The sequence below is a fragment of the Gymnoscopelus microlampas genome, assembly GCF_963454915.1.
Source record: "Gymnoscopelus microlampas genome assembly, chromosome: 17".
In the NCBI taxonomy this organism is placed as follows: Eukaryota; Metazoa; Chordata; class Actinopteri; order Myctophiformes; family Myctophidae; genus Gymnoscopelus; species Gymnoscopelus microlampas.
In genome coordinates this window covers 9615230-9759408 of record NC_139954.1, presented here as the reverse complement: position 1 = coordinate 9759408, position 144179 = coordinate 9615230, and the positions used below count along the sequence as shown (strand labels likewise).

Here is a 144179-nt window from a genome sequence, read left to right as displayed (position 1 = left end):
TGTTCATGTCGGGTTATACCACCCACAGACCCCTATCAATTCACTTACATGCAAGACAGATCCACACCTAAATTGATACGCATTTGGCCGCGGACCCCCATCTGAAAATGTTTTGCGCCAGGGACCCCCAGAAGCAAAGATTTGAGTTTAAAATGTTCGCTTTAAAATATATATATATATTCAAAGACATGCACACATTTTCAAGATTTTTCAAAAAATAGCAGATCTACAAGCTCATATCCAGCGCGGCACTCGGTGCCTTGTACGTATATCTGCTATTTTTGAATAGCCAAAGCTAAGTGGTTCAAATGATTGTGACGCTATGTTAACTCATCTCACTGGGGTCCCCCTGGCCCCCCCCCCCCCCCCCCCCCGGACCACTGGTTGAGAACCACTGTACTATAGCCACAACACTGCACACTGCCCTCTCCCACCTGGAGTAGAGATATTCCTATGTGAGTATATATGCTGTTTATAGATTACAACTCAGCACTGTTCAACACCGTATAGTCCCCTCTGGTCTCAACACCAAGGTCAGGCACCTATAGGTCTCCACCCCAGCCTGTGCAGCTGGATCCTGGACTTTCTGTCAGAGCGATCGTGCCAGGAGGTGAGGATGATCTCCAACACCTACCCTCCCCTCTCTGACCCTCAACAAAGGAGGCCCCCCAGGGCTGTGTTCTGAGCCCCCTTCTCTACTCCCTGTACACCCATGACCTTGTGTCCGTGAACGCCTCCAAACCGAGTGGTCAGGTTCGCTGAAGACAATTACTAATAATAGTATAATGATAATATTAATATCTCACATTTATGTAGCGCTTCTCTAAGTACACAAAGACGCTTTACATGGGGGGGAGGAGAAAACAACAAAAGAACAACTTTATTACATTACATTACAGTCATCTAGCAGACGCTTTTATCCAAAGCGACTTACAAGAAGTGCATTCAACATAGGTAGGCAAGAAAACTAGAAGAACAGAAGTAGTTCATTCTCTTCCAAAACAAGCAACAAAGAGTATACCTAGCGCTAAGGTCAAAGTGCAATATATCAGCTACCTACTTTCTTAACCCATTAAGACCTGAGGCCGCTTCTAAAAAAAATCTAAAACGTTTTTTGGAAAAAAATATTAAAATGTTCACGATTTTTCAAAAATAGCAGATATACAAGCTCATAGCGCGGCACTCGGTGCCGCGCTATGAGCTTGTATATCTGCTATTTTTGAATAGCCAAAGAAATCTAAAGTGACACAGATGCGTTCCAGGTCTTAGATGAGACAAATAGGAAAATCAAATGAGCAAGATCTAAAATTAGGAAAAGATATTAGGAAAAGAACACTAAGAAAAGGCTAAGACTTTAAAAAGAAATCAATAAAAACAGCGGAATGATGAGAAAGGGGGGTGTGGAGTTAGCTGGGGAATAAAGCCATATTGATTGAAGAGGTGGGTTTTGAGAGCAGTTTTGAAGGTTTGGAGGGTTTGTATTCCATAGGGTTGGGGCAGCAAAGGCAACTCTATCGCCCCAGGTACGGTACTTGGTCCTGGGGACCTGAAGGAGGACCTGAAGGAACATGACGTTTGAGGAGGTCGAAGAAGAAGGGGGGGAGCCAGATTGTTCAGTGCCTTGTAGGTGTTTAGTAGTGTTTTGAAGTGGATTCTTTGTTTGACCAGGAGCCAGTGAAGGTCGTGGAGGGCTGGTGTAATAGGGTCTCTGGAACGGGTACTGGGTGAGCAGGCTTGGCAGCTGAGTTTTGGACATATTGAAGTTTATTTGTGGACTTTGGAGGTGGTGCCATGGAGGATACTGTTGCAGTAGTCGAGGCGGGATGTGATGGGAAGCATGGACGAGTGTTTCAGCTGCAGAGAGACGGGCAATGTTCATGAGGTGGAAGAAGGCCGTTTTGGTCGCCTGGTTTACATGGGGGAGGAATGAAAGAACAAAACACCTGAAATAATGAGCTGGTGCTGGCACACAATAAGAAACCTGCCCTGGCGGAGACCTGTGCTCCGAGAAACACATTTTTCTAGTACATTTATTTGTTTTTTACAAATTGTCTATGGAGCTTCTTTTTTTTTTCACCAGATGTTGTTTGGTTTCCAGTGAATCACACCTACCTCTAATGCAACATTCTGTCTTGGGGGTTATATAAGATGACATTCAGCCTGTGTCTGTTAACTCTAGTAAGACATTGCAGTTGTTATTGTGCTGGCTGGCTGTCTGTCTGACAGCCAACAACAGCACACTTCCAGAGACCAAAATTACTTCATATTGCCTCACTCAGTCGCATCCCAAACCGTTTGTGTAGTTAAACCAGACATTAAATGTGTCTATATTTTTTTATTTCTCTCATAAATTTCTGACATTACCTTCCATCCATCCGTCAGTCCGTCTGTAAATATTCCAACATTTTGATTATTTTTTTAAATAATGGCTATTCAAAAATAGCATATCTACAGTGCCGCGCTACGAGCTTGTAGATCTGCTATTTTAGAAAAATCTTGAAAGTTTTTGCATATTTTCAGATGGGGGGTCTGCGGCCAAATACTTATCATTTTGTTCATAATCATTCTACAAAATATATATCATTTGTAGAATCGGTCTCGGGTCTTTGAGGGTCCTTGTTGACATGAAAAAAGTTTGAGAAACACTGATTTACGGTATCACACAATGAACCTTTATTTGCCATCTGACATTGCCTTATCTAGAAGTTATACAGCACAGCAGCTGGCCAATCACCACAAGCTAAAAGCATATCTTACTGAGCAGCCGACCAATCAGCACAGCTAAATTGCCTTGTGATGAACTGGCACTGTGAAAGACTTCCCTGTAATTGGCCGAGACCAGATCAAATCCATCCTCCCCTTAATATCGGTTAATTTCCGCCGCCCCTGGAATGCAGTAGCTCATTGTACGTGTGTTTAGCAAGGCTGCACAATAGATCAAACTAATAATAGGGATGTGATTCATGTTATATTATTCCACAATTGTGTTATAACAATAATTATGGTACTTTCATTTGTAGTGTATAGCTGCAGGTGTAAGAGGCTTAATGACAACACACACACACGCACGCACGCACGCACGCACGCACATGCACACACACAGTTCCCCAGGATCCAGAGACAGACAAAAACATTATGAATAGATGTATCTGATAGGTCCTATCAGAAGTTTGTGTCTTCAGGCATTCACTCTTATTAAACTGCAACTGACTCTGGATGTCTCTCATGCCTTATCTAATCTCATTACTGGTCAGGTAATGAGAACCATATTCATCTATTAGACCAGGGGGTCTTCATAGTTTTTCAGGCCAAGGACCCCATACTTGAGAGATGGACGAAGTAGGGACACCGACACTACATACATAGTTATCTGTTTGTCTCATCAATTTCTGTTTGCCGTTGAAAGATTTGAAGACTACTTTCCACAGCATTCCACAGTTACTTTTACAGTATGGGTTGCCTCCAAATGACGCTGCAGTTTTGCTGGCTTCATAGATTAGTTGAAGCACTATCATCAGTGCTGTGTAAATTCAGTGTTTTTGTTTGTTTGTTTGTCTGTCTGTTAACACAATATCTTGCTAATATCTGCTAATATTAATATATTGGATTCATGTTAAAGGGATAGTTCACCCACAAAATGACTTTTTTTCTATTGATTACTCACCCTATGGAGACTTAAATTCATGGATATGTTTTGTTTTTGTCCCATTCTTAAGCCAATAGTGTTATGACACAAAGGAGTTGGAGGAGTTTGAAGACCCATATGTATTAGACTAAACATCACCTAGAGGAAAATGGACTGTGTATCGAGCAAAAACCTTGTATCTCCATAGTTTTCCGAAGTAGGGACACCAGGTTGAAAGTGGTCATGTCTGTGTGAATGAGTAAGTATTAACAAGAGCTTGTGACTAAATAATAACTACACCTTATCCACTGGAACACATGTTCTTTATTCTATACCTGAAAAGTAAGTGTATTGGACGTACAAGTTTTCCACCTGACAGCAACTATATGTGTGGTAAAAAGCCACAGGCAGTGTTTCTTCTGTAATAATTATTATATGTACTGGTGGTGCTCGCTCTGCAGTCACTTTAGTTTTGGTTTCATATCTGTCTGTTTTTTTTGTTCCCTGCTACCGTATGCAGCGCTAAAACACAGCCTTTCGTCGGATACTTCATCATAATAAAGATATAATTTCTAACTATTAGCACCATACTATATTTTGTTTAAGAGGGAAATTAAGATAAATTCCGCTTCCATCTTTACAAGCCATTTCGTCCGGCATGCAGTGGTAATTCTCGGTCTACAGCGTCACGCTACGGTTGAATGAATAGAGGAGAAGAACTGAGGTTATACTGAAAAGCACCATGTACTTGAGTAGGTGTTTTGACCACAAGGTTATTGTAGCTTTGCATTTTCCGTGAGTTGTTATTCTTTATTTAATTTTGACTTCTTGTTTACAATTTCAGTTTTGTTTTCAGTTTGTTGGATTAAAGTGGATTTGCTAGTTTATTTATTAGATGTAGTGTTGGTTTTAGTTTTTCATACTTGGTATATTTGTCAGGGGCGAGATAAAAAAAAAGGTCAGACAAATTACTCAAAAGATCATTTAATCAACATTTTGAAAACACATTATTCACAGTTACACTGGCACAGCTATAAAAGAAGAGGTAACTTTTATTGTAACTTTTTCTATATTATGGGATTAATAGTTAGTGTTCCTATTCTGGATGAAAATAGCAGATCTACAAGCACACAATGTGTTACATTGCATTACATTACATTGTGGCTATTTAAGGTGAAGAGATTTGGTTTAGAGGAAAAAAGGAGCAGACATTGTACGGCTCCGGTCAACAAAGTATATAGGGTTTAAGAACTTCCCTACTCTAGGGGGGAACGTTCGGCAGAATTAGCAGATCTACAAGCTCACAGGCGTCGCAAGAGACCAAGTGCTGTGCAACCAAGGTCCGTTTTTACTAAGTATAGAGGGACTAAGTGGTCAAAGTCAAAGACAACTCTGGACTTTAGCTCCAATAACATGATCTTAAGGTAATCAGTAAAGTGTAAGGCTGACTGGTTGTGGGAACCAGTACAAATATTGACCATTTTGTTCATAATTAACTGAGTTGTACTGCAGGGGACGATGGCATGACAGGCAATATAACTTCTGAATCTGATGTGGCTCCTCCATAAAACGTGAATGTACCATAACCACACACAATTCATTGCTGTCAGGCAGAAACCTTTTATCTCCATATTTTTACTTTGTATGTATTTTTTAATTGTTTTTGTTTTATTGTAAGCTAATGCCCTACTTCGTCATACTACACGTGTCACAAAAAAGTAGCAAAAGTAGCCGATCTACAAGCTCACAACTTGTCGCAACACAACGCGCTGTGAGTTTGTATATTGTCTATTTTTGCTAGTGAAACTGAATGTGATTAAGTCTGTCTGTGGGTTGTATAAATATTGAACTAACGAAAAGCTTGTGACCAAATAATAACTAGATTGGATCCATTGGAACACAGGTTATTTTGTCCCATTTCCTGAAAAGTAACATGCTGTTTTGTTTTGGACATTTGGGTTTCCCTCACAGTCCCGACAGTGGCAAATTGATGTCTGGTCTACTGTATATAACATGATTTTTTTTATTGTCAACCTGTTGTCGTCAGCTCTTGTTTACCTCAGGCAGTGGCCCAGGAGCCTCTGGCTATAGCTTTAACTAGACTAGAGGAACAGCTTCAAGTCACATGGGGCTGGACTGCTGTGACACTAATGGCAGTTTTTTTGTTGCACAAGTCTGTTGCACAACAGTATATATTCAACAAGTTCCTCTTGTGGTTGATTTATTCACTTGGAGGAATGTTACCACCAGGAAACACAGCACATTATACCATTGGTTCTCAAAGAGGGGTCCTTGGGGTGGGGGGGGGGGGGGGGGTGGGGAGGGGGGTACCAGGGGGTCCCCAGCAAAATTAGTCACAATCATTTTAACCACTTTATCCATATTTTGTATTTTGGCTATTCAAAAATAGCCGATATACAAGCTCATAGCGCGGCACCGAGTGCCGCGCTATGAGCTTGTAGATCTGCTATTTTTGAAAAATCTCAAAAATGTGTGCAAATCATTAAATCTCTTCTTTTTTTTTAAGCGAGCATTTTGAACTCTTGTCTTTGCTTCTGGGGGTCCCTGGCACAACATATTTTCAGGCGGGGCTCCGTGGCCAAATGCGTATCATTTTGGAGGTCCTTGGCACGAAAAAGTCTGAGAACCACTGCATTACTATATACTGTATTATGAATTTGAAATGATTATTGACCTACTGTGGCTTGATCCCAGGAGCATTTTCCATCCACGTTGCCCACACACTTGCATAGTGTATCCTTATACCCTAAAGGAAAGTGTAACTAAAGAATTTAGCCTTTTTCAGTGGTCTGATATACTGCACGTACACGGATTAATGGACGTGACATTTTAATAAAATGGTTTGATTAATAGAAAGATGGAACCTTGCAATAAGCTATGAACTCATGCTGGATCCACCATTGTATAGAGAGGAGAGATATACTGAAATATCCATAAATCTTTACGGCTTTTACAAAAGAGTCAAATGGGGTTTTCACAGGCATCACTATATAGAGGCCAGCTCAGGGCAACTGCCGTTAAAAAAAGATACATATATATATTTTTTCTCATTGTGCAGGCCGTATAGATTGTATATTCTCATTATCCACTATGGTTTGACTCTATATCTCTATATCTATCTGTCTGTCTGTCTGTCTGTCTGTCTGTCTGTCTGTCTGTTCAAATCCCTACTTTTCTTCTTGAAATGCTGAAATCAAAAGTGATTCACTGGCTTCCTTTAAAACAGCCCTGAAAATTCACCTTTCCGGAGGCCAATGGGGGAGGTATAATTTTTGGTGTTATCCTTTTAGACCAAGCGTTTGACTGTACTTGTGCTGTTTTACATTTCTGTCTAATGAAATATTCATCAATAACGTCAAAATAAGTTTCCATTGGTGACTGTGTTGAGTCACTTATCCACACTGAAGTCTGAGGTTCTGAGTGGTGTATATGCAACAGACAGAGCAGGTCTCATACTGCGAGGGCACTCTGCCAGGGATGCCTTATGCCTTATTCATGTGTGGCAGACTAGTGTCGCGCACCCGAACACAGCAGATCTGCAAGCTCACGAGGCGTCGCAGCTGTTTCCGGCGCGCGCCACCGGCTGGCACAACTAAGTATAAATCACCCTTTACTATTGGAGAAGAGCCCGCTGCCTTCAACCAGGGACTCACCTATGAATATTTCCCTCATTCCTATTTTTATTACCGTGCCCTTTTATTAGAGTGAGGGGATCAAAAGCCCGAGAATACTCAACTCTGGAGAGAATGTTTGTCATTTGTCTCGCCCCCCCTCGGCATCAGAGTTATTTACCTCGCTCGTGGAGAGAGACCTCGCTCTGTCTATCATTTCATTTTCATTTTTATTGCCAGTGAACCCCCGTTCTGACTCCATCACAGCGGCTCTCGATTGGCCCCAGAAAAAAAAAAAAACTCGCCTGGAAAAGGGAATGAATCGAGCGAGCGCACAGCCGCCGCACACGCAGACATGAATTAAACATTTCAGCTATACACACACACACACACACACACACACACACACACACACACACACACACACACACACACACACACACACACACACACACACACACACACACACACACAACCGCGTGAGAGGCCGGTGCCTGCTAAACCATACATTTTCTGTGCATGACTGCTCACATCTACAGATATAGCAGGACAAATCACACGGCTGGCACATATCAACATTCAGAAAATCATAGCATAGCCATTCCGGGGCGCTGAACGGAATAATCGGCACACCGGCGCTGAGCCTGTCTACTCCACATTTCGGAGTAGCCCAGTAATAGACCCGGGGCGTCTCACAGACTCACAGAGGGTCAAGTGGCCCTGACTCCCCTCCATGGCACTGCTCTCACAGCAAAATGATACATAAACGATACAGTGATGCTCCTGTTCTGATGTCTGTGCCAGAGAGGATTATTTAGGCCACGACTTACACTAGCAACAGACTCACCTCTTCAGACTCCACCTCAGCTCATACAGCTGAATATTTTTCTATATTCAATGCTTACGTTTGTCGGTCAGGTCTGGGTCAAACAAAAGAGACTACAGTTGGATTGGTATTTTTGGGAGACACAAAGAGAACATAGTTCGTAGGTGAAGTTTTTGGCCTCTTTCTTAGTCAAAGAGAAACTCAGTGAATCCCTCAAAAGATCCCATTTTTGTCTCCGCCAGGCCAAAAGGCATGGCGAGAGAGTATGTTTTGCACCCTGCCCGTCCGTCCGTGTGTCCTTCTGTCTGTGACCAGCTAATCTCCGCCACCGTTGCCCAGTCACTGCGAAACTGCGCGCACACACTCCCCGGATGCCAAAGCACCTCTGCCCCAAATTGTTTAGATCAGCCTGACATAGCGCCGCCATGAGGCCGATTTTTCATGAACGCAGCATGCGATTTCCATGAAATCTTGTACGCACATTCCCACTAGGCCGAGGACGAAATGCCACCCTTTTCACATTGGCCTGTTATAGCGCCACCAGCAGGTCTAATTTAGCAAAACAATTTTTTGGAACAAAATGCCTCAAATCATGAATGCAGTGTCCGATTGCTGTGAAAGGCCTGAGATGAAATGGCACCCTTTTCACATTGGCCTATTATAGCGCCACCAGGAGGCCACAATAACCTGAACTGACCTGGTGGAGACCTGTGCTCCGAGGAGCACTTTTTCTAGTTTTGTATGCAAGTATTTCCAGAGCCATGAGCCAGGCAGCACTCCGGCCAACTCAATTCATTCACCCACCAAGATGTGGAAGCATGCAGTGCCACCGTGGCCGGCTTCCTCCTTCCTTGGTTGCACTGTATATTAATGATCCAATCAGCTTCATTTAACAAACCAAAAAAAAAAAGTGTTGCCAACTAAAGGGCACTTTATTGGAGAGCCATCAACCTGGCGCAGAACGCCATCTGTGCAGATGGCGAGAGGCTGCAAGCTGAGACTCAATTCAGTATAACGTGACATTTTGTTTTGTAAGCAGAAGGAGATGTGGGGAAAAAACGACAAACATTGTAAACATACAGGGGTTGGTTTTTACACCTCGGGCTATATCCAGAGGAGATGAGTTTCTTTCTGGCACTCCGTCTGTCTTTCATGTCTCTCTCTCTCTCTCTCTCTCTCTCTCTCTCTCTCTCTCGCTCTCTCTCTCTCTCTCTCTCTCTCTCTCTCTCTCTCCCTCTCTCTCCGCTCCTCTCTCTGTCTGATAACAAAACCTTCTCAGACACATCTATAGTGGCATGCTGCCCACAGGATGCTAAATCACTTGTGCAGACACAGTCGCTCTCATAAATAGTGGTGCTGAATCACACGGCTGCAATAAAACTGCTCCACGTTGTTAGCCCTGGCTAATCTGTTTCCTGTAATTTAATATTTTCATAAGCGTAGATGGCAAACGATGAAATATAGCCGGGACTGGAGAGCCTCGGCGCTTCATAGAGGCCCTGCGTGGCGATTTGTTGCTTAATGAAGCCATTAACCTCACACTACCAAACTAGATACAGGCAAAGTAATGGCTTCATTAGTGGTGGGGAAATTGCGGCCCTGTAAGCAGGAATTAAAATGCACGTGTCGGCCTGTGTTGGTGCACGTTGCCATACTACTACCTGAGATAACAGGAAAACATTTTTTTTTTATGCCTCATATGATATGCATTAAAGCCAAACTGTGGCTCGGAGGAATATTACTTTACTTAAAATATACCAAAGTCAACATTATTATCACTGGTTTCAAATAGTACGTTTTACAAAAAGAAAATAATGTGTCTGGACTATGACAATTGCAAGAAGAGCTATACTACATGTGTAATTACTGCTGTAGCCTATATGCATTTCAATATCTAACAACAGCATCACCTGTTTGTGTCGTCTCCTCTCTTGTTACCCACCATGCATGGCTGATCGCAAACGTGTTTTAATTGAAAGGTGTTAATTAGCAGCAGCGCAGCACTGGCTCGTGCATTCCAATGACACCTTGCAAAAAGCAAGACCACCCAAGGCCCTCCACTTAACTCATCCAAAGGTTGCACGATTCCGGCCCGCCCTCTCCCTCTCTCCCTCTCCCTCCCCCGATCCGTCAAGAGTTTCTCAAGTACGTAAATCGCCGCCGGTGACTTTTTGTTTTTGTGCGTCTCCCAGCTCATTCCGTGGGCCTCTGCCGAGGTTCCCGCGCCCCGGTTTAATACATCATTCATTAGATTATGGAAAGCCATTAGTGTCAAGATTGGGAACCTGCAAATTCATTGTGGTGCTTGGCTTAGCATACAAAGCAGTGCGCTGTGGCTTTTCTGCCCGGCTAAATAGCCACGACAGCCCCTTGTTATGCCTGATGGATGAGCTTCATAATTAGGCAGAGCCAATGCTTTGGACTATTAATCCACTAAGGCCGGGAAAGGCATCTGTGTGTCATTTTTAGATTTCTTTGGGCTATTCAAAAAATAGCAGATCTACAAAATCGTGAAAGTTTGTGCAAATCTTTGAATATGTATATTTTTAAAGCGAATATTTGTAACTCAAATCTTTGCTTCTGGGGGGGTCCCTGGAACCAAATATTTTGAGATGGGGGTCGGCGGCCAAATACATTTAATTTTGGGGGTCCTTGACATGAAAAAGTTTGAGAACCACTGATATATTAACATACGTTTTAAAAAGAAGAAAAACTGTCCGGATTTAGAAGACATTTGTAAAATCCCCAGAAGCAAAGATTTGAGTTACAAACGCTTTAAAAAACATATATTCAAAGATTTGCACAAATTTTCATGATTCTTTAAAAAAAATAGCAGATCTACAAGCTTATAACGCCGCACTCGGTGCCGCGTTATGAGCTTGTAGATCTGCTATTATTTTGAATAGCCAAAGAAATCTAATAATCCATTGAGACTTTCCCGGTCTCAATGGATTAATGAGGGTTGTGAATAAATTCTCCCCCCTGCTCCGACGGTCGCCGTGTCCGTCTTGGATCTGCCTGGCTGGGTGCGGAGCGGAGCGGGCTCTGCTGAGAGCATGAATAAACATGAGGGGTTCCAATACTTGGGAAAATTAAAATACCTGAGTCAATATTTGATACCGTCACGTAGTATCCTTGGGTGCAGCTTAGTGAAAACTTATGATGTGCTAATGTGACAGATCGCATGCTGACTATATATTTTCTTTAGCAATATGATTATGGGGAATTTCACCGAAGATGTGCTACGTACAGTAGTGGATAAAAGTCCAGTTTGATGTTATTAATAATACCGTGGCTGATTCCCAAAACATAACATAATAGGGATGGCTCCCCAAAGTTCTTGTGCCTAGAATTTACATACTTAATAGCATTAAACATCCTAGGAGAGAGTATTAATCCTCAAGGGGGAGCAAGGTGTGTGAGTAAATACAAATTGAATGAAACTTCTAAAACAATGCTTCCCTTTTAACCGATTCAGACCGGGAACGCATCTGTGTCACTTTATGATTTCTTTGGCTATTCAAAAATAGCGAATATACAGTACAAGCTCCGAAGATAGCAGATCTACAAGCTACTACGAGCTTGTAGATCTGCTATTTTTTGGAGAAAACTAAATCGTGAAAATGTGTGCATATCCAGGGGGTCCCTGGAACAAAATATATTGAGATGGGGGGGTCCACGGACAAATACATATCATGTTGGGTGGTCCTTGACATGAAAAAGGTTTGAGAACCACTGATATTATAGAAACTTGAGTATTTATTTTTATTTTTATTTATTTTTTAAAAACTGTTCCCCAGAAGCAAAGATTTGAGTTAAAAATGTTCGCTTTAAAAAAACGTATATATATTTAAAGATTTACACGGATTTTCACAATAAGAAATAAATAAATCGCAGATCTACAAGCTGCTATTGGTATTGGTATGAGCTTGTATATCTTCTATTTTTGAATAGCCCAAGTATAATATAATTGCTAAAAAAGTGATTAAAATCTAAAATGACAGTTGCTTTCCCTGTCTTAATGGGTTAAAAAGGTGTTTCCGAATGGAATTCAATGAGCGTCCGACACAGGGAACACCGAGCATGGGGCAATACGACGACATTGACAGCACAATAACTCCTGTTAATGTAGTATTTCAGATGGTAGCGACGCTGAAGGCAGGAAGGCAATTATCACTTTGTGGTAGAATGTGTTTCTTTGTTCAATAACAGGAGCACAGTTTGTGGTATGACTTGCTGGCAGACAGAGCATGCAGGGGTCATGACTGGAAAAGCAATTTCACCCCCAACAACAACAAGCTCAAAGTTTAACTTGTTGATAACCTAGTTCTGGCCAGTGGTGGAAAAAGTACTCAATTTCTTTACTTGAGTAAAAGTATCAATACTGCAATGTAGAAATACTCTGTTAGGGCGCGCTCCCACCGCACTTTTATTTTACCTCTGGGGCAGAATCTGCCAATGCTTTGTCAATGTAAATGCGTGGATTCGCGCAAGAGCGGATCTTTCCGCTTGTCGCGCAGACCGTGCCTTTATCCGCTCTACATGACTTGTCCGTTTGAAGGAGAAACTGCTGGAGGCAGGAGCTGATTTTCCCCCTCTGTCCAATCGGGTGAGTCGAAGGCGGACCGTCCCAAGACTCAGGAAGCACCATGGTGCTCAAGGCAGAAGGCGGAGCAGGCTGCGGGGGAGGGTCCTGAAAGTGAGTGACAGGTGCGTCACTCCCGTTTTTTAGAATCCGCTGGCTGCAAAAAACTGTGGCCGCGCACAACCTGCGTTTAACGCTAGCCGACCATGTTTTGGTGGGAGCGCGCCCTTACAAGTAAAAGTGCGGAATAAAAAAAATACTTGAGTAAAAGTACAAAAGTATTGATATCAAAATGTACTTAAAGTACACTAGAAAGTACTCATTAAGCAGAATGTCTTCAAATGTATAAAATGTATAAAAGTCTTTAGAAAATAGAAGATCTACAAGCTCACAATTTTTTTTACTAATTATTCGCAACTACCATGGTTTGTTTGATTCTCAAGGAAACAATCGGTTCATTTCAGTACAGTATGAAAATCAACTTGCAGACATTTGAAACATTTGAGACAGCTAATCCATTACACATTGTGCAGTTTTGTTATCATTATGTTTTAATGAAAAGTCTGTCTGTGACTTATTAACCACGCACTGATGTTCAGGCAACATTGACTCAATTATTGTGAGAAGTCGTCAGTAAATGTGTTAAAGCTGCACTACCTAATTTCCTCTTCTACCCCGGATTTGAACCCGGTTTCCTGCGCAAGTGCTGAATTGTTTACCATTGAGCTAATAGAGCCTGCCTGCTTGCTCAGAGGATACATTGAATCTTGACCATCAGATCAATTTTTTTGTCGCATCCATAATATAGGTGAGATATGACCTTTGACACGATCTAAATGTCTCAATAGAAGAGCAGGGAGACAAAATACAGTATTAACATACTAGAGTATTAACATAGTAGAGTATTAACATACTCAACCATACAGATTGGACAACATTACATTTTATTCATTAAGAAAAGTTACATAGTGCTGCTTTAATGAAATGTAAACATGCAGATTAAAAATATGAAAAGCCATTAATGAGAACATGTTTATGTATAATGTGACTTTTTGGGGGTGAGTCAGGGTTGTATACAGCATGTCAGAAGCTTTGAATAAACAATGACATGTACTGTTGCGGGTTTATGGACCTTTAAGGCGGTATAATAATGACATGTATTGATGATGGTATATGGACCTTTAAGGCGGTATTATAATGACATGTATTGATGCTGGTATATGGACCTTTAAGGCGGTATAATAAGTGTCAAAGGGGGTCGACGTCACTCCTCTGCGATAAATATTGTTCCTTTTCAGTCACATAGTCCTGTTTTAACAAACCCAACCGTCAAAGACTAAATGCACAATACTGTGCTCCCTTTGCTCCTTTTGCTTAAACCTTGAACCCAAGTAGAATGCAGTATAATTGTTAGTTGTCTTTGGATGTTTTGTGATACCTGCACATTATTCAGTTCAGTACTTTGATAACGTGTCTGCTTTCTTTCTCAAACCTGTCAAGACTACTTTGGTGGAATATGGCAGACATGAGGATTACCAGTCGCTAAGCAACTATGTTTATTGTTCCTTTGTGATAAACTCTGCCACAACATTTTTGCTGTCAATTCTCAACCATCATATTTCGCACCCACCCGGAATATTCCACAGACTGAGCCCCATTAATACAAATAAATGAACTGTGTATGTTTACATTTACAATAACATGTCATTCCCAGATGAAGGCAATATTCTGGTTAATGAAATGAAATCATAAATCCAGGATGTAAATGCTTCAGTTGAATTATTACCATCATTCTACATATCAATCAAACAAACAAACAGTCAGTCAATCAGTCAGTCAACTAATTAACAATCAATAAAGAACCGTATCAATCAAAAGTAACATAACTCGAAACGAAAGGTAAAAAAGAAAAAAAAAACAAGAGCAATGCCTCTAGTTTTACGGGTGGTGATATTAATGTTTATCTAGCAGTTGATGGGTTAAGTTTGACACACAGGAGTGGAAGGACTAAAAAAGGTCAGCCTAATGACAAAAAGGACAAACCCACCACGAGAACACAGAACACAGTTATTGCATCCCGCCTACACGTGGTTCTTGAAACAACGTCGAAGAGGGACTCTATATTTATCGGCTGCATGTCATAGCCATCCTTAGATCCCTTTCGGGATCTAAAAGATCAATAGTAACCCATTAAGACCCGGAACGCATCTGAGTGTCATTTTCTTTATTTCTTTGGCTATTCAGAAATAGCAGATCTACAAGCTCGTAGCGCGGCACCGAGTGCCGCGCTACGAGCTTGTAGGTCTGCTATTTCAAATCTTTGCTTCTGGGGATTAACAGATGTCTTCTAAATTCTAACATTTTTGGGGGGGAAAAAAAAGTATGTTTGCTATAATATCAGTGGTTCTCAAACGTTTTCATGTCAAGGACCTCACAAAATCATATGTATTCGGACACGGACCCCCATCTCAAAATATTTTGTTCCAGGGACGGAACCCCCAGAAGCAAAGATTTGAGTTACATTTTTGTATATATATTCACGATTTCTTTTCTTCCAAAAAATAGCCCAAAGAAATCTTAAAATGAAACACTGATGCGTTCCCGGTCTTAATGGGTTAACATAGCATGAGGCAGTATACAGATGAAAGGATGAAAGCATACATTGCCTTTCAAGTAAAAATATATATATTTAGCTTTTAAATTGCCCACATGCTCTGCTGCAATCACGTCACCTACATGAGGTCACATATACCCAGGGCGCTGCTGAATGAGTTTCAAGCAGACACGAGGCAGCCTGATGCACATCACACCAAACACGACCTTTTGAGGAAGACCTTTGAGGGAATGGATTGAGGGGCTGAATAGGATCTTCCACGGCACCCGCACATAAATATCGATGTCTGCTCCGTGCCAGACCGAGCGCCTTTTTGAAAAGCGAGACACAACAGCTTTGAAACGCACGCTGGCCATTACCGGCTGCACTCGGTGACCCGTTTGAGTAGAAATTGTTTCCAAGGAGTCGCGGAGGGCCCGCCGCCCACACTACATGGTGAAATCTTTATTTCAATATATATGTTTTTTTTTTTTCATGTGGTTCATTAATCCGTTTGTAACTTTCAGAGCAGTGCTGTAAAGTAACTAAGTAACTCAAGTACTGTACTTAAGTACACTTTTGAGGATTTTTTTACTTTACTGGAGTATTTCCCATTTTCAGTACTTTTACTTCTACTCCACTACATCTCAGAGGCAAATATTGTACTTTTACTCCACTACAATTATTTGAAAACTTTAGTTACTAGTTACTTTTCAGATATACATTATGATGTTATGAAACATACATTAACCACTTTAGCCCTATTTTATATATAGGCTATTTTCAAACATTTTAGTACTTTTACTTTTGGTACTTTAAGTACATTTTGATACCAATACTTTTGTACGTTTACTCAAGTAACATTTTGAACACAGGCCTTTTACTTGTAACAGAGTATGTCTACACTGTGGTATTGCTACTTTTACTTAGGTAATAATAAAGAGTACTTTTTCCACCACTGTTTCAGAGTTCACAATGACAGTCTAGATGTTGTAGTGCACGCTGCTAAGTCATGGCGAACGCCGTACCTCGTCAGTCCCTGAGAGACACAGTTTTCCGTTATTATTTTTAAGGGTTACGAATGTGAGCTCCACCGACTGATAGCTGGTGACATCTGAATTCAATGCAGACTTTCTTCATGTTGTGACGGTATCAGGGTGTGGTTTTCAAAGCTGTCGAGCACAGTTTTGTTTGCACACTTTTGCAATACATTGAATACTTGGCTTTCCCCATGAACGTATCAGCAGGCAGAGAATCCGGAGATCTCTTAATAGTCTGGCTGCATGATACAAAGTAAAGTCAACAGGTTCCTTTCATTTTCACGGCACCAAAAATTCACCAATGCCACAGTTGCCCCCGCCACAACACGGCACCCATTTCAAGCCCCCTTCATTCGTCATAGTGCTGTGATCGATTCATCATTCCATGATATTTAAAAGACCCCCCCCGCCCCCTTACAGACACACCCCTTGATGACACAGCCCACATTTTTAGGTGGGATGAAATATTTAGCCGACTCGTTCGTGCCTCCCTGTGTATCGCCATTAATTATTCATGGTGGCCTAAAATGGCTCCGGGATGTGCAATCTGTACCCAGCCAGGAAGACTGTTACCTCCCAGATGGCCGAATTACATTCTGGGCTAGCGATGCCTTTCTGCCTCCTCGCCCGAACCACTGGAGATGCACCCGAGCTCTTCCGTGCCCAAACCCTTGCCTATACATAATGAATAGGGTATCTCTCTGTCTGGATATTGCATTTATCAAGCTTGAAACCACTTGTTTCACGCTCTGGCGCTTTGCAGGAAGGAAAGTGTAACAAAATGTTTTCGACGCGTGGAGCTCGAGAGTCCGAGGAGAAATCGAGAAAAACGATTTGGATACGTTGCTATAGTATGACAATTCCATGATGTCATAGGAACTGGTTCAAATGGAGTGAACGTGGCTCTGTTTCATAAAAATGCTTTATTTGCTCATGTCCTGAGAATGCTTTGCGAGGACCTTTCAACAGGCTCTTTGTTTGCCCCCCTCGTTGTTTTCCTCTACACCAAATCTCTTCGCTGGAAAAATAGCCGATGTGAGCATGTACGTAGATCGGCTATTATCGCCGAATGTCAGCTCCAGAATGGGGACGCTATACTGTTCATGTGCTTATGGAGCCGCAGTGTGGCGGTACAAGTGACCTGGCCTCATTCAGGTGTCTGAGAAAGGTGTTCCACATTAACCCATTAAAACCTAAGGCTGATTCTACAAATGTCTTCTAAATCAGTTTTCTGAAACACTCATTTTGCTATAATATAAGTAGTACTAAAACATTTTCATGTCAAGGACCCCCAAAATTAAACGTATTTGGCCGCGGACCCCCATCTCAAAAATATTTTGTTCCAGGGACCCTCAGGAGCAAAGATTTGAATAAAAAATGTTTGCTTTTAAAAATGTATATATATTCAAAGCTTTGCACAAATGTTTCACGATTTAAAATAAATTGCAGATCTACAAGCTCATAGCGCGGCACTCGGTGCCGCGCTATGAGCTTGTAGATCTGCTATTTTTGAATAGCCAAAGTATAGAATAATGGTTTAAGTGGTTACACAGATGCATTCCCGGTTTTAAGGGGTTAAATGGCTTTGTGTGTGGATGTGTGCATGTGGTGTATGCGCACATGCGCGCGTGTGTGTGCATGTGTGTAAAGACAACAGGAACACAACCCGCGTCCCGCAGAGAGAACATTAGCAACCTTTTTATACGAGGGCCCCGGACATGGACATCATGTTGTGGCCCATGTGGACTCATGGTCCTTTATTATTGCCTTTCACCGGACAAAGGGCATGCACTTTATGAAGTGCCACACGCAGCTTTTTCCACGTCTGGAATGACAGAGAGTGGTTCTTTATTAAACGCCCCCCCCCCCACCGCTCTCCAGAGTGCTTTATTTAATATATCTGCCTGCCAGCGTGTCCCTCCGTCCGTCCGTCCGTCCGGCTGTGCCCTGATCACTGACTAACCTGGTCCTTGTGCTGTACAGCGTTGTGGCTGTCAAGCAGAAACCTTGTGTCTCTCCTTATTTCAAATTGGTATGTTTTTTTTTTTTTTTTTTTTTACTTTTTCATGCAAGAGTGTCGCACAAAAGTAGCAGACTTAGCTGATCTGACAGCGCGTCGTGACACGTTGTGAGCTTGTATATATCTATTTTCGGCATTCGTGGGAAAAAAAAGTTAAGTGAAAGTGATATGTATTACTTTGAGAGAGAGAGAGAGAGCGTTTTATGAACATAGAACGCCTATAGAGTGAAGTACACAAAGCATCACTGTATGCATTAAAACCCTTATGGGTCCATTTAGTTCTTTTACGTCATGTGCATGTATTGTATTAAACGAGATTCCATACATTAAGTATGCTTTCATGCAGGGAGCATGGATAAGAGAGCAACCCACGCAAGATCTCTGTACATTCTCTGTACTCCATTATGTCTTTACTTGTGTTACAGAATAATATACTCACATTCAGGTCACAGACACACTCTGTCAAGCAGGTAGCCATAATAACTACAGTATATATCACCTATATATCTATATATGACCTCCATTCTCTCTCTCACTCTCTCTCACACACACACACACGCACACGCACACGCACACGCACACGCACACGCACACGCACACGCACACGCACACGCACGCGCACGCGCACACACACACACACACACACACACACACACACACACACACACACACACACACACAATGTGTTCCCAATGCAGCTATGCCCAAATATGGAGTGTGTTGTCTAACCTCAATGTGTCGTCATGGCATCAGGCGCAAACAAATCAGTCAGCTCCATATATGGGCATAAAAGGGACAAGGATTGACCGATACAGATATCTCCATATATGTGCATATTGGTCGGATTGGTGGTGCGACGTAGGTGTGAGGGCTGGCCCGAATTCTAGATGCGAGGGCCGACCCTCTAGTATAGCGAAAATAGCCGATCTACAAGCTCACAACATGTAGATCGGGTGTTTTCACTATTATCGGAAATCGTACTAATACTTACAGTTTTTCACAATTGTTAACACACGTTTCTCAAAACAATAACGGCTTTCTCAAAACTGCACACCAAAACTGCAAATCTCACACACAACATGCTAAACCCTACTCTCCCTTTGCAAAATGACACTTTGCCATCAAATCTTTTAACTGTTCACACAATGGAACTCGTGTTTTCATTTGGTACACACAGCCATATTTTCAAATGACACACACATACCATTCATTGAGTACACACAACTAAGCATGTGCTGCACTCTACCAAGCATTTACAACACACTGCAGGGAAAATTTTAAAACACAATCATATAAATGGAACACACCATAAATGACAATGACTATGGAGAATGAACCATTTCTCCTTTTGTAACATGACTCAGTGTAGGCCTACTTTTTTCATAGTCAAACATAAAACAAAACACAAATATGCAGCCAAAAATGTTTTATTTCTCTACATGATTTAGGCATCATGCCTCCGGTTCATGTCTGGCCAGAGGGCCATCCACATCATAGGCAATGTTCTCCCTGTCCAAGCAGCGTTGGAAGAAACGCCTCGAGTGGCGCATGAAGCCCTGACAGACCTCAACAGTGACTAGGGCCGCGATCGATTTTCACGATTTTTGTATAATGATATTTTTCGATTTTGAATTGGAAAAAAACATATTTTACTAATCGAGAATCGTTTGTTTTGAAAAAAACCGAAAAGAATCGGGATCGTGACCCCAACAATCGGAATCGAATCGAATCGTGAGATAGCAGAAGATTCACACCCTAACAGTGACGTTGCCACAAGCCTCCTCCATGACCTGGAGAAGTGGGACCCGGCTCTGTGGGTTCCGTTCATATACCTTCCACCTCCAAGCTCAAAGGAACTCCTCAATGGGATTCAGGAAAGGAGAATAAGGTCAAAGGTACAGAACGGAAACATATGGGTGGTCCTGGAACCACTCACGCACTGGAGCTGGAGCGCACTAGTGCCAAATTGGGTGGAGCGATTAATACATGAAGTTAAGGTTGTGAAAATTGTGCCGAATTTTCGCTTTTTGTGTGTTAACAATTGTGAAAAACTGTAAGTAGGTTTACGAGCATACTCCAGTCTTTTTTTTAAGTAAGTATTCCAATACTTTAACTCAAGTACAAGTTTGACAGAACAACTTTCACTTGTAGTTATGAGTAACATTGACCAGTAGTATCTATAGTATGACTGAAGTACTGGGGATGAGTACCAACACTACACACATGGGAGGTAACCAACTGCTGGTACACAGCCAACTGTTGAAGTTCACAAACTGTTTTCCATTGCTGCCATTCATTTTGACAGCAAATTGCTGTTTTAGTCATAGTCTTTTGAATGAAGTTCCATTTAGTTTTAGTCATATTTTCGTCACCTGAAATGACTTGACAGACATTTCTGGGACTTTTTTTTTCTAAGCAGAAATGTTTACCCACCAAGTCAAAGGGGTGGCTCACCGAGTAAGAGCACATACCATATACTGTATATACTGTAAATAATCCTAAAGCTGGCCCAGGGTTTGAATCTGACCCGAGGCTCTTTGCTGCATGTCATCCCCCTCGCTCTCCTGCTGCCCCTCCTGGCTCTTTGCACAGTATCTGAAATAAAGCGTAAAAATGCAACACACACACACACACACACACACACACACACACACACACACACACACACACACACACACACACACACACACACACACACACACACACACACACACACACACACACACACACACATAGAGAGAGAACGGCTGTCAACCATGGTTACTGTGGATGGTTTGGCAGAATTCACAGCTGAGGAGACACCAGAGTTTATCTGGGGGCGAAGAAGGAACCAAAAAACACGATGGAGCCTATCCAACCTGCATGAGGGCAGAGCCATCTCAGCTGATATGCCTGCCCTCGGCTGGATAATATGCTCAGGCTACGACAACCAAGCTCCAAGCTGATAATCTCTCTATATACTGTATATGTATAGTTTGTTTTAGTTCTTTGCAGAGTACATTTGCACTTATACCTGGGACTTTGTCCTCAGTCATGAATTTAACCCATCCTAACTCATCCTAACTATTAGGAACAGTGATTTAACTCATCCTAACTATTAGGAACAGTGATTTAACTCATCCTAACTATTAGAAACAGTGATTTAACCCATCCTAACTATTAGGAACAGTGATTTAACTCATCCTAACTATTAGGAACAGTGATTTAACCCATCCTAACTATTAGGAACAGTGATTTAACTCATCCTAACTATTAGGAACAGTGATTTAACTCATCCTAACTATTAGGAACAGTGATTTAACTCATCCTAACTATTAGGAACAGTGATTTAACTCATCCTAACTATTAGGAACAGTGATTTAACCCATCCTAACTATTAGGAACAGTGATTTAACCCATCCTAACTATTAGGAACAGTGATTTAACTCATCCTAACTATTAGGAACAGTGATTTAACTCATCCTAACTATTAGGAACAGTGATTTAACCCATCCTAACTATTAGGAACAGTGATTTAACTCATCCTAACTATTAGGAACAGTGATTTAACCCATCCTAACTATTAGGAACAGTGATTTAACTCATCCTAACTATTAGGAACAGTGATTTAACTCATCCTAACTATTAGGAACAGTAATTTAACCCATCCTAACTATTAGGAACAGTGATTTAACTCATCCTAACTATTAGGACCAGTAGAAAGCCACTGAGCGTCATCCAGAGACCAGCTCCACCGACAAGGCCATGCAGTGTCTTGCTCAAGGACCTTCATATGGTATTTAAAGGGCAAGACCACTTTGGATTATGTAATTAGTATATTCAAATAGTAAAATAGACAGGAAGACAATGGTATGGAGCAATTATTTTAGATTTCTTGTCCACCTTTGGAGTTACATCATGGTAAGGTAACCAAACCTCTACAAAAGTGGCCTTGCCCTTTAAGTTTGGGAGGAAAGACACATGAACACTGAGCTCACATAAACTCCACGCTTTGTCATGTTTAAATCCAGGAGAGAGAGAGAACCCAGAGCGGGCAATCTCTCTCTCTCTTCAGAGCGAGAGAGATTGCTAGATAGATAGTAATGAAGAGGTGAGGTGATTGTTCTCTTCCTGCACTCTGTTTTATTTACTTCTCTGCCTCTCTGTCCTTTGACAAATTCCCTGGAGTTCATTGCTTCGTCTCTCACTCAATAATTACACGGGGTGCACTTGACCTTTTGCAGGCATAGCAGAGAGTTTATCTGCTTTCTCATTGTGTTTTAGACTTTTATTAATGAAGTCAAACAGAGAGCCCTTTTCATCCAATCTAAATGTCATCAGACATTATGAAACCCCGGATAAAAGGCATTTTTTTAAAACAACTTTCTTTCCAGCTGAAGTGACAGGGAGTCTATTCTTCAGAGAAAGGTTGTGTATTTAATGGAATATGTGCCTTTGTTGCTCTTGTGTCCACTTATTATTTTTCCCAGCAGTTGTCCAATTCTTTATTAATGCTAGACATTTGCCAGCACATGTTTACGAATTTCATTTGGGTATGAAACTCGTAAACATGTTCACCGTTTGACCAAAATGTGATGCCTTCTGTCACAAAATGTGCTCAATGTGACAATAAATCATGAAAATCTTTAAAGGCTATGGTATGGTTAAGGTTAGAATTGAACAAGATCCCTAATTTTCTTGGATTATCTGAACTAGTTTGAGAACAGTTCCAATGTTTTCATTCTCCGGGGAGGCACAAATTAATGAAAATCGCCAAATATGGATGAATTAATCCAGTGGTTTTCAACCAGTGGTCCGGGGACCACCAGTGGTCCTTGGGTTCTCAAGGACCACCAGTGGTCCTTGAGAACTTGCAGAACTCATCAAGGATTGTCTTTGCACTTGTGGATACCTGTAGATATTTTGATTGACAATTGAACAGGCCAATGAGAGTAGGGCCTACACCAAGTGGGCGTTATTGGCTCCTTAAGTTAGGATGACAATTTTCAGGTAGATAGTTATTGAGTGAAGGAATTCAATCAAAGACTTGTTTTTTCTAATATCACAAAAAATAAAGAAATTCTAAATACTGCTCAGTCTGCATGTCTGTGTAATGCGCACAAACGCACATGTAAAAGCACATAGCTCATAACCCAAGGTCTCAACCGTGTTCAAATCACTTCATCGCAATTCATCCCTCATCACATGCATCATTCTTCAATCTAGCCCCATCCATTCTGTTAAAAAGACGCACAGGGTTGATCTATGACCTTCGGTATATCATCTGTGACCCTCGGAGCCGTCCGTGTCCATATCTGTACATCTCAAAGTGTCAGGTTCCATGAGTTAACCATCCGTGTTCGTGGTGATAAGGAAGATGCATATACCTCTCCTCACGTGTTTTTTTCCGCTCGCTGGCTCCTGTGCGTGGCAGTGACAGATAAACGATGAAGCATGGCCTTCTTATTGAATAACACACCCTACGCTTGCGGCTAAGTACGCACGTGATCTTTCAAATGAAATTGACGGATCGTGACGACACGTGCGGTTGAAACGGATTTGGGTCGTTGGTTGTGTGTAGGGGGGGGGGGGGGGGTCTGAGAAGCGGTTCCCATAACCGATGTGACAGAAAACTCATAAAAAGACGATAACGATCGTGGTAGCATAATGAAATCTATATCTATCAAATCACCTTTTGTATTGCTGCATTATGCAGTGTGCACAGGGAGGGATTCTGTGACAGCAGAGTTATAGAAAGATGTTCACTTTTTTTCTCCCTTCTGTTTCAAAGAAAAAGAGCATTGAGAGTAAAAACAATATTCCTCGCGAGTGAGGAGAAAATAATACAAGAAAACATGTTTTCCATGTCATGTTTTCTTTTTCCTCTGAGACACAATCCGTCCTACTTCTGATGACTGTCATATATACCTCGGAAAGGGAGGCTGCAGTCTGTGACATTAATTTCAAAACAATATAGCAATAACACGATGTGGTGTGTTGGGAATCATGAGAACATGTTTGTGTTTGGACTGTGTGTGTGTGTGTGTGTGTGTGTGTGTGTGTGTGTGTGTGTGTGTGTGTGTGTGTGCGTGTGCGTGTGCGTGTGCGTGTGTGCGCGTGTCAGAATCAGAATCAGGTTTATTGTCACATCACAGGTTTACAAGGTAAAAAAGTGGGTGAAATTCGTTTTTGTACATCACTCCCATCGCAACGTTAGATTCCGTAGAAAGAAGAGTGGGGAGAGAGAAGAAGAAGAGGGGTAGGGGGCAAGTGGGAAGGAGATCAACAAGAGAACAATAGAAGGCCAAAAACAGGTTATCTACATATTTACAAAGTACCTGAGATAAGAGACAAACTAAGGTGCCTGAGCATAGCAGCAATGTATGTATACTGTGCATGATATACTTATAGACGCTAAGGTGCTTAGAGAGAAAAAAGAGCGCAATAATATAAAATAAAAAAAACAAAAAAAAGTTTGTGCGTTATACATGGGGATTAAGGTGCAGAGGGTCAGTGCGTGTTCACCTAAGGGTGGACTGACCCTGGTATAATCCGCACGTAGCTCCATGAGGGAGAGCAACAAAAAGTAATCTTTAGCATTTTGACTAAAGCTTTTGCCACAAAGTGTAACGCTAAAGGCTTTCCTCTGTGTGTATCAACATGTGTGTGGGTGCGAGTGTGCGCGTGCGTGCGTGCGTTGTGTGCGTACGTGCGCTGCATGCGCGTGTGCACTGTGCATTAGAAATCAAATGTGTGTTGTTTATGGAAAGAAAGAAAGATATGAAATTGTACCTCTACTAACCAATTGCCGTTTACATCAATAGACTCATCTTCTGTCTATATCTTTCTGTAGATGCACAGAATCTCTTTATATCTGTGTATGTGCGTGCGTGCGTGCGTGCCTGCCTGCCTGCCTGCCTGCCTGCCTGCCTGCCTGCCTGCCTGCCTGTCTGTCTGTCTGTCTGTGTGTGTTTCCTCCGCATATCTCGAGAACCTTACGAATGATCAACTTCAATCTTGCGGCGTGTATCGGCGAGTCGGTCGGATCAGCAGTTGTCCGGAAACTATCTATAAATTAATCTGTTCACAGCTTTTGCCCAAATATGGACACTTCATAGCATAGGACTGCAGGAACAACTGCTGCTGTTGTAGCATTAAATATGACAGTTATGCTCAAACATATTGAGCTCCAGATGGCTCTAGACTGGCCTCCAGATACTATGATACCAGGTACCACACTAGTATGCGGTGAAGGTCACAGTGTCCTTGACCTTTAACCACCAATACTAATCAGTTCATCCTTGAGTCCTAGTCCTGAAACTTTTAAATAATACCCGCAAGCTGTTCCATAAATATTGCATGCTTTTGGAACACCGCGACGGAATTTCTTCAACTTTTGCTCTAACATCCACTTGGACTCTAGGATGGACGGTTGGACGGACGGACGGACGGACATACAGATTTAAGGACGGACGGACAGATTTACGGACGGGGCGCATGTAACGGGGGATTGGAAACACATGCGCCTCCGGCCATGGCTGTCGCCGGAGGCGGCATATAAAAACATGCAAAGGAGCGTAAAGGATGGCTGTCGGAAGGAATCCATCCTCTGAGCGACAGGCCTCATAAATAATTCTGTGTGATCTCCCGAGAAGCGCGGAGCAGACAGGTGTCGGAGGAAATAAGTGGCGCTGGAGCAGACAGAGGGACAGACAGACGGACAGAGACAGATGTTCTATCAGTGATTGGCTCAGCTGGATTTGTGGGGTAGATCAGTGATTCTCGACCTTTTTTTCATTTCAAGGACCCCTAGTTTGATTTTCATTAGGCCACGGACACCCATTTGATACTGTATTATCTCTTGGAACCCAATTTACACTGTAAAATCCTTAAAGAGGTGGTGCCATGGTTTTGCACTTTTTCTGTTTTTCATGTGTCTATGAGGTTGATAGAACTTCATTAAGGCCCCCGCTGGTGGTTTTATGGTGTTTCATGTCTTCTCTGACTATTTGGAGTTTTTTCCTGGAGGCTGAAACCTTGAGAGTCAAACCTGCCAATCCAAAAACAGGGGCATAGTTACATCACAGAGCCCCCAAAAAACATACCCTCCCCCTCATTATCATAACACAACAGGTGTGAGTATGAGGAGGAGGAGGGACTAGGACAGGTGGGTGGTGCTAAGGTGGTGGAGGAGGTGCTAAGGTGAGAACCAGGCATACTTAATGAACTGGAGGCGTGTCCACATAAAAACATTTTTTTTAACAATTTCTGTACATTTTTTTTTTTTTGAAAAAAATCCTTACATAATAATAATACCTTATGATCAGGTTTTAGGGTTGAAAAATATCATGGCACTCCATCTTTAACTTAACACTGAGAATGTACAACTTACAGTATTTAGAAGATACTTTGATCAATAATTAATCATCTGAATCTGCAAAGTAACTTGTAGCCTAATTAAAGCTGTCAAATAAATGGAGTGGAGTAAAAAAGATGTATTTATTTTTTACTCTGAGATGTAGAGGAATAGAAGTATAAAGTACCAAGAAATGGAATATGAATGGAATATTAATATTTTTCTACTGCTCTAAAACTGATTACTATTGTTGAACGCTTTACGTAACTAACTATCTGCAACTCTATGCAAACTTATACTGTAGCTCCGCTGAATGCTGTTTATACTCCTATGGACAAAAACGTATGTGAAAATGCAAATAACGTATCTAAGGACCTGAGCTGTATGTGTGTGTATGTGTGTCATTTTTGTTTAAAAAAATCTATAAAAGAAAAAAAAGAGGGAAAAAAAGAAATGGAAAATACTTGGTTGCTTTCCACCGCTGCCAAAGATCTACCTTCATGTCGTGTGACTCATGAACACATCGGCTGTTGCGGGCGTTAAACGTGCAGAATACAGGGCAGTCTCTTTGACACCTTGTGTCACCATTATTCAAGGTACTAACGTCAGCTGGCAAGTTGCTTCTGCCTCGCTCCATGCATCTTCTTTCTTTTCTTTTTTTTTGTCACATCACATCATTAAAAGCCAAATTAAGTATAATTCACTTTGAACTGCTTTGGCATTTCCCATGCGAGGGTTCAGCACACCTTTGAAGAGATTCTTCTCAGCTGGGAGTCTCTTCTGAGTGTCCCAGATTTCCTTTTTTTCCCCAGAAGATTCATGAGACCGAGAATCCGCCACGCTGCACATTATTGACAGGGCGACTGCCATTGGATTTAAGATAAATGTCAGGGCTGTCAAAGAATCTCGAGCGCTCCATGTGTGATAAACTGAAAGACATTTGACTTCAAGGAATGTTCGCCTATTGCCAGCCTCTTGATCTTATACAAAATCCATCTCCACAATGTCAAGGAGAGTCACCATCTAAATGATAGTGGTTGAAGAAGTACTCTGAATTGTATGTTTTACCCGAGTAAAAGTAGCAACACCGCAATGTAGAAATACTCGGGTTTCTCGCGTACTTACTTACTGGCATCAAAATATACTTAAAGGAGAATTTCAGAGTACGTTTTACTTACCTTTTATATGATATTACTATATCCTAGGACGAGTGGGGTAGGAAAATGTCATAACTCCATCCAGAGTCCAACGGAGCTAAAAACCCGAGCGGGCGGTCCATGCTCTAGATCAGGGGTCTTCAGCAGGGGGTCCGGGACCCCTCGGGGGTCCTCAGAGTCACTACAGGGGGTCCGCCGAATCTTTGTGTGATAGGATTTTTTATTTTACCTTAACCACTTGAACCTTAGCATCCCTTTTCTGAGGAGAACTTTAGCCAAAAATAGCCGATCTATGACACAGCATAGATCGGCTATCGGACACGGAGGGTAAAACATACTCTCTCGCCATGCCTTACGGCCTGGCGGAGACAATAATTGTAGTGGAGTACAAGTATGAAAAGATGGACACACTCAAGTAAAGTAAAAGTACCTCAGAATGGTGCTTTAGGTACAGAACTAGAGTAAAGTTACTTTGCACCACTGCTAATTGACGATCAAAGAAACATAGGTGCAAAGAGCGAGTTATCTGGACGAGACTAGAGGGTGTTCTACCACTGAGGAATTAAAGACGTTACTACTGGGGTACTGTTCTGTTCCTTGGAAGTCCCATCGGAAACAAGTAACAGTTTTACTAATAAGTCACAGTGCGACCTTCCTGAACTCACTCAGGCAGCTCTGGAGATAAATTAACCGTAATTAATGAGCCAATTATCTTCACTTTGTCACACTTGAGATACATCCACTGTCTGTCACATGGATTACAGAGTAGTCAACGCTCTGATGAGCAGTGGACCCCACACTGAAAAATCCTGAGTGTTAATGTACCAAATGGACCCGGGGTCCATGTGGTTCCATTTTGTACACTAGGGTTAGACATCTGCGAGGGTCCATTTGGTTCCTTTCGTACACGCTCGGAGTTAAATTATCACTTTTCACGACATGCAGTCTGATTTGTTCCTGTTGAAATGAATGAGGATGTTATTAACAATAGGGATGAACACGATACATACGCATACATTAGGCATGTACCGATTTATCGTAAATCGATTGAAATCGATTCAAACTGGTTACAATTTGAATTGATTTAATAAAACATGGATCGCGATGCAAACAGCAGGAAAAAAGTGAAGAAAATGCAGGATAAAAAATATTTTTCAGTCATTTTCTACTGTATTGAAAAGAGGATAAGAGAAACTAGCAGGGCGGGAAATTGATACCATAGTGCACTTGGTGATACAAGCGAGAAATTTGGCCCAGATGTCCTTCATATGACCCTAATTGATAATCAACCTCTGGCCACGCAAAAATCCTAAGATTTCAAGATGGCCACCACCGGTTTTCAAAATGGCTGCAACTGGGCCTACATTTTGGACTATATCACTTTGCTGGGGCTGTAAATCTTTGATTTCCCCCTTATTTTAATGTAGGATAATATGTTCTGATGGTATTTCTACCAAATAAGATAAAATAATATTAGGTTCCAATATGGCGGCATATTTTCCAATATGGCTGCCGATAAATTGCATAAATGTACATTCACATGAGCTTGTAGCACATGTATTTGTATTAATTACCATACCCAGAATCAATTTATAGCACATTTTAAAGTGATTTGGTAGCTTTTTAATGACCTAGGGCAACAGACTTTTCAATATGTTCACCAATAAATACAAAAACTTATATATACTGTATATAGGGATATTTTCTCAAACAGGTGCTGACCTTTTTCTCTTTCCGTGGAAGGACAAAACTGTATGGCATCTGCTGAACGCATGAAAGAAGCAAAGACCTGATGACTTTGATCCAATAGCTGATGCATTTTCATGAAGGGGGATCCATCTGAGGTTCTTCAACAGCTTTTTCAAGCCAAGTCTTTGTGTCTGGGTAGCCCAGTCGGTAGAGCTCTCACCTTCGGATCACATGGTCATGGGTTCGGTCAGGATCAGTGTATGAGTAGGTACGGTGAGTGTGGCGCTCCACCTCAGCAATACCAGGGGGTCTATAAGACCCCTGCATTCTCAGCTGATACTTAATATGAACAAGTGCAACTGCTATGACAACAACGTCAGTATCTGAGCTGTGAATCATGATGTGTCTAATGCTATCCTCTGAGCTCTGCCTCAGATACTGACATTGTTGACATAACAGTTTCACTTGTTCAAAGTCTTGGCTTGAATTAGCTGTGGATTGCCTTTGGAAGGAGGGAAGGATCTCAGATGGATCCCTGTTCATGAAATTGCATCAGCTATTGAATCAAAGTCATCAGGTCTTCATGCATTCAGGGGATGCCACACAGTTTCGTCCTTCCATGGAAAGGGAAAAAGGTCAGCATGGCAGACAACTTCTCCAAATTAGGTTCAACACCTTTTGCAATAAATGATAAACATATGCAAGTCATTGAGGAGTTCATAGTACTCATGTACGATATAACTTCATAGAAGTAGTTCCTACAAGGAAGTGAATGCAAGTGAAGTGCATTCCAAGCAGGACATATACAGGGCCAGTCACTCTTGTGCAGTCCTGTTTGCCAAATTATGCCAGAAGCTGACACGATGTGGATGTAAAAAAAGCATGTTCTGGACACTGCAAATGCTTTAAGTTTGGACTTATCTGCACACCCCTCTGTGGTTGCAGTTGCTAGTAAACTGGCCTGTCCCTTGCGCAGCCACCATTGTAAATGAGAATGTGTTTATAATGACTTATAACAAAACAAAAAGTAAGCACTAAGCTTTACCAAGCTAATAAATCACTTTCAAATGTTCCATAAATGGATTCCGTGTATGGTAATTAATACACAGACATGTACTACAAGCTCATGTGGATAAACCATAAGCAGATGCACATTTCTGCAATTTATCGGCAGCCATATTGGAAAACATGCCGCCATATTGGAACCTAATGTTATTTTTTATCGTACTTGGTAGAAATACCTCCAGAACATATTCTCATATATTAAAATAAGCCCCAGCAAAGTGATATAGTCCAAAACATTGGCCCAGTTGCAGCCATTTGAAAACTGGTGGTGGCCATCTTGAAATCTTAGGATTTTTGCGTGGCCAGAGGTTGATTATCAATTAGGGTCATATGAAGGACATCTGTGCCAAATTTCGCGCTTGTATCACCAAGTGCACTATTGTGTATTGAAAACGGCATATTCCCGCCCTGCTAAACCACAGGATTGTAAAAAGATAAATAATTTAAAAAATAATTGTGTTTAAATTATCGTATTAAATCATATTGTGAACCTAGTAACGTGATTCGAATTGTATCGAATCGAGTTGAGTGCCCTACAAACATGCAAGCGCACACACACACACACACACACACACACACACACACACACACACACACACACACACACACACACACACACACACACACACACACACACACACACACACACACACACACACACACACACACACACACTTAAGTGTAGGCCTACACATACATCCGTGAAAATAGGTTAATAGCATTAATCAAATAACCCCAGAGATAATGTCTAATAATATAAAAAAAAGCCTTGATGAACATCACATATTAATATTGCAATTAGCAGATAATTAAGTCAGGGGGAGATACCTTATCTTGTTTGGTCTATTGTATTTCCGTCCCTCACCTTGATTAAGAAAGATTTATGTCTCCGTGATGCCAAACAAATAAGGACTTATTGGAGAGAATGGAGATGAATCACTGAAATGAGATAGCGGTGACAGAATTATCCCTAGGTGGCAGTGGTGGAAGAAGTACTCCGATATTTTTACTCAAGTAAAAGTAGTAATATCATGTCTTGCTCATGGACAGTGTTGCCAGATTTTGTGAGAGAAACAAGCAACCAGGTCTAGCTAGGAAAACCAGCCCAAAAGAACCGACTATGGGCCACATGAGCACTTTAACATATACATCAGCTATTTGAAAATAGCAGATCTACAAGCTCACAACGCGTCGCGATGCGACGCGTTGTGAGCTTGTAGATCGGCTATTTTCAAATAAAATCTTGCAGGGAAATTATAACAAGCAGATCTGGCAACCCTGCTCATGGACATCTCGACACAATATTTTCAGACAGTTATAAGTATCTTTCAGTGATAGAAATTGATAATTGCATCATTCAATTCACTGATTTGATCAAATGTTGTCCTATATACACAGTAAAGTGCTCCTTACCTCCTGACCATTTGCAGGGTTTTTTAAATGGCTTATCAATGTTAAAGCACAGATTGATTTGTACAATGTACTGGAAATAGTCCCTGAAGAAAAGAGTGATTTGCAAGTGGAATTACAAGTGAAATGTGGTTCATTGCTGTGCCCTTTATACTTTTTTAAGTAAATGTTGAATTCCGGACTTTTACTTGTAACAGAGTATTTCTAAATTGCAGTATTGATACTTTTACATTTGAGTACTTTTTCCACCACTGCAAAGAAGTAGCATCAGGGTACGGTCACACCAAAATATGGTTGCCCGCTGATAAACTCATGTTGTGCGCGGCCGATAGTTTTTTGCAGCCAGCGCATTCTAAAAAACGGAGTAGCTTGCAGCGCATTCTGTCCCAATAACCAGTGACGCACCTGTCACTCACTTTCAGGGCCCTCCCCGCAGCCACCTTCGACTCACACGATTGGACAGAGGGGGGAAATCAGCATCTGTCTCCAGCATTTATCTGCTTCAAATAAGCGCAAGGTGTGCGCCACATGCGGAAAGATGCGCAAGACCATCAAACCACACGATTCTCATTTGAAAAAGCATGGGCAGATCCCGCCCCATAGGTCAAATAAAAGTGTGGCGTGAACAGTTCACAGGTTGGTTCACAGGTTGGTAATCACTGGCCTAAAGCAAAAACACCATAACTACTCTACCTGGCATATACAGTAAATAGTAAAAAAAAAAATATATTTGAATGCTAAAATAGATGTGGCACACTGTAGAGCTACTATTTTTGGCAAAGACATTTGGTGTACAGTAGATGGGAAAAAGGAATGTACCAACCAAGTATAGACCCCTTGAGGACCCCAGTCAACAGTAGGGTTTAAGTGGTTAAGGGGTTAACTTAACGATATCAACCAAGTAAACAGGTTGAAATAAATAGTATTTGTCAAAACTATTTGAAACGTGCCCTGTCAATTGTAGACTACAACATGTAATATCCACAGCTATGTGTCTCCTAAAGTGTTCATGTGGATAAAATACCAACGCCCATAGGACTGTAGGAATCCATGCATAGGCTTTTTTAGTTCTCTTCTTGACCCCAAGAGGGCTCTACAAATTAGGCCTAGTTCCTGAACCAGTCATTCTTCAAGTAATATTTGCGTGTGTGCATGCATGCGCACAAGCGTGTGTGCAAACCCCTGTATTATTTTTCAGCAAACTCAATACTATAGTAATTGCTTTGTAAATGTAATTTTCTGGATGAATAAATTAGAAGATTTAACAAATAATAACCATCCAAACCCATGTTCTTTTTTGTATGTACACTACAGTATGGTAGATAAACTTGGAGCCAGGAATGCACAGAAGTTTTGACCTGATCAACAATCAACCAGTGGTGGAAAAAGTGCTCAAATGCTTTACTTAAGTAAAAGTATCAATTCTGCAATGTAGAAGCACTCTGTTACAACTAAAAGTCTGGTGTTCAAAAATGACTTGAGTAAAAGTACAAATATAGCAGAGCCTGAGCCAAGATACACACTTGTGTTCTCATTCTATATATTTGTTCAATACTCGGTCTATAATATTGGTTCAATCTATTCGTGAGTTATCTGACTGAACTAAAGTTTTCAAATAATTGTAGTGGAGTAAAAGTTCAATTATCTTCCTCTGAGATGTAGTGGAGTAGAAGTATTGATAATTGGAAATACTCAAGTAAAGTACAAATACCGCAAAAAAAGTACAGTACTTGAGTAAATGTAATGAGCGAGTATCAACACATAAGAGACGCAGTCAGGTTGTGTCTCTGGAGTGAAGGAGAGAACAGTGTGAGATATGGAGTGGAGTGCAGCTCCCAAGGCCATGCGTCAGGCCGGGACAGTCAGTTCTAGATGTTACTGGGGAATCTCATTTAACAGGGAGCTGTTAGTCAGCTCCCATCAGCGTTTCAGAATGTCCTCCACACACTTGTGTAACTGACAGCGAGTAGATTAAAAGAATACTTAAACCCCCCCAAATCAATTACTCAGCCTGTGATGGCTTGAATTCATGAGAATATTTGTTTTGTTTGTGGCATGCCTTAAGGAATCCAAAAATAAACAACATATGAAATAAGGGTCCAATATAATGACATAAAGCAATATTAAAGATGTGTTCATAAAGTCTCACACAACTCTCACAGTACAATAAAATGATAGGAACAAAGTCATTTGGGGGCTAAAGTATTTATTTAAATTATATTTTCTTTTCTTCCTACAGTGGTATCACTCAGCGGAAATAGCCCATCACAAGCTCACAACGTGTCGCATCGTGACCTGAGCTTGTAGATCTGCTATTTCCTAACTATTTTGAAAAATTGTGTTTAATGATGACATGACCAAAATACAGGGATAAAGCCGGGATAAAGGCCATGTTTGGCCCAAACGTTGCAGCGACACTGTCTTTGTGTTAAGTAAAAACACTGGATGTGCGCAACCTTTACTTTTGAACAAAATATAGGGATGGCAGGTTGAAAGTGGTCAGTTGCTGTTGTACAGTGGTTCTCAACCAGTGGTCCGGGGACCACCAGTGGTCGTTGAGGGGGTTCCAGGGGGTCCCCAGCAAAAGTAGTTAATAGCATCACAATCATTTTAACCACTTTATCCATTTATGTGTTGGCTGTTCAAAAATAGCAGATCTACAAGCTCACAGTGCATCACTTCGTGCCACGCTGTGCGCTTGTATATCTGCTATTTTTTTAAAAAATGTAATAATTTAGCATTTAACATAAATAAATCTTCTCTTCTGGGGTCCCTGGCACAAAACCTTTTCAGATGGGGGTCCGTGGCCAAATCAATCAATTTGGTGGTCCTTTGGCATGAAAGAGGTTGAAAAGCACTGCTGTAGTAGATGAGAACTGTAACTCCTCCTGTAATCCACCACATGCACGTCAAGAAAGTATAATGAGCAGCCATGGTCTTAACCACGGAACACCATGCGACTATTAACATTAATTAACGATCAGGTGCAGAGTTAATGTACCATAGCTTATCAATACTTTAATTACCAGTCTGCTTTGTCAATGGCTGTTCAAACGGCCCCATTGTCAGCCTGACGAGGCTAGTTTAGTGCTCTAACCCCCTCACATCGATCCATGATGCATGCGGGGTCGGGTGTTTATTGGAAAGATGAGGTGGGATTAAAGTCTCTTCCAGGACAACACGCCCTGTGAGGAAACAAGCAGGCATCATGGTCTCTCTCTCTCCCTCCGCTAATGCGATTAAAGGGAATGAAAAATCCATATCTGATAGCCTTACAGGTGGTCAATGAGGTTATATTTAAAGCTAAGCCTCTCTCTCTCTCTCTGGGTCTTCCTCTCTGTCTGTCTGTCTGTCTGTGTCTCTCTCTCTCTCTCTCTCTCTCTCTCTCCCTCTCTCTCTCTCTCTCTCTCTCCTCTCTCTCTCTCTCTCTCTCTCTCTCTCTCTCTCTCTCTCTCTCTCTCTCTCTCTCTCTCTCTCTCTCTCTCTCTCTCTCTCTCTCTCTCTCTCCTCTCTCTCTCTCTCTCTCTCTCTCTGATCTGTTGGTTGGCCTCCAGGAAGAGAATCATGGGTTCTGCACCGGGCTGCTCATTCTGCAGTGCCAACGTTGCTGTGCAGCAGCAGAATGGCAGCCACACACACACACACACACACACACACACACACACACACACACACACACACACACACACACACACACACACACACACACACACACACACACACACACACACACATTCACAGGTGTGTCAGACTGTGTACCTCTCAGGTTCGCGTCCGTCCACATGGAAGGACACAGCAAAGACGGCCGGCCTAAATGATTAGCCTCCAGTTCTGTGGGTTGATAATGAGGTTCATATACAGTGGCTTTCCTGTACTACTTTGTTTTTATCTGAAGAAACTGTGTAGCCTCGTCGTTCAAGCACTCCTGGGACACAGGCTAGTTATGTTTTGTGTGTGTGTGTGTGTGTGTGTGTGTGTGTGTGTGTGTGTGTGTGTGTGTGTGTTTGCGGGTGCGCGCGCCCGCGCGTGTTCATGTACAGTAGAGTATTACAACAGTACTGCACAAGTGCATTGCTTGTTTATGGCCAAAGGCCATGTCAGGGGTACAGTTTAATTCATCCAGTTGTAAGTGCAAGAGTGTACAAATGTGACCATTCTGGTCACATTTGTACACTCTCAGGGATAAATGAACACTCAGGATTTGACTGTGTAGATCGCTCCACGGACCATAACGACTCCGGTTCCAGAGCAGGGGATATTGCCCTGGTAATCTGCAGCGAGAGGCATTTTGAGTGCCGGGAAACGGCTCCCTGCACTGGGTTATAGGCTACTGTATGTGGCCGGGGGGGGGGGGGGGGGGGGGGGGGGTTGGGTCCAGCTCGTAATTCAGCGCGGCCGTTGGCACTTTTCATCCGCCGTGTGCTGGCGCTGGATACCTGCTAAATGACAGCCAGAAGAGCTACGGCGGCACTTCCACCACAGCTTTACGACTGCTGGAGACCCTGAGGCACCATGACCGGAGTGCCAAGTGCCAATATGGCCGCCGATGTCTCTTAATCTCCCCGTGATCAGCTGAGGCAGCCGGCGGGATGGGGGTGGGTCACGGGGTGGGTGGGGTTGGAGTTTTGGTGGGGTAGGGGGGTATATACTGTACGTCAGAGGAGCCAGCTGATGCCCACTGAAGCACTGGAGAAGCTGCTCTCTCTCTCTCTCTCTCTCTCTCTCTCTCTCTCTCTCTCTCTCTCTCTCTCTCTCTCTGTCTCTCTCTCTCTCTCTCTCTCTCTCTCTCTCTCTCTCTCTCTCTCTCTCTCTCTCTCTCTCTCTCTCACACACACGCGCTCACACACACAGACAATATGATCTAAGTATTGTATATCAACGTATGAATTGCAAACCATACCAAATGATTGAGATTTTTTTTATGATTGAGCTTCCTGTATGAAGTTCATGAGGCCTTGAGAGCTAAGAACTAAGAGAAGAGAGCAGATCTATAGTATTGCTCCACGCCTCCAACGAGTGCAGCAGTGCAGTAGGGCATTCCTTTCTAAACAAAAGAAAAGAAAACAAACCTGATCAATATTTCAGTTGAACAGGAAATGGTGCTTCAGTTGTAACTGTAACATTTTCATTACCACAGCTGGTGCAGTAGAGGCAGAGACTGTACCTGTTTAAAGATAAAACTTTATTATAGTCACCATGCATGTACCTTGTATAATATTCTCTGACTCTCACACTCTCTCATAAACACGGACACGCACACGCACACGCACGCACGCACGCACGCACGCACGCACGCACGCACGCACACACACACACACACACACACACACACACACACACACACACACTGCAAACCATGATGTCAGCGGAAAAAAGTAGTTCAAGCTAGCATTTTGTGACAAATCCCAGATCAATAATACATTTACTCGTCATTCATAGCTGACACCTGGGCAACGCCACAAGCTATAAAGCTGTGAACTTTGTCAATCAAGAATCAAGTTGACCTTTTCCTCCTGGCCTCTGGCTTGTTTTCCACTTCACTGCGGGTCAAGAGACGTGGGACTTTAGTGACACCATTGTAGCATAAGAGAACAATATAATGTAAATGTATACAATAAGAATTCACAAGTTAAGTGGCCCCATGTGTTTGAAGAGTTTTGTTTCAAAATAAAACCAAAACTTTTACGGGATGTAATTTGCGCTCTGAATCTGAGCGGACACGCCTCTTACCGGTCTGGAGCTGTGCAACTCGTGTAAAAAGTCCGACGAGAGGCAAACAGCAGTACACAACAATGGCGGCCGAAATTTGGAAATTGCTTCCTGTCGATCCTATTTAGATGCAACACCCACTGCATGTGGATCCCGCCCCCTTTTCTTCATTGGCTGTTGATTTGAATCACAACGCAGTGGCCGCGCCCCCGCTGTCCAAACTCCGAGGCAATGCCTCCCAGACTACTCACTTAGTAAATTAGTGAGTCAGTTAATTTATCCATTTATAACTCTTGAGAGCGTACACATGGAACCAAATGAACTATTATGGATCTGTTTGGTTCCATTTGTACGCTCTCAGAGTTAAATGTACATACTTACTGTGTATACAGTTTATACAATCAAACCAGCCCAGTGGTGGCCTTGTGGTTGTGTTCGCCCTATAACCTGGCCCAGCCATACCAAAGACTAAAAAGTGCCCGCTTGGCAAGGGTTGGATTGGGATAAGTCCCTGGCGACATACAGACGTCATGTCCAGGGGGTGTACTTGTACTAGCACTATGTCCAGGGGGTGTAAAGTACATCAAGGACTTGTACATCAAGCTGCCTCATGCAACAGGCAGAAACAGGAGATAGGCTCCTGTCTGCTATGTGCCACATGGCTCGGGAACAGTTGTTTCCCAAGGCTAGTTACTTATACTTTCAACCCAAACAGCACTAGAGCTTCTGTGTCTGTCTAGATAACAGGGCTTGACCATGTGTCTCTCTCCCCTCCACAATGTTCTTTCCACTCCAACAGGTGTCTGTATCCCATGCCTGATAGCTGAAGGACCAATGCACCATCTCTCTGTCTGTTTGGTAAGTTTAAAGGACATTTGTAAACAACCTCTCCAAAGAAAAAAAAACAACAACTTTTTTTGTCTTGCTGCATTTTGTTTTGGTAAGCAGGGACGTTTTTGGGCTTCCAAAACAAACAGTGAAAACACCAAAATACAGCATGAGGGCAATGTGTTTCTGCAGGTAAACACCACCACACTACTCTGATAGCTGGTATAGAGGGAAATGATGGGTTAAAAACAATGTGTATGTTGTTGTTGTTATGTAAACACAGGGCAAAAACACGGGGCTACTGATGCACAAACTTGGCCACATCATGCAGTGTTGTTTCCTGGAGTCACTGGTTGTTTCGGGTCTTGCAACAGACACCCTCCTCCAGGCGACCTGACCGAGGCTGATCAGACCCTGGCCTGTGTCCAAGTGGCATGCTACTGCCCCCACTGTCTCTTGGGGGCTTAGGGTGGCTGGTGAGATGTTAGCAGCAGGTGTTGGCGACACTAGGAGGCTCTAGGTACTGTGGTTTTTCAGTTTAATTAAAATAATATTATATATTATATTAATTATATAATATATAATATGATATCATATATAAATTATATAATATTAAATAGTATATAAATATAAATAATTGTATGACATATGTATAAATATATATAGATATTTATATATGTTTTATATGTTCTTAAAATATATATAAATATACAAATGTCTTTTGATCTGGCTCCCTTCAAAGAGCCACACATCTTTTTTTAAAACTCTATGCATGTATGCATACATCCCATCTCTAGAAAATAGCCGATTTACAAGCTCACAACAAGTTTGTAGATCAACGCAACGCTGTCAGTGTGTGTGCTGTGTGGCGGTCGAGGAGAACAGTAAACCGGTTGCCACGACAACCAAAAAAAACAGCCAACCACAGCGCGAGCAACCTTCCCTCCGGGCTATGGTCTGGGTAGTCGCTCGTGTGGGTGGGCGTGAACCACCGCGGCGCGTTCGTTCGTTCGTTCGTTGCCCCCGACAACAACCAAAGAATCAGCCAATCGCAGCGCGGGCGCCACGTCCCTCCGGGCTATGGGACGGTGGGCTGCTCCCCCCCCCCCCCTGACGCGAGGTTACTCCCCCCTCTTTTAGTGTGTGTGTGCGTGGTGCGCGTCAGCGCGTGACTGTACTGTAGTAAGGACCGACGGGCCGGGTGGAGAGAAGACATTTTTTTTTGGTACCGAGCGGAGAGGAGAGAGAGGAGATGCACACGGCACTGTGGTGAGGTAACTATATAAAACACCCCGTTAGTGTTTTCATTCACTCCCACAACATCATGGGAGCCGCCGCCGCGTCGCCCTTATTATTCCTTTTCTTTTACATAACAACAACACAAACCTCTATCTGTTTATCTCTAGAATAGAGCATTTCTCCACTCTGTTTGAGGACGGGAATTTTAAACAAGCATTTATGATGATAGCCTCGTAGCAGCAGCACATGAGCTAGTTTCCTGTGAATCACTACCGGGAGTGTCTGGTCTGGTCTGTCTGGCTAGCTTTAGCTTTAGCTTTGTTTTGTATGGATGTTTGACGTTGTGTTGAAGCTAGCGTTGCTTTGAAACCGACACCCAGGACGAAGCTATCTTCATTAAAAGGGGATGTGTGTGTGTGTGCCTCGTGGTGGGGTGCTTATCTTCTCATTTGAGCTGAAACGTGACGTTATGGACTTTGTGTTCCACCAGACATCATCCGACTTGTTATTTTTTTTTAGGAGGACGCTGCGTTTTTTCTTTCTTTTATTATTTCAAAGGGGCGTTTTTTTTAATCTTTCCTCCAGTGACGGATGAGGAGGGAACGGAAGCTAACGTTAGCATTGCTAGCTGCTGCTGCTGTTTGATTATGCTGCACCACGTGTGTGGTTTAGCAAGCCATGCATAAAGCACTGACTGACTGTCTGGACAGGGGAAAGCAGGGCCCTGGCTGTGGTGGGCTGTTAGGATGATATACCCCCCCCCCCCCCCATAGACTGGTCTTATTCTTGACCCCCACCCCTCCCTTTAACCCTCTACACCAGTGGTTCTCAAACTTCAAGATTTCAAGGACTCCCCCCCTTAACTCTGACAGTGTACAAATGGACCCTAACGGGTCCATTTGGTTCCATTTGTATACTGTCAGAGTTGCATACTTTTAAGGGTCAATTTAGACGCTTCTAAAGGAACCCCAAGAGTCACTGGACGCCACTTTGAGAACCACTGCTCTACACCAGTTCTCAATTATTTTGTATGTTTTCAAGGACTCCCATAATGTCTGAGAGTGTACACATGGAACCAAATGGACCCCCAAGGGTCCCAGTGGTTGACACTATAAGGTCTCAGAGGCACTTTGCCCATCGGGCAAGTACAGGTCATGCCCACTTTCCCCGAAAAGTAAATCCTCTACTATAAAATGATGGGTAAAATGTACACTTGTGCAACAAATTAATGTAAAATCCAATCTATAAGTGCCTCTCTTTGAAAAACGGAGTGAGTGTAACTGCTAGTTGTAAAAAGGTAGCGTTCTTCTTCACGAATAACCCATCATACTTAATGAAGATGGAATGCACTTGCCTGTCGGGCAACTTGAAAGCAAACTCACTTGCCCAAAGGTTTTTTTACTTGCCACTTGTTGTTAGTGTTGAACGCTGGGTCCATTTGCTTCCATTTGTACACTTTCAGAGTTGCACACCTGTAATGGTCCACTTTGGAGAACCACAGCTCTAATATCTCCCAAAAATAGCCCATCTACAAGCTCAACGCATTAAGATGCCTTATGAGCTTGTAGATCTGTTATTTTCGGCATGGTTCCCCTGATTTAGTGCAATATGGCCCATTATTATTATGACATTCCCAAGATAGGAATGCTAGGCTTCATGGGGTTAACCGCTTTGATCCTGGAGTCCCAAAATGTGCACTGTGACCTTGTTCTGCATTTTTTTAAATAGCTAAAAGTATAAAATGAGGCTTAAGTGGTTAACTACATTTTTCAGTATACTGTTAACCCGGAGTGTACCAAATGGTCTGTACAAGTGAGTGTACAAATGGAACATTCATTTGTACATGGAGAGAGTTGCACTCTTATCTCGGGGATAAATTAATCATTTTGAGCTTTTTCTTTTACCCTCGGGAGCTTGATAAAAGCTCCATCACTACGTTTACTGTGGCACATCAACATCAAAACACATTAGTTTTTTGAGTGCGGTTTGTCATCACATCAAAGAGAATTCTCCATCTGCTTAGACTGTATGCAGTTTGCTTTATTTAGTCACTCAAGTGTCAGCATTTCCTCAACCACTACCAACCACATTAGATATAAAGTAGTTTCAGTGTAGTTATCCGGTTGCATTTACTACATTAACTTCTACTGTAGAAGGCTACTCGTTTTGAAAGCACTAATTGGTGTAGCTCAGTTACCGAAAAGTATCTAGTAGTTTAACTTGCTAAAATGTAAAAGTAGCTCGGCCCAACCAGGCGCGTATCGTCATTGGGGCCAACGAGGCCATGGCCCGGTCTGTAGACCCAGCTTGCCCCTGTGTAGGGGCAAGATCCGCCATGGGAAAAAACTAAAAATCAACATTAGCAGCTCTCACCCTATTCTGTTGTAACCGATCACAGAAAGTCGCCTTTGTTTTCAAATGGGGCTCATTTGCATTCGGCCGAATTGTTAATGAGTGGCCATTAGGAAACCAGTTTAGCCGTCAAACCGGTTCCCCCCTCCCTGGTCCGCTTCTGGCCTGGTCAACGCTAGAATCCACCAAACGCCACTGGGCCCAACACTGGCCAGGTGGTTGGTCTTCCCCTATAACGTTGCATAAACTACAACTACAGGTTGGGCTGGAAAGTTGACTTCAGCAAATAAAAGCTTTGCTTCATGCATGTGTGACACACACACCCAATTAGGAAATGGATAGTGTAACTATCCTGAGTAGGTCTTTCAACATCCTGACTAACTGTAATAATAATAGTAACGCGCTAGTCATTAGTTCCTTCGTGAACATGTCATTGTCACTTGATCTATTAAAAGAGCCTTATCCGCCCCAGCACATGGGCTTATCTATGGCTTGCAACTACCAGCAGGCGTGCATTGCGTAGTTCTGTGAGCAGGTGAGAGAGAAAAACACATTTTACTGTCTTTTTTTAAATTATTGACAAACATATTTGTAGCACTCATAATCCTTATGTATACATTTATTTTCTGAATTAAACTGAAAGATAAAGTAATTAATGTAAGACGAGAAAGAATAAAAAATAACTTCTTCCACTTTTTACACATTCATTTGGCCTCTTGTCTTGTTCTTTGAATCAACGATGGGTGAATCCAAAAGTGGTGAAATTAACTGACAAGATGATCTTGCCAAATGCAGCAACCTACCAAGGTTTGGCACTGCGCCAGCTGAGCTGGTTCATGCTGGGTTAGAAGGCTTTTTTTAATCATCTTTTTTACTCAACATGATCCGGCTCTGTCAGGTTCTGATGGTCCCACCTAATAAATGTTCTTTTTACAAGTTGGTATGAGCTGCTTGCTGAGCTGCTTGATATTACTTTGGCTGTATTAAGCCGTGACTGCTGCTGAGATGTACACATACACGCCTTTAAAGCAGGTGTCAAATAGTCAAAACTATCTAGGATAGTCTCCAAATTCACTTATAATTATTTAAGTACATTGATATTGAAGACATAGTATGTAACTTTGCCCTGTGTTTACATAACAAAATAATACATGATTTTTACCAATCATTTCCCTCTATACCAGCAGTTATCAGCCACTGGATTAGTGTGGTGGTGTTTATCTGCTGTATTTTGGTGTTTTCACTGTTTGTTTTGGTAGACAGGGATGTTGTTCAGCAGCCAAAACAAACCGTGAAAACAATGGGGAACCTTTACCAATGGGGTAGGTCTCTTCTGGTTCTCATTCTGTTGTGCATGTTTGGAGATGATGATGATGACGCTTGCGTGTAGATGGGGAATTTGAATGTATTGTGTCACCTGGAAGTGAATCATAAAGTGTTATTCTCAGAAGCAGAATAAGAATAGATGATTTAGTCACATTTGTATGTATTTGGCTAGGCGGTTTCTCACATAACACAGGATAGATATTACACAATTTGCAGGACAAAGAAATAAAGGCTTACAACACCAATTAATTGGCAGGTAATGCCACACACACGTGAAGGGATGAGTCACATTCTTGTGAGACCTCCCACAATTTCTCCGATGTCCAACCACAGCTCAGATAAACTGTTAAGATGTATCACTGTAAGTCTCGCTGAACCCTTTTCAATGACTTAAAAACAAAGGAAAAAACAATCCATCATTTGGTTGATCAAAAGTGTGGTTTTTACTTTTTTATACATTTAATACAACATCAAATGTTTTCTTTGCACACACAATATGCCCACATACTGACCTGATTTAAATAGCTGTGCTTTTTATGTTATGAATCATTTGTGGGTGGTTTAAAATGGGAAAATCTTTAATTTCCCAAACAAGTTCAGCATAGACATATTAAGGGCATAGACACGAAGAACAGTAATATCTAAATATGGTGAGATCTTAGCAAGTGCAACTGTTTTGTAATGGCAGTGAATTAAGTAGGCTATGCATGGAGTCTCATGTTGTATTTTTGTTATCTTTGTGGTTGTTGATAATACATTGTATTGTAATATCTACAATATAAGCATGTAACAATTGAAAAGGCTACTACGGAACATCATTGTGTATGTGTAGTACAATTGTCATGGTGGTAGATGTTGACCCGTTTATTTATGTTCTGGTCAGTCTGCAGAAATTATTAATACACAACATGTAGGCTATGCAAGAGTGTTGATCACATCATCCAGCTCAAAATGCAGAAAGTGATGATGATTCTTCTCACCTAGATTCCCAGGTTTGCTCTGAGCTTAGTTTTGCATTTAGGCCATTGTTGATTTTCAAGGTGGAACATCTTGGTATTTAGTGTTCCGCCTTGGGTGAATAAACAAACAATTCATATGCGAGTGTTAAGCTTATGTATGCTCTGTTTATATGTCACCTACAGAGCATTGTGTGACTTGTTCTTTCATCAGATGGGCCCTATGGTCATAGGTAACCTGAAATGCTTATTTCTTGTCTTAAAAGTTTTTGACAATCCTAGATATTCAAACGATTTTGGGCATGGCATGGATGCCATGGAATTTTGAGCGTATTTGATCCAGCCTGATCCAGGCAAGTTTATATTCAAATGTTTGTCCACTAGGGACACCTGTTTGAAGGAACAATAACCCAATATATGTTACCTGAATAAAGCTCCTACACACGCACGCGCACACACACTTTCAGCTACATCATGGATTTTGCTTAGCAATAGTTGAGGCCCCAGGATATAGGACTGACACTATTGATTATTTTCTTTCTATTCGATTACTTTTTCGATTCATTGAATAATCAAGGTGTGTTATTTTTTTCAAACTTTATTCGATTTTTTTAATATATCAACGAATCAATTAACCATTTCAGAGGTATTTTATAATTTGTCTCAACGATTCTGTGCAAAATATCGAAAATAGCAGATCTACAAGCTCAACGTGTCACCACACCAATCCAATGTTCTTATACTTTTCACCTATAAAATAGCCAAAAGAGCAATCGATTATTTAATCAATTATTTTAATAAATGATTGATGATTATCCATTTTTAATTTGTTTCTATCAACCCTTACAGCCCTACCATTGTCGCCTTAAGCCGTGACATGCATTCCCCTCATCTCTTTTATTGTATGTGACATGTTAGGGGTCCATTCTCAGTAGTTATATAATAGCAAATTCCATAAGACCCCTCACATGGTTATTGTTTACGATTTCTTAAGGCGTTCACGCTGTATTATTAGGAGAGCGAGAAAAAACAAGCCTTTAGAGGGCGCAAAATAGACTTCACACATGGGCTATTCCCATGATCCTGTAGTGTTTACATTTATGAGCATGATAAAATCCCATTGATGCTAGACTCTAGACCAGGGGTCTTCAACGTTTTCAGACCAGGGACCCTTTGGCTGAGAGCGAGATAAAGCAGGGACCCCCACTATATATTGTGTAAAATATTTATTTTTTCATAGATTTCATCGGCAGCTGCATAGACTTGTTTCACAGCACTATCATGTTGGATTCATGTTAATGTGTATTTCCAGACATTTAACCATGCACTTAAACAATACTTTGTAAACCTGACCTTTCACTCTGTACTTAGTCTGCTCTTTTTTCCCCCCTACACCAAACCACTTTGCCGAAAATAGCAGATCTACAAGCGCACAACGCCTCACAGCGCGAGGCGTTGTGTGCTTGTAGATCTGCTATTTTTGGCAAAAGTTCACCTCAGAATAGGGATGCTTGGTTGAAGTGGTTAATGTAAAAATCACACAAACCCCCTTTAGTTACTCTGAGCACCCCCTAGGGGTCCTGGACCCCCTGTTGAAGACCCCTGCTCTAGACTAGAGCATACCTTTTGTCATCATACAAATGGTAGAGTAATTGGTATATGGAAATTGGCACCAGTTACTGTTAGTGGCATTGTTTTTTAAATGATATCAAATACAGCCGATCCACAAACTCACACCGTGTTGTGATGCGAGGCATTGTGGGCTTGTAGAGCTGATATATTTTTAGCTATTAAACAAATATAGGGCTAAAGGTGTTAAGATCAGTGATTAGGAGGCTTGGTTCTCTGTGGTCGAAAGAGCTGTAAATGTTCAACAATATTGATTTAAGATAACCAGAATAACAGAGAGGGTATTTGTTTTACAGAGAGCTTACAGTCTGAGCAAAGATTGGATATCTTACTCTTTTTGTGATGTTAAATCAGTTTTAGTAGCCTATAGTTTTATGCCATCATATGTAAACACTGTAACAGGCATGAGGTCAGTAAGCTCTGTTTAAATTTGATTAGATTTGATTAAGGGGAGTGCATTATTATCATTTCTTAAAACAAGACGTTAAATGGCTCTGTATTCCAATAACACTTATTGCTGGAGGTAGGTTAAGTAACAACTCTCCAGCTCTTTAGTAAAGAGAAAATCCATTTTCAGGTTGGGATGCCAGTATCATGAGAGAGAACTCGTACTTGTAAAATTGGAAGTGATTAGACAAATAAACGATTGGAACAACCCTTCTTCCTTTCTTGAATTTAAGTTTTTGTCTATTAGGCTATTTGAACGGTTGAGTAGACAAAAAGTTCAAACCCACAAAATGCTGATTTCTGCAGTAAAATTACAATTTCCATATGCAGGGACCCCATACTCTATATTGTATAAAATTGTGTTTCAGATTAAAGTGTTTTTTTTACTTAGTCTGCTATTTCTTCCCTCTACACCTATAGCCTCTTTGCCAAAAATAGCCGATCGAGGCGTTGAGAGCTTGTAGATCGGCTATTTTTGGGTAATGTTCCCCTCAGAAAAGGCATTTTAGGGTTCAAGTGGTTAATGTAAAAAGACGAAATCCTATCACACAAAGATTTGGCGGACCCCCTATCGTAGCTCTGAGGACCCCCTAGGGGTCCCGGACCCCCTGTTGAAGACCCCTGGGCTATTGTGTACAGATTTTAATTAGCGTAGCCAAATTAGTTGTTCTTTAGCTGCAGTGAGTTGTGTTCTCAGCAGATTTATTGTGATTTTTTTTATCTCTAGCATGCCCATACAACTCCATTGGATAGGCCTTAGAAGATTTAGATTGCAAGAAGTGCAACTGTATGATTGTGAGGGAGATTGGTACCGTAAATGAGTCAGTATGCACCCTCAGCGAACATCTCACAGATAGATACATTTTAAAATAAAAACAAGATGAAGGTACATCTACCAAGTGTGTTACCACTTTCCTATTCCCACTTTTGGTTGTGCTCATTAAAACGCTACTGTAAGCTAGTTTGCCATGTTTACGGAATTTCATAACTTAACATGGGCCTAGGCTGTATGTTTAGCAGTTGGTGGAATGAACGGGCTTCGTTGCTTATTTTTGGATTACTGGTGGTTACTAGAATGCATACACAGCAAACACATGACTTGAAGGTTCATGTCCTGGGGCTGGGAGTTTGAACTGAAGTTGCCTACTGGAGGATATCAGTAAGCTCTCCAGGTAGAATGGTCTGTCACTATGTTTTGCTATGTAGCTCGGAGGTACAGTAGGCATGTTGATATTATACCTGTAGTGTTTGACCATATAATCCCTTGATGCCAGGATTGGGCCTCAACTGGTATTTGAGGAGCAGAAGTCTCACTTAACTTGGCCTGAGCTGTTTTTGATTATATATACTTTATTTTATGTACACTGGTGTATGTTGTCGAGCAACAACCGTTTGTTGCTGTTTACTTGGCCAAATCACTTATGAGTTATGAGTATTGCGTGACATACCCCCCCACCCCCCCTCTCAACCGTTTGTTGCTGTTTACTTGGCCAAATCACTTATGAGTTATGAGTATTGCGTGACCCACCCCCCCACCCCCCCTCTCAGTGTCAAGACTGGGCCTCTTGTCAGCAGCATGATGTCGATGAACCTGGTCTGACTTGGGGGGGCCTAAGTAACCCTAGTGTGTTGGTGTGTGTGTGTGCATTCAGTCTCGGTGTGCGTATAAGTAAGCCTCCGTTGGGTTTTGCGCGGGCTTCCAAAGGATCTCGCAGTCAAGCGGGCAAATAGAGCTGACAAGCGTTGAAAATCCCCCCCCTTCAGATTAAGGATCTACCTCACTCCTTCACCTTTTCTTTTTGACTTCACTCCCCCACATCGTTTAAACAAAAAAAAAGTGCCCTTTTTGCCTTCTGTGTCTTGCCTGGATGTTGCTGCCCCAGTGAGTTCTGCTTCCCATGACACTTGCCTGCGTTGTTCCCATGGTACGTGTCCCATTTAACAGTGTGTGAAAAATAAATATGCAGGAACTTTGACCTCCTGGCGTCATCATCCTCAGATCTTTCCAATCATTATCGACGCTTGAAAACCTTGCAGCTCAATATCTGCCGGTTCTCGTGGTTTTACTGTCTGTAAGACGTCTCTTGTAACATCAGCATGTTGCCTCATTTCTTTTCCTATGATGCACACTCGTGTTCGCTCACCCGCCACCCCTTAACTTGGCAGCTGTTGCATAACCATGGTCTTAACTCTGTGCCTGCTGCCTGTCCAGATGCCCTGAACCACTGCAAACAGTACATTGGCAGATATTAGCCTCCCTGGCTTGCCCCCCCCCCCCCTTCTCAGCGGTAAATAGCCGGTTCAGTGGTTAATTAACTCTGATCCTAGTAACGGCTCCTGCTCCACACACACACACACACACACACACACACACACACACACACACACACTACAATACAACCACATCCCATTATTTGAGTCACTTGACTCAAGAACCTCCAACCTGTTCCTTATTTTAGCCTCTCAGAAGAGCCTTTTTTTGAGTAGGAGAAGTGGATATTTACACTTACAGTCCCCACCATTTGCAGCCCTCCCATCTAAAGTCCTGACCTTCACAGGAGGTAAGCAAGCAGCACTCGCCTCGAGCCATTGTTTCGTTTGGTAACCACACGGCGTACCTTTTAACAGCTGATAATTCTGTTTACTCCGTCTGTAGGTGTAGCCTTGCGCACTTAACCTCTTTATGTGCTATGATTAACTGGCTCCCAGGCTGTAGCTTCATCTGTGCACCTGTATCCTACGCCGGCAAATCTCACGCTAGTATTCTTTTGCTGTCTGTGCTGCTGCCTTTCGGAAGAGAACATGAGGAGGACTCTTTCAAACCTATTCGTCTTTCGCCGGCGATCTTTCCGTGGGCCCTGGGTGTTGAATCGGTGGACGATCATGACACACAAGACTTGCCCTTCGTGTGGTACTTGCTGGCTTGCTGCTGAGGTGTGCACTTTTTATTAGACTTGGTAAGGTGTACAAGGCTGTGGCCTGCTGATTATGACCTTTGGGTGAACTTCTGTGCGTCCCGGCGGCCGACAAGCCTTGTTATTTCGTTCTCCAGAGTCCAGACAGAGGCAGGCTATTGTCTGAGAGACATGATGGCACATGATGTGAGTGTATGTTTACTACGCGGAGTTGTTTTGATAGTTTTAACCTGCTTCTCAACTGTCACATGACTGAGCGTGTTTGCTTAAGGAGACTTTCTGTTCCTATTATTTGTGGTAGAGAGTGCGGTGGCTGCTTGCATCTTAAGGGTTATATGTTTTTGACGGGAATGGCATGTTCTTGAAAGCTGTTTTGGTTACTGAGCGGTTCTCACAACCGGCTCCTTCTGAAGACAAGTACACGTTTGAGGTGCTATAAAAAGGGAAATATAACGTACTGAAAATGATATCCCAATTCAAACTTTTATTTGAGCCACTTACAGAATCCAACGTCTGGGGACTTTGGGGTTGTCTTGTTTGATGTTTAAGCATCCCTGGTTTATTAGAAAACTTGGAAACTACATAATGATTTTGATAAAAAAGGAAGGCAAAAAAATGTTTTGAATGTTGTGTAATCAATTAATTTGGTGACTGTTATGTTTTTAGTTGAGCAACGTTGTGTCATTGGGTTCTTTTCCTACCCGGTGTCTGCTGCTAATGTGTAAATTGGATATAAAGCATGCAATCTGGCTAGCTGTTAAGAGATTAGGGTACCATTATACATACATACCTACCTGTGCATGCACCAGGTTATTTAAGTGAGGAGATTTACTGTAGACTTAACTCCTCTTACCACAGATTCCATAGAACTACTACTTTTATCAGGGGATTGCTAGTTTGACGAGACCTAGTTAGCTACCACCTTAAATTCCGTGCTTTCTTTTCAGCTGTGTTGTGATTGTGGTGCATTGACTATCTTCCACATCTATCTATATTTTGGTGCCAACTTTGGTTTTATTGCATTTTACGGCACTTAACCGTTTAAAGTCTACCTTAAACCTGTGCCACTAAATTTTATGAGCCACGACCTGAAAACAATATAGTATGCAATATTTGTGTAAGTCTACTTACTTTCTTGTCAGGAGGCTTTGTATGAGCAGTCCATCTGTGTCATAGCCTTCTGCCATGCCATGTTTCCACCATGGCCCGTGATTCCCACAGACCATCTGCTGTGTCTTGGGTCCAAGCTGACATCTGCCCTTGGTCTCCTCATACAGTAGCTCTAGTAAGAAAATGCACACCTCTGTGAATTCATCTGGCACAATTCATTCTTTGGTTTCCTGGCTATCTACTGCACAAGTCCCTTGGTCAAGGCTGAATCATGAAGAAGTGGAGGCACAATTGATTTTGATACATGCACCACAAACTCAGAAACCACATTGCCTTTGTGAGGATTTATGGCATTTCAGGAGCTGGAAATCTTCTATCTGTCTGAGAAACCACTTTATGAGCAACTATTGCATTCCAAAGCTCAAAAAAGTATCGTAGCGGATTGTATTATATCTTGATTTATACCCAGGGAATGTCAGTTAGAATTGTAGCAGTTGCTGGATGACTGAATTATGCAAGAATGTGAGAAAGTAGGCAAAAGTCTTTGGGGAGGTCGTTTTAGGTCCTTTATGACTACTGCTCTCTTCATCTGTACTCGGTGTAAAACTCATTCAAGAGCATAAGCTTATATCCGGGGGGGTTCACATGAATTAAAACATTATGAAACATTTTAATTTAGCCCATTTAGGGCGGGAACCCATTTGTAACTATACCTTTCAGGACGGGAACCCCTTTTCGAGGTCTTGTTGCTATGTACAGTATATAGCAACATACATTTGTTAATTATTTCTTTTTCAGAAAACTTTTTTAGAAAAAAAAGCGTTTTTAGAATTGGCCTCAGGTGGGTCTACCTAAATGGTTTAAGGAAGAAAAAAAAAAGATATGTTCATCATTCAATAGCCACTCTCTGAACTATAGAGGATCCACTCTGTAATTATGTCATTTTGTTTATCAAGTTCTTAAATTAGTCTACCTACTTTTTTTTCTCCGCCAGGCCGGATACTACGTTTTCACTCCTGTCAGTCAGTGAGCCGCTAATCTCCGGCACCGTTAGACCGATGGGTGTGAAACTTTACACACGCACACTCCAAGGAGGCCACGTGTTTTGGCCTTTAACTCTTAAACTGTAGGTTCAGGTTGTACAGTAAAACTTCCCCCCAGGATTCCTTTGATCACAATGCAACTCCCCAGGTAGGACTGGACCTGGCCATTTGTGCCAGACTACATTTTACACCATTTCGCATTTTCTTCAAAACACACTTATTGCTACGTCTGGAGTCATGTGATCAAGTCCGAATTTTCAGATTACATTCCAATTGGCTATGACTGCCCTGGGTAGCCAACCTGGCCTGGCGGAGACCTGCGCTCAGAGGAACGCACTTTTCTAGTCATGTTTTTTTTTTTTACTTGAAAGGAGACATTTAATTTATTCTTCCAGTCATTGGAGACACTGGCCTGACCCTGGAAAGAGAAGGAAGGCCATGGCATGGCCGTGTGAGGATCATATGAGGCAGCTTAAGGGTCTTAGTCAGCTTTCTCCCTTGTCTCATCCCATCCCATGTCTGAAATGAGTGATGGAGAGAGGGAGAGAGAGAGAGAGGGTTCCAAGCACAGCCCCCCCAGGACCCCGGTCAACCAAGTATATCAGTTTTAATTGGTCAGAAGATTAGTCTACTAACTGAAGATGAAATAAATGGAAAAGTTCCCTTTCACTACAGTGAATATGGTGCAGTCCTTGGACTGTTTGAAAAGTACTTCTGTAGAAGGCTGGCATTCATAACATGTTGTGTACATGCAGTATTCACATATCTTTGTATGCCAAAGAAAAAACTTTGTAACCTCACACATTGGCAGAATAACAAAAAAACAATTGCACTTTGAGTGAATATCATTAGAGTGCTTTATATAAAAACACTTAGTAGTCCAACCTAATGTAACTGTAATCTTGTGTTTAGACAATGTTTATTACTAGTGTTAGTGAGTTCAATTTTCCCTTTGTTCATCCGTGAATTGGTCTAGGCCATTGGTTCTCAAAGTGGGGTCCGGGGACCCCCAGGGGTCCTTGAGGGAGTTCCAGGGGGTCCCCAACTAAATGATGGATAGTTAGGAACCAAATGGACCCTTAATGGGTCTGTAACTCAATACAAAAGCAATAATAAAAGGGCTACGTAACAAAAAAACAATTTTGCATTTAAATTATTACAGTATGTTAACATGCCATTAAATGGGGGTCCGTAGCCTAATGCATGTCCAACTGGGGGGGTCTTTGAAATTAAAATGTTTGAGAATCACTGCTAGAGCTGTAAGAATCTTCTCTTATGGTGGTCCCTGCCTGGCATGTCTTTTCAAATGGGGGTCCGCGGTTGTCAAGCCCTTAACATGGAAAAAGTTTGAGAACCACTGGTCTAGGGGACTTGATATGGCAGGCAATAACGGCTGGAAATTCAGAGCCAGTCAGTGGTTCTCAAGCACTTTTAAGTCAAGGACCCCAAAACTGACATGTGTAGGCCGCAGACCCCCATTTGAAAAGATTATGTGCCAGGGCAGGGACCCCATAAGAGCAGTTTTTTTGTTGTTGTTGTTAGATTGGATTCAGTACAGAATTATACAACCAGTCTATTAGGGATGCAATTGAGTGATCATGTGTGTGAGAATGGTCTTGATGGATGTTATCAGCATGATTGGTCAGTGTAGCAGCCAGTGAATAGCAGCTGATGAGCAGCTGAATAGCACATTTTGATGAGTGTAAACAAGGCACTTCATAACTGGAATACCAATGGTCTGCAGACCCTAGTAGTAGGTTTTCCATGTTTATAAAATCTTGTTTCGGAAAGTACAGCTTAACCACGCACTACTATAGTATGCACTTGACAAGACTTCTTTTATACTACTACTACTACTACTACTACTACTACTACTACTGTGCACTTATGTAGCACCACGGTTTAAGCTTATTGGTCATGTGGTGTTGATTCACATTTTTAAAACGTGCTGTTCAACATGCCACACTTATCTCTGTGATCAAGTCATACAGATTCAGTGTACTGGAAGTAAGTAGAGCCACTTGATCCGTGTTTACCCGGAATTCTCTCAGAGGTCCTTCCAGGTACTTTAGAACAAAACTTAGCCAGTGAAAGCCAGTTAATGATTTGTTATATGTATAGGCTACATGCATTAAGACTAAGAGGTATCTTGCTCTTAAGTACTGAAAAATCTTCGAATACAGGCCAGTCGTTTCCCCATACCTCCATTTTACTGTCTCTCTCGCTTGCTCGCACGCACGCACTCAAGCATGCACATGAAACTGTTCTGTGGACACTGTGGTGTGTGGCATGTATTGTACATTATAGCTGTGGTTGGAGGGTTTTGTGCGAAAGTTTGGATTTGTTATGAAATGTTCATGAAAAGCATTCATTGAAAATTTGAAATATTTTCTCTCCAGGGTGCATACTTGTGAAGAGAAGAAGAAATCCCCTCACAGCATCAGGATTGAGGGGCCAAGAAGGTGGACAGAATTACAGTAAGTCACCACCATGTTAATTCTATCCACCATATTCTCATTGCTGTGTTTTACTTGTAAAGGTTTGTTGCATATATTGTCACATAACTGGGCAAAAAAAGTTAACATGTCACTTGATCATAGTTTTACAGTGAAGAACATCGACTCCTAATCCTATACACTTTTCTATTCCCAGGATTAACCCATTCAATCCGGGAACGCATCTCTGTCATTTTAGATTTATTGGGCTATTCAAAAATAGCAGATTAACAAGCTCATAGCTATTAGCTTGTAAATCTGCTATTTTTGAAAAATCTTGAAAATGTGTGCAAATATTATACTTTTTTTTAAAGCGGACATTTGTAACATAAATCTTTGCCCCTGGGGGTCCCTGGAACAAAATATTTTTACAAAAAAATACTTTAAACATTTTTTTTTCCAAGATTTGCAAAAAAAAATCACGATTAAAAAAACAAATCTACAAGCTCATAGCGTGGCACTCGAGCTTATATATCTGCTATTTTTGTATAGCCAAAGAAATCTTAAAATGACACAAATGATGCTTTCCCGGTCTTAAAGGGTTCAAAAAACAAGACTCTTAACTGGTTGGTTTAAATTTTAAGTGCCATGTGGGCATTGTCAATCCTGATTATAGTGACGGGACACGTTGTGATTACATCCTCCTGAATACAGAAGAATTACTTTAGGTAATGGGCTGTTACATGACTTGTTAACAGCCTTTTAAAAGAAACACACACACGCGTCTGTGTTTCTTGTATTTGTGCTTTTTGCTACAGTACCTCCTCTGCTCTGTACAAGCTCAGTGGCCTTGTGTTTATGGTGTCCGCCCTGAGACTGGGAGGTCGCGGGGTTCAATCCCCGGCCAAGTCACACAAAAGACTATAAAAATGGTACCCAATGCCTCCCAGCTTGGCACTCGGCATCAGGAGTTGGATTGGGGGTAAGTCCCTGCGACATACTAGCGTCATGTCTAGGGCGATATACAATCTAGCTGCCTCACGCTATGGAAACAGGAGATATGCTCCTGGCCCTATGAGCCACATGGCTCCTGAACCCGTGTTTCTTGACATTTACGGGTCTGTACAACACTTTGGTTGTGCTGTGAGAGTTGTTAAATGTGCTGATTTAAATCCATTTGACAGGTAGGTACCCTCACAAAAGCATGCAGTAATCCTGGTCTCCATACTGCCTCCCCCTGGTCAGTCAGGGCGCCTGATGGAGGGGAAAGGAACTGGTTGGAATAACGTGTTCCTTCCACGCGCTACGTCCAACCGGGGAAACTCCCCCCTGTCGGGTGATAAGAAGCGGCCTGCTTGCTCCTCATGCATTGAAGGAGGCATGAGCTTCAGCTTGGGCTCTCCCTAGGCTGACAGAGGGAGAGTAGCGCCCAGGATTACATAGGCAATTGGCACTGGGTGGAAAAAAATATATATATGGGTTACAAAATCGTGGGATGAAAAAAAAATGAAGAAAAATTTGACATTGACACCCATCATGCCTGTTTACTGGTTTTGTTTACAATGGGAGTTACTGGATTATGGCATTGTTTTATTGTTATTTCCCTTGTCTGCTCTTGTTTTGCAAAGACTTGACAGTATATAGTCTCTCCTGACATGCATGTGACCCTCCCTGACTTCCATTTAGCCTTTGCAGTTGTGTAAATAGGTCCTACTGCTAGGACCTACTAGGACCTTGAAATCAAAGTAGTTCAAGTCTGTCAAGTTTGCTGATAAGCAGAATGACAGATGACCGCTTCCTGTGCATAACTTCTCCAATGCAGAATGAACAGACCCTGTAGCATTTTTAAGGTTGTGGAAGACTTGTCTGGCTTTAGAGTCTATACCAGGGGTCGTCAATGTTTTCAGGCCAAGGACCCCCTAGCTGAGAGAGAGACGAAGCTCTATATTAAATACTCTATATTGTATAAAACTGTGTTTCAGATTAAAGTTTTTTTTTCCACTTAGTCTGCTATTTTTTCCCTCTACACCTATAGCTTCTTTACCAAAAATAGCCGATCTACAAGCTCTCAACGCCTCGCAGCGAGAGGCGTTGAGAGCTTGTAGATCGGCTATTTTCGGCTAATGTTCCCCTCAGAGAAGGAATTTTAGGGTTCAAGTGGTTAATGTAAAAAAACGAAATCCGATCACACAAAGATTTGGCAGACACCCTATAGTAGCTCTGAGGACCCCCTGTTGAAGACCCCTGGTCTATACAGTGCAATATATGTCAGCTAATATGTATTTTATTTAGCTGAGTTTGTATCTCGGGTCTGTAAAAGACATGTTGAGCAACTTAATTTCGTAAACAAAGTTAACTCGGTTGCTTATTTTGAATATTTTCTTTCTCGTCATATTACGTAATTATAGCACATTTGTAATGCTTATTTTACCTTGAACAAGATTATTGTTTACGTAACCCTTACATATTACATTTACTGCATACAGATTCGCTTGTCTCCCCCTCTAATTTCATATTTACCACAAAGATGTCATTCAGACAGTCACCACACCATGTTGTGTTGTTGTGTGTGTGTGCTCTTAAAATAGGTTCCGGTCTTGCCCCATCCTATCTTTTCTCGTTGGGTTCATAGGTCAGCGGTGCCTCGTGTTTATAAACACTGTCTTATTGGCAGCCGTGAAGTAGGCTTGTATGTCTGCATGTGTCCTAGAGCCACAGAAACAACCATCACACACACACACACACACACACACACACACAACTCTATTCTACCCAACTCAATTTCACACACCACTCGGTCAAGGAAAAGGAAGGCACACGCACCAGTAAGTAGCCTTGTTCTCAATTTTCCACGGATTGTTTTAATGGGATTTGAAGCCTCGTTCTACATTCAACTGTATGCCATTGATTTTATTGGACAGGGTTCTTTTTTTCAAGTACCTTTTAAAGTTGTTCTTTTTTTTCTTTTCTTTTTTTAAAGATGCTGATTTGCACCACTTTACAAAAGTGAATGAGACGGGCCTTTTAGTTTAATTAAGTGTCAGTGCAATGCAGTGATTTATTTGTTTTCGAAGCTGATTTAATATATTTAGTTGTTAATAGTTTAATGGTTCATGTTAATGTATTGACCCGTAAGGGTCCGTTTGGTTCCATTTGTACACCCTCAGAGTTGCAGTGTATGGTAATGCTTTCTTTAATATTGTGAACTGATAGTGCTAGAGATAGTTGCGTGCACCGTGTCTTGGCCCTGCTAGGTGCACACATGAGGAAGTGCATAGTAAGCTAATAAATAGTTAGCTGCTGATAAGCTCTGATCTCGTCTGCTGCCTTATCAAGGCAAGTGAGTCACCCACACTTGGGCCTCTGTGCCAAAAGTTCCACCTACAAAGCGGATAACACTTCACTTTAGTAGTAGTTCTTTGCTGATACCGAGTCTTCTGCAGAGTCGGCATTTAAAGTCAGTCAGGTTTAAAAAAAAACAAAGGAACCTCCAGAGCATAATATAGCTTAAATGAATTTTTGGGGGGTGGCATGGATACATATTTTGTGGTAAAACAATCATTCTTGTTTTACTGCAAGCATTGAATTCTTTTTTGCTCTACGCTGTGCTGTTGATTGCCTTTGAAGTCCCACAAGTGTCATCACCTTTTTAAAACTATTTTATTTTTATGGGAGTCTCTTGTGCAATATTACATCACTGTTCTCTCAGAATCTCTGTGCTCCGAGAGTCAGTTCTTGCTTTCTGGCTGGCACGCCCTCCCTCAAAACAAATAAATTGGTGTGGCTTGACACTACTCTACCGGATCCGATGTCTTCGGCGTTGTTAACACCTACCAGCATGTGTGCAATCTGTGGTTTACGGCTTGCTTTGACACCTGTGGGGGGGGGAGTACCAAGGTTTTTTTTGTTGCCTTTTTTTGTTTTCAGCATTAGCCTGGTTGGTGTGACCTCTGCGATGACCATTCAGGTCTCCAGTGACACACGTACAGTCAGTGTACAACCGGTGTGGGCCACACAGCAGCTCACTAACAAGCTGGCTGCCTCAGAGAGAGAAGTGTGAAGTCATTACATGGCCAGCGCACGTGCGTGGGCGTTGGGTACCGCTGCTGAAACCCCTCTGAGTTCCATCCTGACTCCACGTATATACCCCCGGTGGGCAATTTGTTAGAGGGCTGTGTGGTCATCTCTCTCTCTCTCTCTTTCTCTCTCTCTCTCTCTCTCTCCGCCCTCCTCTTTTTAACCCATTAAGACCGGGAACGCATCTGCGTAATTTTTCAAAGATTTCTTTGGGCTATTCAAAAATAGCAGATATACAAGCTCATAGCGCGGCACCGAGTGCCGCGCTATGAGCTTGTAGATCTGCTATTTTTTTTTTAAATCTAAAAATTTGTGTGAATATTTGAATACGTTTTTTTAAAGGGAACATTTGTAACTCAAATATTTGCTTCATGGGGGGGTCCCTGGAACAGAATATTTTGTGATGGGGGTCCGCGGCCAAATGCATATCATTTTTGGTTGGTCCTTGACATGAAAAAGTTTGAGCACCACTGATATTATAGCAACATGCGTTTTTTTCAGAAAACTGTTAGGATTTAGAAGACATTTGTAGAATCCCCAGAAGCAAAGATTTGAGTTACAAATGTTTGCTTTAAAAAAAAAATATACATATATATTCAAAGATTTGCACACATTAACTCGATTTTTCAAACTAGCAGATCTACAAGCTCGCACTAAGTGCCGCGCTATGAAGCAAAGAAATCAAAGAACAAAGCGAGAAAAGAAATCTCTAAAAAGGACACAGACTCTTTCCTGGTCTAAATGGGTTAAAAAAGTTTGGCTTCTGCAATTATTGTAGTTACGATTACTATTCAGTAGTCCTCCCTAGACAACATCTCCCTCCCACGCCCCACACTGTCTTCCCTCCCTCCCTCTCTCTCTCTTACCCAACACCCACAGGCTCCACTGGAGACCTTATGAGGATCATTTGACTGGAATGATAGTGTTGCTTCTGGGCTTTTTTAAGAGTTGGAGGGGAAAAACAAGCAATTAGTTGCATGATTCTCAGTGGAGAGTTTATTGTGTTCCTGGGGGCTCATTTGTCCAGTTGTTTATCTTTATCCACGTTGTTGCTGGGAGCTACAGTACTGTAATGTGGAAACTAGGTTCTAGGTGAATAATATTGTGTATTTAGTGAGTTGTCTGTAGCCTATATTAAGGTCTTATTGTTTTCTACCTGTCAGGATGAACTGTGTTGCAGTGTAAATCATCAATGTTTTTGATCATCATTTTTACTTGGACTTCGGTTGGACTGATGCTGTACTTTGTCATTTATTCTAAATAGGCCTGTCACAATTATTACACATACTCGTCTAATCGCAATTATTTGAGATAATCACAATTATCTTTCCATAATCGTCATAATCGTTTCCATGTTGAAACATTTTCACACATTTTCAAATACAAAAAAAGAAGCTGCTTGTAGATCAGCTATTTCTGCGATTTTTACAATAAAAATGATTAAATGTCAATAATTTCTTTCTTTATTTATTCAATTATTCAATTTCTTTGTATATTGAAGTTATTTGTCATATTTGCACTGTGCAATTTTTGATTACGAAGCCTAAAAGGCAAACAGAGATGAATATTTTTTTTATATGTTCCAATGTACAATGCCAAACAATTCAATTGTTAATCGCAATTATTTGAGTGGTAATTAATCGTCAACTTAAATCTCTAGTGGTGACAGCCCTAGTACATTTATTTTAAATGACTCGAGGTACGACTCATTCTGACAGCACAAACACATAAAACATTTGACATATATTTACTTCTTCCACAGGGGACCAGCCAGTGAGGGGACAATGCGAGTCCACGTGCACACCAAGTTCTGCTTCCTGTGCGTGCTCACCTTCCTGTTCCATCAGTGTACCCACTGCCATGGCGAAGGGCACCACCACCACGACGACCACGACCACGCCCACGACCACGCCCACGACGACCGGCAGATCTCCCAGGCGCCCTATCTGGACGCCACGCCGCCCCCCCCGGGGTCCTCCTCCAAGGCGAGCCTCCCGGCGGACGCGCTGGAGGAGGAGCAGCGCTTCTACATCCAGCAGCTGTTCAGCCGCTACGGCCAGAAGGACAAGCTGGACTTCCAGGGCTTCCAGCGTCTGCTGATGAGCCTGGGCCTGGGCGAGCTGAAGCTGGTGGGCATGGAGCACGACGAGCTGGGCCACGACCACGTGGCCCACTTGGACGTGCTGGAGGTGCAGGAGGGCCTCCATTCGCACTTGCCCACCCACGAAGGAGGAGGAGGAGGAGGAGGCCACGGCCACGGGCCGCACAAGCATCCGCACAAGAAGGCCGGAGCGCACCCGGACCACCCCCCGCACACCCACACAGAACAGAGGCCCACGCAGCAGGCCACCGGCGCCAGTCCGCCGTCTGGCAGCGGTCCAAGGACGGAGCATGACCACAAACACGAGAATGACTATAACCATGACCACGATCATGAAAACGGTCACGGGCACGAAGGAGAACACAGCCACGACCACGACGAGACAAAGGTCCAGAGAAACGAACACAAACACGCTCACGCTCACGAGCAGGACAATGATCACAGACACCACCATGACCACCACAGTCACCACGAGCACGACCACGCAAACGATCACGATCACAAACCTCCTCCTCCCCATCAAACACAGAGCGTGGACGTCCCTCCCATCCGCCAGGAGCAGCCGCCCTCGGCTCCGCTGGAGCCCTCACAGGTAGGCCCGGGAGTATTGATTTATTTTCAATCTGGCGATAATTCTATCAATTACTTTTTTCGATTCATTGAATAATCGAGAAGTGAGCTTTAAAATGTTCATGATAATTTTTTTATATATCAACAAATCGATTAACCACTATTTATTTATATTCGATGCCGTGCAAAAGAAGTAAAAATTGCCAATCTACAAGCTCACAACATGTCACATTGTGGCGCACTGCGAGCTTGTAGATCAGCTACATACATTTTCGTGTGTGTGTGTGCTCATAGAGCGGCACTGAGTGCCACGCTATGAGCTTGTAGATCTGCCATTTTTGATTTTTTGTTTTTCAAAAACTGTTTAAAGAATCGCCTCAGATCTTAATGGGTTAATAGAAATGTATGTATTATCAATATTTTAAATAATGTTTAAATAATCGATCACTTCGACTTGTTGGATTAAGTGGTTGCACACCCCCTGCTCACAGGGCCCACGGGAGCAGCCGACAGAGCCCACAGCAGCAGCGAGCGTCCCGTCGTCGCTCGTCTCCGGCGCAGAGGTCTCCGCCGCCGCCCCTACCGTGCCCGCAGTCAGCAGGACCAAGAGGCCAGGAGGAGGCCGGGGGAAGCAGGCCGGGGGAGGCGGGGGCAAGAACAGGGAACGAGGGCGAAACAAAACGGCCGTGCCCGTCTCGCCCCCGCCGGCCGTAGAGCACAGGCTCAAACACGATCGCGACCACGACAACGATCACGAACAGAGTCGCGACCATGATCACGACCACGACCATGACCACGATAGCAGCCATTCCCATAAGAAAAAGAGAGAGGCACCTGCGCCCACCGTGCCAGCCCCTGCAGTAGAGCAGCGTGGGCTTAAACATGATCACGATCACGACCGCGATAACGCTCATGAACAGAACCGTGATCACGACCGTGACCACGATCGTAGTCGTAATTCCCGTAAGAAAAAGAGGGAGGCGCCAAGTGGGCCCGTGAAGCCCACCTTGCCAGCTCTGCCGGGGCATCCAGACGGACTGTTTCACCAGCACGAGGAGGTAAGACTTCCCGGTGTTAAGTTTTTTTTTGATGATGCAAGAAGAAGCAGGGGAACAAGGCGTCGTCTCGCAGGGATTGTTTATGAAAGTGTGCTGTGGAATGTACTGGATGTAGCAGTATGATTATTCTGTATTGGAATGTCTTTAGCCAGAGAAATTACCTGAAGTATCAGCCAAATACATTAGGTTACTTGTCAATAAACAAGCTGTAGCTGAAATAAAATTTAAAAAAAAAATCCTAGTTTTATTTTTCATGTTGATGTTAAACATTTCTGACATGATGATAATTTGCCCCCAATATGAGTTATTCTGGTCCAATATAGTGGAAGCTGCGTGCATAAACGGAAACCTAAAGATTACAGGGCTGTGCTTAGAGGGCATATTTAGAAGGATAATTAGATATGGGTCCCATTGATTTCACACCAGTTTTATTTTGTCCTTTTTATTTGGGGGGGGGGGGGGGGGGGGGGGGACGTGGTGTAAATTGGCAACAGTCTCTCCTTAAAGCAGCGGTTGTTACCAATGATTGAACTTTCCCTTTTGATTGATTCCCTGTTGCAGTGATGCTCGCTTTTTGAATCTACATCCAAGCCGAGACGATTTCAAACACCCTCTTCTATCTTCAGACCACAGTCACTAGTAACACCACAACCCCCCCCCCCCCCCCCCTCATCCCTCCACCTCACCCCAAATTCACTATTTGCCATCAAACTAGATTTTCCAGAACAGAGTAGACAAAAATTATAGTTTTGTTACTTACCAGAGAGTGTCTGGGGTAGAGTAGATAAACACCAACCACAATTACCTCTCTGCCTTGAATCTATCCCTCTCCCCCCCCAGGGCGTACTCTTTAATCATTATATTTTTGGTGTTTAAAGGATTGGTAATGATTGTGCCCTTGAGCAAGACACTTAATCCCTAATTTCTCCAGCAGTAGCTACTCTGGGGCAAGCTCCCAAAGTGTTCATGTATCAAAAACCTCCTGACTACAAAGCTTTGTAGTGCAGTAAAACTCATTTGTACCCCTTCGACCGTGGATAAAGTCTCTCTCTCTCTCTCCTCTCTTCTCCCTCCGCTCCTTGCAGTGCTTGAACCTGACCCAGCTCCTCTCCTACTACGGCCTGAACCCCGACTCCCTCATCTCCCCCGACCAGTTCACCTTCCTGTGTCCGGCGCTGCTCTACCAGATAGACATGAGGGTCTGCATCCACCACTACCACCAAATGGACGTGGAGGAGGAGGCCCTGGAGCACGTCAACCCCGGTAAGAGGCCATTTGGACATATTTTACACCGGCACAGTTTTTTGCTCCTGCTTTCGAGGACCCCCCTTGAAAATCTCAATCTCTTATCCTAGTAGTGCAGGGGTACTTCAACAGGGGGTCCTGGACCCCTAGGGGGGGTCCTCAGAGTTACTACAGGGGGTCCGCCAAATCTTTGTGTGATGGGGAACATTAGCCGAAAATAGTAGATCTACAAGCTCGCAGCGCGAGGCGTTGTGAGCTTGTAGATCTGCTATTTTCTGAGATTTGGTACAGAGGGGGAAAAAAGAGCAGACCAATTACAGAGCCAATGGTCAAGTTGACTACATATTGAGGGTTTAACAGGTTAACTATCTAAAAAAATGCACATTATCATGAATGCAACTGGCTATATGAAATCTATGAAAAAGATTGTACAATTTATACAATATGTAGTGGGGGTCCCTGCTTCATCTGTCTCTCAGCTAGGGGGTCCATGGGCTGAAAAAACTTTGAAGACCCCTGCTCTAGTGACATTTCAAAATAAATAAATACTCTGGAAGGGGAGTGATGGTGGGCTATCATGACATTTTGTCTATATCGCCCAACCGTAGAGGGATGGAAGCCCTTGAGTTAACATAAATGTGGGTGCTCTCGTTTACAACACGTTTCTTTTCCTCCTTTTCAATTGGCCTCGGTACCTCAACGGCACCTTGCCACGACCCCACAGTTTGAGAACCGCTGCTTTACACACAATTGCCACTAATGCTGGGTTGTTGAACGGGGTCTATTGACACATTGTTTGAGCTCATCAGTGATGTGACTGAATAGAGCTCGTATTTGCACAATGGATCAAGTCACAGCCTTGTTTAGACCATTCAGTAAACAATCACTGTGGGATACAATCACAGAAGCTCTTTGTCATTCATTCAGGTTCTGAATCAACACTTGAAGTTGAAGTAAAAGGGTGCTACCACTCAATTTACACATTCTCATTTTTCTTAATGCATGAACATAAATAATAGTGATATTAGCACCTCTTTCTTTTTGTACCGAAAGTGAATTGCGAGGTATTTAATAATTAACCAGTATTAACCACTTACAAGTTGGCTCCGTACTTGGACCGCAGCGTCTGTTCTGCACTTTGTGTTCACATGTGGCGTTTTTATATCTGCTTGCTGAGAGTTGAAATATTTTCAACTTTTCGATGTTTTTTTTTAGGCAAGCGCCTTGCGTTCTCAGCTGGGAAGAAACAATTTTGGTGGATACGCAGCCTAAGAAGAATGCACATGAAAATCACACCAAATAAAAGCCGAAAATAGACAATGTATGCGCCAGAAATGATAAAGAGATTATCTACAGGCCGTCAATGAAAGGATATGCAACAGACACAACAAACTGTCGCAATAACATAATAACCACAGTATCAACCCTCCTAAGCCATTGATTGCATTACGTAATGCCATAAAGATGCATAACCTAATGCCCTCCTGATGGGAGCTTGTGAGTCAGCGATGACTATTATCAAACTATTGTAAAATGATAAATGGTGCATTTACAAAGCGCCTTTTTATCAAAAGCTCTTTACATTGTGTATTACATTGACCCATTATCACACCAAATGGCAGAGGAAACCATGCAAGGCTCCAACCTGCTCATTTGGAGCATTCCTAACACAGGGAGAGCCGGGAATTGAACCGGGCATCGCCCCGATTACCAACTCTACCTCCTGAGCTCAGTCTGAGCAAAAAGTTTTAACCCATTCAATCTGGGAACGCATCTACAAATGTCTTCTAAAACCTAAATTCACAGTTTTCTGAAACACTTATGTTGCTATAATATCAGTGGTGCTCAATTGTTTTCATGCCAAGGACCCCCAAAATGATATGCGTTTGGCTGCAGACCCCCCATCTCAAAATATTTAGTTCCAGGGTCCCCCCAAGAAGCAAGGATTTGAGTTACTAATGTTCGCTTTAAAAAGTATTTTCACACATTTTCATGATTTTTCAAAAACATAGCAGATCTACAAGCTCGTAGCGCAGCACTCGGTGCCGCACTATAAGCTTGTATATCTGCTATTTTTGAATAGCCAAAGACATCTAAAATGACAGAGATACGTTCCCTGATTGAATGGGTTAATTTTATATATTCCACCCCCCCCCCCCCCCCCGGATGCACACAGTAAAAATCTTCAGTGTTGATTTATCCATGTGCGACTCGGAGAGTCACAAATCTCCTTTTGTACACTCTTAAAGAGTTAATGAACACTGAGGGTTTTAACAGTGCACTACACTGTGTTCTGTTGAATTCTTCATGTGGTTGTTGGTGCAGAAGCGAGCCAGACAGAAGTCCCAGGGCAGGGACGAGTTCTTCTCTCTTAATGACACAGATCGGCACACAATGCTCACAAGTACATTTCAAACTGTTCTCAGGGTACGGGAACGCAGAGATACTCGAGTCCTGAAAAGTGCTGCTATTTGCCTTTTTTTTTTTTTTTTTTAACCCATTCAGACCGGGAACGCATCTGTGTCATTTTAAGATTTCTTTGGCTATTCAAAAAATCGTGCAAATCTTTGAATATATATATATATATATATATATATTTTTTTTAAAAGCGAACATTTGTAACAATTTTTTTTTTGCTTCTGGGATTTCTACAGATGTCTTCTAAATCCTTACAGTTTTTTGAAAAAAACGTATGTTTCTATGTATCAGTGGTCCTCGAACTTTTTCATGTGAAGGACCCTCAAAAATGTATTTTGCCGCAGACCCCCCGTCTCAAAATATTTTGTTCCAGGGACCCCCAAAAGCAAAGATTTGAGTAACAAATGTTCACTTTAAAAAAATACATTTTCACGATTTCTTAAATGGCAGATCTACAAGCTCGTAGCGTGGCATGAGCTTGTATATCTGCTATTTTTGAATAAATCCAAATAAATCCTAACAGATGCGTTCCCGGTCTTAATGGATTAAGTAAGATGAGAATGCAATCAAGAGAGCCCCAAAAACCCGGTGTTATTGGCCATTGTTGGTTACCAATTTCATGCCTCCTGCGTCCTCCCCCCATCCCAACACAAAATGCATCATTAACTTTTATAGACGGGATGGAGAAACCACAGCCTTGTAATGGCCCTGAGATTGCAAAATGACAGGCTTGTGATGGCCGTGCACCAGTCGTAAGGTCAGGGAAGTAGCTGCCCCCCCCCTTCATGAGTTTTTATGACAGTCCCTCTGTTTATCCGCGGTGCCAAAAGCCGTACAACAAGTCACATGATCTGATGGCTGGTGGTGCTTTTCAAGATTGCCTTTTGACCATCTCAACACCGCGCGCACACACCAATGCCCGGCCCTTACCTACACCATCATCACCGTCGACAACATCGTCATAAAAATAAAAGGGGGGAAAAAAGTAGGCTATAAGTCTTCAAGGTGCTCCTAAATCAACAGACTGTAAAAGGTAGAGAAAGATCTGGGCACTCGGGACATTTTTGGGAGGAAAAACTTATCATACAAAGCCTTATTATAACAGCCTTGTTATAACATTGCTTGTCAAGGTTAACCCATTAAGATCTGTGTCATTTTTAGATTTGAGCTAAAATGCATTATTTTACACTTTGGCTATTCAAAAATAACAGATTTACAAGCTCATAGCGCGGCACCAAGTGCCGCGCTACGAGCTTGTAGATCTGCTATTTTTGAAAAATCGAGAAAATGTGTGCAAATCTTTGAATATATATATATATATTTTTAAAGCGAACATTTTTAACTCAAATCTTTGCCTCTGGGGGTCCCTGGGACACAAATATTTCGAGATGGGGGTCCGCGGCCAAATACATGTACATTTTGGGGTCCTTGACATGAAAAAGTTTGAGAACCACTCACATATCAACATAAGCTTAAAAAAAAAAAAAGGATTTAGAAGACATTTTGTAGAATCGGAACCTCAGGCCTTAATGGGTTAACATTAGATCTGGGTTTGTTGTGATCACGTTATTTCCGAGTATACTCTTCTCCGGAAGTCATAGGATCACTCATAGGTTGGACGAAGAGCGTTTTTGACGTGTTTACACGACATTGGCACTCTGGGCTTTGGAAAGAATTGACGTGTTACACGTCATTGGCACTGTGAATGAGTTTAAAAAGTCAATATCATGACCACAGCAGTCTTCATCTGAACGTCGTATACATTTAGTTCACCGTAACAAACCATAGAGGAATGACCCTCGTTCACAATGATGATGTAAAATTACGAAAGTAAAACAAAGATGTAATCTCATTCAGAGGTTAAAAACATAAAACCATAAAACCTCAGGACTTTTATTATTATTCTTCTTTTTTTTTAACATTATTCCTCCAGGGGAGGATTTGCTGAGCACATACTGTGCTCTTCATAATCATACAGTAGCATACATTCAGACATTCTGGCTTTAGCTAATCAGACAACTTCCTTTCAAGCTGCTGTGAGACAAATAAACAAGGGGAAGTTTGTTTCCTATTTTGAGAATTCAGTCTTGTGATCTTCTGGACCAAAGCCCACTTCCTATAAGCCAGTGGGTCTCAAAGTGGGGTCCGGGGACCCCCAGGGGTCCTTAAGGAAGTTCAAAGGGGGTCCCCAGCTAAATTTGTGAATATAGCGTCAACACCAGTTTAACAACTTTAACCCTATGGGCCCTGTCGTGCGCCTTACCCCCTATGCCTAAACTTATTAACCATATTTTACATCTACATCGACAGCTTTTTTGAAAATGGCAGATCTGCAAGCTCAAAACACGTTGCGATGCGACACGTTGTGTGCTTGTTGATCTGCTCTTTTCAAAACATCTTGAACATTTTGGAACAATTTGTAATGTTTTTGAAGCATACTAACAACACAAATCTTGTATGGGGGTCCCTGGCACAAAAAACAAATGGTAGCTCTAAGCTACTAGTTACCAAATGTGTTGTCGTCATGAGAAACGTCATTTTTTCATTAGGTATCTTATGTTACCACAGCAACTAGATTGTTTTAATTTCATCTCCAGAGCAGGTGCATCACGAGACGTCCATTTCAAGGATGTGATGCTATTAGAAAATTAGACTTATAGAGCACTTTTCTAGACAAAAACGAAATGGTAAAAAGCTATCTCAGTATAAACACATACTGTAAGATAAAACAACCAATCACATTCTATGTCATAGAAGGACAAACCTGTCAGTATAGCCAATAACATAACATCACAGTAGCCAATAGAGTGGTGCCGCACACATCACATGTCACATTCCACGGATCCACTGGCATGTGACTTTAAAAGAGAAAATCCTCATTCATACCAAACATAAGCTTCTAAAATAAGAGACAATTATGATAAAAGAAAAGGGGAGAAAAGGCTAAATGTATTTGTACTATATAGCACATTTCAACAACAAGGCAGTTCAAAGTGCATACTTATAGTATTAAGAGACAAAGACACAGCAAAATAAATAAATTATAAAAGGACAAAACAGAATAAGACAGAATAAAAGTGTAAAATTACAGTGCAGAATAATGATTTAAAAATCTCAAAAGGCGGTAGCAAACTGCCTTTTTTTTGTTGCTTTCATTTAAAAGAACTGAGAAGACCTGCAGGTTTCTGTGTGTTTGTTCCAGATATGTGGTGCATACAAACCAAACACTGTCTGTCCCCAGAATCTGAATGAAATGTGGAGAAGCAGTGTTTGGTTTGACCCGAGAGAGATCTGGATGGTTCATGATATCGCACAAGAGAAGAAATATATTTTGCCCCTAAAAAGAAGGAGAAAAATGTATTCAGCACACTGTCAAAGAGGCCTCTGCTTTCCCTCTAAAGATCAATGTCCACTTGGGTTGGTCTTGACCGGTTTCAGTTCATAAGAAATAGAATAGTACAGCCTTCCTGTATTTTTCTGTCCCTCCTAATGATTTATAGTGGAAATAGCGTGGTGATGTTTTCTCAAAGTATTGATTAGCCCTTCTTCTTTCTTTTTTTTGCTTCACATCACATCCCTGAATTGATACCATTCAAATAGAAAAGCCACAAACGGGAGGGAGGTTATATTGGCGACTTCAAACGTGTCAGGTACAGATAAGCATGTCATTGCATACCAAGCAGCAAGGACAGCTCTGGGGCCTCATGATGTCCTGCGGTTTATGAGAATTTACTGTGGAATCAATGTTATAAAGTTAACGAATGCCTGGTCATGAAATTCTCATAAAACTATAAAAGTCAAAGGCTCGCCACAAACAACAGTATAAAAGGCTAGTTTCAGTATTAGGGGAAAAAATAACAAGCCATACAATTGGCATTAAACAAAAGTCAGCATTTTCTTTGAGATTTATGTGTGTGTGTGTGTGTGTGGGGGGGGTACTTTGTGGCCCATACGGTGTGGAGCAAACAACTAGCCACAATAGATAAACACAAGCCGTCTGGCTACAGCTAAACACAAGCCGTCTGGCTACAGCTAACTGGCTAGCATTACACTCTACCTGGCATTCTACCCAGAGGTGTAAAGTAACTAAGTACATGTACTCAAGTACTGTACTTAAGTACGATTTTAGGTGTTTTTTACTTTACAGGAGTATTTCCAATTTTCAGGACTTTTACTTCTACTCAAATATTGTACTTTTACTCCAATACCATTATTTTAAAACTTTAGTTACTTTGCGGATTTAGATTATTATTACAAAACATACATTAACCACTTCAGCCCTAATATATATTTCGGCTATTTGAAAATAGCAGATCTACGCATTGTGAGCTTGTAGATCTACTAATTTTCAAATTATTTTTGTACATTTGAAAACTTGAAAGGGAACATTCTGCATAATGAGTACTTTTAACTTTTTGTACTTTAAGTACATTTTGACACCAATACTGAACCAACCAATTTCAACCAATAACATCAACTCATCAATCAATCGATCAAAGTGATGTCTTTGTGTTAAAATATGTGTTAAATTATAGTTATTCAATTATTAGTTATAAATTATAGTTATTATATCATTGCTGTATAGTGTTTTTGTTCAGTAACAGAAGTCTCCAACTCTCCAGCCCTTTAGTAAACGGCAAGTGCATTTTCAGGTTGGGATACCTATTTTATCCAATCAGTAAAGAGAACTCGTAAGAGAAATTCCTCTCAAAGTTAGGTCCCACCCGCATATCCTTACTTAAAATGTCATGATAAGGCCGTTAGATGCCGTTTTATGTGGACTTTCAATCTATTTCCCCTTTTACAGACTTGTATCATCATTTTAAGCCGTCCTTTTTTTCTTTTCTTTTTTTTGTAGCTTGTTTTCAATTCCAGTTTAGAGCATTTACTTTTATTATTTTTCATTCCGTTGGTTGCTATTTCTCCCACTACCAAATGAATACCAAAGCACATGGTGAGGTCTTGTGGGACTGAATGCCTCCAGACTTGTGCTTATTAAAAAAAAAAGCCCAAGAAAGTTTTCCACCAAAGAACTGAATAATGCTGTCAAACCGAGCATGTGTTAAAGTTACAGGTCGAGAATGGAGGAAGTCCCCGACAGTACCCTCCTGTTAAATCTTTAACCCATTAAAGACCGGGAACGTGTCTCTGTAACCACTTCAACCATTATTTTATACTTTGGCTATTAAAAAATAGTAGATATACAAGCTCATAGCGCGGGGGTCCTTGACATGAAAAGGTTTGAAAGCCACTGATATAGAAACATATGTTTTTTTTCCAAAGAACTGTTAGGATCTAGAAGACATTTGTCAAATGTTCGATAAATGAACATTTGACAAATGACAAAAAAATATATTCAAAGATTTGCACACATTGTCACAATTTTTGAAAAATCGCAGATCTGCAAGCTTGTATATCTGCTATTTTTGAATAGCCAAAGACATAAAAAAAAAATGACACAGATGCGTTCCCGGTCTTAACAGGTTAATTATTACACACACTCACACTCCAGAGACAGCCTCAACACTTATAGCTCTAGGCAGCTAGTGAGCTACCACTGAAGACAGCTATAATAAAAAGGAAAAAAAAAATGCTGATGACATTGTGGATGATGGCATATATATAGGAGCCAAAAGGGCAGTGGTGACTCCTCATTAGCAGAGAAACTGGAGGCAGTAGATGCTCTCCCACGATGCACCAAGACACGGCCATGGGTGGACCACATGCCAAGGAGGCGCTAACACTCATTTACCTCCCGCTGACATCCTTGGGGGGTCTTCAGAAAATTGCATTCGGGTTTCTTTCTACTCCCCACCCTCCTCAGCTCTCCTCCCCCTTGTCTCTCGTTTTTTGCGCCTTGCCAATTAGGAGAGCCTAAGCGACACCGAGGGCCATTTTTTCTTCTTCATTCTTCTGAGCCACGGCTTCTTCTGAGCCACGGCTTGCGGGGGAGACTGGTAATTGGACGGAGGACACAGACCATTGGTTCTCATTGGTTCTCATTGGTTCTCCTCGGAAAATTGTTGGAGTGTGATTTTCATAATTTCTCTGTGGGAATAGCATACGCACATATGCAACCACACACAATCTCCACCCCCATCTTGTTAATGGTGATCCACTCTCTACAATGAAAGTGATCATTGAAGTGGGGTGTTGTGACAAGAGAACATAGTGTCATGTTCAGTGATATGTGCTCATTTAATATATATATATATATATGTTGGATGAAAGGATCACACGGTGACCACTGTTTGTTTATAAGAACCATTTGACACATGGGGTTGACGTGAGCTAGTGAACATATTCAACCTGCTTTTGACTGAAAGCACATAGTCAACGCCATTTGCACAAGACCCAGATCTGCAAGTTTACTTACGTCTCTGTCTAGTTTCGAGGCAGACGTTTCAAAGATTTGTTTACACTGGAGCATGCAACAAACTACCGAACACCAACCGGACGGCATCAGAGACTAGTCATCGTATCATAGTGGTTTGCAACTCTGGGAGAAGTCCACACAATCGCTTTCTTTATTTGCACTTTCCTTGTCGTAGTAGTGCTCCTCTGATCAAAACCAGTGGAGCTTCCTCAATCAAAACCTGTGCAGAGGAAGCCATTCTGCCTTTTAATACCACAGCTGAGTAGTAGTATCAGACCCCACATAAATCCCTAGTCGGGAATAGGTTCTGAGACCTGGCTGGAATAACCCGTGTGGGCCCAGTCACACCTGCAGTAAACATGGGTTTACTGTATATGGGTTGGTACTTCAGTGCAGCTTCAGAACAGCACTAAATGTGCTGTGAACATACACAGTAGGCTACAGTACAGAACATAGTAGGCTACAGTAAAAATGTTTGCAAGGGAAAAAAAAAACACTAACACAAGTTCTATTACTTGGATAGATGATGTGTACACAAGCGTCTTCCCCTATTTATGTCAAACTGTCGCAGTGTCAAGGCTACAAGGCAGGCTTCCAAAAGCTAATGGCTAATGGCTGTGTAATTAGCACTTAAAACGTCAAGCCCTGCCTCTTTCATTAGGATTGCCCTCCCAGGAGGGACTCTAGCCTCCCGTTTTTCTTTTTTTTCCCGGAGTGGACTCGCTGCCTTTGGGGACATTCTTTTTTGTAATGATTTTAAATCCTCCAGCTGTTTAACCCATTTAGACCGGGAAAGAAACTGTATTTTTTACATTTTTTTGGCCATTAAAAAATAGCAGATCTACAAGCTCATAGCGTGGCACCGAGTGCCGCGCTATGACCTTGTAGATCTGATTTCTTTGAAAACATTTTTGCAAATCTTTGAATGTATGTATTTTTTAAAGCAAACATTTGTAACTCAAATCTTTGCTTCTGCAAATGTCTTCTAAATCCTAACAGTTTTCTGAAAAACGTATGTGAGCTATATGAGTGGTTGTCAAACTTTTCCATGTCAAGGACCACCCAAAATTATATGCATTTGGCCGTGGACCCCCATCTCAAAATATGTTGTTCTAGGGGGACCCCCAGAAGCACAGACTGGAGTTAAAAATGTTCGCTTTAAAACAATATATTCAAAGATTTGCACGAAGTTTCCACAATTTAGAAAAAAATATCCCAAAGAAATCTAGAAATGACACAGATGCGTTCCCGGTCTTAATGTGTTAATGGGACAGGAACAGCTTGATTCACTCCCCCCCCCCCCCCCCCCTCCATGGCTGTTCCATCAAACGCAAAGCCACTTTCTATATCTCATCTTCACAACTCGCACCACTAGGGATTGATTAGGGAAGGGAAGGATGCATGTCTGCCTCCATCCTAATGTGATTTCCCCAAACGATAATTGGTATTTAGTCAAAGACATTTTCCCCCCTTAGGCGAAGTGTCAGCTTTTTGTCTTGTGTTGTTTAATTGAGTGAAGCTCTATGTGTGCCAACTATGCATATTCCCTAATTCTTTAAACTGCCATACTGACTGTGTGTACAGAAATGTGAATGCGCTGTAATGTCCATGACCCAGCAGTTATTGTCCATGTGCTGTGCACTTGAGCAAGGCACTTAACTCCCCATTCTGTCTGTAGTACTCCAGCTGCGTTGCGGACGGCGCAATTGTGCACGGTTGCTCCGTTGTGTGAACCACTTTAAGCCCTATACACTTTGTCGCACGACAAATGGCATCGCGACACATTGTGAGCTTGTAGATAAGCCATTTTTGCTATTTTGTAACATTTAAAATAGGGATGCCAGGGTCTATGGGGTTAATGAAATTGAGTGTGAACTTGAAGTAAGCGGTTCTGAGAAAAAAAAAATATGAAAAGAAAAAGAAATACAATCAAAGGAATGTGACCTCTTCCACGTGAATTGATCAAATGTAAAATTTGATTTTCTGCAGACCTGTTTTGCTTTACCGTGGGTGGGGGGGAAGAACAGGACGTTAGGGGGAAAAGAGTCACAAGGGTGACCTCCGTATGAACCACTGGAAAATGTAGAAAACAACCGTCAAGCCAAAACGTCCAAGGAAATCTAATATCTTGAACAAACCCTGTGAGTGACACCTTTTTTTTTTTATGAATACCAGATTTACGGTATTTTTCACCATTTGAAATGGCTGTGAAATAAAGGAATTATATGGAGATCTGAGATTCTTTTATACCCTTTAGATCTTTTTTTTTTGTTTCTCGTTCTTTTTGAACGTTTAAACATTTTGTGAAGTGAAGCTTTTTCTGAAAAGACCGAAAAGACCATGCAAGGAATGTGACCGGTTCTACCATGAATTTATCAAATGCAAAAAGGTTTGTTTACATCATTTTCTACAGACCTCTGTTTTGTATCATGTTAGGAAAGGAAGAATCTCAAGAATAGGAAGTTAGGGCAAAAGAGTCACAAGGCTGACCTCCTTATGAACTACCCCCCCAAAGGATACATGGAAAACAACCGTCATGCAAGGAACTCTAATATCCCAAACAAAAACCCTATGACTGATACCTCTTTAGATCTATACCGGACATATTGTTCCCCATTTGAAATAGTTATGAAATAAAGGCCTGTCACTAGAATTATGTGGAGTTCTGAGAAGAAAAAAAAGATATAGATTGTTTACCTTAGCCATCCTCAAAAGGACATTACAATCATCGTACCTTAATCACAGTACAGGGGGGGAATTTCTGCTGCCGTGTTATTTTTACTTTTTGTATTTTTAACCTTAACATGACGCGTAGATCTGTTGAAACTTGTTGATCGGGTCATGACACAGGCGTGCAGATAATAAATCAGGCATGACTCTAACCTTAAGCCCTAAATACCCATATTTTTAATTTATTTTTTACCATAAAATACAAAATGATAATTGTACAATGTTTCTCACATTGTAGTATACTTGTGGGGACATTTGGACCCTCACAAGTACACACACACACACACACACACACACACACACACACACACACACACACACACACACACACACACACACACACACACACACACACACACACACACACACACACACACACTGCTGTCTCTCTGTCAATAGGACTGCCATATCTGAATGCCAGCAGTGCAGGGTCTGGTAACGGTTTAGCAAACACACCACCAGCTCTGGTGTGACATTGAATTTCACACTACATTAAACATTTTGCCCTCTGTAACGAGAGCGCTAGGAGCTTCTTTTTTTTTCCCTCTTTTGCTTTTGGCCTTGGCAGGCAGGGCTGACAGACACTTTGCATGACAGTGTGCTTTTCTGATTTCTTTTTTTTTTTTTTTTTACTTGTGCTTTCTGCTCCACGTCTCCCGTCGGCAGACTTGAATGAAAAATGAGGTGATGGGGGATTTTGCTGAAATATCAATTTACTGCTTTTGCTTTTGGCCTCCTGTTCCCTCCCAAGGACGTGGAGTTGAGTCCCCTCTGAACGTAGTTGTCTTTTTTACCAGCGCATGGGTTATATGAGGTACTGCAGGCACTTAAGGGAACGCCCCTTCTATGGGAACTCCCCTTTGCATACATCACATCTACATTAATTAGTTGTACAGGTGTTACTGTTCACGTATCGCCCTACAACGGTTTGTATTATGCGGCAGTGGCTCGGGAGGTGGAGCGGCTTAGCCTGGCATTGGCCAGACTGATAACGTGGATTCACTCTCACGTTCTGATTTCTCATGCTCGCTCCCTATGGGCCGAAGTCCAGACTGATACCGGGGAGGAACGTGAGAGTGAATCCACGTTGTCAGTCTGGCCAATGCCAGGCTAAGAGCGGCTGTCTTGGAATCCGAAGGTTCCAGGTTAGATTCCCGGCTCCCCCTGGCTATGTGTCAAAGTGTCCTTTTATCAAGACACTGAACCCCCAACTGCTCCCGGTGAGCAGGTTGGTGCCTTGCATGGTTTCTTCTGCCATCGGTGTGAATGTGTGTGTGTGTGTGTGTGTGTGTGTGTGTGTGTGTGAATGTGAAATACATTGTAAAGCGCTTTGGAGAAAAGCCCTATATATATGCAGTCCATTTACCATTTATATCTTAGGAGAAGTTATGCATGCATAACCTACAAAATAACTAAATTAAGCTCTACCAATGGGTGGGAATTATCATTTTTCGTCTCCTGGCGATGACATTAAATGTTACGCCGTCGACCACCTATGTGTCTAGACATTTTGATATGAAACGGATTTCTGTTCCTGAATATATATTACTTTTTTGCAAACTTTTAAACTCGCTATCCACTACCTACTAAATGAAATGGATGAATATTGTGCAACTGCATGGCCTACTTCTCTCCTTAAACCTTATCATGATGTAATTTTTGATAACGCAGACATAGCCTATCTGCCTGTGCCTCGGGGTCTGCAGTCTCTCCCGTCTCCACCGGCTTGCAGCATTTAAGTCACGTGATCACAGCCCCCTGCTGACAATAACATGGGTTGTAAACACACCATTAGTGCAGCGACTCCCAACCTGGGTTGCCAGATCTGCTTATTATAATTTCCCTGCAAGATTTTATTTGAAAATAGCCGATCTACAAGCTCACAACGCGTCGCATCGCGACGCGTTGTGAGCTTGTAGATCTGCTATTTTCAAATAGCTGATGTATGCGTTCATGTTGGCCCATAGTCGCTTCTTTTGGGCTGGTTTTCTTAGACCTGGTTGCTTGTTTCTCTCACAGAATCTGGCAACACTGTTCCCCAACCTGTGGGCCGAGGCACAAATAATTGGCAAAACACCAAGATTGTATTGATAATATAACATCAATATTTAAAAAATAATGATGTACAAATATATATATTTAAATAAATCATTGCATATTTTCTTTAAAACCTTGAGAAATGGGAACATTTTGTTCCATTGATCCAAGCTGGAACACAATCGATCGATTGATCATTAAAATAAACATGCTCTGAAGATGCTCACTCATGTGATTGCTTAACAAGACAGCAGCCTTGTTGACAAGGCAGCTGCCTTGTTAAGTTGGTCACCCGCCGGGGACGCTGTGGGCACTGGGCGGCGTGTCTTCTCCTCCGCGTCATCAGCGCCCCATACCCTAGGTGGGGTTGGCGAAAGGGCCCGCTCTGTGTGGAGTTTGCATGTTCTCCGCGTGTCTCCTAGGGTAGTTAATACCCTCGCAAAAACATGCAGTAATCCTGGTCGCTATTACCGCCTCCCCCATGACTGCCGGGGGGCGCCTGATGGAGGGGAAAGGAACTGGTTGGAATAACGTGTTCCTTCCACGCGCCACGTCCAACCGGGGGAAACTCCCCCCTGTCAGGTGACAAGAAGCTCAGTTGGCTCTCATGCATTGAAGGAGGCGTGAGCTCGGCTCTGGGCTCCCTAGGCTGGCGGGAGGGAGTGTAGCGCCCAGGATCACTTAGAAAATTGTCACCGGGTGAAAAGGGGTTACAAAATCGAGGGATAAAAAACATTATTTAACCCATTAAGACCTGGAACTGTGTTATTTTTTGAGGTAAAAAGGGCATTATACACTTTGGCCTATTCAAAAATAGCAGATATACAAGCTCGTAGCGCGGCACCGAGTGCCGCGCTACGAGCTTGTATATCTGCTATTTTTGAAAAATCGTGAAAATGTGTGCAAATCTTTGAATACATATATGTTTAAAGCGAACATTTTAAACTCAAATCTTTGCTTCTGGGAGTCCCTGGAACAACATATTTTGATGGGGATCCGCGGCCAAATACATATCATTGTGGGGGTCCTTGACATGAAAAAGATTGAGCACCACTGATATAGAAACATACGTTTTTGAGAATACTGTTGAGATTTAGGAGACATGTAGAATCGTACCGACCTGACTCTGGACCGAACCAAACTTTTTTTTCGTCTGTCCTAGTGGAGTATGCATTGGGCTTGAGGCCTTCCCAGAAGGGGAAGACTACCGTTTGAAATAACTGTCTGTCTCTCTCTCTGTCTGTCTGTCTCTCTGCCTGTCTCTCTCTCTCCAGTGTGGGTGTGGGTGTGGGGCTTTGTGTCCATCACCATCATCAGCCTGCTGTCCCTGCTGGGTGTGATCCTGGTGCCCATCCTCAACCAATCGTGCTTCAAGTTCCTCCTCACCTTCCTGGTGGCGCTGGCGGTGGGCACGCTCAGCGGCGACGCCCTCCTTCACCTGCTGCCCCATGTGAGTATATCAACGCCCAGCAAGAAAAATTAATGCTAGGAGAGAAGAGATGTCTCTAAAGGCCCAGCGATTCGCAACGTTTTCCATTTCAAGGACCCCTATGTTGATGTAATTTAGGCCAGTGGTTCTCAAACTTTTTCATGTCAAGGACCCCCAAATTGACACTTATTAGCCCGCGGACCACCATGCGAAAAGATAAGCCAGGGACCCCCATAAGAGAAGATTTTTACGGCTCTATAGCAGTGATTCTCAACCATTTTAATTTCAAGGACCCCCAGTTTAACATGCATTAGGCTTCGGACCCCCATTTAATGGCATTTCTATCTCTGGGACCCCAATTCATATTGTAAAATCAATGTTAATCTAACTCTGAGAGTGTACAAATGGAACCAAATGGACCCGTTAGGGTCCATTTGGTTCCATTTGTACACTCTCAGAGTTACAGACCCATAAGGGTCCATTTGGTTCCTGTCCATCATTTAGCTGGGGACCCCTGGAACCCCCTCAAGTACCCCTGGGGGTCCCCGGACCCCACTTTGAGAACCAACGATTTAGGCTACCGACTCTCTCTGTGTGAACCTTTCCAAAATATAACCATAGAAGCGATTCAAACACTTCTGGGCTAAACGGTGTCATGCACGAAAACGCGCCTGGTCGCTCGTGTCGGTGTGAATGAGCTCCGGTTGAACCACACGGGCACGCCCATGAAAAAAACCCACCAAAACACACATTTTCTCTCTCTCTCTCGAGCGCTCTCTCTCTCTCTCCCTCTCTCCTTCTTTCCCCCTCTCTTTCTCTCTCTCTCTGGAAAGCAATAGGCTCTATGCACAGCAGCCATTTTTGGAGAGAAATTGGGCCTCTTCACAGGTGTTACCAATGATACTAATGAAGGCTCTGTTCCATTCTGGTCAAACAGAGTCAGGGTGCTGATATTGTGCATGTTGGCTCACTAGAAACACTAGTAGGTCTCAAAGTGTGGTCCAGGGACCCTCATGGTTCCTTGAGGGGGTGTAACTCTGAGAGTGTACAAATGGAACCAAATGGACCCTCCCGGGTCCATTTGGTTCCATTTGTACACTCTCAGAGTTATGGAGGTCCTTGAAATTAAAAAGTTTGAGAACCACTAAATGGAACAGATCCTTAATTAGTATCATTGGTAACACCTGTGAAGGAAGCAAGGAAGGGGCCCAATTTCTGTCCAATATGGCTGCTGTGCATAGAGCCTATTGAATGAACTTGCTAGTGTGTTTGTTTGTTTTTTGGCGAGTTGCAGGACGGGCTGGGTCGTTGATTAATATTCATTTTTGCGGGTCGGGACGGGTTGGGCTCCCGTGCGGGGCGGGTTATGAAAAAACCTGACCAGCGCATCACGAGTAGTTACCTATTGTGACCATGCAACGGTTTGACATTACCACGAAATGAAATCTAATGACTATGCCAGCTTCATGGGTGAATAGAAAAATGTGCCTTTTTGAGAATGTGCCTTTTTGCTCGGAGCAAAGCAATGATAAATTGCTAAGCTTGATGCAGTGGGAACAAAAGCGTCTAAAGCAAATCGACTTTACGGCAGACGTTTCACAGTCACGCTGGTGAATTTTAGCATTGTGAGAGACTCATTCAAGTTGAGAAATATTGATCGAACTGTCCAGGAAATCCAGAGCGCTCGGTCCTAACAAGACCCAGCGCGGGAGGTTTTGACGTATCAATGCGTCTCATCACGGTTCCTGCCATGCAGAGCGACCGCTGTGATGTGACTAATTGGTTGGTAAAAGCAAAACACGAGTTAAAACAGTGGGAGATTTAGTATTTTCTTGGTGCTCTCTGCTCTCCTCCCAGTGGGTCTGTGACACAGATGAGCAATATCAAGAAACCATCCCACGAATGAACCCCACGTTTTAGATGTTGGAAATAAAAGCGGTCTGAAAAAGCCTCCTCCTGTTTCCGTCTCTGGAGCTCAAAAACACCACCACAGACTTTTCTCTTAAAACAGTGTGGTGTAGTGCAGTGGTTCTCAACCAGTGGTCCGGGGACCACCGGTGGTCCTTGAGGGGGTTGCAGGTGGTCCCCGGCTAACCAAATGGACCCTTATAGATCTTTAACTCTTGAGTTAAAGATCTACCCTTACGGGTCCATTTGGTTTCACTTTACGCTCTAAAGAGTTAAATTATTGTTAAACATCTCCATTACTTAATTAAAGAATTGTTATTTTGATCAACGTTTGCCTGTTATGTATCCTATGGCACCACATCAATACAGCAAGGAACTGTGGACAAAATCGTATCCAACGATGACAAAATATTCAAAGGTTTGGGTCTGAGAGTCTAAATCTCATCAAATGGTGGTCCTTGGCTCAAATACCAAATAAACAATGAACCTTTGTATGAAAAGGGTTGAAAACCACTGGTGTAGTGGGTGGATATTATTAGCACAATCGGCTAACAGCCTCCTGTGAGCAATTCCATCAAAACCTGCGGTCTAATTGGCTGTGACAACATTGCACTCTTGTTGTCACACTCTCATTTAGAAGTGAACGCGCCGTGTTTCCGTCGATGCGGCTGAAATCACGCACATCCAAACACTCATTAGACACTTATTTCATACTTGGAGAAATGTCTATATATATATATAGTATAACGCGATCAAAGTATAATCATTTCCACTATGTTGCACTTTGTTCAAATGTGCCATTTCCTCCTTTACTTTTTTCAGAAATGCTATCTGTCTGTGCTGTGTAAAACCCAGGCTGTGTTAACCTTGACTTCAGAATTCTTGCAATTATATGTGCAGGTTTTCATTACCAAAAAAACCCCAAAAACTGTTCACCTTATTGTTTGATGTGGTTAGTAAACCAATATTTCAGGAACACTGATGCAGTAACATTTCAGTTCATTTTGTCCGTTAGTGGCGTGGATATATCTTTCTTTTTCTGTTTTGTTCCAGGGACCCCCCAGACGCAAAGATTTGAGTTACAAATGTTCGCTTTAAAAATATATATATATTCAAAGATTTGCACACATTTGCTTTTGCATTGCATTACACAGGGAAAGGCTTATGGTTCGAAACCGTGGTTGCTTGATACTTAGTATACCTTTCTAACCGTCGAGAGACTAATTGAGAACGGTGTCGATCACAAAAAAAAAAAACACATTTTCAAGCTAACAACGCTTGCGTCATGTTGTTGGCTTAACCCATTAAGACCTGGAACTGTGTCATTTTTAGATTTGAGCTAAAAAGCATTATTTTACACTTTGGGCTATTCAAAAATAGCAGATATACAAGCTCATAGCGCGGCACCGAGTGCCGCGCTACGAGCTTGTAGATCTGCTATTTTTGAAAAATCGTGAAAATGTGTGCAAATCCGTGAATACATATATTTTTAAAGCGAACATTTTTAACTCAAATCTTTGCTTCTGGGGGGTCCCTGGAACAACATATTTTGATGGGGGTCCGCGGCCAAATACATATAATGTTGGGGGTCCTTGACATGAAAAAGATTGAGCACCACTGATATAGAAACATAAGTTTTTCAGAATACTGTCGAGATTTAGGAGACATGTAGAATCGGCTTCAGGTCTCAATGGGTTAAAAGTCAAAGTATAGTATAAAATTCGGCTTTATCTTTCCCCTTTCTATCCCTCTACACCCCCCTCGCTCTCTCTCTCTCTCTCAGTCCCAGGGGCAGCACGACCACAGCAACCCGGGAGAGCCTAAGGAGGAGCAGAGCATGCTGGTGGAGTTTGACGGCGTGTGGAAGGGCCTCACGGCGCTGTCGGGCATCTACCTCCTCTTCATCATCGAACACTGCATCGGCATGTTCAAGCACTACAAAGATCAAGGGGTGAGCTCCACCAGCTTGGCAAACTGACTGCGCGGTCAAATCCCGAGTGTCCACAAAATGTAACCCAACTGGACCCTTAAGGGTCCGTACTGTAGCAGTGGTGGAAAGTAACTTGGTACATTTTCTTAAGTACTGTACAATTTTGAGGTATTTGTACTTTTACTTGAGTATTTCCAATACTTTTACTTCTACTCTTCCACTGCATTTCGGATCCAAATATTGTACGTTTATCCCACTACATTTATTTGAAAACTTGAGTTACTAGTTACTTTGTAGATTGATTATTATTACAAAACATACATTAACCACTTCAACCCTATATATATTTCGGCCATTTGAAAATAGCCGATCTACAAGCTCACAATGCGTCGCAATGCGACGCATTGTGAGCTTGTAGATCTGCTATTTTCAAAAGATGTGTATACATTTGAAAACTTGAAATGGGACATTATACATAATGAGTACTTTTACTTTTGGTACTCTTACATTTTGATATCAATAGTTTTGTACTTTTACTCAAGTAGATTTTGAATTCCGGGCTTTCACTTGTAACAGAGTATTTCTATATTGCAATATTGATACTTTTACTTAAGTAAAAACTGGGAGTATTTTTTCCACCACTGGTCTGTAGTTCTGAGAGCGTACAAATGGAACCAAATGGACCCATAACGGGCTTATTTGGTTCCATTTGTATGCTCTCCGAGTTAAAAGTACGTTGCAGCCATATCTGAGTGGGTAGAGAGGGGCCGTCTGGAAATCGGAAAGGCCGCTGGCTCGAACCTCGGCTCGCCCCAACCTATGTGTAGAAGTTTCCCTGAGCAAGTTACCGTACTTAACCCCTAAAAGCTCTCGCCTGTGCGCTCATTATGACTTATCTGAGCAGCCATCTGCTGGGTGTAGTATTTACCCTCCTCTGGGGGGGCCCAGAAAATACTCCTTTTCCCCTTAAGGCTGTGACACACTTTAAAGTTGATGTCGGGCCCGTCCGTCTATAATCATCTGTGGCAGAACATGTGTTTTTGAATGTACACGGTAGTGTCTGTGGTGCTGAGGTGTCTGCTTTAGCTGTTCACCAGACACTCGAGAACAATTGCGCGCGTTTGCGTGCGCGCGTGCGTGTGTCAGAAACACACACGTGTGTCAATGTCAGGAGTAAGGCAGAATTAGGCATTATTTCAACCTTTTTTATATCAAGGTCCATTATTTATTCGTCATTTGAGCCACGGAACCACCGTTTGATGAGATTCAGCCTCTCAGACCCAATACTTAGTATTTTGTCGTTGTTGGATAAGATTTTGTCCACAATTCCACCATGCTGCATAGATCTATGTTGGTACCAATAGGACAGAGAACAGGCAGACGTTGATCAAGATAACAATTATTTCACTAAGTAATTCACATGTTTAACAATAATTTAACTCCTGAGACTGTAAAATGAAGTCAAATGGACCCTTACGGGTCCATTTGACTTCATTTTACAGTCTCAGGAGTTAAAGATCCATACGGGTCCATTTGGTTACCAACTCTTCCATAATTTTGCTGGGGACCACTGCATTAGGCAATTTTGTGTGTGTGTGTGTGTGTGTGTATGTGTGAGAGAGACGCATGACTGTGCAGATTTCTACGGCGTACCATGGAAATGTGCTGTCCTGTTTGTTTTTGTTGTGTGATGCTTCCGAAACCCCCTTTTATTTACACTGCAGAATACTGCCACCTCCTGGCATGGAGTTATTTCCTTTCACTCAGGCGCTACAGCTACCTGACCCTTACTGATCTCCTACAGGCATTAGTCTGTAGTAATCAGGACAAGTCACTTAGGTGTATTAGGCCAGGGGCCTTTTCCTTCCTGTGTGTCCTACCTGTGCCAGCCCACTTCTCTTTAAGTTTGAGGCCCGCTAGCGCCACTCTTTAAGAAAAGGGGTCATTAACCCCCAACGAGCCCCGGTGGCAAACGTCCCAATTTAACCCATTAAGACCGGGAATCTGCGTAATTCTAGATTTTAACCACTTTGACTATTCAAAAATAGCAGATATACATGCTTTTGCATTTGTGCAAATCTTTGAATATATGAATGTTTTTAAAGCAAACATTTTTTTTTACTCAAATGTTTGCTTCTGGGGGATTCTACAAATGTCTTCTAAATCCTAACAGTTTTTTGAAAAAACTTATGTCGCTATAATAGGTGGTTCTCAAACCTTTTCATGTCAAGGACCCCCAAAATGATATGTATTTGGCCGCGGACCCCCATCTCAAAATATGTTGTTCCAGGGACCCCCCAGAAGCAAAGATTTGAGTAAAAAATGTTAGCTTTAAAAAAATATATATTCAAAGATTTGCACACAATTAAAAAAAAAAAGAAACCGATCTACAATATATTATTATATATCTGCTATTTTTTAATAGCAAAAGTATAAAATAATTGTTAAAGTGGTTACACAGATGCGATCCCGGTTTTAATGGGTTAAGAAACGGGGTCATTAACCCCAACGAGCCCCGGTGGCAAAATGTCCCAATTTAAAATGCCACAAGAAGCAGCTCAACTGATGGCCCTGTGTTCCTCCTCAACAGGGACGTCTGTGCGGCAGGAAGAGGCGGAGCGACGAGGCCAAGATCGGGAGGAAGCTGTCGGATCACAAACTGAACCGCCGCTCGGACGCCGAGTGGCTCAACCTCAAACCTCTGACCGAAGGTGGTACGTACGCTGGACAACAGACCAGTTATTATAGTAGTTATATGAAATATTCATCCGTTTTAGTCATTTTTTAATACAAAAAAAAATATTACTGCATAAGTAGTTTTACTTTTAACACATCGGGTGCCAGAATTTTATTAAAACAGATTACTTTCGGTGCCAGAAATCTCACCGCTGCGCTGTTTAAAGCTCTAGACTACACGACGAGCAAATCCATGTAAACAATGCATGCGTGCACGATGGTCCTGGCTAACGCCTGGAACGATAACATCTCTCACAATGGGGGAGGGATCGCGCACCGAAAATGACTTGTTTTCCCCACCGGAAAAAGTTTCGGAGCTACAGAGGTTTTTATCAAGGAGATAGAACGGAAGCGGACGGGGAGCCATCTGACCCTTCCTTCTCAGAGTCACCGTGGGTGATTCCAGAGCTACGCTAGCCCCTCCCGTGTGGAAAAAAAACAAAAAAGACTGAAAACACAGTTTGAACAGTGTTCGGCGGCACCTAAGCGCTACTCTGTGAAAACACGTTTTTTTTTTACCGTGTTCCGCACCCAATGTGTTAAGAATCGACTAGTTTTAGTTACGTTTTTATTTAGTTTTAGTGTCGGGTATTTTAAGGAAAGCCTTGATTTATAGAAGTTGAAAAGGGTTGGATGAATGAATGCATGAATTATATCACATATTATTGTGAGGAAAACTCAAGAAGATTTTTTTTGTTTTGTTTTTTACCCACTCAATCCGGGTGCATCTGTGTCATTTTAGATTTTAGATCTGCTATTTTTGAAAAATCTGGAACCATTCTGCAAATCTTTGAATACATATATTTTTTGCGTAGAAAAAATATATATATTCAGAGATTTGCACAAATCTTTACCAAAAACAAAAAAGCAGGTCATAGCTCTGTGCCGTGTTATGAGCTTGTAGGTCTGCTATTTTTGAATGACCAAAAGCATAAAATAATGCTTTTTTTTAGCAAAAAAAAATAAAAAAACTTAAATAACTCCACAGTGTAGGACTTGTGCCGCTTCCCCTCGGCGCCCCGCCATAACCTTCCCGCCCTCCTCCTCCCCCCCGCCAGGTAACGACAGCGGCAACATGGTCTCCACGTGCGACAACGGCCACAACGACACGCAGCTGTCGGAGCTCCAGCCGCCGGACTCTCCCACCAACAAGACGCCGCTGGCGCCCGCCACCACCGACCACCACGACCACGACCACCATGACCACGACGGCCACACCCCCTCCTCGCCCGTCAAGGAGAACGGAGGACGCAAACACGGCCACCACCACGGCCACGGCCACTCGCACGGCGGCGGAAACTGCCACTCGGACCAGGAGATGAAGGACGCCGGCATCGCCAGCATCGCCTGGATGGTGATCATGGGCGACGGCATGCACAACTTCAGCGACGGCCTGGCCATAGGTGGGTTTGGTTTGAGTTCAACGCTTGTCTTCTGTTTAACCACTTAAACCCTAGTGTTTTTTTTAGTTGTTTTTTTAACAAAATATTTTTTTATGTTATCATTAATTCATGTTGTATCAGTTAATTTACTCAATTTACCCACTTAAAACCGAAATAAAGTAACCAAAAACCGGGAAAAAACTAACCCAGTCCGCCCAGAACCGCCCAAAAATTAGAACGGGACCACCCGCGGGCACGCGCGCTGCGTGCGCGTGCACACGGGGAGTCGCGGGAAATAATATCATTATTTTGGGGGTCGCGGCCCGAAAAGGTTGAGAACCCCTGGCCTACTGAGTGGCAAAACACGACTTTCTGGCCTTGACAGCCCATAGATCCAAACAGGAAAGTCGTATCTGATTGTATTAAACAACGTTAAACTCACCAACATGGCACCAACATGAAAGCTTGAATTATCCTCTTTCTATCTGCCAAGTTATGAGCTACTTTCTGTCAATAAATTCCGTGCAGGTGATTATTTTTCTAGGTGTCAGAGTTTGGAAGCGCTCTTTTTCAATAACGTAACCCCCTGCTGCCTCCTGCATTATGTGCAATTTAGAAACGGGTGGTATGCAGGACCGTTGAGTGATTTCCAACGAGCGCTTCCAAACTCCAACGCTCCACGCTGCTCAATGTTTTGCCACTCAGTCTAGATGAGGGGGCATGTCCCGGTGGAAAAGTGACGCATGTGCATACACTCTATTCTGGGCATTTCATAATAGGCGAACATTCAGCGAAAATAGGCTAACATTCGTCAAGTGCCCTCGACTTCTGAGACACGAGCTGCTTCACTGGTCTCTGTTGCTCCTTGCCACATCCAAGTTCATCGCAGATCTATAAGCTCACAATAGATAGCGTTGCGGTGCATCGTGAGCTTGTAGATCAGCTATTTATGGCAAGGAGGGGGAAAAAGACCCCTATTCACTTAAATCCCTTAAACCCTATTTACTGCGGAAAAAGACGATCTACATGCTCACAACTCGTCACATACTTTAAAGGAGACACACCATGAATTTAAAAAAAATATTTGATATTTAATATCATATGGTGTATGTCCCTCAAACCATTTTCAAAAGGTTTGAGCCTAAATCAACACTCAGATATACTCATCCCAAGTCAATTCTCTCAGGCTTATAAAGCACTTTCAGCTGCAATACCAAAACGTCCTGTTGGGCAGAGGGGTGCTGTACTGCGGTACTGAGCAATTCTGTCTGTCAAAATACATGGGCAGAAAGTTTCGTGATGTAAGCAAACTTGCCATTCTGAGATGGCCTGTTCAGACACGCCCATTCTGAAAATCTCTGAAATGAGAATGAATGACTGAATGTTAAAAAAAAATATTATTTGGGGTACAAGAGACACTGGGGAGCCCAAAAAATACAAAAAAAAATAAAAAAAAAGTGAAATTCATGGTGTGTCTCCTTTAAAGCTACAATCCATTATGTCCTGTCCCAATGGAGAGAGGCAACTGCAACAACTGGGATTTGAACTCCCTGATGGGAGACCAAAGAAATTCGGTTATAAGTCAGTTATTGGTTCTAAATAGTTTCAAAATATTTTTGGTTAATTGCCTGGTGGATAGGTAGTTTCACCCAAGTGTCTCCAGTCGTTCAGTACTCCAGTCAGTACTTGGGAAACGCGTTTTCCCAATCCAGAAAGTTGAGAAACTAGAGATTGTGTGTTGTCATCATCAAGGCCAGGCACACAGGCACGGAGGACTTATACCAGCCATCATTTATTTGAATAAGATGTTCAGTTCAAAGTCTTTTCCGTTTCATTAATTCCCAACTCAACAGGCTCTGCCAAAGGACAGTGATCGTCTGATCTCCTCCACAAAGACGTGGCTTCGTAATTATATGCATACCTCTCAGCTAGAACAGTATTAACGTGATTATTTTGCACGAGTAAACACTCACTCCCCATCACCCTACCCCCATTTCGTCACGGCTTCAATCAGTCAAATAATTATCTTTGATTACTTTTCAACATTTAGCATCGGCCACGGTTAGACTTAAGCCTGATTAAAAGCTCCCATCGTCAAAGTGTCACGAAGAGGAAAAAAAAAGAAAGCGAAACAAACTTTACTCATCTCTCACTTGGATAAGGGCAAACTGGCAACCATTGTTATAATCACAGTTACAATTACTTTAATTGTCACATAACGCGTACACAGTAAAATCCTGGGTTAATTTATCCATTTGTAAACTCTCGAGAGCAAATTGAACTCTCATTTTCATGCTGTTCGACGTGTTGATGTCTCTTTTTTGTCGTTGTTTTTAACAGGTGCAGCGTTCAGTGCCAACACTACAGGAGGCATCAGTACTTCTGTGGCTGTCTTCTGCCACGAGTTGCCTCATGAATTGGGTAAGTGGATAGCTGTTTGTGGAAAGAGATGGGGGGGGGATAAAACTCAACTATCTATGTTACACAAAGGATTTTCAAACAAACAGGAGAAGGGCGCACACCAGTATTTTATTGATATTGAGGTGCTGCTGACCTTGGTAAATAAGTCTAAAAGTAAAGACAAGGCTGCAGACTCATAGTCATTATTTAAAGAATACCTGGAAAGGTCTTCTTCAGGGATTGACACAAAGGACAGTCACTCTTTAGCCAGGAGTCTCTTAACTTGCTCTAACGGGTCGAACAATGCAGGGTTGTTGTTTTTTTGAGGCCTCGCGGCCACTTTACACCATGGTCACACGAGAGCAAACCAGTACCTTCACTGGAGGACAGAAAAGCTACACAGTAAAATAACTCAGGAGATGTGCAAATGTCACCCACACATTTGTACACTCTCTGAGTTACAGATGGATAAATTAAAGGTAGAGTATAGTGATATTCTTTTGGTTAAAACAAACATTTTCAGGCGGGTTGCCAATTTCAGCCAATCAGGAGGGAGTACCCTTTTATCAGCTTTTTTTTTAATAGTATTCCAGTTCCAATTGTGTCTGCTCATCTCTTTGTGTCATTACTTCCAATTTCACTTGTTTATCCTGTATCTCTCTCCGCACTGGATACAATTGCTATCCAGACCTGAAAATACATTTTCTGTTTACTAAGAGCTGGAGAGACGGGGAGACCCCTGTTACTTAAAAAAGAAGAAGAAGAAAAAAACACTATAGCAATATTTACTGTCAGAATGCAGCACTATTTAACACTTATTTTAACAAAATATCACTTACCCTATACCTTTAACACTGAGGGATTTCACAGTGTAGCTGCTACGTTGGTGTTTTGTCTTTCATAGATTACATGTTTAGACTATCAATTTTGTGTTGGGCTTGTGTTGACTCCCATGACCCCAGAAACCCTGGGAATCTATCAACAAACCCTGTTGCTTTAATCTTGGAAATAACGTTGACGTTGATAAGGGCATGAGCGATTTCTTTCCTCATCGTCTCTATAAATAAAATACTTTGGGTTTTTTTTGTTGGTTATTTGTTGCAGTGTTTCTTTTCCCCTGACAGCAGCAAAAACGTGCCTGTCAATATGTCAGTCAGCGAGGATGATAAGCGGTCCCCCGGCGCTCGCTCGCTGCTCGGTAAACAAGGTTCCGCTGATGCATTCATCCCCCCAACCACACGCATGTCACGCACTCTTCTGTGACAAAACAAGGGCCTATCGACGTTTAAAGTTTAATTCAGCCGCAGAGAACATTCGTGTTTGTGCCTTAACACCAGGAGGTCCGTGTGCGAGTGTTTACGCGTGCGTGTGCGCGCGTGTGTGTGAGTGAGTGTTTACCTGTTTTGCTATACTTGTGAGGGTCAAATGTCTTGTAGAATTTTGAGAAACGGACGTTGTGAGGGTTAGGATTAGGCTCACAAGTAGGAGAATATTAAGGTTAGGATTAGGCATTTACAGGTTCGGTTTAGAGGTCAGGGGTTGAATTTAGGCCTGATTCATACTTATTTGCGGGCTGGTATTGTGCATCAAAAAGTAGCCCATCTACAGGCTCACAATACGTCGTGCTGTGACGCGACATACTAAAGCCTATACCGCTTGTGCTATAACCACAGACCGCTTCTGTGACCAACGCGGAAGTCCCTCTCACGTACAACAACAGGGTTGCCAGATCTGCTTATTATGATTTCCCCGCACGATTTTATTTGAAAATAGGCGATCTACAAGCTCACAACGCGTCGCATCGCAACGGAACGTAACAAACAGATATGACGTCTGCAGCCTCTGCAGCCTCTTTGGAAGGGTTAGAGAGAGAGAGCGGAGAGATAGAGAACAAACTTAACTCTTTTAGCGCTGGTCGATCTGTCGTGTTTGTTTATAAACACAGCCAGACAATGAATTATTATCGATATAACAATTCCGTGACCGGTTGAAAAGGTTATAAACCACAAAAATCGCTGGCACTGGGTAAGTACATTATGAAAATACTCTGGCAGTCAAAGAGTTAAGAGTTAGGAGTAAAAAATGACCCCAAAAAAAGTTTTGCAATTACTGTCCTAAACGTTTGGCTATGTTTAAGTATAGTTTTATTGTTTATTAGGATCCCCATTAGCTTTTGCCATGACAAAAGCTAGTCGTGTGTGTGTGTGTGTGTGTGTGTGTGTGTGTGTGTGTGTGTGTGTGTGTGTGTGTGTGTGTGTGTGTGTGTGTGTGTGTGTGTGTGTGTGTGTGTGTGTGTGTGTGTGTGTGTGTGTGTGTGTGTGTGTGTGTGTGTGTGTGTGTGTGTGTGTGTGTGAGACAGGGGTCTTCAACAAGGGGGTCCTCAGAGTTACTACAGGGGGTCCGCCAAATCTTTGCGTGATATTTTTTTCTTCTTTTGAAAATAACCGATCTACAAGCCCACAACGCCTCGCAGCGCGAGGCGTTGTGAGCTTGTAGATCGGCTATTTTTGGCAAAGAGTTATAGGTGTAGAGGGAAAAAAGAGCAGCAAAAGTGTATATGAAACACAATTATATACAATATAGCGGGCCTCCCTGCTTCATCTCTCTCGCTCAGCTAGGGGGTCCTTGGTCTGAAAACGTTGAAGACCCCTGGTCTAAGATCAGATGAGAAGAGAATTCCAGACCCCAGATCAGCGGTAATAACGATGGCTCTTATTGTACGTGTGTTGTATAGCCTGCTATGTGTTAGGTGATAAATAGAGCGGTGTCTGCCACGTTACCACAGCCACAGGTAGTGAGTGATTAAGTGGGCCGCGTTCCCGGCTGCCTACCTCTCTCCCCCTTGTGTTGACTAACAGCATCCTACTATTAGTGCTGTCTGGACGGGTACAAATGTGGAACGGACCGCACTGCACCGATGGAGGAGTTTGTGGAGCAGAAAAACCAGACTAGTCATTCAGTGTTTTGGGTGCGGCGGCGACGCTGACGCCGCCAGGAACTGTTTACGAAGAAGTGTTTTTTTTTTTTTTAGTGGCATCGCACACTGCCATGTGTTGCTATCTAGGCTACAAGTTGTTCTACATAAAGAACAAAAGCGTTTTCATAACACTCAAACGCCCCACCACACACGCACGCACACACACACACACACACACACACACACACACACACACACACACACACACACACACACACACACACACACAGCGCCTCCCATCCTTTCTTTTCTTTGTGTTTTTATGTTTTGTACCCTCAGCAAATATAGAATTAATTATTAACCCATTCAATCCGGGGAAACGCGTCAGTGTCATTTTTAGATTTTTAGCCATAACCATTATTTTATACTTTGGCAATTCAAAAATAGCAGATCTGCAAGCTCATAGCGCGGCACGAGTGCTGCACTACGAGCTTGTAGATCTGCTATTTTTTCGAAAAATCGTGAACATTTGTGCAAATCTTAAAAAAAAAAAAAAATGTTTAAAGCGAACACTTGTAAAAAAAAAAATTGTTCCATGGACCTCCAGAAGCAAAGATTTGAGTTACAAATGCACACATTTTCACAACTTTTTAACAGCCAAAGAAATCTAAAAATGACAGAGATCCGTTCCCAGTTTTAATGGGTTAAGGAACGCGAAACCTGTCTCCCACCAGAGTGACGGCAAACATTCTCAACATCGCCATTTCTTCCGCTCTGGATGTCATTCGCCTGTTGAGTGGCTTCGGGTTGAACGCGTCGCCGCCGCCGCCGTCTAATTTGCCCCCCCCCAACCCCCCCCCCACCTCCACCTCCACCCCACTCCATACGAGGCGAGCGTAAGACAAAAGCCGGCGTTTTTTGACGAAGAGCGCCAGACAAAAGACCCCCACCCCCCCCCCCCCCCCCACCCCCCTTTATAAGCAGCGGCGGCGGCAGCAGCTGCAGCTGGGAGGCAAGAGATGATGATTACGACGAGAGCTCTTTAGCCTCCCGGAGTGAAGCTAATTGGCGATGATGTGTGTGTTAACCCTTTTAGACCCGGAACGCATCTGTGTCATTTTTAGATTTGAGCAAAAAAGCATTATTTTACACTTTGGCTATTAAAAAATAGCAGATCTACAAGCTCATAGCGCGGCACCGAGTGCCGCGCTACGAGCTTGTAGATCTGCTATTTTTGAAAATGTGTGCAAATCTTTGAATATATATATTATTTTAAAGCAAACATTAACTAAAATCTTTGCTTCTGGGGGTCCCTGGAACAAAAATATTTTCAGATGGGAGTCCGTGGCCAAATACATATAATTTTGGGGCTCCTTGACATGAAAAAGTTTGAGAACCACTGATATAGCAACACACGTTTTTTTCAGAAAACCGTTAGGATTTAGAAGACATTTTGTAGAAATCGGCTTCAGGTCTCAATGGGTTAATTGCGGTGGACGGGGCGGTGGTGGCGGCGGTTGTGCGTCTCTGGGCGCGTGCCGGAGCGGAACCGGGGGGGACCCGAGAGGGGGCCTGAAGAACTTCTGAAGTGCGATGCGGAACGGAACGCCGGTCCGCCCTCTCCCATTCCATCTCGCCTCTCTTTAACTTCTCCGCCGCCTTATATCCCAGATGTGATTGATGGACTGAGTGAGGAGTTGGTAATATATTCATTGTGGTAATTAGCGAGGAAAAAGAGGCCGCTCGTTACACTGTGCGGGGAATGTAGGCCACCCCCTTTTTTTCTCTTCTTTCTATTCATCTCTTTCTTTTCCAAAAATCCAGGCCGTTTCCGCTGAGACTTATAAGGGCCCTTTTCTACATCTGGGATGGCAGAGATTGAAGAGGCTAGAAAGGGCTACATGCATGCATGTGTAATCATGACGGGCTATGAAGGGACATTACTACATGTTTTCTTTTGTTCCTGTCCTTGGTTTTTTTTCTCATATGCTTTTTGCCCCCCAACAGAGATTAAAGAGAAGCAACCAGTGGCAGGTGTGGGGAGTGGGTTTCGAATGGAATGTGGGGGAGTGGGTTTGACTGGAATGTGGGGGAGTGGGTTTGACTGGAATGTGGGGGAGTGGGTTTGAATGGGGTGGGCAGGTGTGGGGAGTGGGTTTTAATGGGGGTGGTGGGCAGGTGTGGGGAGTGTGTTGTTGAATGGGGGCGGTTTAGTTTGCACCAGAGTCGGGCACCAGAATGTGACTATAGATAGTGAAATTTGATTGTGTTTTGTGCTTGTAGCTCGGCTATTTTCACTATTTTTGAGCTTTTTCAATCTTCTCCCCTGACTAACCCCTAAAACTAATAACTAAACTAAATCTAAGCCTTTTCACGAAATAAAAACTAAACTAAACTAGCAAACCTGCTTAACTCTTTAAGACCGGGAACGCATCTGTGTGTCATTTTAAGATTTATTTGGCTATTCAAAAATAGCAGATCTACAAGCTCATAGCGCGGCACCGAGTGCCGCGCTATGAGCTTGTAGATCTGCTATTTTTGAAAAATCATGAAAAGTTGTGCAAATATTTATTTATTTATTTTTTGGCAGACATTTGTAACTCAAATCTTTGCTTCTGGGGGTTCCTGGAACTAAATATTTTACAAATGTTCGCTTTAAAAAATACGTAATCCAAGATTATGCCACGAATTTTCATGATTTTTCAAAAATAGCAGATCTACAAGCTCGTAGCGTGGCACCGAGTGCTATGAGCTTGTGTATCTGCTATTTTTGAATAGCCAAAGAAATCTAAAAATGACACAGATGCGTTCCCGGTCTTAATGAGTAAAGTTTCACCGCAATCGCACCACAGACGGAACCACGCACGGACGCACGCACGCACGCACGCACACATGCACGAACGGACGGACGGGGTGCAAAACATAGTCTCGGGCCAAGCCTTTCGGCCTGGCGGAGACAATAACCTTGGTGCATGTGAATGAACTGAACCAGTGCCGTTTGCACAAAAAAAAAAACCTGACTAAGTCTGTGACTTCTCTTTCTATCCTGGGCCGACAGGTGATTTCGCCGTGCTGATTAAGGCGGGGATGTCTGTGAAACAAGCCATCGTGTACAACCTGCTGTCCGCCCTCATGGCCTACATCGGCATGCTGATCGGCATCGCCGTGGGCCAGAACACGCACAACGTCACCAACTGGATCTTCGCCGTCACCGCCGGCATGTTCCTCTACGTGGCTCTGGTGGACATGGTAAGCAGTGTTGCCAGATTCTGTGAGAGAAACAAGCAACCAGGTCTAGGAAAACCAGCCCAAAAAGAAGCGGCTATGGGCCACATGAGCACTTTAACATATACATCAGCTATTTGAAAATGGCAGATCTACAAGCTTGCGACGCGTTGTGAGCTTGTCGATCGGCTATTTTCAAACAAAATGATCCTACTATAATTCTAGTAACCTCTGTTTGTCTGTCTGTAGTGGTGTCACTCTGTAGTGGTGTCACTACCCGGTTCTCCTCAGTGGCTGGAGCAATTGCTCTGATTTTGCACACAGCCATTCACCATTACCATCTGAACTTAACTGTGAAGCCCGTTTTTCGATTTCATCAAATCTCGGCTTCTTATTAACGTTTATGTGTCAAACAATGTCGCCTCCCGGGTTGCCAGATCATGTGCGCATATCCCCCCACGGATGCGTCGACCGGGTATGGTCTAGTTATAATAACTAGACCATACCCGGTCGGCGCAGCGCATCCGTGGGGGGATATGCGCACATGATCTGGCAACCTGGGAGGCAGTTCGTCCCATAGCTGGGCAGCCCCGTAACCATGGCGACAGTGTTTGACACAAAAACGCTAATAAGAAGCTGAGATTTGATGAAATTGAAAAACAGGCTTCACAGTTGCGTTCAGATGGTAATGGTCAATGGCTGTGTGCAAAATCAGAGCAATTGGTCCAGCCAGTGAGGAGAACCGGGTATCTTCACTCACGTACTCACCACTACTACAGAGGTTACTAGAATTATAGTATGATTATTATAATAAGCAGATCTGGCTCAGGTCAAGTTCAGCCTAGACCTAGTCACATTTGAATCCTAATATTGCGTGTCCTAAGTCCTTTTTAAAGGTTGTGTAAGTGATATTTTCCGGTAAAAAACATTGTTTTTGTTCATTCTCAGACGGGGAGACCCCTGTTACTGAATCAATACTCTATAGCAGTGGTTCCCAAACGTTTCAGCTCTGCGTTGCGAACTTGTAGATCTGCTATTTTCACTACTACTGTGTTTTTTCGTTTAAACTTTAGAAAAAATACAGTATTATTTTTGTTTTATGTAAGAAACGAAAAAAACGATATTCACTCGCGATCCATAAAAATTGGTCCGCGACCTAAACATGAGTCCCGACCCACTGTTTGGGAAACAGTGATTACTATGGGAATATAGAGCTAATTAACACTTCTCTTAACAAAACAACTTTGCTGGCATTTGTAAAGGGCCCTTTCAGACAGTGACCCTGCCAGTGAAGCCACAGTGCTACTTTGAGAAAAAAACTTTTCTTTTCGATCCAAATAATTGTTTTTCTTTGTGTGTCATGTAGCTGCCAGAGATGCTGCACGGGGACAGCGAGGAACACAAGCGCTGCCATATGGGTCACTTTGTCCTGCAGAACATGGGCTTGCTGACCGGCTTTGCCATCATGCTGCTCATCGCCATCTTTGAAGACCAAATCGTCCTCGACTTTGGCTTCTAGTAGGCGGACAGAGGGCAGGGAGGGTTTGGGGGGGGGGGGGGGGGGGGTCGGTCTTTTGGGGCCGAGGGAGGTTTCCAGAAGGACGTGTCGATGTCGTGCTTCTCAGCCTTAAGCATACTTTGTTTGCCATGTTGCCCGCCGGTCCAGTCTTGCATGTTTGTTGAATCTCATTCATTCATTCATGCCCCTCATTCATTCATTAATTTCCATTCCGAACCTGAAGCCAGTGTGGCTTCTTCCGCATCTCACGGCCACGCCGCTGATGTTTACACTTCCCCCTCCCTCCCGTTTCGCCTGTGTTCCGTGTCGATTTGTGTCCCCCCTCCCTCCCTCCCTCCCCTCCCCTCGTTCTCTGTGAACCACAGAGCTGTGCTGCTGAAGGAACGCTTGAAGAAAACACCAGCTCTGCTCAGAGCTTATTATCACCCAAGGCCATGAAAGCTACCATAGAAGTTAAACAGAGAAAAAAAAAGCAATTCAATTCCTGTGGTGTTCTCCTGTGAAAACACGGATCAAACCCCAAACCGGGAAGGCATATTTTAAGCGGGTCCCGTCGATAGGATCATATAATGCCCTTGTGTATAGTCATCAAATTCACAGGTTTGCCTCACAGCCTGTCATAGTGTCTGTGGTCAGTAGACGGTGGACGGTCTGCTAACGTGAAGAGTGCCGCGAGATTGAAAACACCTGACTTATACTTAAGTTACGAGTGGGTGGCACCTTGTCACGGCCCAGCAGCCCCGCCACTCATCCATCTCAGCCTGGTGTCGGTGTGCCGTTGTCCCCCCCCCCCCCCCCTTCCCTGCTCCCTCGTTCCCTTGTCAACTCTGTGCTGTGTCCCATCAACCATGTCTGGTGCACCTGTGGCTTGTTTATGTCGTCGCCCCCCCCCGTCATCCATCACCAGCCTGTGACGTCGTCAACTCCCCGCCGTCTTATCGCAACGTGCGGCGTCACGGGGCGATGGCAGTGCCCAAGCCTCGGCCACTGGAGCGGCGCCACTGAGCCCTGCCCCTGCGCACCGCACCACACAACAACAACAACAACACTACTGTCCCCAGTGTCCTTGAAGAGGTACTGCGGGTGGAATTTAGCAAAAGCGATATTAACGAAAACAGCAGCCCCATAGGCCATTGATTTATCGTTCGGAAAACGTTTTGGCGGCGACAAATCTTCGGAGTCTAAATAGAATGCCCCCCTTCACATGGGAGAAGCGTCTTAGAGCTCAGTGTTATGCTTAGTTCATACTACGTCGTCGGACGTTGTCGCAATGCCGGGAATAGACGATTTAGAATCTCCACAAAGCATCGCGGTGCTTCGTGAGCTTTGTAGATATGCTATTTCTGGTAAGCGACATCATCGTACGCACCCAGTATATATTGCAGGCAAAGTCTCTCTCTCTGTTAAATATATATATATACCGTATATTTTGGTAATTGTGCTATTTTATATTATGTGATATGATCATCACGAGTATTGAAGTTATGCGCATAGTGTTAAGAAACGCAGCTGCCAAGGCCTTCACAAAGATCCATCGGAGACGAACGACAACGTTTGGCGTTTTTGTTTAATTATCAGAAATGTTTGTCGCTGCCGCTGTTTTTTCAGGGGTTGACAATCCGTCTGCAGCCAAAATGAGACATATCCTTGTTAGGCCTTTTATGTTTTTGTTATGTTTATTTTATCTAGTTTTACAGTCAGCAGCTTAAAATGTGAATTTAGAACTTTTTTCTTTTCTTTTCTTTTTTTGCATACAAAGTGTTTGTAGTTTACTAGTTTATGGAGGGTGACGAGTAAAGTAAACCTCAAGAGGTGCTTTGTTCAAATATGACCACGCTGCTGGCGACGGTTCGTTCGTCGAACTAGGGAGAGTACAAATAGTGACGTCACATCAGTGCAAGTCAAATTCAGGATCAATGAATGAAGTTTTGTAAAAAAAAAAATGTGTCTGATCGTTAAAAGATGTCAGCAATGGTGAAGCTGAAATGTAATCCAATCATTCCCGCTTTAAAAGTTGTTTATTTTTCAATATACTTTTGTCAACAACAAAATCAGTTTACGTGTTGATCCTGACAATCCAGAAACAGACCAAGCAATAGCAATAGCCTTCATATCAGAACTGTACACGTTTATGTCTCCTACTGTTAGCATTCTTTGCACTTATAATGGATATTTATCCCTCCTCGTGGAAGCACACGACAGCCAGACATTCAGCAGTTGTTGTTTCTTTTTCTTTTACGTTTTTTAAATCACTAATTCTATTGGGTTTTTTTTAAGTTTCTCTTTTGTTTTGTTGATGTAGGTGCACAAACACTTTTTTGCCAAGTGTGCCAAACGATTGGCCCCTTTTGTGGAGAAACCAAAGCCGAATTTATACTCCAAAAATAACTCAAAACATATATCAGTGGTTCTCAGAGTGGGGTCCGTGGACCCACGGGGGTCCTTGAGGGGGTTCCAGGGTGTTTCCCCCCAGCTAAATTAGTTAGTTAGGAACCAAGTGGGCCTTTGCATATCTTTAACTCAGAGAGTGTAAAAATGGAACCAAATGGACCTGTGCCCTGACGGGTCCATTTAGTTCCATTTGTACACTCGTTGGCCTAGTGGTACCAAACTGGGGGTCCTTGAAATTAAAAAAAAAAGTTTGAAAATCAATTAAATATATTATATACTGCATAGATACAAGCCAGGGTGAGTTGGTAACTGTGCTAAATGAATAGGAGACCACTAAAAGAAGGCTGTGTTACCAGTCATCTCCTGCAACGCGACAAACTCGTTCGTGTCAGTAAGGTTGAACTCTTGAACGAAGAAGTATTTCGAACGAAGGGGTATAAATACGGCTTTATACTACCCACAGATCTATGCGCTAATGCTCAATTTATACACTGTCCCACAACAGTGTCGCCTGGCCCGAAAAGAGCCGATCTAAAGCTCATAACTCGCGTTTCGGCAACGCGACACTGTCTACGCGACGGTACGTATAAATCGGGCTTTAAAACAGTGGCTGTTGCTTGTCTCTGCCACGCCTCCTCCATGACATTCCATTGGCTGTTCCATTCATTCCGCTGCTCATGCCGCTACGCAGGCCAGCTATAGCCGCTGACTTCAACCTTTTTAGCGGGAAGTCGCACGGACGAGAGCTGTGAGACGTCCTTTTATCCTGTCACCGTGTGACATCCATCGCCTTTGTCTTAACTGGGTTTGAATCATCATCTTGTCACATTAAAATAATGTACTTTTGATCAGACTGAGTCATGCATGACGCATGAGTTGAACGGTACAGACGTTATGTTGGGTGTAAATCATTTTCCTCTTTGTACAGGAAGATCAAACATTCACAATATTGTGTTACTTTCGTTTTTTTATATATATATATATACCTGTAATATGTTAATGATTCGATGGTGAAGATCACATTGAGGTCTTTGGGGCTGAGAATAATTCATATTGGTTGGCTGCCAATCATATTGTATTATCCACTTAGAGGGAAACCTAACCGATTTTGGAACTAAATCCCATCGTTTTGGTGTGAGGAGATCTTAGGTATTGCATGGGGGAAAAAATACCCTATGTCTCTGTAGGCCTGTGATGTCAAATGCGTTGTTTCGCATCGTGGGGCGCGTCGTTTTGACCCGTGTAGAACTACACAGAAGGCATAGGGTATTTTTCCCCCCACACTATACGTATGAGATTTACATTCAGAATCGGACGTTTCCCGCGAACTATAAAATTATAATGTGCGCTTTACTGCCACATTTGCCTTCAGTTGAGAGAACCAAGTGTTAAAAATATGCAACTGTTTTATGTTCTCATATTTAATCACAATACAATTTGTTTACCTGGATATACAGTAGGTTGAAGGTTAATTAATGTCTATCCCACTCAAAACGGCAATTACATTTCTCTCCAAAATTAACTGTTGTCACTAAGAAATAAAAAATACTACCTGGAAAAATGTATCGCTCAGTATTTCTAAGATACAGAGGCTTCAGTCTGTAAAAAGTGTTGAATCGTTTTATCATTGAAGGAGAAGGGTTTAAATGACCTACTAAACTACGAGAGTAAAAGTCCATACTTCGTTTTAATGTTGTGTTATCAATCATCCTTGGGGAAAAGGTGGATAAAGTCTTGTTTTTTGTTTTTTTAAATGGTGGCTATTTTATTTTGCAGAAATACTGAACGGTGGTGCAGATGTAATTTACTCGTTGAAAGGGTATGATTTGTCACGTTCACGCCACTGAGTGGTCTCTATAATCTATTTGCCACAATTCTTTGGGTATCAAGCCCTGTTTAAAACGACGGCGTCACACGACGAAAACACCCGACCCGCAAGCCCAGGATGCGCCGCATCCGTGCCACATGGTGAGCTTGTAGGTCAGCTATTTTCGGTGGGCGTGACACTGTCACGCGATGGAGCATCTCTATGCAATGCAGCCATATTGGAAAGAAATTGGGCCTCTTCCATACTTCCTTCACAGGTTTTACCAATGATACTAATGAAGGCTTTGTTCCATTTCATGCAGCACAGTGGTTCTCAAACCTTTTAATTTCAAGGACCCCCATAACTCTGAGAGTGTACAAATGGAACCAAATGGACCCTTACGGGTCCATTTGGTTCCATTTGTCCACTCTCAGAGTTACACACCGTCTTTAAGGTACCATTTGGAACCCCCTCAAGGAACCATGAGGGTCCCTGGACCACACTTTGAGACCCACTGGTGTAGCAGAGTGTTTCCAGTGAGCCAACATGCACAATATCAGCACCCCGACTCTGTTTGACCAGAATGGAAACAGAGCCTTCATTCGTATCATTGGTAACACCTGTGAAGGAAGTAAGAAGAGGCCCAATGTCTCTCCAAAATGGCTGCTGTGCATAGAAGCCTATTTGGCGTTTGTTGAAGACGGAGCTACATTTACAGCCACAAAGCCCCAAAAGAATTATCTCCTCTCTTTACTGTTCATTGGGCAGCAAAACTTCTGTGTCAGAAATGAAGGTCCATGGTTTTGTTTAGGGTTTTTATTTGGTTGTATATATTATTGTTTAGAAACCTGGATATGAAAAATGCATCGCGTCATTCTTGCTGATTGTCTGTCTGTGCATTCTCTCCATTTAAAAACGGAAAATAAAACTTGGAAAACATCAACCTGTTGTTTGATGCTGTTGGCTCAATGTAGTACAGCTGGACATGTGAACATGTTCACAAAAAAAGAAATCTGTGTTCCATTTGATCCAATATATTACAAGCTCACAACAAGATGCGGGGGGGGGGGCGGTGTGTAAGGGGCCTAGTATTGACCCCTGGTGGACTACGGTCAACAAAGTATATAGGATTTTAAGTGGTTAAAGTTTATTCTGTGTAGCCGTTCCCACAAAACAAATAAATAAACAGACAAACCAACCAAACAAACAAACTGTACTCACTACTAGTCACTAGAGTACAGTATAGAGATGTCTGGAAAATCCAGATAATAAAATATTAATGTGCATTATAAAATGTCCTTTGAAAGATGTTTTCTCGTAGAAACATTGTACATTTCCAGGTAGAACACTGCCACTGCCAGTAGTTTATGAATGTGCTGTAAATTCATAATGTATTGTAAGTTCAGGTCCCTGGGATATTCCAAATGTCTCTTTTGAGGTATGAGGCTGAAAAGGTTTAGGAACCCCTGCTCCAGTGCATTGATTCTCAAAGTGGGGTCCGGGGTCCTTGGGGGGTACCAGGGGGTCCCCAGGTAAATAAATTAATATAGCGGCACAATCATTTTAACCATTAATGTATACTTTGGATATTCAAAAATAGCTGATATACAAGCTCATAGCGCGGCACTCGGGTGCCGCGCTGTGAGCTTGTAGATCTGCTATTTTTGATAAGATTGTGAAAATTTGTGCTAATCTTTGAATAATATAGGCTATGTATTTTTTAAAGCCAACATTTGTAACTCAAATCTTTGCTTCTGGGGGTCCCTGGAACTAAATATTTTGAGATGGGTGGTCTGTGGCCAAATACATATCATTTTGGGGGTCCTTGAAGTTTGAGAACCCCTGCTCTAGTGTACCAACCACACAGTCGATGTTCCATTCACACTATTGGTGACAAAGCTACAAAAAAGTATGGGTAACTGCAGGCAAAGATGGCGCTGGAAACAGCCAAGCGCGGTCGGCTACATTGTCACAGTGTTGCTCAAGCCACATGTAAATAGATTAGGATAGGATTAATTAGTACAGGCATCTGTTTAAGCCATTCAGACCTGAGCCCGATTCTACGAATGTCTTCTAAATCCTAACTGTCTCAAACTTTTTCATGTCAAGGACCACCCAAAATGATATGTATTTGGCCGCGGACCCCCATCTCAGGGGTCCCTGCCGATAATCAATGCGGCCCCCCAGAGTGAGTGTGTCTACAAAGTTGCCCAGCTCTGATATAGTATAAAATATAAAATAGTATAAAAGTATAAAATAATGGTTTAAGTGGTTACACAGATGCGTTCTGGTTTTAATGGGTTAACAGAATGTTTTTTTTTTTAAAATCATTTACAAACAGCAGGAACTGTGGGGACTGGAGAGAGAGAATGGGGATGAAAATGGTGAAACAAAACCTTTTAAACTGATTTTAGTACTTCCCTGTGTCATTGGAGCGCTGAAAAAGTTAAGGCCGGTTCAACTTTGATTTGTAGCGCCTCGCTCTTATAATACAGTAAGACGTGTTGGGCGTCAGTTCGTGTCGGCTTTCATTTTGTCGCCGCTATAGTGTGAACGCAGCATTGGACAGTCACTGTTTGGGGAGTTATTATTTATTCCTTTGTATGAAAATGATACGCTGCTGGAGGGCAAAGAGTTGGTTTTCTGCCCTGGTTATTATCACCAACACATCCTGATTTCATGAGTGGAAATTGGAAGGAAGGGATGAGTTCAAACTTGGGGACTGAAAGCCAAATTAATTTAGATTTTCTATGCAAATACTGAACCATTAAATGGAAAATGGGAACATAAACATCTGATACTATATATAGTAAAACATTAAAACACTTGAAACCTATAGTAGCGTCCCTATTCTGGGGCAAGTCTACAGTACAAGCTCCCAACGTGTCGCAAGAGTTTCACCAAAGAGTTTGGTGAGGGAAAAAAAACGAGCGGTCCTGGTATAGAGCCCTGGGGGACCCTGGTAAACTAAGTACTTTAGGGTTTGGCTCTACAAAGGGAATAAATAAATAAATACATATTTAAATAAATAAATCTCTAAATCATTCTCCTTTAAAATAAAATAGAAAGTTTGAACTGCAGCCAGAAATATTCATCCATAACGGGCAGCTTCAGAACTATTTGCATTTCAAAGGCATCCACAGCAGAGACTGTCCCCTGCCCCCCCCCCCATCCCCCTCCCTCCTCTCTCCATCCACCAAATAATAAACACATTTTTAATTAAAGTTCTACTCTTAAAAACTAAACAAAACAAAAAATGGATCCTGTTAATAAGTTGCCCCGAAATCTCTGAATATTAAAAAAGCCAGTCCTGTGCATTATTCATAACGGTGTGAGGGCAAGGGAGAGGCTAGAAAGAAGAAGGGAGAAAAAAAAAACGGGAAACAAAAAATAGGAATAGAAAGAAGTAGTCAAAAACTTTGTCCATGGGTTTTGTGCCAAGTTGGCTCCTGGCAATATCATTTATTTCCATCTTGTACTTAATCTACTATTCGTACAAAAAAACATCCCCTCAGAAAAGTGTGTGTGCGTGTGCGCACTGCGCCAGTCCAAAACCTTCTGGGTGGAACCACAACTACTGCTATTATTATTATTCTACAACTCTCCTCAGGGCCCACTACATTGTTCTGTGATGAAAACTAAAGAAAGGAAAGGGAGAGATAGCTCGCAGGGGTTTACCAGCTGGATAGAGATGGAAACCGGCTCTGTTCAAAATAAGCTGATACTGTACGTCATAAAAAAAGCAGCGGTGGAAATTAACCAAGTACATGTACTCAAGTACTGTACTTTAAGTAAAAGTTTTAGATACTTTGACTTTATCTGAGTATTTCCATTTTTCAATACTTCTACGCCACTACAGTACATCGCAGAGGGAAATGTTGTCCTTTTTTACTCCACTACAATTACTTAGCCAATCTACAAGCTCACTATGCGACGCGATGTGAGCTTTTTAGATGTGTTATTTATATTTAAATGTTTGTTCAAATGTGACATTTTGAATACAGGACTTTACCTTGTAACATAGTATTTCTACATTGTGGCACTGTTACATTAACATTATATTAAATTGTACTTATTCCACTGCTGTAAAATAGTATTCCTCTTCTTTTTCTCTTTAATTTTCTTTGTAGACTCCCAGTAGAATACATGGGAAGACATTCAGTGAATCTTCATCCCCTCAAACCAACACAGATTGTAAGAAACTGTTACGCAACAGCGAGGAAACATTGTCTTTTCTTGTAACTGAACTGAGTCGACAGGCCATATGCTACGGCGCCTCCAGTCATGTTCACCTCAAAGCACCATGGGAGCTTACCCTACAGGCTTAATATGTCACTTCCTACAGCGCACCTGCTGCTGAGCGGAGGCACACCTGTGACGCCGCATCGGCGAATGAACTATGAAGACGTGAACTCGGAATAAATCAATTTAGGATTCACCCAAAGATTTGCAGAAGTCATGCGACTCGTTGTGAGCGTGTAGATTTAGGCGAGCGACAGCATCTCACGACGCAGCATAAATCTGTCGATTCGAGTGCTCAGAACTCAGACGCACTTCATCGCCAGTACTATACTGTAGGAACTTGTACGTGCACGCACACACACACGCAGTTATCAGACAAAAAAGCTCAGCAAAGCAAACTTCAAATGAGTTATTACCCTGCTAACAGACAATTGACGAGTGAACAAGTCGACTTTTGTGACAAAACAATTGAATCCTTTGGATCTCAGGATCGGCGTGGACCAGAAAAGGTTGAGAACCACTTGCTTAAAGCATCATGTAAATGACTTCCTTGGCCTAACGGCAGCGTGCGGGAGAAATGCAGCGCTAAACGTTCCAGAGATTAGCTCCTGCACACACACAGCCAGACAGACAGACAGACAGACCCTCCTCTTGACGGCTAGATCTGTAAAAACTTCTGAGTCTTTACTATTCCCACACAGGCACGTCACGAGCACATTCTGATGTATTTGTGCGCTGTGGCATGAAGGAAGATAGACTGGGTTACATTTAGATAGCTGACTGCTCACATTCTGCACCCTGCTGTGTCACGAACAAGGGATCACGCGCGCGCGTGCACACACACACACACGTGTATGTATTTCAGAGTCACATCTCCTGTGTGTGCGTGTGTGTGTGTGTGTGTGTGAGAGTGATGAAGGCCCAGTAGGAGACATTAGAAGATGAGGTCTTTAACGTGAAGCTTTGATTGAGAGTCCCCCAGCAAGGGGCTGATGCAGGCCTCTCTCTGTCTGTTGTTCTCTCACTCACTCACTCACTCTCTCTATTGCTTGTTCTATCAGTTTTTCAATCAGTTCTTCCATGTGTTTTTCTCTCTCTCTGGCTGTGCCCTCGACCGCCCAGTGCTTCTTTTCCCTCTCCGTAAAAGTTTGTACTCTGTACTCTCTCTCTTTCTCTCTCTCTCTCTCTCTCTCTCTCTCTCTCTAACCTTGTCGAGGCCCCTCAATAAATCCTCAAGCGTTTGTTTTCACCTTTATGAATCCAGGTTAAGGTTCATAGTGTGTGGGTGGTGCTCATCCCAGCCCCGGCGCCCTGCTGCTGGGGTCCGCTAAGCAGCTCCATTGGAGGGGGGTGGGGGGGGGGGTTAAGTGCATTGTGCAAGGGCACCTTCAAAGAAGTTACTGCAGGAGAAGTAGCTGTTCACTCTCCCTAGCCCACATTTTTGACTGTCGACTCTCAGACTGACACCTCATAATACATTTTCAAATACCAACATTGTTTTTACCCTTTTAAAAAAAGTTAATTTCCAAGCATAAAATATATGGAATATTTAAGCGACAATGCTTGACAATGTGTCCCAATATTAAAAAATAAAGGTCTGATACTTTCCAATATTGCGACTCGTCAGAGTGCATTATCTATACTATAATTCTGTGTGTGTGTGTGTGTGTTAGCTCTGGTCCATAGGGTTAAAAAGAGTTCTCCTTAACGCTATGGGAAAATATCCGGTCAATAGACCAGATTTTTTCCTTCCGGTGAAATATTTAATTTTCTGGTGTAGTGTATTTTAGACGTGAGGTGGGGGGGGGGGGGGGGGCTCAGAACAGTGTTCCCACTAAGTAGAGTAGGCTTTCAACTCCATAAAACCGTCATTGTTTTGGTGAGTAGCGAAAGTGTATCTTTAATTTTTACTAAAGACGAGAGACTGCGCTGCCGGAGGTGTGAGGGGAAAGGACCATGTTTTCAGATGGGGGGGGGGGGGGTCTGCAGCCAAATGCATATTGATTTGGGGGTCCTTAACATAAAAACGTTTGAGAACCTCTATTCTATTGTAAATGTGTTGCCTAATGATCTATTGCAGGGGTCTTCAACGTTTTCAGGCCAAGGACCCCCTAGCTGAGAGGGAGATGAAGCAGGGACCCCTTCTACATTGCATAAAATTGTGTTTCAGATAAACCTTTGCTTCTCTTTTTTCCCTCGACACCTATGACTCTTTGCCAAAAATAGCCGATGTACAAGCTCACAACGCCTCGCGCTGCGAGGCGTTGTGAGCTTGTAGATCTGCTATTTTTGCCTAAAGTTCTCCTCAGAAAAGGGATGCTAGGGTTCAAGTGGTTAATGTAAAAAAAAAAAAAAAAAAATCACATCACACAAAGATTTGGCGGACCCCCCCTAGGGGTCCCGGACCCCCTGTTGAAGACCCCTGATCTATTGTCTTTCTGTTAGGATCACAGAGTCCTCTCCCTCTGTGCCGTGGCTCCGGCTTTACCTCCAGGTCAGCTCAGGCCGTTCCTCTGGGTTCGCGGGCACGATGCCAACGTGTCCACAGTCCACAGTACAGCAGCCAGCCCAGTGGATACAGTAGGAGCTCTGTGCTGTTCCCATACCTCTGTGTGTAGGTTTATTCCACCGTTAAGGAATGCGGCTGTCAGACCAGACAAGTCAGATGACTGCTCCTGCTGTGGCGAGCGCCCGGTCATGAGTTAGCCACAGCTTGTAACACCGTGTGTGTGTGTGTGTGTGTGTGTGTGTGTGTGTGTGTGTGTGTGTGTGTGTGTGCGCACAAGGATTCGATTCATTTCAGAATGCTTTCATTCGCAATTGCAAATTCTCACGGGGTTCAAGATAATGCAGATTCCCACTGTGGTTAAAGGAAATGTATAGAGACGAAATCACAGAGCGTGATACTGTACCTATTAACACGCGTGCGTACACACACACACACACACACACACACACACACACACACACACACACAGGAAGTGTGGGGCGCTCAGTGGCCGGATGGGAACCGTGAGGTGAATGTAACTATGTAAAGCGCTATATGTATCTTTAGTCTTAAAAGCTAGCTTTTCTCTCTCTTTCTCAGGACTTTGACTTGCGTCACTTCTACAGCGTTGAGTCATACAGGCTATGTGAAAGACTGGGAAAGGCTGTTTCCAGGTCAGGGTTAGAAAACGATGCTGCAGCGGAAACTCGAGTTGTTGACGTGCAGTTGCCACATAATGCCAGAGATATCATATAGCCCCCTAGATAGCAGATAGCAGATCTACAAGCTCACAATGTGTCGCATCGCGGCGCATTGTGAGCTTGTAGATCTGCTATTTTCAAATGGCCAAAATCTATATAAGGCTGAGGTGGGTAATGTATGTTTTGTAACAATAATCAAAATCTACAAAGTAACTAGTAAATAACGTTTCAAAATAAATAATTGTAGTGGAGTAAAAGTACTGCAAACTGGAAATACTCCAGCACACACACACACACACACACACACACACACACACACACACATATACGCACACACATATACGCACGCGCGTGCGCACACGCACACACACCAATGCAGTTACAACAAAGTAAGCCCATAATTATGCAAATAAAAAGTACATCCATGTGTGTGCACACGCGAACACGTAATCGCATAACGTGACAATTACCAGGATCTAATCAGAAATCAGTCGTCGCTTGTGCACGAGTGTGCGGAGGATTGCATAGCATTTGCATCTAATTTACACCGGCGGCGGCGGCACTAGCACACACACACACATGAGAAGCGCTCTGGAAGACGAGTGGATGTGACAGAGACACTGGTGAGCGACAGAGATGGAAGATTGTCACATAAAAGAGGAAGGACTGCTCTCTCTCCGAGAGGTGAGAGACAGCCACATAATGGGGGACTCTTATCTGGTTTGGAGAGGCCCCTTTGGTGCCGGCAGACAGGAAGCTGCGCTGGCTATAGGCCCCCGTCTTGATAACTCCGCACTTCATCCTCTCTCGCTCGCACTTCATTCCCCGGGAGACTGAAGCATTTCAGTATACACTCACTCAACCCTACCGAAAAAAAAGTACTTGTGGAGCACTTTGCGGAGAGTGGAGCACATGGTGTGTACATCAGACACAGACTTGGTTCGATTTTTTTTGTGTTCTTTTTTTAATGTTGGATGACGTCAGTGGGATTTTGGTCGTTTCCTCGTGTCTGGCGCTTGGTCTGAATTTAGTTGTATGGGGGGGAAAAAGTAAAAGAGGCCAGTCTCTCACATTGACGTATATTTCACCTTTTTTTAAGGTGTTGTATAACAGTAGTTCTCAAACTTTTTCATGTCATGGTCCCCCAAATTAATATGTATTTGGTCCGCGGACCCCCATCTGAAAATATTTTGTGCCACGGACCCCTATACAAGATTTGTGTTGATAAAATGTTATAAAAAATATTCCACATTCTTTTTAAAAAATAGAAGATCTTTGAAACAGCAGCAACCAGCCATTGTGTATTGGCTTCCATATGGTTTGACTGGCTGGCCATATTATGTAATACTCATTTAGCTGTCAGGATCCAGGGTTTGTGGGTCTTCCTGTTTCTCTGCATGCTGCTCTCTAGTACAGGTAGTCTGCAGTGGTGGAAAAAGTACTCAAATGTTTTGTAAAAGTATCAATACTGCAAGTATCTAGTGACTAAAGTTTTCAAATAATTGTAGTGGAGTAAAAGTGCAACATTTGCCTCTGAGATGTAGTGGAGTAGAAGTAAAAGTATTGAAAATGGTCCAGTAAAGTGAAAGTTCTTCAAAAGTGTACTTAAGTACAGTACTTGAGTAAATGTACTTAGTTACTTTACACCACTGGTAGTCTGTACTTGGCCGGCACCATCTACCCCTACCTCTACCACCTTCTCCACCATCATGCCCCTTCCTGCTCTCTCAGGTCCAGTGATGCTAAACTCCTGGTTATCCCCAGAACCAAGTGCTGAACGTGGGGAGATGGGGCTTTAAGAGCCATATATATGGTTGTTGTTTCTTATTTGATGACGTCACTGCAGGGCAAGCGCAGGTGTTGCTTGTGGCAGAGACAGTTTTTTGTCTGTGTTCATGAGGGCTGGCTGGTAGTCTATATGTGTTGACTGTATATTTTTGCCTTGTTGTCTCCGCCAGGCCGAAAGGCATGGCGAGAGAGTATGTTTTGCACTCCGTCCATCTGTATCTGTGTCCGTCCGTGTGTCCTTCTGTCTGTGGACAGCTAATCTCCGGCGCCGTTGGCTTGATCGGGGAGCGTACTCAAGTGCCCTCAGCCCTATGTTCCCTCAGCCCTATGTTCCCTCAGTGACCCTGTACAATTGAGGTGGTTGTATTTTGTCTCCCTGCTCTTGAGACATTTAGATGGTGTCAAAGGTCTCACCTAGACACAGGATCCGACACGAATTTTGACCTGATGGTCAAGATTCAATTTATCCCCTGAGCAAGCAGGTCGGCTCTGTTAGCTCAATGGTAAAGATTTCGGCGCTTGTGCAGGAAACCGGGTTCAAATTCGGGTTAGAAGAGGAAAGTTACATTCTGTAGTGCTGCTTTGAGTCATTTGATTAGTTATTGTAATCTTCACAAGGACGCTTTACAATGTAAAGCATTATATTAATTGTTTTAATACAGCTTTCTATCATTAAATATTTTTCTTGAGTGCCCGGATTTTTCTGTGTATTACAATGCTGTTGATCTAGGAGCACCACCAATACTTCTACCCAACCAACTACCCAACCACCGCTGAGCACCTGCTTGTTTTCTTTCCTCTTTTCTGTGGGTTATCATTCCGTTATGGCACTATGCCGGTTAGGGTTTTCGCTTTGCAGTTTTGTAAGCAAAATGTTGTAGTTGTGGCACTTGGTTTCATGTTATGGGGTCTACAGAGCCAAGTTTAAAGTTGTCTTTGAGAACAGTGGGCTAAAAGTCAGCAGGAGTTAAATTTTAATTGTAATCGGGACACTTAAGGAGAAAAATGTGTTTTATCACGCAGCCACTACTCTGTGGAATGCCCTCCCTCCCTCCAGCCCTAAAATCCCCAAATTCTCTTGCAAGATTTAAGAATGACCTCAAATCATGGCTCCATCTTAACACTAACTGGTCTTAGTTCCCTACCCTGGATAGCCCACTCTGCTTTGGATTCTTCTCTCAGGGTACCTTCTTGTCCTATATCTATTGTTTTATATATATGGATCAAATCTTTGTTTCATGGTTGTTCGTGCAGTGTGTTTGTGTGTTGCTATATGTCAACCACAATGGAAACACGTCCACGTTGGCGTTTTCCTAATGAAATACATTGCTGTGACTTTTTTAAACTGCCAATAAAGTATCCTATCTATTTATCTATCTAATCTAAATGTCTACAAGAAATGTGTGAAGAGAGTGAAACACAGGAAACCACATTTCAGTCGTTCCGAACTTGATTTCCCCTTTTCATTTTGGGCGTGTGTTCTTGATCAGTAAAACCAATGTTTTGCTGACTGTTTTTGACAAGCTGACAAGCTCTGGAGACCAGTGAGTATGATTGGTTTACCTCACTGTAATTTATGATAATAATAATAATAATAATAAACTTTATTTGTATAGCACCTTTCATGACATGAAATGCAGCGCAAAGTGCTTTACAGAGCAAGAATACAGTTACAGTTACAACCAATTTAACAATAAAGCAAACAAAAAATAAAATAAAATAAAAGCAAAAGCATAAAACATTAAAATAGGCAATACAGTGAGGACTTAAAAATCAACCAAAGAGTCAGCTAAAAGCAAGAGTGAAGAAATAGGTCTGGAGCTGTGCTTTAAAGCTATCGACAGAGGCTGCCTGTTTTAGGTATAATGGGAGTTTATTCCACACTGTTGGTCCGTGAAAGCAGAATGCTGCTTCACCGTATTTTTTATGTCATTTTAGGCACCTCGAGTAGGTCAGCACTTGAAGACCTGAGGGTCCGGTGATGATAATATATTTGACTAGATTGTATCTTATCCTGATAAATCTTTGACAAGTTAGAATGACCAATTGCTGTTCAAAATAAAATAAAATGATATATGATAATGTACCATTAATATTGATGAGACTCATTATACTGAATCTACAGATGTATTCCCCATCTTATTGCACAACAGAGGGTACAGTACATTTGTTGACTTTCTTTCATTATATTTTTTGGTGTTCACCTCAACATACAGTACCATGAGGTTTCTAAAGACAACCAGTGTGATCCTGAACATTGTGATCCTGCTATCTGGTGAGAAGACTTTGAAATTCTTTCATATTCACAGTGTGTCAGAGAAGTCAAATACTGTGTTGAACAGCTAGTTACTGTAAATGTTGTGATTTATAGATACATGTAAAATTATCGTGGTAAATAGTGGGTGTGTGTGTGTGTGTGTGTGTGTGTGTGTGTGTGTGTGTGTGTGTGTGTGTGTGTGTGTGTGTGTGTGTGTGTGTGTGTGTGTGTGTGTGTGTGTGTGTGTGTGTGTGTGTGTGTGTGTGTGTGTGTGTGTGTGTGTGAATCCCTTTGGATTCAAGGGATTTAAGTTCATACAGTAAATGTAGGTGTACTTACTTTATTTTGACGGGACAGAGCTTATTAATGGACATTAATAATGTACATAACGTAGCGTAAATACAACAGTACATATAACGTAGCGTAAATACACCGGTTTTAGCAAATCCGGTGTAAGTAAATATTAAGAGTGTGTGTGTGTGTCTGTGTGTGTGAGGAAAATACATACTTTGAACTATTTGACATGACATGTTATCACCTTGATCTACAAGATTTACAATTTTCATTGACAGCTGTTTATTTCTTGTCTTTTACAGGTGTTTGTAGTGGTGAGTGCATCATTGTCAGTGTAATACACTAGCATTGTCCAAAATGTACTTGTAGACGCAGTCTTATACTTGGAGAGAGAGAGAAACACAGATGATTCAAAATATATAAAGTGTTAAAAAAATAACACTTTAAATTATCATTTTCCTCCAATAGATGGTCCCAAGAATGTAATTTTGACAGTGACTCCATCAGAAGAGGTTGTCAAAGGAAGCTCGCTCACTTTCACCTGCAGCAGCAGTGGTTCAAATCCACCAATCCAGTACACCCTTTTCAAAGACACAACTATAGTGGCAAAGAGGAAGATAAAGACCGCTGGTGGTAAGTAATGAGAGTCAGTAATACAAATGTTCTCTCGCCTTGCTGGAACTGTGAGTCAATATGTAGTGTGTTACGTGTAATGTGATTTGTTGATCCGGGTCTAGTGCGATCGCCCACTGTATCTGGTGATTTGCACACACTCATACATGCACACTCCATTTCCGTATTCGCTCTAGACCCAGACCCGGATCAGCTACCTGCAAATTGAATTGATCACAGTCTAAGATAGTATTAATTTAACTCCAAAGAGGGCACACATTTAATCAAAAGGAATATAACTAGTTATTTTTGGCAGGAAGTCATGAGTAAAGTGATAATATTACTTTTGAAAAGAGTAATAAGTAACCAGGTATTTATTCATTCTTTTTTAGCAACACTGATAAAGAAAATATCTAACATCAAACCCAGTGACAGTGGAAGATACTACTGTCAGGCAAAGAACAACATTACCACGGTCAATTCACCTGAAGTCACTGTTGATGTTCATTGTGAGTTTTTGAATTGAATTAAGAATTCATTATATTGATGGATTTAGCATCCCGTCTTATTGTAATTTTTACCAAAGCTTGTGTAATGTTAGATCACATTATTCAAAGTTTCAATTATTGTTATTGTTCATCCCTAGAGAAAAACATTACAGCCTACACTTTGTAAATTATTTCCAACGTTTATTCCTCCATAGACCCTCCGGAAATGACCTCAGTATCAGTGATTCCACCAGGAAAGGTTGCTGAGGGCAGCAAAGTGACTCTGACCTGCAGCAGTGATGCCAACCCACCAGTAGGCATCTACACCTGGTACAGAGACAGTGGAAGGAGCTCTATCTCCACTGGTCCACAGCTGGTAAAGGAGAATTTGTCTCTGCAAGACTCTGGACAGTACAGCTGTCAGGTGACGAACAAACTTGGATCCCAACTGTCATCACCGTACTCTCTAGATGTTCGTTGTAAGTGAACTAATGTGATTTTTTAAAATATTTTATACTTTTTACTGACAGCAATCTTCTCCCAAGGTAGTTCACCATATGTTAATGTCCAATATCTCAATGGTTTATCGGTTCAATTCAATGCTCATTGTACGTTTAGAATGTGATTCAATCCGGGAACGCATCAACAAATGTCTTCTAAATCCTAACGGGTTTCTGAAAAACGTATGTTGCTATATCTAGCGGTGCTCAAACTTTTTTCATGTCAAGGACCAGCAGGCCCCCTATCTCAAAATATTTAATTCCAGGGACCCCCCCGAGAAGCAAAGATTTGAGTTAGAAATGTTCGCTTTAAAAATATATATCTGTTCAAAGATGTGCACAAATGTTCACATTTTTCAAAAAGTAGCAGATCTACTATTTTTGAATAGCCAAAGTATAAAATAATGATAATAGCTAAAATCTAAAATGACACAGATGCATTCCTGGATTAACTCATATACTGCCTAGAACGACTAAAACGACTTCTGTCCATAAGCCATGCCTGCCAAGAACGACTAAAACGACTTTTTAAAAAATTTAAAAAATTAAAAATATTTTTTTTTTTTTTTTTTTTTTTTTAGATTTTTTTTTTTTTTTTTTGACCCAAAGACCAAGGAGATATGATTTTTCGAAGATATAGACTCCCATCCACTTCCTTGTTAACTTAAAACTTAAAAATTCTGTATCTCGGCTCCTGAGTACTTTTTTTTTTCAATGAAAAATATGGCAGTGTTCAAACGCAGCCAGAATAATTCTGGCAGTGAATGAGTTAAATGGGTTAACCAAATACCAAATTATTGATGACAGCATACACTGATCTCCTAGAGCGGTTTTCCCCTTTAGACCCTCCAGTGAATACATCAAATACATGTTTAACGTTTGAATTCTAAAAATGAAAGAAGAGGTGTTTGAATTCTAACATCACTACTAATATTTTCTCCCAACAGATGGTCCCAAGAAGGTTACTTTGCAAATCAGTCCATCGTATGTTCTCGTCGGAGATTCAGTGACTTTCACCTGCAATAGTGATGCTAACCCCAAAGTAGAACCAGGAGAATACTTTCTGTACAGAAATGGTGATACTGTGACATCAGCTCAGAATTACAACATTTCTAACATCCAGAAACACCACGGTGGACAGTACAGATGTGCGGCTTTCAACTACGTCAACAGAGCCAATTCTGCTTCAGTACAATTTGAAGTTCACTGTGAGTATATGGTCCCGTTATCTGTTCACTAAACTAGGAAATTAGGAAAGAATGCATGAAATTGATGATTATGTGCCCAATCTTGTCCAGAGGAGTTTAAATGATTTAGACCACCAAAGTTGCTATAATGTTACATACCACATATTCAAAGTAATGAAAGATCTGAATATAATTCTGATCCTATTGCAAGACATTATTATGTTGCTCTGAAAGGTTCTTCTTCCAAAGAATTACTAGAATTTTAGACTGGATTTTTCACATATACTTATATGTATATTTCACCATGGTCAGATAAAAATGCAGTTACCGTAAGTATTCGTAAGACAAATAACATACAATAATACACATTTGAAACAATACAGTCACAAACAAAATAAATAGATTATGAATAACTTATGTCTTTCTCTGTGCCTTTCTTTACCTTAACAGCGAGGCCGTCAATATCAGTGATTCCACCAGGAAAAGTTGCTGAGGGCAGCAAAGTGACTCTGACCTGCAGCAGTGATGCCAACCCACCAGTAGACATCTACACCTGGTACAGAGACAGTGGAAACGGCTCCATCTCCACTGGTGCTCAGCTGGTAAAGGAAAAAGTGTCTCTAGCTGACTCTGGACAGTACACCTGTCAGGTGACAAACAAACATGGATCCTATAGATCATCGCCACACTCTCTAGATCTTCAATGTAAGTTAACAAAAATTGTACTAATGTTGGTGGGTTAACAATAATCTAAAAGTGACATCAATCTTTATTCAACAGATGGTCCCAAGAATGTCACTTTGTCAGTGAGTCCATCAGGAGATGTTGTCAAAGGAAGCTCACTCACGTTCACCTGCAGCAGTGGTTCAAATCCACCATTATACATCCTTTTCAAAGACGGCCGTGAAGTGAGACGGAAGGAGATACACACCATCTCTAACATACAACCCGGTGACAGTGGTAGATACCACTGTCAGGCAAAGAACAAGATTGCCTCTGTCAATTCACCGGAAGACTCTGTTGATGTTCACTGTGAGCTTTTAATTGAATTAAGATCAAATGATATTGATGGATTTAGCGTGTGTATATAGACACCACTTTATTCAAAGTATGCATTATTGTTATCGTTCATCCCTACTGTTGCCTATTTCTTACAGCAAATAATGTCAATCATCAATCTTTAATCCATAGACCCCCCAGAAAATACATTAGTATCAGTGGATCCGCCGGACGCTGTTGAGGGCACTAAAGTGACTCTGACCTGCAGCAGTGATGCCAACCCACCAGTAGACATCTACACCTGGTACAGAGACAGTGGAAACAGCTCCATCTCCACTGGTGCTCAGCTGGTAAAGGAGAATGTTTCTGCTGCCGACTCTGGACAGTACACCTGTCAGGGGACAAACAAACATGGATCCCAAATGACACCACCTAGTTTCATTAATGTTCTTTGTAAGTAAAAGAGAATAAGGTTACACGTTTTAACCTGTTTAAAATATAAAATCTGATACAATGTTAATTGTCTTTTTGATGTCAAGATGCACCGGTTAGTGTGTTGGTGGAGCTCAGTCCACCAGGCAGACCGCTGGAGGGCAGCAGTGTGACCTTGGCCTGCAGCAGCGTCGCTAACCCACCAGCACACAACTACACCTGGTACAAGAGGACTGGAGCTGCTGGTTCCAGCTCCCTGGTCCAGGTAGGGTCAGGACAGGCACTGCTTCTGGCCTCTCTGCAAACCTACCAGACTGGACTGTACGTCTGTCAGACCAGGAACTCACTGGGAGAAAACAACTCTACTGATGTGCTGCTGCGGATGGACACAGTAGACAGTGAGAATGATAACGGTAAATACGATGTACTTTTACAGTCTGTAACCATCCATCCATCTTCGTACGCTTAGCAGTTCCAGCAGAGAACCCCAGACTTCATTCCCTATACTTGGAGTGAGCAATCCACCCATTTCCTGCGGAGAACCATGAGGATCGAAGGAGGTCACGCACATCCACAAACCATTTAAAGATGGATGCCAGTAAAGCCAATGAAGGCAGCTACAGTGTGCAAACTTTTCTATATCCTCATCCTCATCACAGCCGCTTCACACTTGGCTCAAGGTCACAGCTGGCTGATTTGGGTTAAAGTGTGCCTTTAATTGGGCGGGGCCCAATTACCACCTCATTTGAGGTCAAGTGTCCCATACTTACTGTACACAGCTTGGACAGTTTCCCTGCATGTCTACCTCCTGAGGTATCATATGGTTTTCCAGAAAGGCGCCAACTGAAAGTCCTTCTCCATGGCTTTTCCTAACTTCTCCCACACCCACCGATTTGCCTCTGTCACGGCTATGACTGCTGTCCTCCAGGCCTGTTGGTATCTTGCATCTGCCGGTGGCAACATGCGATAACATAGCCCAGAAGACCTCCTTCTTCAGTCGGACGGCTTCCCTGACCACCACTGTCCACCAAGGTGATATGCGCCTATGATTTTTCAGACCCCAGACACGGACCACTCTTGTTCAATGTCAGGGAAGTTCCGCAGGAGGTGGAGTTAAAGGTCTCCCAGACAGGGACTTCCTTCAGTCAGTTCACCCGCACTACACCTTTGGATTAGCCCGGTCTGTCCGGAGGCTTCCCCACCATCAGACCAAACTCACCACCAGATGATGATCAGTTGATAGTTCTGCCCCTCTCTTCGCCTGAGTGTCCAAGCCATGCAGCCTCAGGTCTGAGGATATGATAACAAAATCGATCATCGACCTTCGGCCTAGGGTGTTTTGGTACTGTACCATGTGCACTTATGCTCGAACATGGTGTTTGTTATGGCCAGTCCATGACTATCACATAAGTTGAATAGCAATGGACCGCTTGGGTTCAGATCAGGGAGACTGTTCTTCCCAATCACGCCAAGTGTCCCTATCCGCTATCGGCGCCTGATGCAGTACTCCATCCAGGGTCTGTAAGAAGGCTGAATAATCTGATCTACTTTTCTTTGCAAAGGCACCGACAACCGTTAGAGTTTCACCCCCATAACCCTAAGGTATAGAGAGGAGATCCTCTCATCCAATGGGGTAAGTGGCGGCACTCTTGTGAGTACTTCCACACCCGGCTGGCACTTCACACTTTGGCCCGGCTCCGTGGCTAACCTGGCCACCAGATGCTTGTTGACTCCTTCTGGCCTGGCTCCAGATGACGTCCCCAGGCTACCCCTAGCTAACCTCATTCCCTGATTGTCTATGGAGTGTTATTTCAACCACTATTTGTCTGATGAATTTGTCATGGGAGACGCTGGCAGGACCACCAGGTCGGAGACATTCATCAAAAAATATATATAAAGCACCAGAAGAATTAGATATACTGAAAACATTGTTCTTTCTATATTGGTCATTCATTTTACGTGTCCTGTCATTTTCCAGCAGTCGATCGTCTCATCTTTTGTGTTGCTACTGGAATCAAGGTGTTGCCAGTGCTGCTGTTTCCTTTGGTTATGTTGTGGACCTGGTGAGTTCTGTCGTGTTTTGTGTGCCAAAAATAGTAGAAGATAGTAGACTGACAAACTGCAACGTGTCACATCTGCGACACATTGTGAGCTTGTAGGTCTATTTTCAGCGCATGACCCTGTACTGCGACAAAGTATAAATTAGGCTTTTGTCCAAATACTCAGATTTTATTCTATCATGTTTGACAATATTGCGACAAACACTGCAAAAAGCTTTAAAAGCTTAGTTGTTCCTCTTTAAAATAATGTCATGTTTTTAAAGGAAACAACACTCCCGCAAGAACAAAACAGTGAGGAGATCTTCATTCTTTTCATTCATTGCACTTATTTATACTGAAAATTGTCAGATATTAAGACTTATTCATAATGTGATCCATGTTTAAGTGTGTTGTCATTTTTCAGGAGGACAGTCTCTGGATGGTCCAGGTTGTCAACATCAGTGGAAGTGTTGGTCATAGACGAGACTCTGTTTCCTCTGCTGGTCAGGACAACAGGGTTGTAGAGGAGGAATCCAACGTGTAGAGGCAGAGAAGCACGAAGACATTCCTTTAGTGTCTGCTGCCTGGGTGCTGAATTGCAGCTTAAACCCAGATCTGCCAGCTTTTTATTTAAATAGCAGAATAAAGATGATAAGACTGTAAATATATGACAGTAAATTTGAGACCAGTATCAAGTTATGCAGATTGTTTATGTGCAGTTAACATTAAAGCTGCAATCTGTAAGTTTGATGTCCTCTTCTGACACACAGGTAGAGATAATTGCAACTGTAACACCTGGGATTTGAAAATGTACATGTCTGTAATATTCAAATTCTTAGATTTTCACTGAAGTACAGTTTAGCCTTCAAACCCCATTGTCTGTTATTGCCACATTACATCTTTATAATCTCATGGATCAATGACGTCTGCAGTTTGTGAGACGGAAATGTTGGAATGTTGCACTTCCTCTACAAGATCCAATTTGAAAGATGACAATTTACAGTAAATGAAATGCGCAAGACCTGCCAATAAATGATCTTATTTCTTCATCAAAACAATACACAATAACAATTATGTATCTGATTCTTTTTGACCAACAGAAGTAGATATATTTATGTCATTTTTCTACAATAAATTGTAGAAAAATGATATTTATGACCCATAAAATAGGCGTGTGACCCAAAAATGGCTTCCAACACCGCTCTACATGCTCCAGGCCAACTCTTGTGTTCTTTGTTTCATCCAGCTCCGTAAACACCATGCACACAGCCCCTCCCTGGCCTCCCTCCTTCTGTTTACACTGTACTGTACACCTCAGACTTCAAGTACAACTGAGTCACGCCACAGGCAGAAGTCATAAGATAACAAACAGTGCTGTTGTGATCTGTATCAGTGGTCAGTGTTGCCAGATTCTGTGAGAGAAACAAGCAACCCAGGTCTAGGAAAACCAGCCCAAAAGAAGCAACTATGGGCCACAGGAGCACTTTAACATATACATCAGCTCTTTGAAAATAGCAGATCTACAAGCTCACAACACGTCGCGATGCGACGCGTTGTGAGCTTGGCTATTTTCAAATGAAATCTTGCAGGGAAATTATAATAAGCAGATCTGGCAACCCTGTCAGTGGTGGAGGAGAGTAAGAGGAACAGGGGCCTTGGCTGAGGAACCACCTGCAGCTGAACAACACCAAGACACTGTCTCCATGAGAGTATAAATAAACGTACATGCAGTGGTGTAAAGTAACTACTGTAAGTACATTTACTCAAGTACTGAGTAAATGTACAGTGATGATACGATGTTGAGGTATTTTTTACTTAACTGGAGCATTTCCAATTTTCAGTACTTTTACTTTACTACTCCACTACATCTCAGAGGCAAATATTGCACGTTTACTCCACTACAATTATTTGAAAACTTTAGCAATTAGTTACTTTGTAGATTTTGATTATTATTACAAAACATACATTAACCACTTCAGCCCTATATACATTTTGGCCATTTGAATATTGCAGATCTACAAGCTCACAATGCGTCGTGATGCGACGCATTGTGAGCTTGTAGATCTGCTATTTTCAAAAGATTTTTAGACATTTTACGCATTTGAAAACTTGTGACATTCTGCATAACGGCTACTTTCTACTCTTGGTAAGTACATTTTGATACCAAAACTTTTGTACTTTACTCAAGTACATTTGACATGGACTACCAGGACTAAAAATCATATTACGTTACTGTATGTCATTTAAAGAAATACACTCTTTCATTAAAAAGAAAATGCCACACTATCTGTCTTCCAAACAGGCATATACTAAGCATTAAAACGTTACACTGTAATATTATACTATCATTAAAATCATCACACTACTACTGCACACTATGTCGTCAAAAACACACATACAGTACTATACACATGCATGCTATAGCACACTACCATGCTTTATCAAAACATATTGAATGAGGAAGGAGTTTAAACAAACCACACAAGACACATTATTCAATGCACATTAACATCCTTAGTGTATATTTAACTCCAAAGAGAGTACAAATGTAACCATATGTTATGTATGCTCCATTTGTTTTAACTCTGAAGATTACTCTTCTGAGTTCAATTGAAACTGGGAATTTGACTGTGGGATGTTTGGCCAGTGCTCCTGTAAATCCATTCAGCATTACTAGGCTAGCACCTCACTAATGGAACATTGCCTCTACTGCCGCAAAATGTAAAATCAATGAATATTCATCATTGGATGTTACACTTTCCCCCAAACAAACCAATTCATGGCAATTATTGTATTGATCATACATCATGCTAGTATAAAGCATCCAAATGAAAGCCATTTTTAAATAACACCGGCCATAAGCCGAGCCATCGTCATACTGGGAATAGCACTGGGGTGCAATCCAGAACCTAAATGACTACTATCTACTACTGCTACATTAAATGGTGTCGGGCAGCAATGTTAAGAGGGATGTATTGATGGTAGCTCATTAGAAATGTGCTTTTGTCTGGATGTAGAGGTTGCATTTTTTGTCACAGTTATACAGTAACAAACTGACACTATGGGAGCCAACCCAAGGCAATGCCAGGAAAGGCAAGTTATAACAGCTGTTTTATTTAGTCACATTTGAGTTTTGGACAAGGTTAAATGTTTTTGTTTGAAGTTCCTTCAGTTTGCTGTTTTTTTTTATTTATTTATTTATTTATTTTAATTTCTATCCCATGATTTTGTAACCCATTTTTCCACCTCAATGCCAATTGTCTAAGTAATCCTGGGCGCTACACTCCCTCTGCTAGCCTAGGGAGAGCCTAGAGCCGAGCTCATGCCTCCGGCAATGCATGAGAGCTAGCAAGCCGCTTCTTATCACCTGACAGGGTGGAGGTTCCCTGGTTAGACGTAGCGCGTGGAAGGAAGACGTTATTCGAACCAGTTCCTTTCCCCTCCATCTGGCGCCCCGGTTTTAGTTTTTTTAAATCGAGCTCTGTTTGAGTTTTGAACCAATGACCTTCAGTTTGTAAACCCCAGATTTTTTCGTTTGAGCCACGTCGGAAAAGCAAATGGCAATGTAACACTTAACCTTACCTTTTGTGAGTTAAAATGTGCTAAACAGCGGTCTTGAACCACAAACCTTTGGTTCACAAGAATATCTTGATGCTGTCATCCTGACAGGGGGAGAGGTGTTTGCTGTGGATTTTCATCCTTTGACCTGCCAACTCTTTGACGCCTCTGTTTTGAGCCATTAACCTTCTTGACTCTTCTCCTGCACCTCAGACAGACAGCTGGAATATGAATGTGACAACTATGGTAATTACATAGCCTTATCAGATCTACATGCAGATCTGATAGTCACCTTTCTAAGTTAACTGGAAGCTAAATTAAAGCCATTTCCAGTTTCTGGCGATTAATTAGCTCATTATGTTAATTACTCATATTGCTCATCATGCAACTTTTAGCAACAAACCTTAATCTCATCTGCTAAGCCTATAGATGACTTTTTTCTAAATCATAGAACTTAATAGGAAACAATAATTCTGGGTTTAACATGGGTCCTATGGGGATTTCCAGTACACTACAAAGTACTCAAATGCTTTTTTTTCTTAAATAGCAGTTCTACAAGCTCACATGAAGCAACACGTTGCGAGCTTGTAGATCAGCTACTTTCAAATAGATTCAGTATAAAATAGGGCTTACGTAATTGGGTAATGTGTGTTTAGTAATAATAATCTAAATCTACAAAGTAACGTGTAACAAAAGTCTTTCTTTTGGCCTCTGAGATGTACTAGAGTAGAAGTATACAGTTTGAGAAAATGGAAATACTCAAGTAAAGAAAAAGTACCTCAATATTGTACTTACTGTAAGTACAGTACTTGAGTAAATGTGCTTAGTTACTTTCCGCCACTGGTCACGAGCCACTGGTAATAGATAATCATTGGCTAATGGTGCCGGGGTTACAGCCAGCCAATGACAAATAGCCGTTTGATTCCATTCATGGCGTCTTCCTGTTTATCGGTCATTGAGACTGATGGGACGGTATTAGTTGCTAATAAAGTTCACACATGACTGAAGCCATTATTAATCTTGGTGAACGCGCTGTGTATGAATCAACGCCAGGCTCCGTTGCGCTCTAATTGTAACTTGTGGAGCCTAAGTGGCGACGCTTCCCCGGGAGGTGTGTTTTTATTAATTTTGGAAGCAGTTTGGAGGTGTTTTCTCCGTGCCTGCAATTGTGCACATTATACTCTGGTAGTTTAGGGTGACTTCGGCCTGGCGGAGACAATAAATATACATTGGAAAATGGTTGAAAATAATGTAAAGTCTACATGATTTGTAGACCCTTTTGTACCCTTTTGACCCAGATGTTTTTTTTTCCGTCTACTCCATCTCTTCCCCAAAAATATTTAGAACTATTTAGATTGTTCGCAACGCAACGCGTTGTGAGCTGGTAGATCTGATATTGGCTAATGTTCCCCCCAGAATATGGATACTGGGATGCAACCTGGTTAACTAAAGTGCCATTTCAATCCCTTAAAGTCTGCCATACCAGCCCTGACGGAAAAGGATAGTCATTTTGTATTTTAAAACAAAATTCCAGATGCCAGAGTGACTTATGAGCATATTTTGAATATTGCGATATCAAATGAATATACAAATATTTATACCACACAACTCGTGATATTTTTATATCACCTGGCCCACCCCTAAGCCAGACTAACCTGGTCCCGTTCCCACAGGTTCATAATCCCACATCACAGCATATGCTCCAAAGCTGCCCCAGTGTCAAACTGTGTGTCTTTGCTGTGTCAGAGCGACCCCACATCTTTAGGACATCGTCCCACCAACAGATATAAAATATTAATGGAGTTTCCTTTCTGTTCCTCTAATTAATGCGGCATGGTACATTTTAATGACAACCGATCAAATATTAACGTCTGGCACAGATAACTGATAAAACCATGCAGGGCAGAAAGGATGTGAGGACACTGGATGAAGTGAGAGCGAGCGTGCGTGCGTGCGTGTGTGTGTGTGTGTAGACATTTGCCTATCATCGCTGTCGGGTGGAAACCTTTCTTGTCCAAAAAAAAACAAAGTTCCAATAGATCCACGTAGTATAAGCAGCTCTTGTTAATACTTTCAAATTTCGAAAATAACAAGAAATAGCAAGGTCTACACTACATCACAACACGTTGTGAGCTTGTCGATCTGCTATTTCTGCTACTTCTGTGTGAAGTAGGGCATTCATTTTTCCGAGGGGGGGGGGGGGGGGTTGAAAGATGTAGATACGAGGTTTCTGCCATACAGCGATGCTATGCCTGCCATATGGCAGTCTACCAGAGGTATTAATGACTTGTCCTGTTGAGCATCTGGGATGCTGGCCAACAGGGGGTGCTGTGGTACGAGTGGCATCCTGGGGCTCTAGCTGGCACACATGGACAGACAGACAGTCCATGGTGCTCTAACTCTAGTCTCATTGTCTCTGTGCCCTGGCCAAGCAGCAGCCATGATACTACACACACACACACACACACGTACTTTTTTAGGTTTATTATTATTATTATTTTTTTAGCGTTTCCTTTTTTCAAGATATCAAGAGTGTTTGTTGTTTGTTTTCCTTCTTATTGCTAGCAAGAGTTTATGGTTTTGTCTGTTTCCCTGAACTCTTCCCTGTTTATTTGTTGTTTGGCATTTGTAGTAATGATATGAATCTACAATGTAATAGCGCCTTCATCCAAAGCACTTCACAACGTGTATTACATTCACCCATTCACACGCACACACACGTGCACACACACACACACACACGCACACACGCACACACACACACACACACACACACACACACACACACACACACACACACACACACACACACACACACACACACACACACACACACACACACACACACACACACACACACACACACACACACACACACACACACACACAAACGAGGAGACCATGCAAGGCAAGGCACCAAGTAAGGGCTTCGGCGTCTTGCTCAAGGACACTTCGACATTAAGCCCGTTGGAGCCCAAGATCAAACCGGGAACTTTTCCCATTCCCACTGAGCCAATGCTACCACCTCAAGAGAATACGGAGACAAAACCAGTTGGAGGTGGTTTCGCAGTGTGTTGGGGGGGGGGGGGATTTCTAATGTAACACCAGGAAACATCGAGAATAATAAGGCTCATTGAAAAACAAGTTGACTCCTTAGATTGCTGACATTTATAATAATGACTATGTAAATGCTAGTTCATGAATAAAAGATAGCGTGGGGGGAGGGGGAGGGGGGGGGTCTGCCACAGCATTGGAGGAGAAAATGCCAAATAAAATAGAGTGTAGCACGGATTAGACTTGTGTTCACAAATATATCAAATGCTAGCGACGGCGGGTGGCCCCGCTGTGCCTTATTACACACATTTTGTCTCGTAATGACTTTTTAAAGGTGGCTCAAACTAAACTGCCAAGGAGCTGTGAAAGTCATTTAACATGCTTCAGGGTGTAAACAAAGAGACATGGAATGGATTTTCTACGGTTATCATTCAGTTTTTGAGGCAGTGAAGGCACATACAGTATTGATTTAAGTGATTTAACCATTTGTAACTCTGTAAGAGTGCACGGTCTCAGAGTTAAATGAACACTCAGGACTTTAGAGGGCACACAGGGCAAGGCTAATGTTAAATTAAAATAATAAAACATGATTGTGACGTTATGTTAAACGTACAATATGCATCTCTCCCTGTTTCTTGTATTTGGTATTGCACATACTGTAGTGCTGCTGCAAGACACATATCAGACCAGTCTGACAATACAGTATCCCAGTGAGACATAGTCAGCCATAGACGCCCGTCTAAAACTGAGTTATAACTGGTCTATCAGTGCAAGTTTTTTGATTAGCTGTTTTTTAAGCGTCTAGATATAGCCGTTGAAATGACATTGTTTCAACATCTAGGCTTAGCCTAGACGTTGAAAAAACTGACCGTTAATACTTGTTATAACCCGGTTTTAGCCTAGCCGTTTAGACGTATTTTAGACGTCTAATAGCCCAAAATGCTCAGTGGGATAATCCAGTGGTTCTCAAACTTTTTCATGTCAAGGACCCCCAAATTGACACTTATTAGCCCGCGGACCCCCATTTAAAAAGATAAGCCAGGGACCCCCATAAGAGAAGATTTCTACAGCTCTAGCAGTGATTCTCAACCATTTTAATTTCAAGGACCCCCAGTTTAACATGCATTAGGGCTACAGACCCCCATTTAATGGCATTTCTATCTCTGGGACCCTAATTTATAAAATAAAATCAATGTTAATTCAACTCTGAGAGTGTACAAATGGAACCAAATGGACCCGTTAGGGTCCTTTGGTTGCATTTGTACACTCAGAGTTACAGACCCATAAGGGTCCATTTGGTTCCTATCCATCATTTAGCTGGGGACCCCCTGGAACCCCCTCAAGTACCCCTGGGGGTCCCCGGACCCCACTTTGAGAACCAATGGGATAATCAATCAATCAATTGGTTACAGTCGACGAGGTTGAATTACAGATTTCTGACCACAGCGTGTTGCAAACTTTTATTGCCATTTGGCAAATGCATCAAAAAGCGGCCCCGGCAAATATTACCGCCTTTAGATGCACAGCGTGCCGTCTGACTTTAACTTTGAGGAGTCACAGCGTAATAATCGAGAGACGCAGAGAGAGCTGATGAACCATTCAGTCTCTTTCACAGAACATTGTCTCCATTAATAAGTCGTTATAAGTATAATGTCGAATTCACTGACAAGAGATAATGTGTCAGAAACCCATGAGTCACAATGAATCTGTAATTGATAGAGATGTTTCTGCGTCAATGGCCGTGAACTGAAAGGCGCAGGCGTTCATGCTTGATCATCTATTAACCCGTTAAAACCGGTAATGCATCTGCGTAACCACTTTACCATTGTTTTATGGCACCGAGTGCCGCGCCATGAGCTTGTAGATCTGCTATTTTTGAAAGATCTTGGAGAAAAAAAATATTTGAGTTTGACAAATGTTCGCTTTAAAAAATATATATTCAAAGATTTGCAAAAACTGTCATGATTTTTCAAAAAATTGCAGATCTACAAGCTTGTGAGCTTGTAGATCTGATATTTTTGAATAGCCAAAGTATAAGATAATGGTTAAAGTGGTTAAAATCTAACATGACAGATGCTTACTTGGTCTTAATGGGTTAACACACAGGTCAGTCAGCTCCTCCGACTTGTCTTATTAATTAACATTCATTTGAACACAAGTCGCCAGATAAAGAGAAATGTAGAATCCCATTTAGCTTTTTATTTTAAAGGTCAACAGTCGATCAATTACACTGTCCCAGTAATAAAGAAGGACTTCTTTAATCTGTCTGTCTGTCTGTCTGTCTGTCTGTCTGTCTGTCTGTCTGTCTGTCTGCAGCTAAGTCTGTCTGTCTGTCTCTACAGCTAATCTTGCAAACTACTGTACTATGCCGCTCAGTGTATTCACAAATTACGTGTGCATGCTGCCAGTATAGCCATAGAATTCATATTCTCAGGTATAGCCTATACCTCCAAACTATGGGATTCTTGTCCACAAGAGTATGCAGTACAACTAGTCAACTGGCCACAAGCTGTCCATCTGTGTCGTACTACTGGCCAATTACACAAGCCATTTCCTCAATCAACGCGTCAAACATGATAATCCATGCATGGAAAATTGTACAGAATACAGAATGAATACGATAAGTGAGTGAATCTCTATTGTGGAGCAGTTAGGGGTACAGTGTTTTGCTCAAGGACACCTTGACACGCAGACAGGAGGAGCCAGCCGGGGGTCAAACCGGGAAAATTATCATAATGTTCGGTCATGCTATCTTGCAAGGTTTTTTAAAGAAGCATAAAACAAGGCCTCCTCGCCCTCGGGTGGTGATTAAAGCCTAATTTATACTCCGTAGTATGATGGTGTCGCTTGCCAAAAATAATTGATCTACGAGCTAACAACGAGATGCAAGAATTTGGGAATCTGTCACGCCTCCAATAATTTGTAGACCAGCGGACCGGTAGGAGACACAAAGGAGACTCTTTGTCTCTCCTACCGGAACCGCTGCCGGTCATCACATTATTGGCTTAGGAATGCGACAAAAACAAAACAATATCCATGAATTCAAGTCTGCATGGGGTGACTAATCGATAGAAAAATGGGGGTGAACTGTCCCTTTAAGCCTGATTCACACTTTGTTGCAGGACAATGTCCCCTGCCGAAAAACAGCCAACAAGCTCACAACGCGTCGGATCCGAAAGACGGGGCATAAATTAGGCTTACTGCAGCAAAGGACATTTCCTGTGAGGCCAGGAAGTCAGACTCATCGCACGATGACATTCAAAGGACCCCATCATCGCCTCGTACTTGAGGACTCCGCCTCTGATGTGTTCAAGAGGATGAGCTGAACTTTGCCTAATGCCGGACGTTCTTTGAGCCATGTGTACTAATAGATGTGCTTTCTCAATAACTGGTAACTGCGCTCGCCCCGGAAGACACACCGAAGACTCGAGGAGTAGACGATAAAAGGTGGATGAACTTGACGAGTAAGCGACAAAAGGTGGACGAACCGGCAGGGCGAGTGGATGCGGGTGGTTCAGCGCCGTGGCATTTCGTGGAGCTGGATTTTACTTGCAAATGTGACGAGGGACACACGGTAGAGGAGGGAAATGTCAACGCATCCCCACAAAAAAAGGTCCTCTCAATGGGTTTCTCGGTGGCTTTGTTTTTCGGAGCTGCGGCGGAGGGACTGGGGGGGGGGAGTGGTCGCGACGCTTTCTGTGGCTGCTGGCAAAATGTCAAGAGGCTTTTTTGAATATGGATGATGAAAGAGGACACTTGAATGAAGAGGAAACCTCGTGAATGTCAGAATGCATGTGTCTGTTAGCTCGGACGGTCAATACCTGCATAGAGATAGATAGTAGTGTATGTCATAGCCGTGTGTGTGTGTGTGTGTGTGTGTGTGTGTGTGTGTGTGTGTGTGTGTGTGTGTGTGTGTGTGTGTGTGTGTGTGTGTGTGTGTGTGTGTGTGTGTGTGTGTGTGTGTGTGTGTGTGTGTGTGTGTGTGTTGCTATACTTGCGAGGACCAAGTATAGTAGAATTTGAAGGAATCTACATTGTGAGGCAAAATGGTTGACAAATGGTTGTTTTATAGTTTAAAAAGCTTTTTTAGAGATACGTTAACAATTAGAAAAACATTCAGGTTAGGATTAGACATTTAGAGCCTACGTTTAGGGATTGGAATTAAGAGTTAAACGTGATTTATACTTAGTTGCGCGCCAGTGTCATGCACCGAAAAACAGCCGATCTATAAGCTCACAACGCGTTCGCTGCGACGCGTTGTGAGCTTATAGATCGGCTGTTTTTCGGCCTTAGGCTTACGGTTAAAAATGGCTAAATAATATTATTTTTTTTAAATGACATTCATAACATGGCCGTCCTAAAGCGTTGATGTCCTCACAAGTATTGTGATACAAACCTGTGTGCGTGTGCGTGCGCACGTGAAAGAGAGACTAGATATACAATTAGGTGACAAGATAAAAGTATGTTACTTAATTAAATAGACATGAAGAATGTGTGTGCGTGCACACATGCACACATGTCATTGATCACTGGTGGCAGCATCCATGAGGGATGCGCCTTGATCATGTTCCTGTCAATTCCATTTTGGAATATGAATATCAATCATTACCTTCAGTATCGGATTGAACCAGTTACTGACATGACCCCGTTATTTTTTACTGAATCATACAAGCTTAGGACATCCATTTTTATATAATAAGTTTAGACAAACACGATAGCGGAAAACCTCACTTTTCTCCATTAGAGGCACAAGATCCTTTATGAGTATAAAAGCCAAAACAAACAAACAAAAATCAATGCACTTTGCTCAGATTTCTGACATGTTACAAATGGCTCTCTTTACAGAGGAGAGAGGACATTACAGATACTCATTCTAGCCTTGTAGTACACACACAAATATTGGTTCTTCAGCACTTCTTTGGGGAGGTTGAGGTGCTATTAGTACCACTGCCAGTTGGCTAAAGTCATACTTTGTAACGTTTTCAATTAAATATTAAATATTTGTGTATAATCTTATTTTTCACTCTAACTATTGCACATAAATGTGTTTTTGATCAATTCTCTAAACACTATTTGTGATCGTCTTCCTCCGACACTCATGATACAGGCACTAGACATGTACCAGAAATGTATTTATATAATTTAATGTTAATGCATACCTGAAAAGCTTGTTGTTGCTTTCCAAAATAACCTATATAATTATAAAAGGTTGCGTGGGGCCCCGCCTACCCGCCGATCAAAGAGACCCCCTCTCCGCCCCCTCCCTTCAGCAGAAAATAACGTGCATTACTGCGTTCACATCAGCGCAGGCTGCGCAGCACACTAAAACCGAAATAAAGTAACAAAAAAAGTAACTTTATCTGCGGGAAACCCGAAAAGAAATCGCGCGCGCGTGCATGTGTCCCGTATCCTGCGTAGGGCCCCTGTGGAGTCTAAAGCGGCACTGATAATTACACACACACACACACACACACACACACACACACACACACACCTGTTATGAAAGTAGAGAAGGCAGGCGCAGTGTAAAGCAAAACAGCAGCTGATATTTCTTTGGATAGTTCTTTGTTCTATGGCTTCAATTTAAACAGGCTTTCAAATACACAGTGAGGGTGTGTGGGTGGGTGTGTGTGTGTGTGGGTGGGTGTGTGTGTGTGTGTGTGTGTGTGTGTGTATGTATGGGAGGGTGTAAAGGAGAGGAGACCTCCCCTTGGTGTAGGTATGATGAGTATGCCAAATAAACACACACACCCATAATCCACCAGTAAAGGGTAAGTAGGCTAGGCTGTTTAAAGTAAACATGCACTGTTGCGCAGTGGTGAAAAAAGTACTCAAATGTCTTAAGTAAAAGTATCAATACTGCAATGTAGAGGTACTCTGTTACAAGTAAAAGTCAGAAATTCCAAATTTACTTGAGTAAAAGTACAAAGGTATTGGTATCAAAATGTACTTAAAGTACCAAAAGTACTAAAATGTTTGAAAATAGCTGATCTACAAGCTCACAACGCGTTTTCAGGAAATGGGAAAAATAACCTGTGTTCCAATGGATCCAATGTAGTTATTTAGTCACTAGCTCTTGTTAATACTTTTCAATGGTTAAATATTTATAAATCCCACAGACACCACTTTCAACGCAAGAGAAAGAGAATAACTATGCATATAAATAATACCATGAACACAATCAAAGTAATGAGAGAAGACAAATGAGACACTAGCAGTCTGTCCCCTGACCATGCTGTCACTAAATTAAACAAAGGTACTGAATTTCACAGAGATGGTTTCTGGAGCACACAGTCCATCCTGCCAAAGCTATAGGTCCATCCCAGTCCCTGCCAAACCACTTTTACTTTTACTCTGACTGGTACTCTCTTACTCTGTTACAAGTAAATGGCCTGCATTGAAAATTTTACTTGAGTGCAAAATTATTGGCATAAAAAAGTCAAACGTACGTTTCAAAATGTATCACTTTTTCAAAAATAGCAGATCTACAAGCTCACAACGCTTCATGATGCGACGCGTGAATTACAAGATCACCACTGTGACGATGCAAACAACTGTAATGACGACTACCACATACACACGCACATGCACACGCACACACACACGCTGAGATCAAGCGACATCTTTGAAAATATTTGTATAAGTCACTACCTAAATTCCACAGTTCCTACACACTATCTATTCTAAGATTCCTTATTTAGACCATCAGTTTTATCATCTTCCATTGTTGCACAGCTCTGACTATATATAGATTATTATTAATACTGATACTCATTGGAGCATGCAGAACTTTTCAAGGACAAACAATTCAGTGTTCAGTGCTGGCTTTGCTATACTTTGATTTGTTTTTATCTCTGCCGGGCAGGAGGATGACGATCACTAAGTTGAGAGATATGTTTACCAATCATCCAACAAGTAGCATATTGTGAATTAGCCTGTTTAGTCCATGGATTGTTTTTACTTTGGTGATTATTTTTTATCATAGTTCTTGTCCATATTTTAGATATTACGGAACAATGAAAAACAAGCCTTTTGCACACCTATAGTGTGTAAAAGAGAACCAAACTACGGACAAAAACATAGCACAGAAAAAAACGTCTTCTGAATAATCAGATTCTTTATTGGGAAACAACGTTCACAATTAAAACATTTTTCAAGGTTTTAAAGAACATTATCTTGTGACATTTAAAAAAAAATACTTTGTTTTTATATTGATGTTATATTATCAATACAATCTTATGTTTTGCTAATTATTTGGCGGCCCACTTGCACCGGCCCACTCCACCAGTGGGCTCTGGCCCACAGGTTGAGAATCCCTGCTCGGTATACATATGTTCCAATTTGTCTACTGATATTATTCAGCATGAATAATAATGTCTTTTACACAGTGACCATCTGGGTCTGCTGTATGGCTAGGGAGATTTCCAGAGCCTGTCTGGGCTGGGGTTGCTATGGCACTCATTTGCCATATTCTTCCCTGATTGGCCAACCCAACCCATCAGCCATGGGGATTGGCCAAGGCTTTGAATGATGTTTGTGTCGCTGTACTAACTAACAATATAAGTAATGGAGACAGTCTTCAGTCTTTTACAGATAGAGAGTAACTGTCCATTTCTATCTACAAGTGGGCTTAATTGTAAAATGCGGTGGTGGAAGGTGCATCTGGAAGGAGCACCAATGAAAAGACTTCAAGCTGCCGTGGCAGTTGGGCACAGGATGTACTCGTTTGGGGGTTTCTGTGAAAGGATGACCTTCAACATGGACCCGATTGACGTGCACGTCTTCCACACAGTGTCTTTGCGCTGGACGAAGCTGCCCACGGTAAGAAGTGTAAGAGGTCATCATTCCCTCGTGGTTCCCTCCATGCGCTGGTACCACACAGCTGTGCTGATAGAAGATACCATCTACATCTGGGGTGGGATTACCCGCTTGGCGAGGGTTCACACAGAGTGCAACGTGCTTTATGCGTTTGAAGTGTACACCCACGTATGGTCCAAGCCCAAGGTTTCTGGGTCTGTTCCGGAGGCGGGGGTCAACCACTCCGCCTGTGTCTTGGGAAAGGCCATATATATCTTTGGAGGAACAAGATGTACTAACAACATCTACAAGTTGGACACCACCACAATGGTCTGGTCTTTAATCAAGACCAATGGATTGGAGGCATTGGATCTTGCATTTACACGACGTCCCTCTACCACCACCATTGGCACAAAGATCATGTTTGCATATGTGCACGATACAGGCGGATATGATACAGATATGATGCTCGGTATCAGAGTGTTTGACACAGGGACCAACTGCTGGCTGAGAAGGCCTTCTACAAATCTTCCAGAAAATAAATCATTCGATCAATATTCAGCTTTTGCCTACAACGGAGAGCTCTATATATTTTTAAGATTCTGGTCCAGCATGTACTGGACCTTTTGGAAATTCAATCCAGAGACCCTCTCCTGGAACAAGGTTGAGCCCAAGGGGAAAGGCCCATCTTCAAAGTATAAGATTTACTATTGCATGATGGTGGGAGATCGTATCATTCTCTTTGGAGAGTCCTCCAGAACACATTATGAGTATCCACAAACACCCAAAACATATAGCCTGTACATCTTGAATTTAGCAAATCCTACACTGAAGATGTTATGCAAGCAAGCGGTTATTCAGTATGGTCTGGAGCATTCGGAACTCCCACACAACCTCAGATTTGAGCTGACAGCCATGGCTGGGGACAGAAGAAAATAACTTACCGTATGACATGTTGATGACATTGATGTTTTTTAATACCCTGTGTCCCTTTTATGCCCATATATGGAGATCTCTATAATGTGGTTCAGTTTGAAGTCGTCGGTCCTGTCGGCGAATCTGGACGACTGGATCTCCATATGCCTATATACAGGCGTATCGGTCGGATCAGCGGTTCGGTCGCTGGGCACGGTCTTCAGCGAGTTGGTCGGTCGGATGGCTCTCAAGACACGTGAACTACAGGCTCATAGACAGACGGACAAAGAGTGGTGTTATAGATGGGCTGTTTTTGCTGCTTCTGAAGCAGGGCTTAAGTCAGAGATTCTTAACTTTTTTTAGTTTCAAGGACCCCCAGTTTGATATGCATGGGGGGGGGCAAGGACCCCAAATTTATACATGTATTTTTTTGAATCTCTGTGACCCCAGTCTACACGGTAAAATCTGAGGTGTGGAATGAAACCAAATGGGTCCATTTGGTTCCATTTGTACTCTGAGTTACAGACCCGTAAAGGGGTCCATTTGATTTGGGCCCACGGTGTTCCCCGAACCAGACGCTGAGTTGAGAACCAGTGGCTAAGGTCGCTTCATGAGCCGCAGCCCTGGCGATAAAAGAAACAAGCCCCCCACCCCCACCCCAGAGCAGGAGGTGATGGGCCGCCACAGGGATGAGTAAACGCTCTCGCTCAAAGCTGTTTGTAACCAAGGGAATTCACTGTCATTTCCATTCATCAGGCGGGGCGCCGCCCTGAGAGTGGGGGGGGTAGGTCGACCCGCGCCACGTCATAATCATGTTATCCACCGAAATAATGGAAACGATTTGGCATCACACGCCCGCCTTAACATTTTTTTAAATTCAGTTATTTTTTTCCAAAGGGAAGGGTAGGAGTAGCTTCTCATTGACCCGTAGTAAGATTAAGCAATGTAATTAAGAGATAAGAGAGGCAATCTGTGATGGAGAGAGAGAGAGGGGAGGAGGGAGAGAGGTGGAGATAGATGGAGAGAGAGAAAGGGAGGGGAGAGAGAAAGAGAGTGGGTGCGGGTGTGGGTGCTGGATGGTGGTTGAAACTTTTCTAAATTATTTCCTCTCTAGGCTGTTTGTGCAGAGACTCCTGTCTATGCTGTTGGCAGGTGTTTGGTGACTGACACCTATTTACAATGTCTAGGTGTGTGTGTGTGTGTGTGTGTGTGTGTGTGTGTGTGTGTGTGTGTGTGTGTGTGTGTGTGTGTGTGTGTGTGTGTGTGTGTGTGTGTGTGTGTGTGTGTGTGTGTGTGTGTGTGTGTACGCACATGTGTGTTTGATTGAACAGCTGTTCCTGCATGAAGATTGAAGAGTTGCGAGTTGCACAAGTGGAACAAACCAGATTTAATTAGATAAAGTGTTATGTCTGATTCCGTTGATTATAATTCAAAGATGGGTCGTGTGCGCGTTCCTGTGTGTGCCTCAGGATGTAACGTGCGTGCGTGCGTGCGTGCGTGCGTGCGAACAGCTGAACAGCTGTTCTTGCATCAAGATTGAATAGGCCTGAAGTCCACAACTGGAACAAACTGAACTTAATGAGATAAAAATGTTGAGTCTGTTTCCCTCAATTGCAATTTCATACAGTGTGTGTGTGTGTGTGTGTGTGTGTGTGTGTGTGTGTGTGTGTGTGGGGGGGGGGGGGGGGGGGGGGGTGGATACATCCATATGTGCTTGCCAGTCAACCTGTCAATTTGTCCAAACTCTCTCTCAGTTGCTCTTTGTCGTGCACACAAACATCTCAAGAGGTCCATGTTTTTTCATCCATTTCCTGACCTTATACTTTCTATACTTTGAAATGTCATCGATCTACAGTATCATTTATAAAGTACACTGTGGAGCAGTCACCCGGACCAGCCAGGTCTATAGAGCCCCGCGTGGGACTGTTCTTTAGTCGGATACCACCCGCGGTTTAGTTCTGACCGCCCGCAGCGAGGTTTTAGTACCGTCGGTCTGCTCCCACAAAAAGTTCATTGGAGCCCAAATGTAAACAGAATGAGGATGAGAGAGTCACATGGCCATTACAGGACCACGGACAGCAACACAGTGGCCTAGGCTTACTGCTCGTCAGTAAGTTATTAATAAAGTGCATATACCTGTCGTTAACAACGCAAGTTTGTTTCTCTATCCCTATATTCAGGTCTTCTTCAATATACAGCATAATGTTGATTTAGTACAATGTGGCCCCATCTAGAGCAGGGTATGCTTTAGGGAGTGGCTGCGATGTGAATGACGCTAATTTGACGCTAATTCTAGCCGATAGGGCTAGGATTCTAGCCGATAGGGCTAGGATTATCCCTATTTTATACATAGGCTATTTGAAAATAGCAGATCTACAAGCTCACAACACGTCACTTTAAGTATAATTTGATGCTAATAATGTTATACTTTTACTCAAGTAATTTTGAACACAGGCCTTTTACTTGTAACAGAGTATTTTTATATCGTGGTATTGCTACTTAAGTAAAATATCTGAGTACTTCTCCCACCACTGGCACCAACGCACCAAGCAGAAACACAAACAAACGCACACACGCACACACAAACAGATCATGAATGATGATTCATGATCCGGTGATGAATGCCTCCGCTTTGAACTTGGCCTGATTTTATACAAACAGGCAGACTTGTTTTGTGTGAGGAGGATGTCAAATCTAAATGGAGACTGTTACGTCTAATTCATGTTAGCTTCTTTAGTCAGCATGCTGCCGTGATGGTTCATCTCACCTGGCTCTGTGCCACCCGTTGATAAACAATACAAACACAGTTTAATTTGATTTACGACTTTGATTGCAGACTTGCATTAACCCATTAAGACCGGGAACGCATCTGTGTAATTTTTAGATTTCTTTGGCTATTCAAAAATAGCAGATATACAAGCTCATAGCGTGGTACCGAGAGCCGCGCTATGAGCTTATAAATCTGCTATTTTTTAAAAAGAAATCGTGAAAATGTGTGCAAATCATTTTGCACACATTTGGATATATATATATTTTTTTTTTAAAGAAAACATTTGTAACTCAAATCTTTGCTTATGGGGATTCTACAAATGTCTTCTAAATCCTACAGTTAAAAAAAAACGTTGTTTTTATATCAGTGGTTCTCAAACTTGTTCATGTCAAGGACCCCCATGGCCAAAACGTATATGGCCAAGGACCCCCATCTCAAAATATTTTGTTCCAGGGACCCCCAGAAGCAAAGATTTGAGTTAAAAACGGTCGCTTAAAAAATATATATATATTCAGAGATTTGCACATTTTTTTTCATTTTTTCCCCAAAAATATCAGATCTACAAGCTCATAGCGCGGCACTCGGTGCTGCGCTATGAGCTTGTGCGTTCACACAGATGCGTTCCCGGATTTAATGGGTTAAGTGCAAATGGAAAGCACTGAGGATGTCACAGTGAAAGCACAAACGTATTTTCCACCGTGATAACATGACTTGCCAGAAAACGTTTAATAAACAAAGAGCAAATGAGTGAGCGGAGGTGCTAAGTAACTGTCTCGCGAGACAAACGATGTCTTATTCCTACCAAATCATCACATCTTAACAGATGAACCACAGCCAAAGCCAAACAAATATCATATCACACCAATTGTGTTGGTAGGAAGGAATGAAGGGCGGGGGAGGAGAGGACTATAACAGTGAAAATTGTATTACAGAAAGATGGAGCGTGACTTATGGGTGATGTCTGGGCATGCCTATCATCAAGTATGTTGGCAAACAAACATGGGCTCATTTGGTTGGCAGGTTGTCTTGGCAGGTGTGCGTTGCCAGGCACTGGAGAGGAAAAGTCACGCACGCACGCACGCACGTTGCTGGTTCCGGTTTTGCAGAGCTGCTTTGTTTTGGTTCCCCCTGTTTGTTTCCCCAATCCCTATTTAAATGGAATATAATTTCCCCGTGGGATAACAAAGGTAGACAGACGCTAAATAGTCTCCGGAAAGTACACATTTATATTTATTTGGTATTATAAAGATAAGCGAAACTATGCTGCATCAAGGATTTTATTAGGTAGGCCCTATTATTGCCCTTGATCACGGCCAGAGTTATTTTGGGGTGAGGCTTGCGGATTCCGGCCGCCTGGTGACGTAGGGTTACTTCCGCTCCCGACCGGATCATAAACCCGAAAAAGGTATTGATCCCGGGCTACCTCAAATGCAATGTCCTGGTTCAAATGTGCTCTGGGCCTGGGTTGCATGGCATCCCTCATGTTGCTGGTTCTGTCCAACCCAAATAAGGGCAGAAATTCTGTAAAGTTAAATTAACACTGAATATTTAATTTGTACGACTATGCATTCAGACATGCGCACATTAAGTACAAAAGGTTCAGCTTACCCCGATTAGTTATGGAAAGATAACAGTGTTTACACAACAGAGGCTATCCCTTAAAGAATCTATGCCACAGAGAAGACTAACGAAATCAAATATCTACACACACACACACACACTCTCACTTCTTTCCAGAGCCACTGAATTGTCACGGCAACATGCAGTTAGATTCCGAAATATATATGGCTGCTCACTCCTAGTCTCACAGCACGATCCTACCCTGTTGTTTTGTTTGAGAGTGTCACAACACAGCGCAGAATTTCAACACTTTTCACAGGCGCATACTCCATACCATATACGTGTGTGTGTGTGTGTGTGTGTGTGTGTGTGTGTGTGTGTGTGTGTGTGTGTGTGTGTGTGTGTGTGTCTGTCTGTCTGTCTGTCTGTCTGTCTGTCTGTCTGTCTGTCTGTCTGTCTGTCTGTCTGTCTGTCTGTGTGTGTGTGTGTGTGTGTGTGTGTGTTATTATGATTGCAAATAAACTAAGATTAAAGCCAATTATTGTGTTTTCAGACAATTCTACATTAATTGAGTTTTTAAATAACTTGCTGATAACATCGCTCCTGAGTGTTGATTGCTTTCCTAATCAAATCTACCGTCCAATCAAGTGAAAACAAATCAAATTGATACGGTGTGCATGTTAAGTGAGTATAGCTCACAACACACTTAACGACGCAGACAAGTCGATAAAGAATATTCCATGGGCTAAAATAGAATATGAATCATAAAACCTCCCACGATATCTTCCCTGAATGTTGTGTCATCAAAATAAACTGACTAGTGAAATAGAGCAAAACCAGTATGGCTTTTTGCATATTCTGAAAATATCGATGTCAGCTACAGTAATTTGCCATGCAGCAACAGTAATGATAATAACACTACTACTAGTCCTACTACTAATAATAATAATGTTTTAATGCAACTTTCTAAACAGATGCTACAAGGTGCTTTATGGCAGAATAAATGTAAGTGAAACTAAAAAATAAAACAGCAATAGCGCTCAACAGCAATAGCGCTCATATATACACTCATATTCTTTATCCCCTTCAATCCAGGACAGCATCATGTGGCATTTCAGATGTTGCTATATACAGTAACGTACGTTTTTCAGAAAACTGTTAGGATTTAGAAGGCCTTTTTTAGAATCGGCCTCAGGTCTCAATGGGTTAACAAACGTGTTCCTGTGACTGACCTACACAGAGAAATCCTCAATGTTAATGCATCCATTTGTAACTCTGAGAGGGTATGTTACAAATTTTACATCTGTACCCTCTCAGAGTTAAATGAATTTTACTCTGATTTTACAGTGTGTCTTTTCTATAGCGCTTGCCGCTGGGTGTCCTGCCTGACCAACACAGAGCAGATGTGCATGTGTGCCACCTCCTCGTGTTCCTCTGCTCCCTGCAGACTGCACCAGAGCCTCCGCCTCTCCTGCTCCAGGTCGGGTCTCTTAACGTGACATACCACTGCCACCATGCATGATGCCACCACCGCCGCCTCCACCACCACGCCCACCAAGCAGCCAGTGTTGCCAGATTCTGTGAGAAAAACAAGCAACCAGGTATAGGAAAACCAGCCCAAAAGAAGCGACGATGGGCCACATGAGTACTTTAACATGTACATCAGCTTTTTGAAAATAGCAGATCTACAAGCTCACAACGCGCCGCGATGCGACACGTTGTGAGCTTGTAGATCGGCTATTTTCAAACCAAATATTGCGGGGAAATTATAATAAGCAGATCTGGCAACCCTGACAGCAGCTGGTCTTGCACCCCCTTCTCTGGGGCGATCATGAAGAGTATCAGGGTCACCTACAACACAGGGCCAAGGTCAGAACACACACACACACACACACACACACACACACACACAAAGACACCATCAGTGTTGGGCAGTAGCTTATATATAAGTAGCTAAGCTACTAGCTTAACTACATTTCCCAGTAGGCCTATATCTTGTGGGTAGCTTCACTACAGTATACTTTCAGAATTTAAGTAGCTTTTTCAAGCCAGTCGAGGTGTTTTTATTCTCACCATGTAGATGGGTAGCTTGACAAAAGCTCCATCACCACGTTTTCAGTGGCACGTCGTCAACATGAAATAACACCACAGATTAGTTTCGAGTGCAGTTTGTAAGCACAACAAGGAGAGAATTCCCCGTCTGCATCTATTTGCAGCTTTTGTTATATTCAATCACGTGTCAGCCACATTACCAACCGAATACAGGTACAGCTAATAGCTTCAATGTACATAGCAACTGTAGATAATTTTACTGTTGTAGCCAGCCCAGCTACAATACCTCTTTTTTATTTCAGTATATTGCAGTATTGATACTTTTACTTAAGTAAAACATTTCAGTACTTTTTCCACTGTACTGCACGCAATACACACATAGAGAAATGGTCCCATCACCTCTGCATGCAATCTCTCAGACTTTATATGCTGCACATTACTGCAGCGGTAACAGTCTATGCACCAATTTGCTTCAGTGATGCACTTCGCACCACTTTGCTATGCAATCAATGTCCATATAACTGCTCTGACCTTGGTGCAGCTACAGGTATAGTGTGTGTATAGGATACATTCACTCCTTAACCCCCCTGTGAAAAGTGCTGCAACATTACATGGGTGTGAGGGAGGGAGAGTGTCTTTACCACTGCTCTTTACCCACAAGGCTTAGCACTTTCCCAGAGGTTAAAAGCCAATATATGGTATCTACTCTCCACCCTAATAAACGAGTGCACTTCTCAACGGCCTAATTCCATTTCTATTGATGCAGCGGGCTCACTCGGTTGGTGGTAAAGACTCGGAGCCCCTATAAATCTCCCGGCTTGCCGTTTTCCCACGTGCACACACGTACGCACACACACACATTGCAGGCTGGCCCTCTCACATTGTAAGTATTGCATTTCAAATGGGGCTCAATGGAACTAATGAAAGCCTATCATGAGAGTGTACCATAGGCAAAAAAAGAAAGAAAAAACGGTCAGTCAGGAGAAAAAAAGCTAGTTGTGAAAAATGAGGTGAATCTATATAATGACGGTCCATAAAAAGCAGGGCCCCCGAATAGATGCTTGAAATGCGATCCCGGGGTAATGCCTTTTTACTCCCCCAACCCCCCCCCCCCCCCTTCCTTCTGCTCTCCGTAATGCAATTTGGTTTAATGCGTCTTTTCTTGGAATGGATTTCGGGGGTTTTTATTCTGGGACAGAGAGAGCTCCACAGAGAGGATTTTTTCGGACCACCGTGTTTAAGTGGAACGCCACTGAGTGATGTGCTGTCATGTGAGAGGTGTGACCCCTCTGAACGAAGAGGGAGAGCCACCCAGAAGAAGAAAAACAGGGCTCGTCCCTGGAAATATTCATCTCTCTTACACAGTACAGAGGCTAGGTGTCGACTTTACTCTGAGGGTGTACAAATGAATGCATCGCAACTCGATGTGAGCTTGTAGATCGGCTACTTTCAAATAGCCTATGTATGTGGGGTTAAAGTTTTTCAACTTATTTCTGATGTTATATAGACCTCTGGGGGGTCCCCGGACCCCACCCACTTTGAGAACCCCTGCCGTAAGGGTTGATTCCATGTGCACACTCTCAGAGTTAAGTCAACATGTAGGATTGTATTGTGTACGTCGGGGGAAGATAAGGGGCCAGAATTTCTCCTCAAAGGATCAGAGGCACTTTCATCCGTTTAGTTCCACCCTTACAAAAACATGTCCCAAGTTGTCGGATTACGCTTCACCATTCCCATCCATTATATGGGAGAAAATACGCCTCTGAAGCCGTATTGATTTCGTCGACAAAAACTATGACGAAAAATGTTCGTCGACTACCTTTTTTCACTGACGAAAACTAAATAAAAACTAAGCTATGATGACTAAAACTAAGACTAAATATATTGACAATTTAGACTTAAAGGTTAGGGAGCGACCAGTGGAGATCCAGTCGAACTAAAAGACAAGTCATTTTATGCTTGGTTGCGCTGAGGTGTTTTATGAAAATAGCCGATCTACAAGCTCACAACGCAAGCTTGTAGATCGGCTATTTTCAGCATGCAACCAAAACTAGACTAACAGTAAAACATTTCAGATGACTAAAACATGACTATAAACTAACTGGAATTTGATTCAAAAGACTATGACTAAAAAGTTGCTGTCAAAATCAACACTACTCTGAAGCATGTGAAGTCCGATGTGTGAAGCGTTGGGTTCATCGTTGATGAACCTTGACAGGGTGCCATATGTGTGTTGACCCTACTTGACAGCAATTTGGCTCATATTTTTCTTTAAGTGAGCTAACACTCCTACTACGTAAGTCAAAGGAACTACACACCGGAAAACCGGCACTTGATTGATTGATAGAATACTGTATTAACAATTTGCAAAAAATACTGAGGTACAGTTCTGCTAAAAGGATAACACAAAATTCCCCAGAGGGCTTCTTTCCATTGTGGTCCAATGTGTTCAAATAATCAAGTCATGATCAAGACATAGGCTACAATATTTCACAAGAAATCATCAATTGAAGGAGCAGTAAAGTATATTTACAGAAAAACAGTGGGGGGTCATTTCACTGACCACCACCTACAAGATGACAAGGGAAATATTGTAATGATTACGTCTGACACAACGCTTGCGTTTCAGATGCGTTGCGCGAGTCCAGCCTTACGGTACGGCGCAAAAACGTGTCTGTTAATGGGAAAATGACATTTCAGTCAAGAGAACTTCATCAGGTTAGGTTGTTTTTTTCTTTTGACATTGATCAGCCTTTGGTCTTCTCCTACGTGCCTGTCACTTTGTATGTGTACAAAAGCCTTGCTTGTATTAGTCACACACATGCGTCAGAGGGGGAGTGGCCAGCGCATGCCGAGGCGGCAGACGCGTCCATGTTGTCTTGCGGGGTTGTGGGCAGTGCCAGCTTCCCGGTGTGTAGTTCATTTGACTTACGTTGGAGTGGTTTGCTCAATTTAAGAAAACTACCAAGCAAAACGTCTGCCAAGTGGGGGTCAACCACGGTGCTTATTTCCTATTGGTTGGAATCTCCACCCCTTTACTCCCATAGAATGGAAGTGAATGGTATATACGCGTGTGAATGTGCCCTTGCAGTATATCATGGTTTTCATTTCCACCAAGCAGGTTCCATTACAATAACGACCTATCTCGCTCCTAACTGGCACTATAAGGGCTTAAACCATCAGCTGCATTGTTCAAAGAGCCGCACCCCGAATTTCGCACTTCCTCCGCAATCGCATTCCGATGTCTCGCTGGCTCCATCACTCCTGACCCAATAACAGCCCATTACCGAATGGCACGCCAAACTAGGTTAACTGCCGCGGCGATTAGGTCTAGTGAAAATATAATATTTTAGATGCAGGAGAGTGCGTACAGCGAAGGCCGGGTTCCCCGGGGAGCCTGCGTTTCTATCAGTCTCAGCAGTGAGCGCTGCTGGGAGATATACAGCCGCATGGCGGCTCTGCGGCGGTGTCGGCTCCATCTGTGTGCCAGGAGAGGGCGGAGGGAGCCTCATTAGAACATCTCTGGCACCTGCTGCAGACAGCCGCAGCATGCGGCTACTGACGGCAAAACGCTTCCACTGAAACTGTCACGCTCGGCCAAGAACAGTGAGGGAGAGAGAGAGAGAGGGGGAGAGAGAGAGAGAGAGAGATAGAGAGAGAAAGAGACCGAATGAGGGAGTGAGAGAGTCAGAGAGAAAGAGAGAGAGAGAGAAAGGGGGGAGAGAACAATGCTAGTGCAGCCTGTCATCTTAAAAGCTGTTCTCTCTCTGCGTGTGTGTGTGTGTGTGTGTGTGTGTGTGTGTGTGTGTGTGTGTGTGTGTGTGTGTGTGTGTGTGTGTGTGTGTGTGTGTGTGTGTGTGTGTGTAAAAACATGAGTTCACGGCGACATCAGCCGAGATACAGTACAGGCCGGGAATGAGACAAAAGCAGAACCAGAAACCTCACTGGGTTGGGGAGCCAGATAGGACTGGTCAGTTGGACGCTACAGTACGCAAGCATTATACTATGCAGTGGCTCAGGGGTAGAGTGTCCGGTAGAGCAGCCATACGGCAGCCGTGGGGTTCCTAGTTCGATCCCGGGCTCCCCCAGAGTTAGTGTCGAAGTGTCTTGCTCAATGTTCTCCCTGCAAGCCCTGCAAGACAGCCCTGCAAGACATTGAGCCCTGCAAGACATTGTCTGAGGACACAACTGTGGTCGTTTGCGTGTTTACCACCAATTACATCC

At 42.5% G+C, this 144179-nt stretch overlaps 1 protein-coding gene across 4 annotated transcripts; it reads left to right on the top strand.

Annotated features, from left to right (window-relative positions):
* Positions 1–39735: 39735 nt before the first annotated feature.
* On the top strand, positions 39736–100585 carry slc39a10 (solute carrier family 39 member 10). Of its 4 annotated transcripts, none has more exons than XM_084083609.1 (12): positions 39736–39788; positions 53931–54008; positions 59806–60736; positions 61206–61772; positions 62858–63035; positions 77853–78028; positions 81699–81866; positions 84436–84559; positions 85640–85984; positions 88304–88384; positions 94339–94529; positions 95872–100585. In XM_084083609.1, exons 3-12 carry the CDS (start codon positions 59828–59830, stop codon positions 96022–96024), a joined length of 2892 nt encoding a protein of 963 aa, XP_083939735.1. In that variant the 5' UTR covers positions 39736–39788; positions 53931–54008; positions 59806–59827; the 3' UTR covers positions 96025–100585. The 4 variants fall into 4 exon arrangements, with proteins under 4 accessions (XP_083939735.1, XP_083939734.1, XP_083939736.1 ...); XM_084083608.1 differs by having other exon boundaries at positions 39738–39783; XM_084083610.1 differs by lacking the exon at positions 39736–39788 and adding an exon at positions 48939–49024.
* Positions 100586–144179: the final 43594 nt, after the last annotated feature.

Bases quoted from the DNA above. Each gene is read 5' to 3' on its own strand.
- slc39a10 (XM_084083608.1), top strand. The intron at 78,029-81,698 runs GTGAGTATATCA...TCTCTCTCTCAG, and splicing joins TCCTTCACCTGCTGCCCCAT to TCCCAGGGGCAGCACGACCA. The intron at 88,385-94,338 runs GTAAGTGGATAG...CTGGGCCGACAG, and splicing joins CGAGTTGCCTCATGAATTGG to GTGATTTCGCCGTGCTGATT.